Below are 118415 nucleotides of genomic sequence, written 5' to 3' on the forward strand. Positions count from 1 at the left end.
AGAGGATTTACCCCACGTCCGAAATCAGGGGCAGCAGCAGGGAGGAGCTACCCAATGCCCCAGGCCAGGGGCGGCAGCTGGGAGGACCAACCCCACGTCCAAGGAGATGTGGCTGCCCGGGCACAGGAGGGCCTAGAGGAGCTATCCCACATTGAAGGTCAGGAAGGGCGGCAGTGAGGAAATATCCCTCGTCCAAGGTAAGGAAGAGCAGCTGCGCTTTGCTGGAGCAGCCATGAAGAGATACCCCACACCCAAGGTAAGAGAAACTCAAGTAAGATGGTACGTGTTGCAAGAGGGCATCAGAGGGCAGACACACTGAAACCATATATATGTTAGAATATGATATTTATCTTTCTCTTTCTGACTCATATCACTGTGTATAATAGGTTCTAGGTTCATCCACCTCATTAGAACTGACTCAAATGTGTTCCTTTTTGTGCCTGAGTAATATTCCATTGTGTATATGTACCACAACTTTATCCATTCATCTGTTAATAGACATCCAGGTTGCTTCCATGTTCTAGCTATTGTAAATAGTGCTGCAATGAACAATGGGATATATGTGTCTTTTTCAATTTTGGTTTCCTCAGGTTATATGCCTAGGAGTGGGATTGATGGATCATGTGGTTCTATTCCCCGTTTTTTAAAGTAATCCCCATACCATCTTGCATAGTGGCTGTATCGATTTACATTGCCACCAACAGTGCAAGAGCGTTCCCTCTTCTCCACCCTCTCCAGCATTTATTGTTTGTAGGCTTTTTGATGATGATCATTCTGACCAGTGTCAAGTGATATCTCATTGCAGTTTTGATTTGCATTTTTCTAATAATGAGCGATGTTGAGCATCTTTTCATGTGTTTGTTATCTATCTATATGTCTTCTTTGGAGAAACATCTCTTTAGGTATTTTTCCCACTTTTTGATTGGGTTGTTTGCATTGAGTTGTATAAGGTGCTTGTATATTTTGGAAATTAATCCTTTGTCAGTTGTTTCATTTGCTATTATTTTCTCCCATTCTGAGGGTTGTCTTTTCACCTTGCTTATACTTTCCTATAAGAAAATGATGCAAAGAGCTGACTCATTTGAAAAGACCCTGATGTTGGGAAAGATTGAAGGCAGGAGGAGAAGGAGACAACAGAGGATGAGCTAGTTAGATGGCATCACTGGCTCAATTGACATGAGTTTGGGTAAACTCGGGGAGTTGGTGATGGACAGGGAGGCCTGGCATGCTGCGGTTCATGGGGTCACAAAGAGTCAGACACAACTGAGTGACTGAACTGAACTGAACTGATAGTTTCCTTTGCTGTACAAAAGCTTTTAAGTTTAATCAGTAAACAAATTGTTTACATTTGTTTTTATTTCTGTTACTCTAGGAGGTGGGTCATAAAGGATACTGCTCTAATTTATTTCACTGAGTGTTCTGCCTATGTTTCCCTCTAAGAGTTTAATAGCTTCTGGTCTTACATTTAGATCTTTAATCCTTTTTTAATTTATCTTTGTATGTTGTGTTAGGAAGTGTTCTAATTTCATGCTTTTACATGTAGCTGTCCAGTCTTCCCAGCACCATTTATTGAAGAGGCTCTCCTTGCCCCATTGTATATTCTTGCCTCCTTTGTCAAAAATAAGGTACCCATAGGTGCATGGGTTTATTTCTGGGCTTTCTATCTGTTCCCTTGGTCTATATTTCTGTTTTTGTGCCAGTACCATACTGTCTTGATGGCTGCAGCTTTGTAGTGTAATCTGAAGTCAGGAATGTTGATTCTTTCAGCTCCATTCTTCATTCTCAAGATTGCTTTGGCTATTCTGGGTCTTTTGTGCTTCCCTATGAATTGTGAAATTTTTGCTCTAGTTATGTGAAAAATGCCATTGGTAATTTGTTAGGGATCATATTGAATCCGTAGATTACATTTGGTAGTATAGTCAATTTCACAATATTGATTCTTCCTACCCAGGAACATGGAATATCTCTCCATCTCTTTATGTCCTTTGATTTATTTCATTAGTGTCTTGTAATTTTCTGTGTACAGTTCTTTTGTCTCCTTAGGTAAGTTTATTCCTAGATATTTAATTCTTTTTGTTGCAATGGTGAATGGGATTGATTCCTTAATTTCTCTTTCTGAATTTGCATTCTCAGTATATAGAAATGCAAGTGATTTCTGTGTACTGATTTTGTATCCTGCAACTTTGCTGAATTCACTGATTAGCTCTAGTAATTTTTTGATACTATCTTTAGGGTTTTCTATGTACAGTATCATGTCATCTGCAAACAGTGAGAATTTTACTTCTTTTCTGATCTGGATTCCTTTTATTTCTTTTTCTTCTCTGATTGCTGTGTCTAGGACTTTCCGAACTATGTTGAATAATAATGGTGAAAGTAGACACCCTTGTCTTGTTCCTGATCCTTTATTAATGATGACAATGAAACCAAACCAGACAAAATGCAGCAACCGCAGAGGAATGTAGATTATCTTTGGCCTCTGAAATGCTGGGATGCAAAACTCTTCTTACTTATAAACAAGTCCAGCTCCAAAAGATCAATGGCTGGACTCACCAGACAAATGGGGAACAAGTGGACTGGGTTTGAGGAGTTTTCAAAGAGCAGGTGTAAAGCGTTACAAGGCCTGTTTCTCCCTGGCAGGGCAAAGATGAAGTCACAGGAAGGAACACATTGGAAACAGGAATATGACAGAGCTCTTGTTCTTCAATTCTCCTCCCAGAGGCACCAGAAAGGAGAAACAGCACCAAGGCCTGCTCCTGTGACTTCAGGAGGCCAATGGTTCAGACATACAGGACTAAGGATAATTCTAGCAAAGCTGGGAACCAGCAGAGGAAGTCTGTGAGGTTCAGGGAGACTCACTATGGGTTTAAGCTATTATCCAACCATCAGATAATAGGGTGTCTGTCTTTTCCAAGGCCATAAAAATGTTGATGGACAGAATCCCATCTGTTTCATGTTTTCTTTCCTTTTTAAAATTATTTTTATTGAGATAGAATTGACATATAACATTGAATTAGTTTCAGATTAGATATTTGTATAAATCACAAAATAATCACCAAAATAGGTCTAGTTAACACCCCACCACCACAAATAGTTACAATCATTTTTTGTGATGAGAACTTTTAAGATCTACTCTCTTAGCAACTTTCAAATACATTACACAGAATTATTATCTATAGTCACCATGCTTTACATGATGTTAGATTATTTTAACTAATTGCTGATTTATTTTACCATAAATATGGAAACTTATGTTTGGATGAATTCCCTGGGCATAGGGAAAAAGAAACACAATTTTATATCATGCTGAATTTACTGAAATGAGTGCACTTATCAAAAATTCTGGATTTTCCATGCCACCTGGGGTAGATGGGAGAAGTACCATGGATTCTCAGGTGGTTAATACATTTCAACTTCAAATTAACTTATTACAAAAGAAGTTGAAATAACATAAGTTCATTTATAAAAAGTAGAGTTTTAAACATATAGATTAAAGAGACAGATTGATTGGAATTTATTCAGCATATTCAAAGCTATTGATTGGGAAGGAGAGGGTGACATGATATGAGAGCATGACATGGGGAACTCAAAGACAGTGCTCTGTGACAATCTAGCAGGGTGGGATGGGGATGGACGTGGGTGGGAGGTTCAAGAAGGAGGGGATATATATATACCTAATGCTGATTCATGTTGATGTATGGCAAAAGACATCACAATATTATAAATTAACTATTCTCTAATTTAAAAAAAAAGAAAGTAAAGCTATTCATTAACAGAACAAACTTTTTCTCTAAGATGTCCAGAGTTGAAACAAGTATGTCTTTCCAGTGTCTTTTTAACAGAGGAAAAAGGGACATGGGGTTGACAATTAAAGTGGGAGATCTGCTATTGAAACATGTTAAACATTTCTCCTAAAGTTGCCCTTTAAGTCTTGGATTCAAGAAACCTTTACACACATTTCCAGCTGAGGTTAAACAAAGTAATACTCTCCTTTGTTTTTTCAGCTCTTATGTCTTAAACACATTCCTTTTTCATGGCCTATCTCATGCCATAATTTTTAAATTTTTGTATTTTTATTTGTGATTTTACTGCTTAAAATGGTCCTCAAAGCCCAGTCTTAAGGTATTGTTTCTTAAGAGCATGTACATTCATATAATCCATTATTGAAAACACTGGTAAAAAGCAGATTCTATGAAAAACTTTGAAAGCACATGAATCGCTATGCTCAGTGGAGATATGTTATTGTTTAACATTGTCCTAAGAAGTATTTGTTTTCAGTACTTGACTGGTTTGCATAGTGCTCTTCAAGAAATTCATGTCCATCTGGAGTCTGAAGCTTTGACCTTATTTGGAAATAGACTCTTTGCATATGTAAGCAAGCTAAGATGAGGACTTATACATTAATTTTCCATGTAGCTTTATTTAGTGACAGGTTGTCCATGATGTGTAATTTTAAATGACACTGTGGTTTACAGATAAACATCAGACAAAAGCTATTGTGACATTATAATTAAACATGAGTATGTTTATGTCATGTTAATGAAGTTCTTTTTAATCGTCTCTTTCTTCAGTATATTCTGTGTATTACTTAATCATATATCATGAATAACTTCATTTGTCTCCCAAAGAAACAGTAAAAATAATTTAAAATTCTTTGTTCAGGAATTTCTATTAAGGTCATTAAATAATCCCAGGTTTCATTTAATTTAAGCTATACATTATATGGAACTCCTGGATTAAAAAGCAACATAATACACATCTCAAAAACTTAATGTGAATGGAATATTATAGACAACTTTTCAGATCAAAGCAGTGAGCAAGAAAATGCTGGGAAAGAATATTGCTTTTATTGGACAAGAGAAAGGGAATCTGAGATTTCAAAAACAATGTAGAATTCTCACAATTTTTTGTAAGAAGTGAAAATTATGTAGAAAGCTATCTTTGTCACCTCTATCTTCTCAGAAAAGATGTCAAAAATAATTATTGAATGAATCAATGGTAATGGGTCTAATCATGATCAAATATTTTATGTCAACATTCAATGAAAATATATAAAAACTTAAAAATAAGCCTGACATCTCTTATAGTGTAGAATAATTGATATCTTATAATGTAGAATAATGGATGTCTTAAACATCATCATGTTTTCTTTATGATTCGAGAAAAAACAACTTTTTCATGGGGCTTCCCTGGTGGCTCAGTCGGTAAAGAAACCACCTGGAATACAGGAAATCTGGATTTTATCCCTGGGTCAGGAAGATCCACTAGAGAAGAGAATGGCAACCCACTTCAGTATTCTTGCCTGGAGAATTCCAGGGACAAGGAGCCTGTTGAAATACAGTCCATGGGGTTGCAGAGAGTCAGACACAATTGAGCAGCTAACACTCTCACTTGTTCACAGCCTAGTCTGTTGGCACTTAAGACCTGCTTATCGCTACTGCTTGGTTATTGTTTCTACTCCTTATGAAGTTTTGGATTATTGTGAAAATGTATATCTTTCTATATATTTTCCTGCTCCAATTTCAGGCCACTCTCACCTAAATATTTTATTTGAAATTATTTACTAGTTTGGACCACTGTTTAGTGGTTGGTGTCTTGAGACCAATCTCCATTGTGCGTTTTGTTTTTTCATCAATTAATCCCCCTGAGTCCACTGTAATAGCGCAGATAAAAGTATGGCTATCTTGAATAATATTACTTCTGCATAAAAAATTGTATCATCTTGCTCACCAAGCTTGAAAAGACATTACATCAGCTTTCATTTCAATTATATCAAGTACTAAGATAATACTTCAAGTGACAATAGGTAGGAAATAATCCTGGGAACTGAGATCTTTGGAGACTGGAGACATTTGCTTTACTATTTAGAAGTGTGTTGATACATACCCTTTGTGTAAACATTGTAGAGGGGGGTCTTACAGTTATTCTTCATTATTGATATTTTGGTTATTTAGTTACAAATATATGATGACAAAGGGGAAACAGATTGCAAAAGCTTTTGAAAAATCCCAAAGTACTTAGTTGAAGCAAATTAAAGAAGCTATTAGAAGTGATACTGTATGCTATGCTATGCTATGCTAAGTCTCTTCAGTCGTGTCCGACTCTGTGTGACCCCATAGACAGCAGCCCACCAGGCTCCCCCGTCCCTGGGATTCTCCAGGCAAGAACACTGGAGTGGGTTGTCATTTCCTTCTCCAATGCATGAAAGTGAAAAGTGAAAGTGAAGTCACTCAGTCATGTCCAACTCTTAGCGACCCCATAGACACTGATGTATAGAACAGTATTTTGGACTTTGTGGAAGAGGGAGAGGGTGGGATGATTTTGGAGAATGGCATTGAAACATGTATAATATCATATATGAAACGAGTCGCCAGTCCAGGTTCGATGCATGATACTGGATGCTTGGGGCTGGTGCACTGGGACGACCCAGAGGGATGGTACGGGCAGGGAGGAGGGAGGAGGGTTCAGGATGGGGAACACGTGTATACCTGTGGCAGATTCATGTTGATATATGGCAAAACCAATACAATATTATAAAGTTAAAAAATAAAATAAAAAAAAAGTGATACTAACCAGTCATATTTACCATAAATGTAAGTACTTCTTTGATAGCTTTTTACAAAAATATAAATTGGCCTTAATAGTATATAATTATGTTATACAAATAATCTCAATTATGTACTAGGTATAAATAAAATTAAATGACACACTTATATGCAATATATAAAGAAAATTTTGAAGCTACTATTTAATAATTTTATGCAACATTTTTATTCATTATAGCGTAAGTATTTTGTGATTAACAGGACTTTCATCATTTTTGTGTTCTTGTCTACATATCTTTCCATAATCATTTTTAATATCATAAATATCAAGACACCATGTAATCATTTTTGTACATTATTCAAAATAACACACTTGATGTGTTTTAACAATTATAGAAATTCTTTTAATACTAGCTTTGCACATTTTATATATAGAGAAAGTTAGCATTCATCATATAAAGGCAAAAGACAAAAAAATAGCTTATTTTATGACCAGAAAGAGAAGACTGAAAGTGGGAATATATCCCTCCCAGAAATTTTATAAGTAAAGAATCTAAGTAAGTTTATTAACATATTGAATTAATTGGCTGATACTGAGAAAATAGTATTTTTCGAAAGCTCTGAAACCTCTGAAGACTATAGAAAACACATGAGGCATTGCAGACTTAGGCAGTCTTTCTAGATATAAACTATTAAAAAGAATTATTTAGATGACAGCATATCTAAAGTTTTAGTGGAAAATAATACTAAATAAGGATTAAATAATTAAACAAACTCTGTATAATATCGAGTTACTATACAAGCAAAAAAAAAAAAAGAGGAAAGAAGTAGAAAAAGAAAGAGAATCTTTGCCTCTCCAAAACTTACCTTGAATGTTTACTATTCCTTTTCATTACCCCTTAGGAAAAAAATAGGCGAGATTGTGGAGAAGTGCCAAACGACTTTGGAAATAAGTAAGGATGCTAGTAGTTTACAAAAAATTAAAATTAAGACTTAAGTAAAAGTACTACTTTTATGTATTCTATATATATATATATATATTGGAGAAGGCAATGGCACCCCACTCCAGTACTCTTGCCTGGAAAATCCCAAGGACAGAGGAGCCTGGTAAGCTGCAGTCCATGGGGTCACTAAGAGTCAGACATGACTCAGAGACTTCACTTTCACTTTTAACTCTCAGTGCATTGATATATATGTGGCTCTAGTGCTATACTATTATCAGGGACATGTTACTCTACCAGTTGGACAACTAAGTTACTAAGGTATCTCCACAGATTGTAAAAGTTTCAAATGGATAAGGAAAAAGAAATGTTTATACAAAATAGAAAGATTTAAAATTTGTATGAAGCAGAAAGCAATAAAAGTATATCTTCAATAATATTGGGATACACTGGAGGTAAGCTCTCAGTTTTATTTGAAGTTTTAAAATCAGAGATTTGAGCCTCCTTTTCTCTTTTTTTTCAGGAATATATTGAAGCATTCAGAAGAAAGTTTTTTTTTTTTTGTTTTTACTGATATGTGTGAGAAAACAATGAAGGAAATATGGGATAGTGAATTAATGCATGACATAATAAATTGCAAATTTTAAAAGTCTTTTTTTACTATATACTACTAAAAAATTTTCCTCTAAAAGTACAAGGAAGCAATATTGTGTGTGTGTATGTGCACGCACGCGTGTGTGTGTATTCCTCTGCTGGTGCCATAATTTTTTTTTTTTTAATTTCTTCATCTGTTTTACAGCTAAAACAAAGAATATTATTATAATGAAGGAAAATAATGAGAAATTACACAGAAGTTACCGAGTTTATCCTTCTTGGATTGACAAGTGATCCAAAGTGGCAGGTTGTACTGTTCCTATTTCTTCTTGTTACCTACATGCTAAGCGTGACTGGGAACCTGGTCATCATCACCCTCACCCTTTCAGATCCCCATCTGCAGACTCCAATGTATTTCTTCCTTCGAAACTTCTCATTCCTAGAAATATCATTCACTTCTGTCTGCATTCCCAGATTCCTTGTCGCGATCATGACCGAGGACAGAACCATTTCTTATAACGGCTGTGTGGCTCAGCTGTTTTTCTTCATCTTCTTGGGGGTGACAGAATTTTACCTCCTGGCTGCCATGTCCTATGACCGCTATGTGGCCATCTGCAAACCTCTGCATTACACCACCATCATGAGCAGTAAAGTCTGTATACTTCTTGTCTTTAGCTCCTGGCTTGCAGGATTCCTGATCATCTTTCCACCAATAATCCTGCTGCTGCGATTGGATTTCTGTGGCTCCAATATAGTTGATCATTTCATCTGTGATGCTTCTCCCATTCTGCAGCTTTCCTGCACGAGCACTCACTTTCTAGAACTCATGGCATTATTTTTAGCTGTGGTAACACTCATGGTCACTTTAACATTAGTTATTCTATCCTACACATATATTATCCAGACAATTCTGAGAATTCCTTCCACGAATCAAAGAAAAAAAGCCTTTTCCACGTGTTCCTCCCACATGATAGTTGTCTCTCTGTCTTATGGCAGCTGCATCTTCATGTACATTAAGCCTTCAGCAAGGGAAAGAGTGACTCTAAGCAAAGGAGTGGCTGTGCTCAATACCTCAGTGGCTCCTCTTTTGAATCCATTTATATACACCCTAAGAAATCAGCAAGTGCAGCAAGCCTTCAAAAACATGGTCCAGAGAATAGCCTTTTCTTCAAATAAGTGAATGCGATCCTATAAAAACAGTACCTCTAAAAAGAAAGCCAAATGAAAAACTCTCTGCTCTCTCTACATAAATTCTTTCAGCACCTCATTTCATTCTTTCAGTTAAGACAGATGTATATGTCATCAATGCCCATTTTTCTTATTAGCCTAAAAACAAGGTCCTAACTCTTTTAAGTTACATGAAAAAGATCAGTTTTCCCCTCTGTAACAAAATTTTAGATGTCAGTAATCTCCATTGTTTCTCATATCAAAAAAAGGTAGATTTGGTAGCCTTACAAAAATGGAGATTGTTTTAAGAAGATTCCTAGAAACCACATATAGGAATAAAATCTATTTTATATGAAATAAAAAATATGTATTTCAATTAAAATGTCATGTCACCAAGAAAAAATGTTATAATATTTAGAAGCATTATTAAAATATCTCCTTGAATTTATTAATAAAAACACGTTATATTAATATAGTATTACCACAAAATAAATAGAAATTTAATATAAAGTATGCTGTCAGTTGGAGAAGGCAATGGCACCTCACTCCAGTACTCTTGCCTGGAAAATACCATGGGTGGAGGAGCCTGGTAGGCTGCAGTCCATGCGGTTGCTAGGAGTTGGACACGACTGAGTGACTTCACTTTTAATTTTCACTTTCATACATTGGAGAAGGAAATGGCAACCCACTCCAGTATCCTTGCCTTGAGAATCCCAGGGATGGGAGAGCCTGATGGGCTGCTGTCTATGGAGTCGCACAGAGTTGGACACAACTCAAGCAACTTAGCAGCAGCAGCAGCAGCATGCTGTCAGTATCATTAAATTTGCTATTTGAAATGAGGCTGTATTTATTTTTTATTACTTTCCCCAGAAAATAATGGCAATTTCTTTGCAGTAGAAGGAATAAACTTTATCTCATTTTTTCCTTTGATAATATCTCCTGAAAATTAGATCCTTTAACTGAAGATTAGCTTATTTTTGCCAACCATATTTGAAATGGAAAACTATGGTCTCTGAAGGCAAATTAAGCTATCCTGATAAAATTCATATTTATATTCAGACTCTTTCAATTCATACAAGAATATTTTCTCCTATAGACATGAAGAACGTGATAAACTCAGAATCTAGAATGGTGTGAGACACTGAAACTTTGGAGGGTATCTTGGAAATGCCAATATATTAATTTTTTTTTGCCTTAGTTTTGTTTTACTAGCAAATCTAGAATATAGGCTTTCTCTTCCCATTGTCTTTTTCACAGAAGTCTCTATCTCCCTCATTCATAGCCAAGAAAATGATCCTGGGAGTTAATATTTGATAACTGTAAAAAGGTGTCAAAGCCTGTTTCCTATGGTTAATGAGCCCCTCAACTCCAATGTATCACTAAGAAAATTGGTTGCCTTGGGATAGTAGTTATGTCTAACTAGATACAGGATAAGAGGATTTGACTTTGGTTTCTTGATTTCCAGCTTGGCCTGATAAAAGTACTACTCTTGGTTAAGGTAAAGAAGCTCCAATACTTTGGCCACTTGTTTTGAACAGGTGACTCATTGGAAAAGACCCGAATGCTGGGAAAGATTGAAGGCAGAAGGAGAAACGGGCAACAGAGGATGAGATCGTTGGATGGCATCACCAATTCAATAGACATGAACTTAGGCAAACTCTGGGAGATGGTGAGGGACAGAGAAGCCTGGCATGCTGCAGTGCATGGGGGTCACAGAGTCGGACATGAATTGGTAACTGAACAACACCAAAGAGCTCTACATATTTCCTAAGTCCATGATAAAAATATCTTTTCTACTTGGTCATAGAGAAACTGATTATCCTTAAGCTCTCTCCTATTCTTAAATTATACTCTTATGGAATGGATTACTTTTTTTCAAACAGAATTAATATAGTATTACCACAAAATGAAAACTAAATGATAATTTTATTTGATTATGAATTATTGGGGCAATGTGTAAAGAAATAATACAAGTTTGCCTTTAGAAAACTAAGACAAGTAAACAGAAATGCAAAAGTGAAAATTACGAGTGTGCAAAACAACATGGAAATATTAACTAGATGAATCTAAATTGTGTTAAGATATATATGATCGATAGCTAAAAATGTAGACAGATGAGAGAGAAGGCAAGATCAGAAAATAAGATGGTAAGGAGTGGTGATCATGTCAATTGACAAAAACTTGCCTAAATAATAAAATTTTGCCATTTGCAACAAGATGGACCTGGAAAGTATTGTATTAAGCAAAATAAGACAGAGACAGTTACTGTATGTTAACGGTGAAAATCTAAAAAAATATGTGAAATCAAAAAAATTTTAAAAATGAATGAAACAAACCAGAGAAAACAGATTCACAGGCATAAAAAGTAAATTAGTGGTTAATAAGTTAGTGAGGAAATGAATGTTCAGAGCGGCAAAATAGGGAAAGCAGTTAAAGAGGTTTAAATTACTTGTATAATCTGTATAAGTATAAAATAAATATGCTACAGGAATACATAACATGAGGAATGTAGCCAATCGTTTATAATTACTATAAATGGAATATAACACTAAAAAATTGTGAATCAGCATGTTGCACACATGAAATTTACATAATATTTCAAATCAATGTCTCCATTTTAAAAATGCATTTTTAAATGTTAAAAAGATAATTATCTCTGTATGAATAAACATTTTAAATAAAAAGAAGTTAAAAAAACTAAGTTAAATCTCTGCTAAAAATGAAATCATTAATATAGTTCAATTTATGAAAGAGGGATAAAAATGGATGAAAAGACAAAGGAGGAAATGCCTAACAGCACAGGAAGATTATTAATTTTTACTGTCAATAATGATGTAGGCGAATAATCAAATGTCAATTACCATTTGAAATAACATTCAGAGATATTTGACAAGCAGTCTGTTTTACCCCTTTAAGTGGCCTAAAATACTAATAGACAAATCTCCTAATGGGAAAAAAAAAGGAAAAGTTATGTGTATTACTGAACTCCTAGTAAAATTAAATAAGATATTAGGGGAGAAAACACAGATTAATACAATCAAAGGTGAAAAAGAAGTGATTGCTACTGACCTCATGCATATTAAATGTTAAAAAGCTTTATAATGATGCAAAGGAACTGACCAAAACCATCATCAAGGAATAGAAATGCAAAAAGGCAAAGCAGTTGTCTGAGGAGGCCTTATAAATAGCTGAGAAAAGAAGAGAAGTGAAAGGCAGAGGAGAAAGGGAAAGATATACCCAACTGAATGCAGAGTTCCGGAGAATGGTAAGGAGAAATAAGAAAACATTCATAAGTGAACAATGCAAAGAAATAAAGGGAAATAATAGAATGGGAATACTAGAGATTGCTTCAAGAAAATTAGAGATACCAAGAAATGCTTCATGCAAAACTGGGCACAGTACAGGACAGAAATGGCAAGGATATTTTAAAAAAGCAAAAGAGATCAAGCAAGAATACACAGAAGAAACATACAAAATAGTTCTTAATTACCTGGACAGCCATGATGGTGTGGCTAGACATCTAGAGGTAGACATTCTGGAGTGCAAAGTCAAATGGGCTTTAGGAAGCATTATCATAAACAAAGCTAATGAAAGTGATGGAATTCCAGGTGAACTATTTCAAATCCTAAAAGATGCTGCTGCTAAAGAGCTGCACTAAATATGGCAGCAAATTTGGAGCTCAGCAGTGACCATAGGACAGGAAATGACCGATTTTCATGCCAATCCTAAAGAAAGGCAATGTCAAAGAATATTCAAACTACCATACAACTGCACTCATTTCACATGCTAGCAAGATTATGCTCAACATTCTTCAAGCTGGACTTCAGCAGTATGAGAAATAAGAACTTCCAGATGTACAACTGGATTTTGAAAAGACAAAGGAACCAGAAATCAAATTACCAGCATCCACTGGATCGTAGAAAAGACAAGAGAATTCCAGAAAATTATCTACTTCTGCTTCACTGACAACAATAAAGCCTTTGACTGCATGGATCACAAGAAACTGTGTAAAATTCCTAAAGAAAAAAGAATACCAGGCAAACTTACCTGTCTCCTGAGAAGACTGTATGCAGGACAAGAAGCAATAGTTAGAACCATACATGGAACAACAGACTGGTTCCAAATTGGGAAAGGAGTCCATCAAGATTGTGTATTGTCAGCCTGCTTATTTAACTTCTATGCAGAGTACATCATGTGAAATACTGGGCTACATGACTCACAAGCTGGAATCAAGATTACTAGGAGAAATATCACCATCCTCAGATAGGCAGATGATACCACTTTAATGGGACAGAGAGAAGAGGAACTAAAGAGCCTCTTGATGAAAGTGAAAGAGGAGAGCGAAAAAGCTGGCTTAAAACTCAACATTCAAAAATTATGTTCACTGAGGTTCCATTTCACGCCAGTCAGAAAGGCTGCCATCCAAAAGTCACAAGCAATAAATGCTGGAGAGGATGTGGAGAAAAGGGAACCCTCTTACACTGTTGGTGGGAATGCAAACTAGTACAGCCACTATGGAGAACAGTGTGGAGATTCCTTGAAAAACTGGAAATAGAACTGCCATACGAACCAGCAATCCCACTGCTGGGCATACACACCGAGGAAGCAAGAATTGAAAGAGACACGTGTACCCCAATGTTCATTGCAGCACTGTTTATAATAGCCAGGACATGGAAGCAACCTAGATGTCCATCAGCAGGTGAATGGATAAGAAAGCGGTGGTACATATACACAATGGAGTATTACTCAGCCATTAAAAAATACATTTGAGTCAGTTCTAATGAGGTGGATGAAACTGGAGCCTATTTATACAGAGTGAAGTAAGCCAGAAAGAAAAACACCAATACAGTATACTAACACATATATATGGAATTTAGAAAGATGGTAACAATAACCCTGTATGTGAGATAGCAAAAGAGACACAGATGTATAGAACAGTCTTTTGGACTCTGTGGAAGAGGAAGGGGGGGATGATTTGGGAGAATGGCATTAAAACATGTATAATATAAGAAACAGATCTCCAGTCCAGGTTCAATGCAGGATACAGGAAGCTTGGGGCTGGTGCACAGGGATGATACAGAGGGATGGTATGGGGAGGGAGGTGGGGGGGTGGTTCAGGATGCGGAACACGTGTACACCATGGTGGATGCATGTTGATGTATGGTAAAACCAATACAATATTGTAAAGTAAAAAAAAAAAATAATCATAATAATAATAAAATTTTAAGTAAATTAAGTTCATGGCATTTCGTCCCATCCCTTCATGGCAAATAGATAGGGAAACAGTGACAGACTTTATTTTCTTGGGCTCCAAAATCACTGCAGATGCTGACTGCAGCCATGAAATTAAAAGGCACTTGCTCTTTGGAAGGAAAGCTATGACAACCTAGATAGCATATCAAAAAGCAGACATTACTTTGACAACAAAGGTCCATATAGTCAAAGCTATGGTTTTTCCAGTAGTCATGTATGGATGTGAGAAGCGAATAATAAAAAAAAGGCTGAGCACCAAAGAATTGATGGCTTTGAACTGTGGCATTGGAGAAGACTCTTGAGAGTACCTTGGACAGCAAGAAGATTGAATCAGTCAATCCTAAATACATCAACCCTGAATATTCATTGGAAGGGCTGATGCTGAAGTTGAAGCTTCAATATTTTGAAAACCTGTTGTGAAGAGCTGACTCACTGGAAAAGAGTCTGATGCTGGCAAAGATTGAGGGCAGGAGGAGAAGGGGTCAAGAGAATGAGATTGTTGGATGGCATCACTGACTTGATGGACATCAAGTTGAGCAAACTCTGGGTGATGATGAAGGACAGGGAAGCCTGGCATGCTGCAGCCCATGGGGGCCCCAAAGAGTCACAAACAAGTGAGTGACTAAACAACAACAGCCTTATTTCTGGTCCAACCCTCAAATCCATACATGACTGTAGGAAAAATCATAGTTTTAACAATAGAGACCTTTGCGTGCAAAGTATGTCTTTGATTTTTAATACGCTGTTTAGTGTGTCATAGCTTTTCTTCCAAGGAGTAAGTGTCTTTCAAATTCATGACAGCAGTAACCATCTGCAGTGACTTTGCTGCCCAAGAAAATAATATCTGACAATGCTTCCTTTTTTTAACCCTTCTATATTTATCATGAAGATTTTGGGACCAAATGCCATGATCTTATTTTATTCAATGTTGAGTGTGTGTGTGTGTGTGTGTTTTATTTCAATTAATTTATTTTTTATTGAAGGATAATTGCTTTACAGAATTTTGCTGTTCTCTGTCAAACCTCAACATGAATCACCCATAGGTATACATATGACCCCTCCCTTTTGAACCTCCCTCCCATCTTCCTTCCCATCCCACCCCTCTAGGCTGATACAGAGCCCCTGTTTGAGTTTCCTGAGCCACACAGCAAATTCAGTTGGCTATCTATTTTACATATGGTAATGTACGTTTCCATGTTACTCTTTCCATATATCTCACCCTCTCCTCCTCCTTCCCCATGTCCATAAATCTATTCTGTCTGTTTCTCCCTTGTTGCCCTGTAAGCAAATTCTGCAGTACTATTTTTCTAGATTCCATATATATGTGTTAGAATACAATATTTATCTTTCTCTTTCTGACTTACTTCACTCTGTATAATAGGTTCTAGGTTCATCCACCTCATTAGAACCGACTCAAATGTGTTTATGGCTGAGTAATATTCCACTGTGTAAATATACCACCACTTCTTTATCCATTCATATGTCGATGGACATCTAGGTTGCTTCCATGTTCTAGCTATTGTAAATAGTGCTGCAATGACCAATGGGATACAAATGTCTCTTTCAATTTTGGTTTTCTCAGGTTATATGCCTAGGAGTGGGATTGCTGGATCATATGGTGGTTTTATTCCTAGTTTTTTAAGGAATCGCCATACCCTCTTCCATAGTGGCTGTATCAAGTTTTAAGCTAGCTTTTTCACTCTCCTATTTCACCCTCAACAGGAGGCTCTTTAGTTCACTTCCTGCCACTAGAGTGATATCGTCTGAATATCTGAGGTTGTTGATATTTCTCCAAGAAATCTTGATTCCAGGTTGTGATTCATCCAGCCCAACATTTCACATGATGTACTCTTCATGCAAGTTGAAAAAACAGGATGACAATACAACCTTGTTATACTATTTTTCAATTTTGAACCAGTCACTTATTCCATGACCAATACTAATGGTTGTTTCTTGACCACATATAGATTTCTCAGGAGATAAGTAAGGTAGTCTGGTATTCCCATCTCTTTAAGAATTTTACCCAGTATGTTGCAATCCACAGAGTCAAAGGCTTTAGTATAGTCAATAAAGCAGAAGTACATATATTTCTGGAATTCCCTTGCTGTTTCTAACATCCAACAGATATTGGCAATTTGATCTGCTTTCTCTCTCTTTTCTAAAATCAGCTTGCACATATGAAAGTTTTCATTTCTCATACTGCTGAAGTCTAGCTTGAAGGATTTTGAGAATAACTTTGCTAGTATGTGTAATGAGTGAAATTATATGGCAGCTTGATGTTCTTTGGCATTGCTCTTCTTTGGAACGGGAATGAAAACTGACCTTTTCCAATCCTATGGCCACTACTGAGTTTTCCAAATTTTCTGATATATTGACTGTAGCCCTTTAACAGTGCCATCATTTTAAAATTTGTAATAGCTCAACTGGAATTCCATCACTTCCACTAGTTTACTTCATAGTAAGAATTCCTAAGGCCCACTTGACTTCACACTCCAGGATGTCTGGCTCTAGGTGACTACACCTTCATGGTTATTTTAAGACATCGTTAAGGCATTTTTTTGTATATTTCTTCTGTGTATTCTTGTCACCTCTTCTTAATATCTCCTGCTTTGGTTAGGTCCTTACCATTTCTATCCTTTATCATGTCCATCTTTGCTAGAAATATTCCCTTGATCTCTCCAATTTTCTTGAAGAGATCTCTAGTCGTCCCCATTCTTTTATTTTCCTCTACTTCTCTTCATTGTTCATTTAAGGAGGTCTTCTTTTCTTTCTTTGCTTTTCTCTGGAACTCTGCATTCAGTTGGGTATATCTTTTCTTTTCTCCCTTGCTTTTTATTTTTCTTCTTTTCTCAGCTATTTGTAAAGCCTCTTCATACAACCACTCTCCTTCTGCATTTCCTTTGAGATGGTTTTGGTCACTGACTGCTATACTACGTTAGGAACCTTTGTCCAAGTTCTTCAGGCACTCTGTCTATCAGATCTAAGTCCTTGAATCTAAGGGATTGAATGAAAAGATGTTAGGCATCACTGTCCTTAGATAATTGCAAATTATATCAATAATGAGCTATATTTATGCACATATTTTGACTCGTCGGTAAAACATTAACAACACCAATTGCTAGAGATAACGCAGGTAACAGAAAATCTGATATTTTCATTCCCTGTGAATGGTAACACAAAATGATATTGTCACTTTAGGAGACATTTCTCAGAGTCTTAAAAAACTATACCTATGTCTGACTCACATATGGCAAAAACCAACACAATATTGTAAAGCAATTATTTCCAATTAAAAATTAAAAAAAAAATTTAAAAAGATATGCAGAGTTTCTAAGTTACCTGGTGGCCCAGTAGTTAAGATTCTGGGCTTTCACTGCCATGGACCAGGTTCAGTCCCCAGGGGGAAACTAATATCCCAAAAGCCAAGTGTCAAAAAAAAATAGAAGAATCTAAGTATGGTCTTCCACATAATCCTGCAATTGCAGTTGCAGATACTTACCCAGTTGATTTGAAAACTCAAATCTACACAAAAACTGAATTCAAATAGTTCCTAGAAGCTTTATTTATAATCACCAAAAACTAGAAGTATTCAAGATGCTCCTACATAGGGAAATGGATGAAAAAAAAAAGTAGTTCTTCTATATATTCAATGAAAGAAAGTAATGGCTATCAAACTGTGAAAAGACATGAATGAACCATAAATCAGCATTTCTAATTGAATGAAACCAGTTTGAAAAGGCAACATATTGTATGATTTCAGTTATATGATATTCTAGAAAAAACAAAACAATATATGATGTAAAAAAGTCAATGGCTGTCAGGGATTGTTGAGAAACAGAGAGGATTACATAGGTGACACGAATGGGGGCTTTAAGGCAAAGAAACTATTTTGCTTAATTTGTAATGATGAATTCATGGTCCTATGCATTCTTCAAAATCCATAGAAAATTACATTCCAAAGAGTAAACCTTGGGCTTCCCTGGTGGTCTGGTGTTTAACAATCCAAGTGACAATGTAGAGAACACCTATTTGATGCTGGTCTAAAAGGATCCACATGCCATGAAGCAACTAAGCCCATGCATCACAACTACTGAGCCCACATCCTAGAGCCTGTCCTTCACAAAAGAGGCCACTGCAATGAGGAGCCTGTGCACACAACTAAGAGAGTAATTCTCTCTCATCACAACTAGAGAAAGCCCTCCTGCAGAAATGAAGACACAGTGTAAACAAAAAGGTTGTTTTTAGAAAGGGAGTGGGGAGGGTGGTAAACCTTAATTTACACAAATGTTTTTAAAAAATCACTTAAGAGGTTGGGGGATCACAGACTGGAATGCAGAATATGTCTCCCAAAACAACTGTATCTTATATGTCTGCAATAATCGCACTGAAGGGAGTAGGGTTGAAAATTGCTGACCTAAGTAGCTTTAAAATGATTCAAATTTGTAAGACTAAAAACAAAGAAAAGGTACATAAGTTCTACAATCTAGCTAATAAAGGGTTTCCCTTTGACCGTCATTGTATAGGTCAATAATTTTGATAATGTTATATAAGTAGACAGGTATTGAAGATTTAAGTAAATGGATAGTGGGTGCCAGGAATCTTATTTTTGCAGTGGGAGCTTACAGAGAAGAAGACCTGAAGTTATTATAATGTATCTGATAATGAAGATAACAGTATAGATTCGTTTTCAGTTTAGTATAAATCCAGAAGGTAGCATAAAGATTATACATACATATTGATACACAGGTACACAGTCTCATACGTTTTTCCTGGTTCTATCCTGTTAGAGGACCTGGAATCAATGGCACATGACAGCAGTGAACACACCCAGGGCTGAGATCCTGGTTTCTATGGCAACTCACTCCAGTATTCTTCCCTGGAAAATTCCATGGACAGAGGAACCTGGTGGGCTACATTCAGGGGGTCACAGAGAGTCAGACAGGACTGAGGGACTAAAACTTTAATCCTAAAGAATCCAGGCATCATTGAAGAAATAACTGAGGTCTGTGGCAAGGAATATACAAGATGATTCTGAAGCATCTTATAATTCCAAAAAATAAAGGGCCTTTTGTGGTTTTTTTTAAAGCACTATGATAGCAGTTGGTCAAAAGAAGCAGCAACCCATTAAAAGGGCTCCCAGTGGATGAAGCTGGGGGAAAACCTAGCAACAAGATAAATTAGCAATGGTTATAATTCAAAGTATAAAATAAATATCCATGAACTCACACTGATCTAAAAAAAATAATTGAAAAAATTAATACATGAGACCAATGCATTAATTACCTATGTAAAGGAATGTTGAATAACTTTATAACAAAACATTTGAATAGCACATTGAGTCTCCTGGTAGCCCTTTCCTCTTGCTATTTTCTACTTATTCACGTTTATATTAATTGAAATATACTACCTCAACAGACATTTATATCAAGCAAAAATAACACTGACAATACAAAGTCCAAAAGTTCAAAGATTTCTAATTCCTAGCTATTTCTTTTACAGGGGTCCTCTGACATTTAATGTTTTTTAAAAATTATTTCCCAAGGACACCTAATTAAAAGTATTCAACTAAATTTAGGTTGAACTAATAAGCATCATTGGAGAAGGCAGTGGCACCCCACTCCAGTACTGTTGCCTGGAAAATCCCATGGACAGAGGAGCCTGGTAGGCTGCAGTCCATGGGGTTGCTAAGAGTCAGACACGACTGAGCGACTTCACTTTCACTTTTCACTTTCATGCATTGAAGAAGGAAATGGCAACCCACTCCACTGTTCTTGCCTCGAGAATCCCAGGGATGGGGGAGCCTGGTGGGCTGCCGACTATGGGGTCGCACAGAGTTGGACACGACTGAAGCGACTTAGCAGCAGCAGCAGCAGCAGCAGCAGTACGCACCATCTCTCTCCAGAGGCATTTGAATTCTGTTTCACTGCAGCAATTCCCTGTGGCTATTTTGAGGGGAAAAAAATAGCAGGTAAAAACCAGTCTGTTTGTTTTGGAAACAGTAGTTAGACAATCTAGTCTTAGCCCCTGGAAGGTAAACAAGTGAAAACAAAAATTATAAACCATCCTTCTTTCACAAAGGTTACTGAGAGCCAAGTAAGATATTATATTGCTAGATTTTCCTTGCATCTAAGGTTAGGCTACTGCTAGTTTTATGAAAATTGGGGAAATGAGGTACTAAATGCCTGGCCTTGGATGGGGAAATGTGGAATAGTTCCAAGTGCATTTTTCTCACAAGTTTCTACTGATATGCCATGCATTGCATTTCTTTTCCAGAACTTCTATTTCTTGATTCTCACTCAGAAATTTGAGCTCTCTCCTTAGGAAATAGGAGCTTCACTTTATTAACCAGCAAAGTAAATAATTTTATCGCCTTTATTTCCCTGTTTCATGAGAGTAAGTACTGTTCTAATCACACTTTCTTCGTTTCCTTTCCCTTTTTCTATTATCTCTTCAGTTCTTCGAGTCTGACCCACATTTCAGGAAAGCTTGGTCTCTGGTTGGTTCTACTGTGCAACTATTTAAGCACTTAGGACAAAGTTTCATTTAGCTGCTACTCTCTCCCATTTCCAGCACTTCTAGCTTTCCTCTTAAACAACAAGCTAGTATCAGAGACACTGTTACTCAATTAAAATCTCGCAATACTACTGGAGGCTCAGCCTCTCACAGCAACATTAACTGATGATGTGGGACTGCCATGGAGCCTCTGCTACCATGTCACCAACCCTTTCCTGAGGGACCTCTTGAACTCTTTGCTTGTCTTCTGGATGTAACACCTTCTATTAGCACCTGGGACTATGTCACTTTTCTGTTAGGGTCTTGTCAATTTCAGGAATAAACTCTGTACTGGATTTATCCTTCAATATGTTTATCTCACTCTATGCAGCCAGGAGCATACTGCCAAATTCCACCTACACACTATGTAAGTATGTTATTGCATAGGAAAATCAGAAAAGTTAGAAACAAGCTTTGAAGTCTATGGAACACTCCAAAAATAAAGATTCCACACCAACACTTAAATGAAAGCAACAGATTACTTGGGTTTGAACAGTCAAATTGTTACCACATGGGATTATATAATTGTAAGTGTATTTTTCTTATCTCACCTCATTTAGTTTTCTCATTTTCTAATAAATTTATACTTAGATCAATTAACTTTGCTTATAAGAATCTCTTCTAAAAAGTAACAGATTAGTATTTAACTCATAAAAGAAAAACTTTAACTTCTAAATTTATCTAGGAATATATGCATATTAATCTTTATGGCTCTGATTCTTTTGGTAAGTTATTATTTATGCAGGCAGGAATGACATTACAAATTTAAACATATGGAAAATAACTCTCTAAAAAGATAAATTTCAAAATGTTTTATTTTCAGAAAGAGCACTAGACTATGTGGTGATTGAGGATTCAATAAAATAAGAAAACTTGGAGCACTAAAGACATTACTTGCAAGTTCAGTTCAGTTCAGTTGCTCAGTCGTGTCCGACTCTTTGCAACCCCATGAATCACAGCACACCAGGCCTCCCTGTCCACCACCAACACCCGGAGATCACTCAAACTCATGTCCATCGAGTCGGTGATGCCATCCAGCCATCTCATCCTCTGTCGTCCCCTTCTCCTCTTGCCCCCAATCCCTCCCAGCATCAGAGTCTTTTCTAATGAGTCAGCTCTTCACATCAGGTGGCCAAAGTATTGGAGTTTCAGCTTCAGCATCATTCCTTCCAAAGAACACCCAGGACCAATCTCCTTTAGAATGGACTGGATGGATCTCCTTGCAGTCCAAGGGACTCTCAAGAGTCTTCTCCAACACCACAGTTCAAAAGCATCATTCTTCGGTGCTCAGCTTTCTTCACAGTCCAACTCTCACATCCATATATGACTACTGGAGATACCATAGCTTTGACAATACAGACCTTTGTCGACAAAGTTATCTCTTTACTTTTTAGTATGCCATCTAGGTTTTGTCATGACTTTTCTTCCAAGGAGTAGCATCTATTAATTTCATGGCAGCAGTTACTGTTTGCAGTGATTTTTGAGCCCAAGATAATAAAATCTGATGGTACTTCCACTTTTCCTCTTCTATATTTGCCATGAACTTATGGAGAAGGAAATGGCAACCCACTCCAGTGTTCTTGCCTGGAGAATCCCAGGGACTGGGAATCCTGGTGGGCTGCCGTCTATGGGGTCACACAGAGTCGGACACGACTGAAGTGACTTAGCAATAGCAATGGGACAAGATGCCATGATCTTAGTTTCTTAAATGTTGAGTTTTAAGCTAGCTTTTTCACTCTCCTCTTTCAGTCTCAACAAGAGGCGTTTTAGTTCACTTCCTGCCATTATAGTGGTATCATCTGCATATCTGAGGTTGTTAGTATTTCTGTCAGCAATCTTGATTCCAGGTTGTGATTCATTCAGTCCAACATTTCCCATGATGTTCTCTGCATAGAGGTTAAAAAAACACAGTGACAATATACAACTATGTTGTACTCTTTTCTCAATTATGAACCAGTCACTTGTTCCAGATCTGATTCTAACTGTTGCTTCTTGACCTGCACACAGGTTTCTCAGGAGACAAGTAAGATAGTCTGTTATTCCCATCTCTTTAAGAATTTTCCACAGTTTGTTGTAATCCATACATTCAAAGGTTTTATTATAGTCAATGAAGCAGTAGTACATGAATTTCTGGCATTCTCTTACTTTTCCAATGATCCAACGAATGTTGGCAATTTAATTACTTGTTCCTCTGCCTTTTCTAAACTCAGCTTACATGTGTGAAAGTTCTCAGCTCACGTACTGCTGAAGGCTAGCTGAAGGATTTTGAGCATAACTTTGCTAGCATGTGAAATGATTGAAATAGTATGACAGCTTTAACATCTTTGGCATCGCTCTTCTTTGGGACTGGAATGAAAAATGATCTTTTCCAGTCCTGTGGTCACTGCTGAGTTTTCCAATTTTCTGCCATATTGAGTTCAGCCCATTAACAACATCATGTTTTAGGATTTGTAATAGCTCAACTGGAATTCCATTACCTCCATTAGTTTTGTTCATAGTAATACTTCCAAAGACTCACTTGACTTCACACTCCAGGATGTCTGGCTCTAGGTGAGTGACTACATCATCACGGTTATCCCAGTCATTAAAACATTTTTTTTGTGTATTTTTAATATGTATTCTTGCCACCTCTTCTTAATTTCTTCTGCTTTTCTTAGGCCATGCTATTTCTGTCCTTTATCGTGTCTATCCTTGCATGAAATATTTCCTTGACCTCTTCAATTTTCTTGAAGAGACCTCTAGTCTTTCCCATTCTTTTGTTTTTCTCTACCTTTCTGTATTGTCCATTTAAAAAGGCCTTCTCTCTCTCTCTCTCTCTCTCTCTCTCTCTCTCTCTCTCTCTGCTATTCTCTGCCACACTGCATTCAGTTGGGTATATCTTTCCGTTTTTCCCATGATTTTCATTTCTTTTCTTTTCTCAACAGTTTGTAAAACCTCCTCAGACAACCGCTTCTCTTTCTTGCACTTCTTTTTCTCTGAGATGGTTTTGGTCACCACCTTCTATTCAATGTTAGGAACTTCTGTCCATAATTCTTCAGGCACTATGTCTACCAGATCTAATTCCTTGAATCAGAGGGATTAGAATGAAAAGATGTTAGAGATCACTGTCCTTAGACAACTGCAAATTATATCAACAATGAGCTACCACTATGCACATATTATGACTAAACTATAAAACATTAACAACACTGATTGCTAAAGATAATGCAGAGTAACAGGAAGTCTGATAGTCTCATTCATTGCTAATGGTAATGCAAAATGTCACTTTGGAAGGAATTTCTCAGTTTCTTAAAAAACTATGCTTATGGCTTATTCATGTAGGCAGTAACCGACACAATATTGTAAAGCAATTATCTTCCAATTAAAATTAAATAAATTTTAGAATCCTATAGGGATTTCCTGAGTTCTCTGGTGATACAGTGATTAAGATTCTAGGCTTCACTACCATGGCCCGCATTCAGTCCCTGGTGGGGAACTAAGATCCCACAAGCCAAGTGGAAAAAGAAAAAAAAAAAAATTCTGAATATAAATTTCCACATGATCCAGCAATTTCCCTTGCAGATACTTACCCTGTTGATTTGAAAACTCATGTCCACACAAAAACTGCATGCAAATGTTTGCTAGAAATTTTATTTATAATTACAAAACACTAGAAGTATTCAAGATGCTCCTAAAAAGGTAAATGAATGCATACAGTGACAGAAAGATATGAGCTATCAAATTGTGAAGACATGGATAATCTAGAAATCAATATTTTTAATTTAATGAAATCTGTTTGAAAAGGCAGCATACTATATGATCTCAATTATATCATATCCTAGTAAAAGGAAAACAATACATAATGTAAAAAGATTAATGTCCACCAGAGATCATTGAGAAAAAGAGATTACATAGGTGACATGAATGGGGACTTTAAGGCAAAGAAATTATTTTTTATAATATTGCAATGATGAATTCATGGTCCTATGCATTTGTCAAAATTCATAGAAAATTACATTCCAAAGAGTAAACTTTGGGCTTCCTTGGTGGCCCAGTGGTTAACAATCCAACTGCCAATGTAGAGAACACCTATTTGATCCCTGGTAAAAAAACACCTCACATGCCATGAAGCAACTAAGCCCATGCATCACAACTACTGAGTCCATGCCCTAGAGCCTGTGCTTCACAGAAGAAGCCACTGCAATTAGACATCTGTGCACCACAAGTAAGAGAGTAGTTCTCACTCATCACAACTAGAGAAAGCCCTCCTGCAGAAATGAAGACATAGCACAGCCAAAAATTGTTTTTTAAAAAGAGGAGGTAAACCTTAATTTACACAAATGTTTAAAAAAAATCATTTAAGAGGTTAGGGGATCACAGAATGGAATGCAGAATATGACTCCCAAAATAACTGTATTTTAAATATCTGCAATAATCTCACTGAAGGGAAGAGGGTTCAAAGTTGCTGACTTAAGTAACTTCAAAAATGATTGAGATTTGTAGGACTAAAAACAAAGAAAAGGCACATACGTTCTGCACTCTAGCTTAGAAAGTATTTTCCTATCATTATATAGGTAAATAATTTTGATATGTTATATAAGTATATAGGAACTGAAGGATTAAGGAAATGGATGGTGGGTGCCAGGAATCTTACTTTTGCAGTGGGAGCTTATAGAGGAGCTAGAGGAATAAGTTATTATAATGTACCTGGTAACAAAGATACAGTATAGATTTATTTTTAGCTTAGTATAAATCCAGAAGGTAAGATAGAGTAATAGTATGCATACGTATTTATACACAGGTTCATAGGCTCATACATTTTCCCTGGTTCTGTCCTCTTGTGTGTGACTGTGTTAGTTGCTCAGTTATGTCTGACTCTGCGACCCTACAGACTGTAGCCCACCAGGCTTCTCTGTCCATGGAATTCTCCAGGCAAAAATATTGGAGTGGATTGCCGTTTCCTTCTCCAGAGGAACTTCCCAACCCAGGGATAGAACCCTGGGCTCCTGCCTTTCAGGCAGATTCTTTATCATTTGAGTTACAGGGGACCTAGAATCAATGGCACTGTGACAGCAATGAACACACCCATATTTGAGATCCTGATTTCTATGGCAACTCACTCCAGTATTCTTGCCTAGAGAATTCCATGGACAGAGGAGCCTGGTGGGCTACAGTCATGCGGTCGCAGAGAGTTGGACACAACTGAGTGACTAACACTTTCTAATACTATTCTCCAATAAAAGTATTCATGCATCATTGAAGAAATATCTGACTAAAGGGCTATGGTAAGGAATATACAAGATGATCCTGAAGCATTGTATAATGCCAGAAAATAAAGAAGTGACCTTTTAAAGCACTATGATAGCAGTAGGTCAAAGGACAGTAGCCAATTGAGAGGGCTCCCAGTGGCTGAAGCTGGAAAAAATCTAGCAACAAAATAAATTAGCATTGGATATAATTCAAACTATTAAATATTCACAAATCCATACTGATCTAAATAAATAATTGAACACATTAATATGTGAGAAGGAATACACAAATTAACCATGGGAAAGGAGTCTGAATAATTCTATAAAAAGTAAAACATTTGAATAGCACATAGAGTCTACTGGTAGCACTTTCCTCTTGCTATTTTCTGCTTCTGCACAAGTTTACATTCATTGAAATATATCACTTCAGCTAACATTTATTTCAGGAAAAATAAAATAACATGGACAATATGAAATCCAAAATTTCAAAGATTGCTAATTCCTTGCTGTTGTTCTTTGCAGTTGTTCTCTGACATCTTTTCTTTTTTAAAAAAATTATTCCCCATGAACACCTAATTTATATTATTCAGCTAAATTTAAGGTGGACTAATGACACCATCACTCTCCAGAGACATTTGAATTCTATTTCACTGCAACAATCCCCTGTGACTATTTTGAGGGAAAAAAAAAAAGCAATCTGTTTGTTTTGGAGGCACTATTTAGTCAATATAGTCTTTGCCCTGGAAGGTAAGCAAAGTAAAACAAAAATGTAAACTATCTTTCTTTCACAAAGGTTACTGAGAGCCAAGTAAGATATTATATTACTATACTAGTTTGAGCTTTCTCCTTAGGAACTAGCAGCTTCACTTTATTAACCAGTAAAACACATAACTTTATCCCCTTTATTTGCCTGTTTCACCAAAGTAAGTACTGCTCTGATCCCACTTCTTTTCCATTCCCTTTTTCTAGTATCCATTTAGTTTTTTGAGAGTCTGACCCACATTCCAGGAAAGCTTGGTCTCTAGTTCTGCTGTGCAACCAGTTAAACACTTAGGACAAAGTTTCGTTTCGCTATTACCCTCTCCCATTTCCAGCACTTCTAGCTTTCCTCCTAAACAAGCTAGTATCAGAGACACTGTTACTCAATAAAAAATCTTGCAATATTACCCGAGTCTCATCCTTTCAGACTCACATGAATTGACCGCGTGGGGCTGCCACAGAGCCTCTGCCACCACGTCAGCAACCCTTTCCTGAGGGACCTCTTGAACTCTTTGTTTGTCTTCTGGATGTAACACCTTCTATCAGTACCCGGGACTATGTCACTTATCTTTTAGGGCCTCATCAACTTCAGAAATAAATTTTCTGCTGGATTTATCCTTCAATATGTTCATCTCACTCTACACAGCCAGGATAATACTGCCAAATTCCACCAATGCACTATGTAAGTATGTTATTGCATAGAAAAATCAGAGGCAGAAACAAACAAGTTGGGAAGTCTGTGAAATATTCCATAAGTAAAGATTCCACACCGACACTCAAAGCAACAGATTACTTGGGTTTGAAGAGTCAAATTGCTACCACATGGGATTATATAATTATAAGTATATTTTTCTTTTCTCACCTCATTTATTTTTCCCATTTTCTAATAAATTTATATTTAGATTAATTAACTTTGCTTGGAAGAATCTATTCTTAAAAGTAATAGATTATTGTTTAACTCAGAAAAGAAAATCCTCAAGTTCTGAGTTTGTTTATTTAGGAGTATATACATATTAATTTTGATGGCTCTGATCTTTTGGTAATATATTATTTACATAGCCAGAATGATATTAAGATTTAAAAATATGGAAAATAACTCTTAAAGACAAATTTCAAATTATACATGTGGTGATTGAACAAATATTAAAACATTTTATAGTATTTACTGAACTTTTTTACCCATATGATCAAACTCTGAAAAGATAGATAACTATATGTGATAAACATATTTTTCTTATACAAACATGATTATTACTCTTTTCAAGGGACTCAGTTCAGTTCAGTCGCTCAGTCATGTCCAACTCTTTGTGACCCCATGGACTGCATCACGCCAGGCCTCCCTGTCTAACACCAACTCCCGGAGCCCACCCAAACTCATGTCCATTGAGTCGGTGATGCCATCCAACCATCTCATCCTCTGTCATCCCCTTCTCTTCCTGCCCTCAATCTTTCCCAGCATCAGGGTCTTTGCAAATGACTCAGCTCTTCACATCAGGTGGCTAAAGTATTGGACTTTCAGCTGCAACATCAGACCCTCCAATGAACACCCAGGTCTGATCTCCTTTAGGATGGACTGGAAATCCATAACCTCTACTAGCTTAGTTTGTAGTGATGCCTCCTAAGGCCCACTTGACTTCAAATTCCAGGATGACTGACTCTAGATAGTGATCACACCATCGTGATTAACTGGGTCATGAAGATCTTTTTGTACAGTGCTTCTGTGTATTCTTGCCATCTCTTGTTAATACTTTCTGCTTCTGTCAGGTCCATACCATTTCTTCCCTTTATAGAGCCCATCTTTGCATGAAATGTTCCCTTGGTATCTCTAATTTTCTTGAAGAGATCAAGGGACTCATTCAATATTAAAAGGAGAATGATCTAAATAAAAAAGTTTTCTTGTCCTGGCTTAAACTTGGTTTCAAAAGTGGTGGTAACACTAAGTGATTAATTTATTGATCCATTATATCATACATTTCTTAAACAAGCAAAGGTTAGAAAAAAGAAACCCTGTACTCACTAAATCATGTTTCTTGTTTGTATTTACAGACCAGGAAGAAGTAAGCAATAAGAAATGAGAAATCCCACCTCTGCCAAAGAGTTCATACTTCTGGGATTAACAGATGATCCAGAGCTAAATGTTTTCATTTTTCTGTTTCTATTTTGCACATATATACTGAGAGCAACTGAAAACATGACAGTTATCACACTTACTCTGCTAAACTCACACCCCAAAACACCCATGTATTTATTCCTTAGGAATTTCAATTTCTTAGAAATCTCATTCACTACAGTTTGTATTCCTAGATTTATGGTCAGCATTGTAACAGCGGATATGACCATTTCGTATAATTCTTGTGTGGACCAGGACATTTTCTCATATTCCTTGGTTCAACAGAATTTTTTCTTTTGACCATCATGCCCTATGATCATTATGTGGCTATCTATAAGCCATTGCATTACACAACAATAATGAATAGCAGGCTTTCTTCTCTCTCCTTGCTAACAGAATCAGAAGATACTATGAAGAGGTGGCAAGAATACACAGAAGAACTGTACAAAAAAGATTTTCACTACTTAAATAATCACAATGGTGTTATCTAGAGCCAGAAATCCTGGAATGTGAAGTCAAGTGGGCCTTAGGAAGCATCACCACGAACAAAGCTAGTGGAGGTGATGGAACTCCAGTTGAGCTATTTAAAATCCTAAAAGATAATTCTGTGAAAGTGCTGCACTCAATATGCCAGTACATTTGGAAAACTCAGCAGTGGCCATGGGACTGGAAAAGGTCAGTTTTCATTCCAATCCCTAAGAAAGGCAATGCAAAGAATGCTCAAACTACCACACAGTTGCACTCATCTCACATGCTAGTAAAGTATTGCTCAAAATTCTACAAGCCAAGCTTCAGGAATATGTGAACTGTGAACTTCCAGATGTTAAAGGTGGATTTAGAGAAGGCAGAGGAACCAGAGATCAAATTGCCAACATCTGCTGGATCTTCAAAAAAGCAAAAGAGTTCCAGAAAAACATCTATTTCTGCTTTATTGACTATGTCAAAGCCTTTGACTGTGTGGATCACAATAAACTGTGGAAAGTTCTTCAATAGATGGGAATACCAGACCACCTGACCTGCCTCTTAAGAAATCTATATGCAGGTCAGGAAGCAACAGCTGGAACTGTACATGGAACAACAGACTGGTTCCAAGTAGGAAAAGGAGTACGTCAAAGCTGTATATTGTCATCGTGATTATTTATCTTATATGCAGAGTACATCAAGAGAAATGCTGGGCTGGATGAAGCACAAGCTGGAATCAAGATTGCTGGGAGAAATATCAATAACCTCAGGTAGGCAGATGACATCACCCTTATGGCAGAAAGTGAAGAGGAACTCAAAAGCCTCTTGGTGAAAGTGAAAGTGAAGAGTGAAAAAGTTGGCTTAAAGCTCAACATTCAGAAAACTAATATCATGGCATCTGGTCACATCACTTCATGGGAAATAGATGGGGGAAACAGTGGAAACTGTGGCAGACTTTATCTTTTGGGCTCCGAAATCACTGCAGATGGTGACTGCATCCATGAAATTAAAAGACACTTGCTCCTTGGAAGAAAGAGTCCCTTAGACTGCAAGGAGATCCAACCAGTCCATCCTAAAGGAGATCAGTCCTGAGTGTTCATTGGAATGACTGATGTTGAAGCTGAAACTCCAGTACTTTGGCCACCTCATGTGAAGAGTTGACTCATTGGAAAAGACGGATGCTGGGAGGGGTTGGGGTCAGGAGGAGAAGGGGACAACAGAGGATGAGATGGCTGGATGGCTTCACTGACTCGATGGACATGAGTCTGAGTGAACTCCCGGAGTTGGTGATGGACAGGGAGGCCTGGCATGCTGCGATTCATGCGGTCACAAAGAGTCGGACACAACTGAGCGACTGAACTGAACTGAACTGAAGCTGAAACTCCAATACTTTGGCCACCTGATGTGAAGAGCTGACTCATTTGAAAAGACCCTGATCCTGGGGAAGACTGAAGGCGGGAGAAGAAGGGGTGACAGAGGATGAAATTATTGGATGGCATCCCCGGCTCAGTGGACATGAGTTTGAATAAACTCAAGAGTGGGTGATGTACAGGGAAGCCTGGCGTGCTGCAGTCCATGGGGTCGCAGAGTCAGACAGGACTGAGTGACTGAACTGAACTGAACTCCTCCAGATTGAATCATGCTATTAGGTGTTATCTTTCTTTGCCTCTGCCTGATAATAGAGCCCTATTTACCATAATCATTGCATTCAGTCCTACAAATACTCCCTATCGTGCAAAGTAAACAGCTATTATTTTAGCTTGGTAGAGCATAGACCATGTGGACTGCCATCCCTATGACACCATTAATTGAAGTCTAGAAACCATTATGTTAATTAATTTTAACTAAAATTAAAGTTTAAAACACCCAATCTTTGGTGACACATGTTCCTTTCTAAATCCAAGTATACAAAATATTTACTTGAAGAAATCTGTAATACTTTATTAAATCTCTCATTAAAAATGTATGACCTTTTCCAAAGAGAACATCAGCTGTATTTAAAAAAGAAAGGACAAACAAAAACAAAAAACACCTTTTCACCATCGTTTGTACTATATAACCACATAGGTAAGGTATTTCTTTTAGGCTCCAAATACATTTTTACCCTATATTCATTTTCCTCACAAAAATTTGCAAGAGAGTCAATGAGAGTCTCTCTTCTTTTAAAACAATGGTCAGAAAAAATATTTGAAAAATAACCAAGAAATAATTTTTTCATCAGTCTTTCCTTTTTTTCCATGCAAACTCCAGTATTACAGATAGAATTCTATAGTCATTCAATACCTAATGGCTCCTGAAGGAATCTTATTAAAAATTGTAGCTAAAATAAACTGCATTGTAGATGCACTGGTTTTTCTTCCTCAGAGAAGTTTTCTTTATATTTCCCTCAAAAAAAAAAAAAAAACTCATCTGTAACAGTACACTCAAAATATATTAAATGGGTCAGTTTATTTTGGAGAAAAGCATTTTGGAAAACCTATATCACTGAGCAATATCAGAAAAGTCATAAAACCCATGACACTTAAATTACAAAAAAAAAATTTTGGATGTTTGCGGACTGGATTTTTTCATCCTCACAGATTGGGTATTTGAGAAATGGTTGGTTTATGACTAGGAAAATCCAAACCAAAGATTTAAATTTTTAATCATGAGTGCACAAATGTGAATTCATTTTATAAAATATGTCAAAGTGAAGGAAATCTTTTCTACCTAAAACATCATGTTTCTCTTATTGTAGATAATCAGAAAAATATTCAGGTTTAAACCATGACTCGGTTCCATTGACTATCATAAAGGTGAGTGCATTTTTTCTTTATCTACATCATTAATTATCTTTTTGAAATCATATATCTCTAAAAATTACTCTCTTTAAAATGCAGCATGAAGGCACTCTGTCAATTCTTGCATTATTTTCTCTGCCTATAGCTTTGTAAACTTGTCAGAGCTGAACTCATAAATGTATCACACTTGCCTGAGGAGGGAGTCAGGTAGTATTTTTTCAGTCAATTCCCTCATCTGCATAATGAGTCCCTTAAAAGGACCAAGCAAAAGCATTTTGGGCACAGAGTAAAAGGCTGTTTATATCTTTGTTATAATATGAATAATATTGATAATAACACTAATAGTAAAATTCATTATATTTTGTTATATGATTAATTACTGTTATCATTGATGTTACTATCTTCCTTTTAATATAGTTTCTTTCCCTATTGCATCCTTCATAACTAGTTTAATAAACAATACAGCTATCAAATTACTATTTTTGAAAGCAGAACTTGATAAAGGTTGTCATGCAATAACTTTCTGAAATAAGTATATAATCTTACAGGAAACAATATGATCTCTTTCATTGTTTAGTGATTGACTTTATTTAAGGAGTCCAACAGGAAATTTTACCCTGTAACTTTGTTTATGGGCTAACATTGGGCTAACAAGAAGCTAAGATTGTGCTTGCATTACCTTTAGTTAAAAAGGAGTGAATAGAATTAATTTTGCATAAAGGCAGAATAGAATTGATTTCAATGAATTGCTCATAAATAATATTTTCTCTTTAACTTTTTACTATGACTAGACCACAACTTATTTAGAAAAAGAATGCATTCCAAAACAAAAATAAATTTTTGAATAGAAAAATTAGCATGTAGAATTTTATGCACATTATGTTTTCAGAAATACTATATACTCAGTAACTTGTTTAATCTTCCCAATGACCTACTTCCTAGTGAAGTACGCTAAGTATTTATCATTATGACTTGTTCTTATGACTGTGAAAAATGACTTTCTGTATGTTAATAAGTAATCAAAACTATACAGCAGGGAATTATCAAAAGCTGAGATAAAAATTTAAGGTTTTTAAACACAGATTAACTTTTTTCCCCACTAGACAAATTCTAATATGAATTTTTTAAAATTTTATTTTTAAACTTTACAATATTGTATTAGTTTTGCCAAATATCGAAATGAATCCATCACAGGTATATCTGTGTTCCCCATCCTGAACCCTCCTCCCTCCTCCCTCCCGATACCCTCCCTCTGGGTCATCCCAGTGCACCAGCCCCAAGCATCCAATATCGTGCATCGAACCTGGACTGGTGACTTGTTTCATACATAATATTATACATGTTTCATAATATGAATTTGCATTCAGTTCAGTTCAGTCGCTCAGTCGTGTCCGACTCTTTGTGACCCAATGAATTGCAGCATGCCAAGCCTCCCTGTCCATCCCCAACTCACGGAGTTCACTCAAACTCACGTCCATCAAGTCGGTGATGCCATCCAGCCATCTCTTGCTCTGTCGTCCCCTTCTCCTTCTGCCCCCAATCCCTCCTAGCATCAGAGTCTTTTCCAATGAGTCAACGCTTCGCATGAGGTGGCCAAAGTACTGGAGTTTCAGCTTTAGCGTCATTCCTTCCAAAGAACACCCAGCGATGATCTCCTTTAGAATGGACTGGTTGGATCTCCTTGCAGTCCAAGGGACTCTCAAGAGTCTTCAACACCACAGTTCAAAAGCATCAATTCTTCGGCGCTCAACTTTCTTCACAGTTCAACTCTCACATCCATACATGACTACTGAAAAAACTATAGCCTTGATTAGATGGACCTTTGTTGGCAAAGTAATGTCTCTGCTTTTGAATATGCTATCTAGGTTGGTCATAACTTTCCTTCCATGGAGTAAGCATCTTTTATTTATTTATTTATTTTTTTAATCTTCTTTTTTTTTCTTTTTTTAATTTTATTTTATTTAACTTTACAATATTGTATTGGTTTTGCCATATATCAAAATGAATCTGCCACAGGTATACTTGTGTTCCCCATCCTGAACCCTCCTCCCTCATCCCTCCCCATACCATCCCTTTGGGTCATCCCAGTTCACCAGCCCCAAGCTTTCAGTATCGTGCATCAAACCTGGACTGGCGACTCATTTCATATATGATATTATACATATTTCAATGCCATTCTTCCAAATCATCCCACCCTCTCCCCCTCCCACAGAGTCCAAAAGACTGTTCTATATATCAGTGTCTCTTTTGCTGTCTTGTATACAGGGTTATTGTTACCACCTTTCTAAATTCCACATATATGCGTTAGTATACTGTATTGGTGTTTTACTTTCTGGCTTACTTCACTTTGTATATAGGCTCCAATCTTTTAATTTCATGGCTGCAATCACCATCTCCAGTGATTTTGGAGCCCAAAAAAATAAAGTCAGTCATTGTTTCCACTGTTTCCCCATCTATTTGCCATGCAGTGATGGGACCAGATGCCATGATCTTCATTTACTGAATGTTGAGCTTTAAGCCAACTTTTTCACTCTCCACTTTCACTTTCATCAAAAGGCTTTTCAGTTCATCTTCACTTTCTGCCATAAGGGTGGTGTTTATCTGCGCATCTGAGGCTATTGATATTTCTCCCAGCAATCTTGATTCCAGCTTGTGCTTCATCCAGCCCAGCATTTCTCATAATGTACTCTGCATATAAGTTAAATAAGCAGGGTGACAATATACAGCCTTGACGTACTCCTTTTCCTATTTGGAACCAGTCTGTTGTTCCATGCCCAGTTCTAACTGTTGCTTCCTGACCTGCATATAGGTTTCTCAAGAGGCTGCTCAGGTGGTCTGGTATTCCCATCTCTTTCAGAATTTTCCACAGTTTATTGTGATCCACACAGTCAAAGGCTTTGACATAGTCAATAAAGCAGAAATAGATGTTTTTCTGGAACTCTCTTGCTTTTTCCATCATCCAGTGGATGCTGGTAATTTGATCTCTGGTTCCTCTGCCTTTTCTAAAACCAGCTTGAACATCTGTAAGTTCACAGTTCACATATTGTTGAAGCCTGTCTTGGAGAATTTTGAGCATTACTTTATTAGCGTGTGAGATGAGTGCAATTGTGTGGTAGTTTGAGCATTCTTTGGCATTTCCTTTTTTTGGGATTGGAATAAAAACTGACCTTTTCCAGTCCTGTGGCCACTGATGAGTTTTCCAAATTTGCTGACATATTGAGTGCTTTTGCTTTATTCTGATGGATAAAGTTTTGTCACTTCCTAATAATGTGTGTTTTATTGTTCTTTGTACAAGATAAAAGCACTATAAACGTATTTGAAATCATATAAGGAGTTGATATCCTCTCTTTTTTTACCTATAGACCTGCAGGATTCAGAGTTTAGTCATGCCAAATAAAGCATTAATCAGAGAATTCATTTTTCTGGGGCTTAAAGATGGCTCAGAGGTACAAGTTGTAATTTCTTCTTTATGTTGTTCACTTACTGAGTGTAATGGAAACATGAACATCATCATGTTAAAACTATTCAGTGTCTGTTTGAAGACACCTGTGTATTTCTTCCTTAGGAATTTCTCTTTCTTAGAAATTTCATTCACCACAGTCTGTATTCCTAGGTTTCTGAGCAGCCCTGCTACAGGAGACACAATCATTTCCTATAATGCTTGCATGACACAAGTGTTGTTTTTTGTTTGTTTGTTTGTTTTTCAATTCTGGCCTCCAGAGTTTTTCCTTCTGGAGGTGATGTCCTATGATTGTTATGTGGCTATCAGCAAACCTATACATTACACAACCATCATGAGTAACAGAGTCTGCAACTAGCTTGTAATCAATCAGCTTGTAATCAGCTCCTGGCTGGCTGGTTTCTTAATTATCTTCCCTCCTCTACCCGACCCTGATTATGGGCTTCCAGCTGGATTTCTGTGATTCCAACATCATTGATCACTTCACTTGTGACTCTTCTCCTATGCTACTGATTGCTTGCACAGACACAGAGTTTCTAGAACTTATGGCATTTTTCTTAGCAGCATTCACACTCATGGTAACTTTAGCCTTGGTGATTCTCTTTTACACATCCTTAAAACAATTCTGAAGATACCTTCTGCCCAGCAAAGGAAAAAGGCCTTCTCTACTTGCTCATATGATTGTGGTTTCTGTTTCTCACAGGAATTGTATTTTCATCGGAGAAGGCAATGGCGCCCCACTCCAGTACTCCTGCCTGGAGAATCCCATGGATGGAGGAGCCTGGTGGGCTGCAATCCATGGGGTCGCTGAGGGTCGGACAGGACTGAGCGATTTCACTTTCACTTTTCACTTTCATGCATTGGAGAAGGAAATGGCAACCCACTCCAGTGTTCTTACCTGGAGAATCCCAGGGACGGGGAAGCCTGGTGGGCTGCCATCTATGGGATCACACAGAGTCGGACATGACTGAAGTGACTTAGCAGTAGCAGCAGCAGCAGCAGTACTTAATACCTCTGTTGCTCCCATGCTGAATCCCTTTGCATACACCTTAAGAAACCAGTAGGTAAAACAAGTCCTGAAGGACTTGTCTTCAACAACAAAAAAAATGTTATTATCAATCAAGCACTGCTGCTGCTAAGTTGCTTCAGTCGTGTCCGACTCTGTGTGACCCCATGGACGGCAGCCCACCAGGCTCTGCCGTCCCTGGGATTCTCCAGGCAAGAACACTGGAGTGGGTTAATCATTATGAAATCTGTAACTGAAACCACAAATAAACAACACATAAACACAAACCACTGTTTCAGATGGTTGATATACAGAAGGGAACAAAGCACACAAAACCTCTTGATATTGCAGAGTTTATTTCTAGTGCAGGAACAGACTTCAAACAGTCAACATAATTGAAATTTAAATTATTTTGTATTGTAGTAAGTGAAAATAATATGAACAAAATTGATATACTGTAAGGAAAGGAGGACACAATTCAAATTAAATAGGGTGGACAAAGATTTCACAGTTATTTTATAGCTCCTTTTATATTTCACTTTTCTACTTCCAAAAGTATTTCTCTGTATTTGTTACTTTTTTCCCCCTATAATGTTCCCAGCTCTATGTATCATGTATTCCACAGTTGGCAAACATAGGAAAAGTCTGAGATGTGATTTTAATATTGGTCTTTAATTTCAAAAGACAATTAGAAAGCTCTAGATAGCTATTCAAGCCCTACATGAGGAATAAATGATTCAAAATAAAATTCACAATAACCCACAGTTAATGAATGGAACCTAAATTCAAGGTTTAGAAAACCATGCTTTATGATTATTTATACCAAAGGACTCTGTCTCCTCCCTACTTTTATTTCCTTTTCTATTGAGTCAGCTATTCAAATCTGTAAAGGGAAAAAAACGGATTGCAGAGAGTGTTTGGGATGGACATGTACACACTGCTATATTTAAAGGAGATAACCACCAAAGACCTACTGTGTACCACAGTGAACTCTGCTCACTATTCTGTAGTAACCTAAATAGGAAAATAATTTTGAAAAAGAATAGATTCATGTATATGTATAATTGATTCACTGTGATGTACACCTGAAACTAACAGAACAGTGTTAATCAATTATACTCCAATATAAAATAAAAATTAAAAATAAATAAGTTTAATAAATATAAATAAGTTTTGTTAAAAAGATTTAAAAAAAAATTATCCTCTACTGTGAAAATAGATTAAGTTGTCCATATCACTTTCTTGCAGCTCTGCTTCATCAGAACTATTTATCTATATTTTTCCAAGTTATACTCTTCTTGTTAGGCAATAAACTGGAGTTGTGAGAGACTGCAGGTGTTTGGTGGGTGATTTCTTTCAGTGAGTGATGTCAACAGAAATTATGACTAATTATTAAATATTAATTATTAATGAAATCATTATTGCTAAATATTAGGGATAACTGCTTTTACATCACATGCAGTGACCTTTGTTTTTCCATATCATAACATCAGAAAAATTTTAACATTAAATAGTCAGAAGTAGGTAATCATAAAAAGCTTAGTCCATGAAATTACTGAAAATCAGTGCAAGATGCTTACACACCTATTTAACATACATGTATAAGGATCAGAGAACACAATTATTGGTATACAAATTAGGGAAATTCAAAGATAAATCACACACCTTTACCGTTTTCAATCACTGTAGGTATCTCACACCATTTAATTAGAAGGAATGGAAATATTGAAATTAAATGTGAAGTTTAATTAAAAATTGAAATTAAAAAAAAAATCAAATGTGGAAAACCTGACTCAGGGTTCGAAGCTAACCCAGGGACTGAACCCATGCTTCCTACATTGGCAGGAATAGTCTTTACCCTGAGCCACCAGGGAAGCCCAAAGCCAATGGTTAACTATTGGCTAAAATGAAGATTTCCTATTAATTATCAAGTGCTTGAAGTAATGTATATATCACATGAAGACAAATTCTTTAAAATGGAAAAATATCATTTTGTGTTTTTATAATTATATTTATACTTACAGTGGTGATAAAATATCTAATAAATCAACTATTAGTTAAGCCTCTGCTTTGAAGTATCATTATTGGGTACACAAAAGTAATTTAAGTATCTTAGTTTTCATTTATATGATATATTCAACAACAAGATGCTATTTTGAAGAAGTTATCTTTTTCTGCCTTGTATTTACTCACTGTGGAATGAACTGTGCCTCATTTGCTCATTAGTAAGAGCAGTTTTGGTACACATTAAAGTGTATCTTGGATTCTATGCCAATACATTGGAAATAATACAGAAACATAAAGGTGAAATTTCGGTTGTTTCTAATTTTGGTGTATACTAGTTATTTAGCTCAATTCATGAAAGTAGAAGTACTTCTTAAGGAAATATAGCTGAAATGATGCAACTCAAAAGATTTAATAATTTTAAAGTTATTTTATACACGATGAGATCATGTCTTTCTTCATTAATTGTCTTCTGTCTGTTTTGCTTTCATATTTTAAACATATACCATACAGTGTGAAGGATATGGCCATCATAAAAATATGATCAGGAAATGTTGGTTTATTTTCACTACACTTCCCACCTCACCAAATACTTGACCATCACCCTGTTGGATAATTTTCTCAACCTTCTCCTGGGACACAGGTCCCATAATATCAATTAAATATACTCACCAAAGCTAATCTTGTGCATGATTCATCAGTGCCCTATTATTATTTTCCCAGAAGTCATTAAGGATTTATCTCAAAGAATATTTCTGAAGCAAAAAAAAAATATAGTTCTGTAACAAAACACTTTAAATTTTCTAGGTTTACTTTTTTCCTAAGAAAAATAAATGGAAATGGCCTTCTGTGAATTATCAGAAGAGCTTATTACAAAAGATTTTTCAAATGTTTTTCCTTTTTAGCTTTCACATGAAAATATTGCTGCTAAGATAGCTGGTAGGATATGTTCAGGATTCCATATTTGGGACAAACGGTGAAGGAAAATATGAGATAACTGTTCCATTAGCTATTTAGCTCCTGAAACATGAAGGGTTTTATGGAAGAATAGAGAGATTTATGGAAAGACAGGGAGAATAGTCATTTCTCCATGAAGCATTAGACTACTACTTTTCTTTTGATTTATCTTAATTGAGCACATTAGTTTGTATTCAATGTGTCACACAAATCATCAGTCTTTTGATCATATGTAAGTATACTGTTTATTTTAATTTGATGCTTCTATTTACTACAAAGCATTGATTATGACCCTGTGTTGTGATTTTCTTCTTCTCTGATACATATAATTACATACAGTGTATATAATATTATTACAGTACATTATCTTACATATATATTCAATAGTTAAACCAATAAACTGAAATGTAAAGATATTTCAAATGGTGATTCCTATCAATTAACAAAAATGTGTAGAACACACCACATTTTCCTTAATTTTGGTATAATCACACTTTACAAAAACTTGATACATATTCTTGGCCTGGATGTCCAAGATAGCTCTAAATGACATATATAAAGTGTTTGCATATTTCATATTTTAATTTTATGAGTATTTCTGGTCTTCATTAACACAGTTATAAATATATTGTTTAAGCTATTAACTCAATCTGTAGAACTTATTTTATTAGAAGTTTTTAAACAATCTATTAAAATCAGTACATTAATTGCATATCATGAAAAGTTATATTTTTAAGAAATCAAGAATAAAGGTAAGGGTTAAGGGATTCTAAATTCTGGAAATTGAATGGATTTCTGGGTTTTAAAATATGGATAATATTATATAAACCATAGTTCAATATAAATAAACGTCTAGAATACATTACAATGACTTGGTCTCTGTATTTTTTAAAAAGGGCAATAAATAAATTAACAGAGGTAGTACTCACTACTTCTCCAAAAGAACGTTTAGAATTTTCCCTATGAAATATTAAGTTTAGGCAGATCACTGGTTTCCATTATCAGTCAGAATTTTAATGCCTGGAAAAGACAACTTGAGAACATAATTTCCTCTGTATTTTAGCTTAACAATGAAGCATGAGAAGAGTTCATGTTTAATCACCAGATTTTCCAGGTAACAAGAGTAATAAATGAAGACACAATAGACATGCAGTAAGGATCAGAGGACATTACGTCCTACAGATGAGACTAATATTAAGCAAAAGAAACACTCCTAAGATGTATAATAAAATTGGGAAGGAAAATATATGTATAAAAGTCCAGAAACTTTTTGTGAAAATAAAATTATTACTTGAAAAACGGGTGCAGACATTTATGCTTATCTAATCAATTTATTACTGTTTTGTATCTGCCAGTAAGATTTGTCAACAATCAGCCACCAGAAATGAGAAACAGAACATCAGTGACAGAGTTCATCCTTCTAGGTCTGACTGATGATCCCAAAATGCAAGCTGCTATTTTTTTCTTTTTATTTCTCACATATGTGCTGAGTGTTAGTGGAAATCTGACTATCATCATTCTTACACTGCTGGCTTCCCATCTGAAGACGCCCATGTATTTTTTCCTCAGGAATTTCTCCTTCTTAGAAATCTTATTTACTTCTGTCTGTAATCCTAGATTTTTGATAAGCATTCTAACTGGAGACAAATCTATTTCCTATAATGCTTGTGCAGCTCAGCTCTTTTTCTTTATCCTTCTTGGTTCAACAGAGTTTTTTCTCCTGGCATCTATGTCCTATGATCGTTACGTGGCTATCTGCAAACCTCTGCATTATACAACCATCATGAGTAACAAGATCTGCTACCAGCTTGTAGGCGGCTCTTGGCTGGCTGGATTCTTGGTGATCTTTCCTCCACTGACCATAGGGCTGCAGCTGGATTTCTGTGACTCCAATATCATTGACCACTTCACCTGTGATTCTGCTCCTTTACTGCAAATCTCCTGCACAGACACCAGCACACTAGAACTCATGAGCTTTGTTTTAGCTCTGCTGACGCTCATGTCCACCTTGATGTTAGTAATCCTCTCCTACTCCTACATCCTCAGAACAATTCTGAGAATCCCTTGTGCCCAACAAAGAAAAAAGGCCTTTTCAACCTGCTCCTCCCATATGATTGTTGTCTCAATCTCTTATGGAAGTTGCATCTTCATGTATGTGAAAACCTCAGCAAAGGAAGGGGTTGCTTTGACAAAGGGAGTAGCTATGCTCAATACCTCTGTGGCTCCTATGCTCAATCCGTTTATTTATACCTTACGGAACCAGCAGGTAAAACAAGCGGTTAAGGATGTTGTGAGAAAGATGTTCTCAAAACATTGACCTGACTTAAATTTTAACTAAAACAAATACAATTTTAACTAGAGAACCAATGAATAATATCTTTTCTAAAATATATTCTACCTTATTCTATTTCTTTACAGAAACAGCATTGTTTAGGCTATTTTGAATTTAATATTCTTATTGTAAATCTTCCTTGTATGAACTTTAGCACAGTATCATTTTGGAGTGTTCTTATGTGATTTCGTATTATAAACTTAAATTTAGAACTAAAAGCCCTTCACATATTAACATGTGTGTGAGTGCAAAGCTGCTTCACTCACATCTGACTCTTTGCATCCCAGCAAACTGTAGCCCACCAGGCTTCTCTGTCCATGTGATTCTCCAGAAAGAATACTGGAGGGGGTTGTCATGCCCTCCTCCAGGGGATCTTCCTGACCCAGGGTTCGAACCCACGTCTCTTAAAACTCCTGCATTGGCAGGCAAGCTTTTTATCACTAGTGCTACATGGGAAGCTCCATTTATTAATTTCAAATAATATGCACGACATTAAACACCACCTAAAATACTTGAGTAGAATAAAATTACTATTAATTTATATATGTCTAAATCCAAAAGTACATACTCATGTCTCTAGAAGCATGCAAATATGTATATATGTGCTATATGAGTATACAATCATATATATGTCTATATATATGTATATATATATATATTTATGCATACTATACTTTTAATGGTTTTTATCAAGTGAAATAGAGGAAACTCAGTCATAAAGGTGTAGAAATAACTAAGTAATATAGGAGTTAGGCATTGTTGAAAAATAATATTTTGAGCATGAAATTTAACTTACAGTTTACTTACATTCTACATAAAAATGTTTAAATATTCTATGTATTTGTCATCAGAACAACAGATTAATAATGGAAAAATACTTTTCTACATTTATGTCTATTTTAGCAATTCACTGTATGATAATTTAGATAAGAAAAATAATGCAGAAACTATTTATTTAATAAACATTTCTTGAATACAGAACTTTTATAGAGCTAATATTTAAAGAAATTGCAATACCATATAAATAGATTTTTAGAAGGTAGTTATATACAGAGATGGCAGTATTTGGCTTGAAAATATTTTATTTTCCATTATGAGAATCTTACTTCATACATACAAATACTATTAGTATTTTTTCTCTATTGGTATCTTTAATAAACTTTGATAAGATTTGACCAATATATTATGTGGGATTATATTGCTTGCCAAATAAACATTAAAAGTAAAATCAAGTTAAGGGGGAAATAAGATATAGAACAAAAAACTCAGGAAGATTTGTAGGATCCCAGAAAATTCTGCTTAACTCAGGAACTGGAAAGATAGATTCGCTTAACCCATAACTATTTATTGCTCATATTTTCTCTCAAATGCTTCCCCTTTTCTCTGTTAAAGATTTTAATCTATCTTCATTTGGTTTAATTCTGTTTCATTCTTCCAGAATAAATTGTTCTTCATCACATAATAGATAGTACAGTTCCTTGTAGACTTCAGTTCATCCTTTTCAGTTTATGATAAAAAGCAAGACTCCCTGCCACTCAGTTCAATAAAAGTATCAGTTGGAAGAAGCTTATTGATACCCCTCTGAGTAAATGTTGATTAAAGAATCATCTCTTTGATCCCTGACCATGAACTATGTTTCATAGCCATAGGATGCTGCTTAAATATATATGTTAGAATTAAGTTGTCTAGATTTGCCTCTAGTTTTGCCATTTGTAGGCTGAGTTTCTCTTGGTTGCAAAATTTTCACATGCAAAGGAAAGTCAATAATTCTGTTTAATCCTAGATTTGTTATGTTACATATAGTTTAAGCATCTAAAACTGCTAGTAATTGAGTAATGGTGCAATAATGTTAGCATTTATTATTATTATTGTTATAGTGATTAATTTCAGTCACATAGTCTGAGTCACATTGTCAACGGAGATGTAGGTGGAGATGGCAGAAAATCCTGCTTGACAATGAAAAGGAAGTAGTTTTGGAGTAACTACTCGATTTTATTTCAGCCAACTTCATTTTGCCAGTTTGGTTGTATGGAAAACATGTCTACCTCCAGAGATAGAAGCACTTCCTAAGGTAATAGCCACCTACAGACACGCTTAAAAGGATAACATAGACCAGATAGATTTTTGAAAGCAAAGAATTGGCCCTTTGCCTTGTCCAAGTGTCATGTTTCATCAGGCTTGCAATCTTACCAATCAAAGTCAAAAAGATCATGTAGTAAAACCCAGTGTGAATAAATAGCCTTTAAAAAGGTTTCAGGGACTTCCCTGGTGTTCCATTGTTTAAAAATCCACCTGTCAATGCAGAGGACACAGGTTTGATCCCTGGTTCAGGAAGATCCCACTTGTCCTGGAGCCACTAAGTCCCTGTGCCACAACTACCAAGCCCAGGGGCAGTAACTACTGAAACTCGCACGCCTAAGGCCCATGCTCTGCAACAAGTGAAAACACTGCAGTAAGAAGCTGGGACACTGCAACGAAGAGTATTCCCCACTTGCCCCAACTAGAGAAAAGCCCATGCTCAACAACAAAGACCCAGCACAGTCAAAATTAAATAAAAATAAATTAAAGTTTTAAAAAAAGTTTTCAGTGATGAAATTTTCATGTATAGGTAGACACATTCTTAGCAAGCATATACTAATGAAACCGAGTACTTTCAAAAACAGATTGGTACAGAAAATGAGTATCATTGCTTTTTTCTTGGGTTTTTTTTTTTTTTTTGCTGCTATGGTTTGCTTTTAACCAGACAAGCAGATATATGATCAGGCTGCCCATCCCCTAAAACCAGCTCTGACTAATCAATGATGGGCACAAATGTATCTAACTTCTCAATGTCTTGATTTTTATTGAAGAACTACAGTTATTTCTTTTCCCTTATTTAGTGCTTTATTTCTCAGTTTACCCCTTAGAACTAAATGTTTGCGATATTTCTCTTTTTCTGTGTACCTCTTTTTACCGTTTTTTCAGATTTTCATATTACCATAAAATTCTATTTTACAATAATGAGCTCTATCAGTATGAATAAGCCACTTCTACCAAGTACATGTGGCCTTGTATCTCATATTTAAATTTCATCATGAAGACATGGCTTGGGTAAGCATCACACTGAAGGGTAAACAACCTTAATTAAAATTATGAAATCAATAATATATTACCAAAATAGAATATCTATTCAGAATCAAACACCCAGACATTTTTTTTTTCTTGACAACATTGATATGTTTAAACTATCCTGTAGCACTGAGCTTATGGTAAAATAGCCATTCTTATAAACATATGAGATAAACACAAACAGTTGTATGGGAATGTGTATGAAAATTTTAAGGAGGAAAAGTAATTTCATTTGTAGAATCTACATTCAAAATGAAATAGAACAATTATATAAAAATGTGTGTGTCACTTATTCTAATATATGATTTATTTTAGAAATTTTTGATCATTCATAATACCCCAAAGTAATAATTTGATTGATTATGGAGTCTGAGCAAGCTCCAGATGGTGAAGGACAGAGAAACCTGGCTTGCTGCAGTCCCTGGGGTCACAGAGACCAACACAACTGAGCAACTGAATATCAAAATGGTATTCAACTATGTAACTGAAATAAATGCATATGCTCACTTTGAATGCTTAAATATTACTTTGTGACAGGGGAACTAATATTACTAAGTGCCAAGGGCAAATTTCAAAAATTAGAATGTGTTTAAAGATGTATCATGTATACCTGTGGCAGATTCATTTTGATATATGGCAAAACCAATACAATTAAATAAAATTTAAAAAATCATTAAATATTCAAAAAGAAAAAAGATGTATCAACAATGTGTATTATAATTTGTTAAGAGCACTTACCAGTGAAGGTAAATATTTCAAAATAAATATACACTTCAAGTAGATTTTCTTAAAAGTAAGATCACATGAAGGCAAAACAAGTTCTTTGAAGTGGAAAGATACACGTGATGTTTTATTCATGTTATATTTGACATTGTGGTTGTGATGTATTTTAATAACTTTTATTGATTAGACTTCTAGTACTAAAATGTTATTATTATTGTAAAAAATGTTATTGAATAGATTTTAATTATATATGTTCATTAAGAAGATATTATACTAATGCATATTTCTAACACTGAATTTGGTCACAGTGGGATAAACTCCACTTAATGTGCTCACCTGGAAAGAATAGCTATGTGTGTGTGTGTGCTTAGTCACTCAATGCTGTCCAACTCTTTGTGACCCCATGAAGAATAGTTTTGATATATATTACATATATATTCTTTTTTGTTGTTTGTTTTGTTTTAATTTTATTTTATTTTTTAACTTTACAATATTGTATTGGTTTTGCCATATATCAAAATGAATCTACCACAGGTATACATGTGTTCCCCATCCTGAACCCTGCTCCCTTCTCCCTCCCCATACCATCCCTCTGGGTCGTCCCAGTGCACCAGCCCCAAGCATCCAGTATCGTGTTCTTTATATAAATGTGTCTTGGATTTCATACTCAGAAGTCGGAAGGAATAAGTAAATGTAAAAATGAAATCTGATGTGCTTCTAATTTTAGTGACTTTGCTCAAGTATTGAAAGGCAAATTCATTCTAAAGAAATATTTGCTAAAATGCTCTATCTCAAAAAGTCCTCATAATTTTAACAACATTTCACAGCCCATGGAACTTGGTGTTTTTCTTTAGTCGTTCTGTGCCATATTTTTTTTTCACATTAAACAGATTTCTGCACACCATTTAAGAATCATGCTTAGATCATATGAAAATAAAAATTAGAGCATGTTGGTTTGCTTAGCCTCAGTTCTCCTCAAATATTGGCTAACATCCAGCTGCATGATTTCCTCAAACTTCCTCTGCGCCATAGGTCCCATTATCAACCAATTAAAACATGATTGCCAAAGCAGATCTTGTATGTTATTCACTAGTGCCCCATTACTGTTTATCCCAAAAGTCATTAAAAATTTATCTCAAGGAATATTTATGAAGTTATATGTAGCAAAGCACATTAAAGGTGGTAAGTTGACTCCATTTCAAAGAAAAATAAATGGATATGCCCACTTACCTCAAAATAGCAGAGAAGCCTATTAAAGAAATATTCTCAAATTTGCAGCATTAATAGCAGCAAATTTCTTTCATCTAGAGGTTTATGTCAATATGACAGGTGAAATATTTCAAGATTCCAGGTTTTTGGACAATGTTGGGAAAAGATATGTGGAAAATATCTCATTAGGTTTTTGGAGATGGGATAAAAAGATATTTATGAGGGATTTATAGCTCTGTTGGAGGGAAGAAAATATATCTATGATTGATCACTTCTGATTTAAGAGAATCAAATATATCACATTAAATATCTAACTCTAACCATTAAACATTTGACAATAAGTATTCTCAACTTATTTTCATAAGATGCTCAGCTTTTTTTTTAATTTTATTTTATTTTTTAAATTTACAATATTGTATTGGCTTTTCCATATATCGAAATGAATCTGCCACAGGTATATATGTGTTCCCCATCCTGAACCCTCCTCCCTCCTCCCTCCCCATACCATCCATCTGGGTTGTCCCAGTGCACCAGCCCCAAGCATCCAGTATCGTGCATCGAACCTGGACTGGTGACTCGTTTCATATATGATATTATACATATTTCAATGCCATTCTCCCAAATCATCCCATCCTCTCCCTCTCCCACTGAGTCCAAAAGACTGTTCTATACATCAGTGTCTCTTTTGCTGTCTCGTATACAGGGTTATTGTTACCATCTTTCTAAATTCTGTATATATGCGTTAGTATACTGTATTGGTGTTTTTCCTTCTGGCTTACTTCACTCTGTATAATAGGCTCCAGTTTCATCCACCTCATTAGAACTGATTCAAATGTATTCTTTTCAATGGCTGAGTAATACTCCATTGTGTATATGTACCACCGCTTTCTTATCCATTCCTCTGCTAATGGACATCTAGGTTGCTTCCATGTCCTGGCTATTATAAACAGTGCTGTGATGAACATTGGGGTACACGTGTCTCTTTCAATTCTGGTTTCCTCAGTGTGTATGCCCAGGAGTGGGATTGCTGGATCATAAGGCAGTTCTATTTCCAGTTTTTCAAGGAATCTCCACACTGTTCTCCATAGTGGCTGTACTAGTTTGCATTCCCACCAACAGTGTAAGAGGGTTCCCTTTTCTCCACACCCTCTCCAGCATTTATTGCTGGTAGACTTTTGGATTGCAGTCATTCTGACTGGTGTGAGATGGTACCTCATAGTGGTTTTTATTTGCATTTCTCTGATAATGAGTGATGTTGAGCATCTTTTCATGTGTTTGTTGGCCATCTGTATGTCTTCTTTGGAGAAATGTCTATTTAGTTCTTTGGCCCATTTTTTGAGCTTTTATATCTTATATAACATTGATTCTCTGCTGCCTGTCTCTCATATACATGAATATATATGTATACACATAAGTATACATACATATTAATATAATAGCTATATTGATAATCTAAATAGTTGAGAACCTTAAATGGTGATTTATGATCAATTTTATGTAAGTATTCACAATTTATTTTCATATGTTTTCAGCTTTTATATTGTATATAGCATTGATTCTCTGATGCCTGTATCTCTCATATATATTAATACATAAGAATACATATAAATATATATGCATATTAATATTAAAGTTAAAATCAACTATCTAAATATTTGAGAAGTTTAAATGATGGTTTCTAGATTTTAGCACTTTCAATGGCAATTAGTAGAAATATGTGAGTAGAAATATGTGCAGCATAGGTCGCTTTCCTTAAATTACACTTATACTTTAGAAGGACATGTGGACACTCTTGGTATTGGTATCCACAATATGTTTAGATACCTGTAAAGTATTTGTGCATTTCTCATGTAAATTCACTTGTGAATCATTCTTAGAGATCATTAGCATACTTTGTGAACATGTTGCTTGATACCATTATTTGGTAGATTTTCAAAAGGAATTATTAGGCATTATGAAACCATGAGAGCTTCCCCGGTGGCTTAGCAGTAAAGAATCCACCTGCAATGCAGGAGTCACAGGAGACATGAGTTTGATCCCTGGGTTGTGAAGATCCACTGGAGGAGAGCATGTCAACTCACTCCAGTATTTTTATCTGGATAATCCCATGGATAGAGGAGCCAGGTGGCCTACAGTCCATAGGGTTGTGAAGAGTCAGACATGACTGAAGTTACTTAACATACACATGCCTGGAACCAACAAGTAAAAACATGAACTTAAATTTTCATGTTAAGTAATGCAAAAAGAAATTTAGGGGTTCAGAGGCCTCATTAATATATGTGAAAATGATATAAGTATTTGGTTACAGAATATTTTGTTATTTATATAAATCATTTTAATATACATAAATGTTCTGAATACATTAGAATGACTTATACTCTAAATTTTAGAAGAAATGGGAAATATATGAACAAGTAAGTGTATGATTGGCTATTTTCTCAGAGAACATTCAGAATGTCACTGACCTATATTAATTAGATTTGGGTTGACCAATTATTTCCATCATCAGTTAGTACGTTTAATCCTAAAAAGCTTAAATAGCAAAAGAATAATGTTCTCTCCATGTTAGCTCAACAGTGAAGCATGAGAAGAGCTCATGTTCAATGACTAGATTTCCCAAGTAGCAATTATAGTAAGTGAAAGCAGAGTGAAACATGTAGCAAGAAATCAAAGGACATTATGCAGAGTAATAAGACTGATATTAAACAAAAGACACAAATCTAAGATGAATAATGAAACGAAGAAATGAAGAATGTACATACTTTTGGTGAAGATACAATTATTACTTTAAAAACTGGAAGTTAATATTTATTCTTGTCTAACCCATTTATTGTTGTCTGTCTTGATTATGCCACAAGATTTGCCAAAAATCAATAGCCAGAAATGAGAAACAGATCATCAGTGACAGATTTAGTCCTACTGGGTCTGACTGATAATATAAAAATACAAGCTGTGATTTTCTTCTTTCATTTCTCACATATGTGCTGAGTGTTAGTGGAAATCTGACTATCATCATTCTTTTACTGCTGGATTCTCATCTGAAGACTCCCATGTATTTTTTCCTCAAGAATTTCTCCTTCTTAGAAATCTCATTTACTTCTGTCTGTATCCCTAGATTTTTGATGAGCATTCTAACTGGAGACGATTCTATATCCTATAACACTTGTGTAGCTCAGCTATTTTTCTTGATTCTATTCAGTTCAACAGTTTTTTTCTCCTGGCATCTATGTCCTATGATCGTTACATGGCTATCTGCAAACCTCTGCATTATATGACCATCATGATTAACATATCTGCTACCAGCTTGTAGGCGGCTCTTGGCTGGCTGGATTCTTGGTGATCTTTCCTCCACTGATCTTGGGGCTGCAGCTGGATTTCTGTGACTCCAATATCATTGACCACTTCACCTGTGATTCTGCTCCTTTGCTGCAAATCTCCTGCACAGACACCAGCACACTAGAACTCTTGAGTTTTGTTTTAGCTGTGCCGATGCTCATGTCCATCTTGATTCTGGTAATCCTCTCCTACTTCTATATCCTCAGATCAATTCTGAGAATCTCCTCTGCTCAACAAATGAAAAAGGCTTTTTCAACCTGCTTCTCACATATGATTGTTGTCTCAATCTCTATGGAAGCTGCATCTTCATGTATGTGAAAACCTCAGCAAAAGAAATGATTACTTTGACAAAGGGGGCTGCTGTACTTGATGCCTCCTTGGCTCCTATGCTGAATCCATTTATTCATACCTTATGGAACCAGCAGGTGAAACAAGCATTTAAGGATATTGTGAGAAAGATACTGTCCTCCAAAACATTGATTTCATGAAAATTTATAACAAACACACAGCAACTTTTACCAGAGAAATGATAAATAATTGTTTTATCTCTTCTGTCTTCTTTTATTGAGTCTTAGAAATATAATTGTTTATGGTGTCTTGGATCCAATATTCTTAAAATACAATTCTCCAGATATGTATATAAGCACAAAATCATTATGGAATGATCCATAGCATTTCCCTATGATATAACACAAGGAAATGGCTGAAGCTAGTCTTCTATTAATGTAGGTACTTCCAATAATATTCATTGTGATGATATTTATCACAACCTAATTTATTCAAACAGCATATGGCATTAGTATTTTTAGCTATAAATGTATAAAAGGATCATTTAAGTGTATTAAGTCATATAAATGTATAAAATGATGTACCTACACAATGTGGATGATGACTGAGGCCATAAAATGAAAAGATGCTTACTCCTTGGAAGGAAAGCTATGACAAACCTAGACAGTGTATTAAAAAGTAGAGATATCAGTTTGCCAACAAAGGTCTGTACAGTCAAAACTATGATTTTTCCAGAAGTCATATTTGGATGTGAGAGCTGGACCATAATGAAGGCTGAGTACCAAAGAATATGTGCTTTTGAACTGTGGTGCTGGAGAAGACTCTTGAGAGTCCTTTGGAAAGCAAGATTAAACCAGTTAATCTTAAAGGAAATCAACCCTGAATATTCATTGGAAAGACTGGTGCTAAAGCTGAAGCTCGAATAATTTATCCTCCTGATGCAAAGAGTCAACACTTTGGAGAAGACCCTGATGCCGGGAAGAATTGAGGGCAGGAGGCAAAGGGGGCAACAGAGGATGAGATGCTTGAATGGCATCTCTGTCTCAGTGACATGAGTTTGAGTAAACTCGATGAGACAGCACAGGACAGGGAAGCCTGGTGTGCTTCATGGTGTGTTCATGGAGTCACAAAAAGTTAAATATGACTTAACAACTAAACAACAACATACACATGTACTTACATTGTATATATATTTACTTGTATATGTTTTTATTTATTTATGTAAATATATATATATCCATTGCCTTAATTTTTTCTTTAAAAGAACTTGGAAAAAATTTATGGAATATAGTAATATCTGATATACAAGCAAATATCAAATTTTATGTGTCAAACGTTAACTAGAGAAATATGAAAACAGGAAAAGCACCATCTTTGCTATGAAAATTACCTGAGATAATTATCCTAGTGATGAAATCAGATATGGAGATTGCTCTTACAAACCATCCTTTCCACATGCATGTCTGAAACTGCCAGCATTAGCAAACTATGCACATCCCATGGGCTTTCCAGGTGGCTCAGTGGTAAAGAATCCACCTGCCAATACAGGAGACTCAAGAGACATACGTTTGATCCCTGGGTCTGGATAATCCCCTGGAGAAGGAAATGGAGCCCTACTCCAATATTCTTGCCTGGGAAATCCTATGGAGAGAGGAGCCTGACAGGCTATAGTCCATGGAGTCAAAAAGAGTTGGACATGACTTAGTGACTAAACAATAACAAACAATGGAAGAACTAGAGGCAAAGGAAGTGATTGCTGTCCAACTTTTTACTAACCCCATGGTCTGTAGCCTGCCAGACTCCTCTATCATATAAAGTTATGAAGTATCAAATTTGTAAGATACAGAAAAAGTGATGACTAGCAGCATATTTGGAGTCCAAATCCCATTAGAAAACAAATTAATACAATCTTGAAACCAATTATATAAGCATTAATGCAAAGGAGATAAACAAGACATTAAACTTAACTAAACTTCAAAGAAAAAAGTAGTAAAGAATAAAGCAGAAATTATAGAAAAAGAAAATAGAGAATAAACATAAAATGAAGGACAGCAAGGCAAAAGAAAATAAGTGGACTATTGGGATAATTAAATCTTTTTTGAGTGATTTAAAAAAAAAGAGAAATCCAAGCATTGTATTGAGAAATAGCACATCACTGCACATAAATATAGACATGAAAGTAGGATAATTATAATTTTTCCAATAAGTCTGTAAATAGTCTTGTTCTATAAAATATAACTGGTACAGAAAAATATAAAATTTGAATACTTGTATAGTTATTACAACTCATTAAAAAATCCAGAATCTAGTGGTTCCTACAAAGTATTTAGCAAATGCATACAAAAAAAAAATAATACCACTTCTACACAGAGCTCTCCAGGCATAACTAAAAGAGTATGTACAAATTTCAAAAAATGAAAGCAGTATAATCTTGATATAAGACTTGACAATGATATTACAAGGGGATCTCAATGGTTAAACAAAGTCAAGTCCACTGGAAAAAGGAGCTTGTGCCTAGTCCTCATGGGTCAGCCTCCTCCAGTACAGAGCAGGTTGAAGAAGAGTGCAAACAGTAACTAAGTGGTCCATTACTTCATCAGTCAGCAGTTGAGAAGGATGTGATTACAGAGGACAAACAGGAGGTTTCTAAGGTACAGGGGATGTTCTGTTTCTTAACCTGTAGTGTGGATACCTCTATGACTGTACACTGTTTTTCACGCATGATAGATTTCATAAAAAATAAAAGTTTCTCTTTAAAGCTGTACAATAATATAACTCTATGGTAAGGTAAATTCCATTGGCAAACCCTTATAAAGAAACTATAATTTATTCCTAATGTGGTTACATGTTTCTGAAGAATCTTAGAGCAAAAATATAACTTGTTATAAGATATATTTATTAAGATTATGGTCTTTACTAATTGCAAAAATACTGGTTAGATATATCACATATATACATTAGCAAAAAAAAAAAAGAATAGTAAAGGGGATAAAAATAGAATAATAAAATATCTAGGACTAAATCCGTGTGTAGTTACATAATAGTACTTTCTCAATATGATTCATGCTCACATTAAGTTCTACATATAAAATCGTAACTTTTATAAATTTTAATCAAATGCACTGTTTTTTTTTAACCTCTTCTATGGCCTAGACCAAAAATTCGAATAGTTCTTGACATGATAATAGCCAAATCCTATAATATAGTCTTCAATAACATAAATCCTAATAATAAATAAAACTAGATTACATTAGATTGATCAAAAATTTCATAAGATGTTATTGAAAATCCAAAATGAAAGCAAAATAGGTTAATTATTAAAACCTCATATTTTTAGGAAATGTAGTAGGGGATTAAATCTGTTTGTCTGTTTGCTTTTCTATTAGTAAAATGGGAACCTGCCCTCTGTATGATGCTGTTTTTCCATCTACCCTCTTGAAAAACAGCGTCCCTGCTGTCGCCTGTTTTTCTTGCTTTGCCAAAGTTCATTAAGCAAAAGGTTCGTTAGTGATGTCAGAACCTACGTTACTGAGGATTTTTTACTTTATTCATTCAGATGATCCCAAAGCACCTCCAGAAGATTGAACAGAAGACTGTGGATATCCTTAATGTTGGAGTAGGAAAGCCAACTCCCTGCTTAGAACTGTCAGAGTTCTTCTAAATCCCAAAGGAATTCCTTTTGTTCTCCTTCCTTACTTCTGGTCCTCCTTGCCTCATGACAAAGTCCAAAGGAAAGTGTTTCCAAGGTTTAAAATATGAGAGTCTCTAATGAAAGTCTCTATCTGATATGAAAATGGAAGATGCAGTATTGAAGACCCTCCAAAGATGACCGGAGAAAATGTACGGTGAAGATCCTGTGAGACCAGTGCCGAGGGGCATCTCCCTTATCACACACAGGCAAACACAGTAAGGAGCTGCCAGCGGAAGCCAGGAAAAACTGTCAAATGAATAAGGACCATAAGGAAGCTAGGAGAACTACTTTCTCTTTTGAGAGATAAGAGTAAGAAATATGTGTTGTTATTTTCTTGTATGATGTGCTTAAACTTATTTCAGTTTGTAATATGGAAACTTGCAGCAGACATAGTATGAATTATCCAATAGTCCTTTGTAAAATTCAGGTCATAACCAGGGCTATATTTTTACACTGAGAAGTTGGCAACCATGCAGTTTAATTCAAGAATACACAGAAATACACCTTTCAAATCCCTGGGATTTATAGCCCGAAAGAATATTTAATGCTTAAAATATCAACATTTTCTCATGCTCTGCTTGCTGTGGGGAGTTGGACTTCAGATAGATGTCCACCACCTCCCTCCCACTTACCAGCATCTGAAATAAAGTAAACTTTGCTTTCAAAAAATAAATAAATAAATTATAAATCTAAATTCTAGATTGTATTTTATAATGAAAAATTTAACCAGAAATATTTTAATTTTTCCTCAGCATGTATTTTCTGCATGCTAAGTCTCGCTTCAGTTGTGTCAGACTCTAGGCGACCCTATGGACTGTAGTCTGCCAGGCTCCTCTGTTCTTGGAGATTCTCCAGGCAAGAATACTGGAGTGGGTTGCCATGCCCTTCTACAGGGGATCTTTACGACCTAGGGACTGAACCCTAATTTCTTATGTCTCCTGAACTGGCAGGCAGGTTCTTTACCACTGGAGCCACCTGGGAAGCCCTTTATATCTAACTTATTCAACAGACAGTAATTTGATGACTCAGCAAAGAGATACACTTTTTGCTGTTTATGAGGCACTGCAGAGGATAAAGCAAGGTTGAGGAGAGTATTTCACTAACAATTTTGGCATGGTGTATATTCAGAAGGAGAAGTATGAAAAAAAGACCACAGCAAGGATAACAGATTTTAGTACTTCACAGCTTATTCTACTTATTATGGCCTTTTTGCTGTCTTGAAGTAGTTAACAGAAAATTAATTCTTAGCGAAACCACAATCAAGGACAAGTCAAAGAATAAGGCATCATGGATTAGTAGTATGCTGTTTTATTTGCTTAAAAGAGAAACTGTGAATAAATCGATCTTACTTAACAGAGGCAAAATAGGAATTACATAGCAAAAAAAGGATTGAAGAGATAGGAAAAACCTCACAGAGTTTGAAAACAAATAACATTTTTTTTTTTACTTTACAATATTGTATTGGTTTTGCCATACATCAACATGCATCCGCCACAGGTGTACACATGTTCCCCATCCTGAACCCCCCTCCCACCTCCCTCCCCATACCATCCCTCTGGGTCATCCCAGTGCACCAGCCCCAAGCTTCCTGTATCCTGCATCGAACCTGGACTGGCGATTTGTTTCTTATATGATATTATACATGTTTTAATGCCATTCTCCAAAATCATCCCCCCCCTTCCCTCTCCCACAGAGTCCAAAGAACATTCTTTTACTCTCCTTGTATAAGCTATTGATTGGTATGAGAGGCTCACAAAGAGACCACTCCTTTGGAGGGCAGAAGGGTCACCAAAGGAAACAGTTTCCATTACTTATTGATGTATTGAAAAATCTTGAGAATTTAAGAGCTAGGGTGTCACTAAATGATGTTGGCCATTAGCTTTGTTAGTGTCTTCATCTTAGTTGTGCCAGATCTGCACTTTTTACTTTTTAGAGTTTTTCATTAGTTTCTTTGCATGAATGTCCATTTTCCTGTGATGATTCATTTAAAGCAAGATTGGCTTTGCCATATGTACCTCAAGGGATTTTATAAGGCACATGTCCAAAGGAAGAGAGGACTTAGTCTTTTCAGATGCAGAGGTTCATATGATTTGCAGGAAATATTTTAAAACTAATGGAGTGAACAACTGTAGATATAACCAATTGATGTCTCCAGGGAGATACTATTTAATTCAATTATGGAGAAACAGCAGGAACCCAGAGACTGTTTTCAGATGGGACATATTTTCCTAACTGTCACTGTAAATAATTAATACCAGTTATTGTTCCCTGAACAGAAATATAATTTTTTCTTCTTGCTGAAGAATATACATAATTGTCACAGATAATATCAACAAAATAAAACTTATAATACAGGGGAAGAAGCTACCTTGTCCTCTTTCATGTGTATCTGAAATTATAATGTATATATATATACATATATATATATATATATGTGATTGCATGTGATATCCGGGCAGCCTGATTGGAAGGCAAGTGTAGATAGATGTAACTGATGATGTCCAAGTAAGGCAACAGACTTCCTTAATTGTCTGGGTATATCTCAAGCATTAATATGCATATAAAACCCTTGATCATCATACCAAAATAGTCTTATTTTTATTCTTTCATGGGCACCTAACCTCTCCACCCCACTACCTGGTTAAAAACATTTAGGTCTCTCTGAGAAGAGGAATCTATACTGTGAACCTCCTGATGAATCCTATTCAGAGTAACATATGTTAAATAATGTAGTTAAATGCAAATTTTTTATGGACGAAGCTGCTAAGTCACTTCAGTCATGTCCAACTCTGTGCGACCCCATAGACGGCAGCCCATCAGGCTCCTCTGTCCATGGGACTTTCCAGGCAAGAGTACTGAAGTGGGTTGCTATTGCCTTCTCCAATGGAAGAAGAGGATAGCACATTAATAAATAGCTACAGTGAGAATTCTAGTATAAGTTCAATGAGTTTTATAATACAGAATCTAGCTCTGTGCTTGACAGGTAGTAGACACTGGATGGAATATTTCCATTTAAAATAGGCTGCCTCAGATTTCCCAATAACCAGGTGGAAGCAACTCCTGACATAGAAGTAAATGGATGTGCTTTAATGGAAGGCAGGGTGACAAAAAAGTTTGGTGTTGCTTCATTATATAAGAAGAGTAAGTTCAGGAGAATTTCAGAGTGTAGGAGTACAGGCGTGGTTTGCACAGGTCTCAGCCTATGGATAAGACTGGACCTGTGGCTCTTATGATTACAAGACTCCCTTTAGCCATAACCATCAGAAAACTTAAAAAATACATATTTCTTACAGATCCTAGAAAGTATACGACACACTTGCAGCCATGCACTGAGGTGATGGGAAGAGAAATGGAAAAGGGTTAGAGGATACTAGGTATTCTTCTTCTATCGTGGTTCAAGGTCAGGACTAGAGTCTCAAGGGCTCGCTCTTTAATGGTGAACTTAAGACATAAGTGAGGAATTTTAAAGCCTGAGAAGAGAAAAAACAAGAGAACCAAATGATCAGTTATTCAGACAGTAAAGAATCTGCCTGCAACCTAGGAGACCCAGGTTCAATCCCTGGGAGGGGAAGATGTCCTGGAAAAGGGAATGGCTACCCACTCCAGTATTCTTTTATGGAGAATCCTATGGACAGAGGATTCTGGTAGGCTACAGTCCATGGGGTCACAAAGAGTTGCACAAGATTGAGTGACTAACACTTTCACTTCACTTTCAAGCTCTCTAAAACAAAAGAGCCTGACAGGAGGGGTGGAGGGTGATGTTAGCCTGGATTTTTACCTAGTCTGGTGGCTGGCAATGTGTTTATTGAAGCCTTCTTTGAAATAGATGCCCTGACTGTCAAAGCATAAATCAGGCACTTGCGTTATGAAAAGAAAAGTCAACAGTCAGGGCTTACTTTACAATACCATCAATGCACAGCCCAGTAAACCACGAGAAGTCAGGCAGAGAGAGGTAGGGCTTTCAGGAGGTGAGCTGGGAGGACAAAGGCCATTAAGACAAACATCACCTTTGCCCTTGCATTTGTGGGAAGGTTTCTGAAAGGATAAGACTAGTATAAATTAGGAGAATGACAAGACTCTCATCTTCTGAAAAATGAGAAGATATATTCATACTTATTTAATAAAATATGAAGATGGAAAACATGACTAAAAGTGATATTGTGTTTCTGAAGAAGAAAAATAGAACAAAAGCTGGTTAAATTTAAAGTTGGAATAAAGGATCACTTAGAAAACAGGAAAAATTAAAAAGCAAACTACAGGTCAAATAAGTAGGTAAATTTTGCCATTAAGACAGTCAGTGAAAAAGCTGGCTTAAAACTCAACATTCTAAAAACAAAGATCATGGCATCTGGTTCCATCACTTTATGGCAACAGATAGGGAAACAATGGAAACAGTGAGATACTTTATTTAGGGGGGCTGCAAAATCAATGCAGATGGTGACTGCAGCCATGAAATTTAAAAAAGAAAAAAAAAATGCTTACTCCTTTGAAGAAAAGTTATGACCAACCTAGAAAGTATATTAAAAAGCAGAGACATTACCTTGCTGCCAAAGGTCCTGATAGTTAAAGCCATGGTTCTTCCAGTAGTCATGTATGGATGTGAGAGTTAAGCTATAAAGAAAGCTGAACAGCAAAGAATTATGCTTTTGAACTGTGGTGTTGGAGAAGATTCTTGAGAGTCCCTTGGACTGCAAGGAGATCAAACCAGTCAATCCTCAAAGAAATCTGTCCTGAATATTCTTTGGAAGGACATGCTGAAGCTGAAACACCAATACTTTGGCTACCTGGTGCAAAGGACTGACTCATTGGAAAAGTCCCTGATTATGGGGAAGATTGAAGGCAGGAGGAGAAGGGAATGACAGAAGATGAGATGGTTGGATGGCATCACTGACTCAATGGACATGAGTTTGAGCAAGCTCTGGGAGTTGGTGATGGACAGGGAAGCCTGGAATGCTGCAGTCCATGGGGTCACAAAGAGTGCGACATGACTGAATGACTGAACTGAACTGTAAACAATCAGAATTAACATCCTGTTCTTCGTTCCAAATAATATTGCTTCTCTAATAAGAGAAGAAATATTAACTGTGTAGCTGTGATTTAGTCACAGTCGGTTCATAAGATAATGAGATCAGTAGCTGTGGAAATTGAGCAGAAAACTATTTTGCAGTATGAATAACAGCTTAATAATAACTATGACATTTATAATTTATTGAATGTTATTATGGATCTCTGTATAAGTCAGAGTTCTTTTTTGAGTGTGTCTGATTCCAAACTCTTGAGATTTCTACTATATTTAAAAAACTCAACCGTACTCCCACCACCTAGGGGTAATAGAAAGGCCATTCTATATTTGGCCTCTAATCGAGAATCAGTGCAAAAGAAACCAATCCAGTGCTAATATACTGCTAATGTTGTTTAGTTGATTCTTGAACAACAAAACTTTGAACTGTGTGGGACAATTATAGGCATATTTTTTTCAATAAATATAGTGGGAACACTTTGGGAGATTTGCTACAATCAAAAAATTAAAAATTCACAGAGGAGCCATGTACCCTAGAAATAAGGCATTTACAAAAAAGTTGTGTGTGTCATAAATGCAAAAATATATATGGATACTAGTGCATCTTTGTATATGCAGAAGGCATTGTTGTTGTTCAGTCACTAAGTCATGTCCAATTTTGGAAACATAACCCACTTACCAAATTGTTACTGTTCAGTTACCAAGTCGCCTCTTTGTGACCCCATGAACTACAGCACACCAGGCTTTCCTGTCCTTCACTATCTCCCAGAGTTTGCTCAAGCTCACATCCATTGAGTTGGTGATGCCCTCCAACCATCTTGTCCTCTGTCACCCTCTTCTCCTCCTGCCTTCAATTCTTCCCAGCATCAAGGTCTTTTCCAATGAGTCAGTTCTTCGCATTAGATGGCCAAAGTATTGGAGCTTCAGCTTCAGCACCCAATGAATATTCAGTGTTGATTTATTTTAGGATTGACTAGTTTGACTTCCTTGCTGTCCAAGGAACTCTCAAGAGTCTTCTCCAACATCACAGTTCAAAAGCATCAATTCTTCGGCTCTCAGCCTTCTTTATGGTCCAACTCTCATATCCATACATGACTACTGGAAAAACCATAGCTTTGACCATCCAGACCTTTGTCAGCATAGTGATGTCTTGCAACATCCCTGCCAGTAGGCCACTGACCCTGTCCCTCTGGATCCAGAGGGGAAAGCCTTTCATCCTCATAGTCTATGAGGTTTCTGTGAAACATCTAACTGGTGATATGAACTTAATAATGATTTTTATTTGGAAAACTCCTGACCTTTGTAACCCACCAAATAAAAGACAGATCAATTCTACTAACTGAAATGTGCTTGGAGAATATGCAGAAAGAAGAATACCAAACAGAAAACAAAAAGGAAGAGCTCTCAAGATCGAATACTAGGAAACAGTGATATTTCATAGATGAGTAGAGAATGAAAAGACTGTGTAAGACACTAAAAAAAAAGAGATTCAAAATTAGAAAAATGAGAATTATGGTGTGGGATCCCTTTGAAAAATGACTAATTGGGTCCCCAGTTTCTTGCTATGATCATATACTGGTTAGTACTCTTAGATGTGAAAAATGACTAAAATTAAATTTATTTATTTATTTATTTTTCCTAATTTTATTTTATTTTTAAACTTTACATAATTGTATTAGTTTTGCCAAATATCAAAATGAATCCGCCACAGGTATACATGTGTTCCCCATCCTGAACCCTCCTCCCTCCTCCCTCCCCATACCATCCCTCTGGGTCGTCCCAAGAACATATTGACTCCAGGTAAAATAGCTACAAAAACGTGCCATTGATTTCAAACGTAATAAAAGTTTTATAAGTGTTAGAAGATCAGGGGGTCAATGGAATTGAAAGTCAGGTTGAAGAAGCTTAAAGGATAAACTGAGCAGGGATGAGATAAGATAAGACACTAATATCTTTTCAAAGGCATTGAAACCATAATGAAAACAGGTGCAGCATAGAAGAATAATTTTGATGATATTAAAAAAGTTGTCACTTCAAAGCTTTAGGAACCACAGTCAATTACCCGAAAAATAACATGAATGCACATGAGCATATTTCTTTTGCTAATAGCACAATCTTACTTCACACTATAGGTAAAATGAGTGCTCAGTCATCTCCGACTTTTTGCAACCCCAAGGACAGTAGCCCACCAGGCTCCTCTGTCCATGGGATTCTCCAGGCAAGAATGCTAGAGTGGGTTGCCATTTCCTTCTCCAATAGATAAAATAGTAGTGCTTGAAACCAACTATGAATTAAGAATAGGAAAACAAGTAGAAAAGAATAAATGGACAGCGGAAAGTGTCAGGACCCAGGCTTGTGTTTTGTTATCATTCTTTTTTGTTTTCCAGGAGAGATACATCTTACCCTTTAAAGAACCCTTATAAAGTAACAGTTGAAGATAATTCATCTTCATCATCTGGATATATCCCATATCCAAAGTTTGTCTTGGATAAAAAAAAAGTAGTATTATCTTTAGTAGTAGATAATGAAGTAGTATTATCTTTTTTCACTACTTTTTTGTAAATTTAGTCCATGTCATGAATTAACAAACATTTGTAAATTTTGAGGGGCCAACAATGATCTTAGAAAGAGTTGGTTTGATAATAAAATAAATCCTAAAGGAATAATCCTCTCTCACGCTTGTAAATTCAGAAAGACTGTCAGAACAGTGATGATATTGATTATAATGTGAAGGGCTAACTAAATGTAGACCAATGTGAAGGGATAAATAAATGTAGACTGACGAGAAGGGATAAGTAAATGTAGACTGGTTTGTTTGGCTGTAACTGCAGTGTTTTGGTAAAGAATTCATTTATGAACCTCCTTATAAAATCTCTTTGATTTTCTTTTGTCAATTGGATAGATTTCAAAACTCAGTGATGAAAAACCACACAGCAATAACAACTTTCATCCTTCTGGGACAGACAGATGACCCACAACTGCAAATTCTGCTTTTCATCTATTTCTCACTTACCTGTTGAGTGTAACAGGGAACTTGACGATCATCACCCTCACACTGGTAGACTCCCATCTTAAAACTCCTATGTACTTCTTCCTCAGAAATGTTTCCTTCTTGGAAGTCTCATTGACCACTGTCTGTATTCCTCGGTTTCTGTACAGTATATCAACTGGGGACAATACCATCACCTATAATGCTTGCGCAGGTCAAATTTTTTTTGTTATTCTGTTTGGAGCAACAGAATTTTTTCTGCTGGCAGCCATGTACTACAACCACTATGTGGCCATCTGTAAATCCCCGCATTGCACGACCATCGTGAACAAGAGAGTCTGCACCTTCTTAGTCCTCAGCTGTTGGGTTTCGGGTTTGATAATCATCATCCTACTCCTTAAGCTCCAGCTGGAATCCTGTATTTCCAATGTCATTGATCATTTTAGTTGTGATGCTGGTCCCCTCCTAAAGATCTTGCGCTCAGATCATAGGTAATAGAACAAATAGTTATCCTTGTGGCTGTATTTGCCCTCATTATCACCCTAGTGTGTGTATTTCTGTCCTACACATACATCATTAGGACAATTCTGAGGTTTCCCATGGTCCAACAAAGGAAAAAGGCCTTTCTACCTGCTCATCCCCCATGACTGTAGTTTCCATCACCTATGGAAGCTGTATCTTCATCTATGTCAAACCCTTGGCAAAGGAAGAGGTGGCCATAAATAGAGGTGTCTCAGTGTCCACCACTGCTGTGGCCCCTTTGTTGAACCCCTTCATTTACACCCTGAGGAGTAAGCAAGTGAAGCAGCTTTCAATAACTCCATAAAAAGGATTGCATTCCTCTCAAAAGAATCCAAGTTTTCATCAGAGTAGAATGAAACTCTTCTAAATATTTAACTACAGCTTCTAATCGACTTCACTTTCGTTTTTCACTTTCCTGCATTGGAGAAGGAAATGGCAACCCACTCCAGTGTTCTTGCCTTGTGAATCCCAGGGACGGAAGAGCCTGGTGTGCTGCCATCTATGGGGTCGATAAGAGTTGGACAGGACTCAGCGACTTCTCCTTCTAATTATTTCATTGCTTTGTATCTATAATTTCATCATTTTATCCTTCTCAAAGTCATTTAATACTGCTTCCTAATCTCACTGTAATCAAACTTCTCTCAAACCAAACTCATATATGTTTTCTTTTATTGTGAAACTATAAAATATACTTCCAAGTAATTAAACTTGTCTCCAGTTCTGACCTAGTCTTTTCTTCAATGATCTAAGAGAATTAGGTGAGTAATAATATTTAATGTACATAAATTATACAGAAGATACATTATGTAATAACACTAATTTTACCAATAGTACCTTAAAATACTAATAATCAAATAAAATAAGTCAACAATAATAAACATGTATTAAAAATAAATTTGTCCAAACAGGTATTCCAGGCTAATTAAAATAATGAAACAGCAAACAGGAAATAACTATATCAATGGGAGTTTCAGAATGATCTGAATTCTAAAAAATGGAAGCATTTTCACAATCACTAATAAGAGGCATTAGTTATATAGTTTCTATTCACTTAAAAGGGATGCATCTAATTTAAAATAAATTTAAACATGACATCACTTATTATGAGTTACAAAATTAGATGTATGAATGATTTAGAATATAAAATGTTAAATGCTCATAATACAACTACACATTAATACAAGGGCAACAGAATGATTTTAAAAGATATCAGAGATATCCTAAACAACAGAAATAGAAAGTTATAAAAGCAAGTAAATATTAGAATTATGATCAAGGGACAATTGAAGATAATATTGCTAAATTTGATAACTTAGAATTTAAAGCAAGTAACAGGTGGGCTTGTCAATTAAAAAGAAAAAGGAAAGAAGGAAGGAATGAAGAAAGAAAGAAAACCTTTCTTGATAATACATTCACTTTTTCATTATTTTCATTGAATGTGAACAATTACTTCTACTGGCTAAGAAACAAACAAACAAAAAAAAACTGTTCTAAAAATTTGAGAAATTGTGCCTGATATTAAATGAAAACCTCAGAAACTATTTATTTTTAAATGTAAAGTGGGCTTTGAAATTGCCAATATTCTTTTAAATTATTTCTATTGGCATAATTCTGCCTTTACCAATCCCATAAATATTTCAGTTATACTAAAATGTAGACGGAAGAAGACTGAGTAAATTAACCAATATATTACAAGTAGCAAAGAGTGGAGTCTGGATTTTAATTTCAAGTCATGTTTAATCTGCTGCAGTACATAACCTATCAAGAAGCAATGTGGTTTTGGTGGGGCAGGGTTGGCAAAAGACATTGTAATTGAAAACTAAATGAAAGTAATTGAAAGACACTGTAATTGAAAGTATACACACCAGCTAGTAGGAGAGATCTTTACCTGCAATAATACACTCTTAAGTTATGTATGGTTGTGAGAGTTGGACTACAAAGCAAGCTGAGGGCAGAATTGATGCTTTTTAACTGTGGTGTTGGAGAAGACTCTTGAGAGTCCCTTGGACTGCAGGGAGATTCAACCAGTCCATCCTAAAGGAAATTAGTCCTGGGTGTTCATTGGAAGGACTGATGTTGAAGCTGAAACGCCAATACTTTGGCCACCTGATGTGAAGAGTTGACTCATTTGAAAAGACCCTGATGTTGGGAAAGATTGAAGGCAGAAGGAGAAGGGGATGACAAAGGATGAGATCATTAGATGGCATCACCGACTCAATGGACATGAGTTTGGGTAAACTCTGGGGAGTTGGTAATGAACAGGGAGGCCTGGGATGCTGTGGTTCGTGGGGTTGCAAAGAGTCGGACACGACTGAGCGACTGACATGAACTGAACTGAAGTTATCAATATGCCTAATTATCTCTGTTAAATTTCTTTATTGATATCAAAGAAAAATATTGTTGTCTAAACATTTCAGAATTTATATAATAGACTTTACATAGCATGATCTGTCCTATTGCAGCATATTTGGAATTTATGTTTTGATAAGAAGGAACATGAGATAAAAATGGAGTTATCACCTCCCTGCAACTTTGAAACATAAATCATTAACATGACCTCATGATACATACAACAGAGAGCTCTTATGTACTAAAGTCACTGTAAGAAATATTGGAATAAACAAATCTGCACAAGAGACACTAAAGTAGTCATAATTGAAACCTGAGTAATTATGTGACACTTAGAAATGTGTGGCTAATAAGTCAATAAATGATGAATATAATTATGATATTATATATAATTCCAAAAGAGACAAATAATTTTAATTACTTAATTTAGATTAGGCTTTCCTGGTGGCTCAGACGGTAAAGCATCTGCCTATAATGCGTGTAGACCTGGCTTCGATCCCTGGATTGGGAAGATCCTCTGGAGTAGGTGGCAACCCACTCCAGTACTATTGCCTGGAAAATCCCATGGACGGATGGAGCCTGGTAGGCTACAGTCTGTGGGGTCACAAAGAGTTGGACACGACTGAGTGACTTTACTTTCTTTCACTTTCACTATAAAAGCTATATGTTAAAACAAGAACAAGTTCAGGACATCAATATCTAAAATTCAGAAAGTATAGGAGTCAGAGACAAAAGTTGCTCTTTTTCTTTATATGTGGAATTTTAAGTGTCATATGGGCAGTGTGTGCTCAGTCATGTCTAACTCTTTGCAACCCCATGGACTGTAGACCGCCAAGCTTCTCTGTCCATGGGATTCTCCAGTCAAGAATAAAAGAGTAGGTTGCCATTTCTTCCTCCAGGAGATTTTCCCCAACCAGGGATCAAACCTGTGTCTCCTAAATTGCAGGCATATTCTTTACTGCGGAGCCATCAGATAACCCATCAAAACAATGATAATAAGCAATTAATATTTGAGCTACTGAGATTTTATTGTCTTGAAAAGTAGCATCCTTTTAAAATGGAGGTGAAAGAAGTGAAATGGTGGCAGCATTGTAGTTTGAAAGGAAGAAGGCTAAAAAAGCTTAATATAGAGAAGGTCCATTTGGTTAGGATTGCTTACTAGCACTGTTTTTTTTTTTTTTTTTTTTCTGGTGTTATGTTTCCCTAATTGTTTGTAATGTCTGTGGCCTTTGTTGATGTCTGTACATTTGAAGAAGTGAGCACCACTTCCAAGCTTTACAGATTGGCTTTGAGATGGAAAGCCCGTGACCACTCAGTCCTCCCAGAGATCCTGGACTCACCATCTGGTAGAGTTCATGGATGAGATTGATGCTGAAGTCCAGTACCACTTATTGAAGAGTATTGTCGATCAAAAAAATAACACACACGTGAGAGTTGTGGGTTATGTTTCATTTGGGGTATAATGAGGGCTGTAGCCTGGGAGACAGCATTACAGATAGCACTGAGAAACTGACCTCACTGTGGACCCCAGCATTAGGGTCACCCAGCTACCTCCTATGCCAGGCTGGGCCCATGGCCCAAAGCTCTAGGGCAGTGCCTGCTCCAACACCACCAGCCCATGTGGATCCAAGATCCAGACTTGACCTTGTGTTCCCATTCTCCAGGAATGTCCCCCACAGACTTAGGCTGAAAGTCCACCTCCATGTACACAGGCTCTAAAACCAATACCACAGTCTAAGACCAGGCATACTTCCAGAGACACAGGTGCCAGAGCATCCTAGTGGACCCCAACACCAGGCTGGTCCCCACAGGCTCCAGAGCAGGTCCATCCCCAGGCACCAGGCTCAACACAGCATCCCATCACCTCTTGCAGATTCAGGCTCTTGCCCCATCCTGCACCAGATCATCCTTGGGCACCTGTGTACCAGGATTGCCATAACAGATTCAGATGTCAGACCTGCCTCAGTAGACCCAGGCTCCAGGCATACACCTGCAGGCACAGACACCGGATCAGCCCTGGTGACCTAGGCAGTAGGCCCACTTGATGGGAATGGAAATTAAATGGTAATGGAATGGACATGGTAATGATAATGGAAATTAAAACAGAAATAAACAAATGGGACCCAGATAAATTTAGAAGATTTGCATAGCAAAGGAAACAATAAACACAAGGAAAAGAAAATCAATAGAATGGGGGAAAATATTTGCAAATGATGTGACCAAAAAGGGATTAATTTCTAAAAATATATAAATAGCTCACATAGCTCAATATCTTAGAAACAAACAACCCAATCAAAAAAAAAAAAAAATGGGCAGAAGATCTAAATAGACATTATTCCAAAGAAGACACACAGGTGGCTAAAAGGCACATGAAAAATGTTGAAAATCGCTGATTACTAGAGAAATGCAAATAAAAACTACAATAAAGTACCACCTCATACTAGTCAGAATGGCCATCATCAAAAACTCTACAAACAATAAATGCTAGAGAGGGTGTCGAGAGAAGAGAACACTCCTATATTGTTGATGGGAATGTAAGTTGATGCAGTCACTGAAAAACAGTATGGAGGTTTCTAAAAAAAACTAAAAATAAAACTAATGTATGAATCAGCAATCCTACTTTTGGGGACACGCCCAGAGTAAACTAAAATTTGAAAAGACACATGTACCCCAAAATTCATTTCAACACTATTTACAACAGCCCTTACATGGAAGCAAACTAAACGCTCATCAGCAAATGACTGGATAAAAAAAAGCGTGGTGCATATACACACAATGAAATATTATTCAACCATTAAAAAAGAATGAAATAATGCCATTTGCAGCAGCATGGATAGACCTAGGGATTATCACAATGAGTGAAGTAAGCCAGACAGAGAACAACAAGTATCATATGACATGGCTCAAGTGGTAAAAATCCACCTGCAATGCAGGAGACAGAGGCGATGCAAGTTTGGTTTCCCAGTTCAGAAGATGCCCTAGAGTAGGAAATGGCAGCCCACTGCAGTATTCTTACTTGAAAATCGGGTGCACAGAGGAGCCTGGTGGGTACAGTCCACAGAGGCACAAAGAGTCGGACACAACTGAGCAAGCAGTCATGACACACAATTGCTTATATGTGGATTTTTTTGCTGTTGTTGTTGGCAAAGAAATGTCTCTGCTTTTTATTTTTTTAATGTAAATTTATTTTAATTGGAGGTTAATTACTTTACAATATTGTATTGGTTTTGCCATACATTAACATGAATCTGCCACATATAAATTAACCTACTTACAAAACAGAAATAAACTCACAGACACAAAAAACAAACTTATATTAACCAAAGAGCAAAGGAGGGGTAAATTAGGAGTTTGTGATAACATATGCACACTACCATAATAAAAATATATAACCAACAAGGACCTACTGTACAGCCAAGGAAACTGTGTGCAATACTTTGTAATAACCTACAAGGAAAAGAGGCTGAAAAAAAGAACATATATAACTTAATTATTTTGCTGTACACCTGAAACTAATACAACATTATAAATCAACCATGCTTCAATTTAAAAATAGGAAATTATACATGTTTACTAAGCAAAGGATAAAAGGAAAGATATAAACATCTGAATGCAGAGTTCCAAAGAATAGCAAGAAGAGATAAGAAAGCCTTCTTCAGCGATCAATGCAAAGAAATACAGGAAAACAACAGAATGGGAAAGACTAGGGATCTCTTCAAGGAAATCAGAGATATCAAAGGAACATTTCATGCAAAGATGAGCTCGATAAAGGACAGAAATGGTATGGACCTAACAGAAGCAGAAGATATTAAGAAGAGATGGCAAGAATACACAGAAGAACTGTACAAAAAAGATCTTCACGACCCAGATAATCACGATGGTGTGATCACTGACCTAGAGCCAGACATTCTGGAATATGAAGTCAAGTGGGCCTTAGAAAGCATCACTATGAACAAAGCTAGTGGAAGTGATGGAACTCCAGTTGAGCTATTCCAAATCCTGAAAGATGATGCTGTGAAAGTGCTGCACTCAATATGCCAGCACATTTGGAAAACTCAGCAGTGGCCACAGGACTGGAAAAGGTCAGTTTTCATTCCAATCCCAAAGAAAGGCAATGCCAAAGAATGCTCAAACTACAGCACAATTGCACTCATCTCACATGCTAGTAAAGTAATGCTCCAAATTCTCCAAGCCAGGCTTCAGCAATATGTGAACCGTGAACTTCCTGACGTTCAAACTGGTTTTAGAAAAGGCAGAGGAACCAGAGATCAAATTGCCAACATCTGCTGGATCATAGAAAAAGCAAGAGAATTCCAGAAAAACATCTATTTCTGCTTTATTGACTATGCCAAAGCCTTTGACTGTGTGGATCACAATAAACTGTGGAAAATTCTGAAAGAGATGAGAATAACAGACCACCTGATCTGCCTCTTGAGAAACTTGTATGCAGGTCAGGAAGCAACAGTTAGAACTCGACATGGAACAACAGACTGGTTCCGAATAGGAAAAGGAGTTCGTCAAGGCTGTATATTGTCACCCTGTTTATTTAACTTATATGCAGAGTACATCATGAGAAACGCTGGACTGGAAGAAACACAAGCTGGAATCAAGATTGCCTGGAGAAATATCAATAACCTCAGATATGTAGATGACACCATCCTTATGGCAGAAAATGAAGAGGAACTAAAAAGCCTCTTGATGAAAGTGAAAGAGGAGAGTGAAAAATTTGGCTTAAAGCTCAACATTCAGAAAACGAAGATAATGGCATCCAGTCCCATACTTCGTGGGAAATAGATGGGGAAACAGTGGAAACAGTGTTTGACTTTATTTTTCTGGGCTCCAAAATCACTGCAGATGGTGACTGCAGCCATGAAGTTAAAAGACGCTTACTCTTTGAAAGGAAAGTTATGACCAACCTAGATAGCATATTCAAAAGCAGAGACATTACTTTGCAAACAAAGGTCCATCTAGTCAAGGCTATGGTTTTTCCTGTGGTCATGTATGGATGTGAGAGTTGGACTGTGAAGAAGGCTGAGTGCCGAAGAATGGATGCTTTTGAACAGTGGTGTTGGAGAAGACTCTTGAGAGTCCCTTGGACTGCAAGGAGATCCAACCAGTCCATTCTGAAGGAGATCAGCCCTGGGATTTCTTTGAAAGAAATGATGCTAAAGCTGAAACTCCAGTACTTTGGCCACCTCGTGCAAAGAATTGACTCATTGGAAAAGACTCTGATGCTTGGAGGGATTGGGGGCAGGAGGAGAAAGGGACGACAGAGGATGAGATGGCTGGATGTCATCACTGACTCGATGGATGTAAGTCTGGGTGAACCCCGGGAGTTGGTGATGGACAGGGAGGCCTGGCGTGCTGCGATTCATGGGGTCGCAAAAAGTCGGACATGACTGAGCGACTGATCTGATCTGACTAAGCTGACAAAAATTTTAAAGTTGATTCAAAAAACACCTTACAAAATAAGACTCTACATTACACTTTTAAAGAATAAGTTCTCTTGGAGAATCTTAAGCATATTTAATAATTCAGTTTAAGAATTTTTAAAATTATGGCTTTTAAATGAATCATGGAACATTCATTTAAATTACTTAGGAAATAAAATACTCCAAAAATTTATATTCCATAATACAACCAAATCCCTCCTTTCATTTTATTCTACATTCTATTAGAGAAAATAAATTTTGCAATTTTGTATTTCTAACACAGAAATACTTCATTTTGAAGAACAGAAAGTTAAATTCAGATGTATAGAATGGAAAGGGTTTCTAAGCTCAAGTAAGCACAAGTTATATAATAAATTAAATATTAGAGTCAATTCTTGTACTAGAAACATCAAAAGAGTTTTTGTTCAATGTTTCTTTTATGCTTTCATGTTGATTATTTCAATAAACAGTATTACTTGTCTGAAGCAGAAAATATCTTTCTAAATACATCTCTGAAGGTTTGTTGAACTTGCTGGTTCCTCTAAGTATAAATGAATGGGTTCAACAAAGGAGCAATTGAAGTATTTAATACAGCCACTCCTTTGCTTAAAGTGATCCTTTCATTTGCTGAGGGCTTTATGTAGATGAATATAAAACTACCATAAGTGATGGATACAACAATCATGTGAGAAGAGCAGGTAGAAAAGGCTTTTTTTCTTTTGTTGAGCTGAAGGGAATTTTAGAATTGTCTTTATGATGTAAGAGTAAGAAAGAATTATCAATAACAGTGTGACCACGAGGATTATCGCAGCTAATAAAAATGCAATCATTTCTAGTAAATATGTGTCTGAGCAAGAAAGTTGTAGAATAGGAGAAATATCACAAATGAAATGATCAATAACATTTGAATCACAGAAATCCAGGTAAAGACCCAAAATCAGTGGAGGGAAAATGACCAGGAAGCCAGATGCCCAAGAACTGAGTACCAGCTGATGACAAATTGTGCTGCTCATGATGGATGTATAACGCAAAGGCTTGCAAATGGCAACATAGCAGTCATAGGACATAACCGGCAGAAGGAAAAATTCTGTAAGTCCCAAGAATATGTAAAAAAATAACTGAGACAGGCAACCAATATAAGAAATAGTCTTTTCTCTGTTTACAGTGGTGATTAGGAATCTGGGGATGCAAGCACTTGTGAATGACATTTCCAGGAAAGAGAAATTATGGAGGAAGAAATACATTGGGGTCTTGAGATGGGACTCCAACAGAGTGAGGGCAATGATGGTTAAGTTTCCGATCATGCTCAATGTGTAATTTAGAAGCAGAAACAAAAAAAATTAGGATCTGTAACTGAGAATCATCTGTCAGTCCCAGAAGGACAAACTCTGTGTGCCTTGTATGATTCTTCATGTCTCCTCTGTGATTTCAAACAATGTCTTGTAATAAAAAGGTATAAAAGTAAGAAACTACAGGAATAGATTTATCTTTAAGATTTGATATATTAAAGTATACATAGGCACATACCCAATTGCCTGAGTTTGAAGATATGCTCTAGAACTGTGCTACAAATACTATTATTACCGGAGTCAACTCAGTTTTGAAAATTAACCTATAAAATCCATAAGAGTTGATTTTTTTCAGGCTTATTTACAAACTTCCAGTCAATTACAACTGCTTCCAATTTGTCCATTGTTAAATAAATTAAATAAATCCTTGGTTCAGATTTCAAAATAATTCATTAATTTTTAATTAACTTCATCAAAATAAAATTATACCAGTGAAGTGAATTAAAACCTACAGTTAAATTCTGATACTTCAGATTTCATATTAAAGGGACATTTGATTCAAGCCCAGTTAGTCACCTAGAGAAGTAACTTCTCTAGAAACTACTGATGAAGGCATAGAAAGGACAACAAGAGAAAAAGAGAACATAATTTGTAGTACTCCAGCAAAATAAATAAAAGTTGAATCTAGGAAAACCTGAAAATGAATATAAAGCAGATATAATCACATTTACAAAAAATTAACAATGCATTGAGAACTTCAACATTTTGCCACATGTAATGGAGACCAAATAATAAAAGAGAAAATACAGAAAAGATCATCACAATCTCCATCCAGTTACACATATTCAGAGTCTAACATCACTTGTCATTAAATTATCTTTTAATCAGATACTAAATTACAGTGGAAATCTTTCAATAAAACATATTTTTATTCTCTAGTTTTTTATAAAAGCAAAAGAATTTTGGTGAAGTCAGAGTACTAATTGGTTATATATTTTAGAGCCATGTTTTCAACTAAAATATACCCAATGATGAAGTTCATTTTCCTCTTACTCTGAAGAAATGTTTGTCAACCATTTGTGAAATAGGTAGACTATTTCCAAATAAACTTAGAATATAAGCACTGAAAAAAAGGAAAACAGACTACATCGTAGAGTATACAATGTTTTCTTCATTTTAAAATAATATGATGTATGAAACGAGTTGCCAGTCCGGGTTCGATGCACAATACTGGATGCTTGGGGCTAGTGCACTGGGACGACCCAGAGGGATGGTATGGGGAGGGAGGAGGGAGGAGGGTTCAGGATGGGGAACACATGTATACCTGTGGTGGATTCATTTTGATATTTGGCAAAACTAATACAATTATGTAAAGTTTAAAAATAAAATAAAATAAAATAAAAATAAAATAATGTAAATTACCTTCCTTCTCAGCAATTATTATGCCAATCAATATTTTTGCCTGTTCTGAAGCTTTTCTTTTCTTATTGAATATATAATACTTTTCCTTCTACATGATTTAGCCTGTTACTTCACATAGGAATTCACAAACTCCACATTAATTAGATATATAATTTTACTTATTATTTAAAGCAAATCTTTGTTTTTCATTTCATGTATAATGAGTCAGAATTAGTACTCCTCAGGGAGTTAACTTTTCTGTTTTTTCAAAAATGTATTAAAACATGTGATATAAATTCTCCAAGAAAAAGATTCCCCAACCTTGTAATGTTTGATTGACATCTAGAGTTGCCAAGGTTCTCTTTGTCTAGAGCAGTACAATAATCATCATTCCCTTCACATTCCCACACAGCACAGTGTCTGGTGTAATCCATGAAGTACTAGAAATGTAAGTGCAAATACATATCTCAAGCTTCATGTTCTTGCATTTACAAATTCATAAATAGATGAGAAATAATCAGTGCTTTATTCAAAGAGAATTAATATCACCTTTAAATCGCTGTTATTTATTTGTATGTTATTTACAGGGTAGCAATAATTATTCTTAAATATTTAAGAGAAAAGTAAGACACTACTTACCACCATTAGTAAAATATGTTGGTATCTTTTTTTTTCTCTAGACTATGTAAATAAACATCAACCATAATATAGTCAAACATATTTATTGGAAAATAATATTAAATAAACTCTCATATTAATTCCAATCAGAGAGTAAAGTGTGACTATATTAGTAATGGAATTTTCTTTACTATCACATGAAACTGAATATATGTCTTGAATAATAAAGATTTCTAGTAAACTTCTCTCTGTTACTAGAAAATTTATATCTGTTCAACCAATCCCACTGTACCAACATCCATAATAATTACCACAGCTGAGGTGACTAGCTAGTTTGATACTTGAGAAATATCTGCCAGGTTCAAATTATTTAAATGGAGTGAGTGCTTCTTTACAAGAAACCTCAGGGGATAGTGTCTCTATGGGAAGTAGAAAAGATGAAATAACACTGAAAAAGCCACACAAAACACCATTTATCCCTTGTTTTTATCATTTAATTAAAAATAAGCTTATTGCTTCAAGCATGCTGATATGAAGTATTGAGAGACTCATCACATTTAAAAATACTCATTTCATTTTTTATTTATTTATTTTTATTTTTTAACTTTACACAATCATGTATACCCTGTAAACCAGCAGTTACCAAGATACCAGGATAAATCCTCTTGAGGTTATGTTTTTTCCAATATGTGAATTATCACTAGATCAGCATGTTGCTACCTACCACAAATACTATTACTGTTTTCTAAAAAAAAAAAAAAAACTCTATTCAATATTAAAAAATTAGAACTTCTGTATATTACTATGATTTGAGAATGGATATTTTATTTGGTGATTTAAGGATGTGCACCTAAATTCAAGCTTTTTGAAATATTACTAATTATTATAATGTCCACATTTGGTTTAAAATTTAGTATGCATGAAACACTGCTAATTGCTACATTTATATTATTTAAATTAGTCATCAATAGGCGATGGAGGAGCCTGGTAGGCTGTAGTCCATGGGGTCGCTAAGAGTCAGATATGACTAAGCGACTTCACTTTCACTTTCATGCATTGAAGAGAAGGAAATGGCAACCCACTCCAGTGTTCTTGCCTGGAGAATCCCAGGGATGGGGGAGCCTGGTGGGCTGCCAACTATGGTGTCGCACAGAGCTGGACACGACTGAAGTGACTTAGCAGCCGCAAGCAAAGTACACATATTTACGACCTTTGCTTTTGTAAAAACTAATACTTAGGGAAATCATTTCACTAATTTACACTCATGACAAAGTTTGAAACCCTATGCAGGATACAGGAAGCTTGGGGCTGGTGCACTGGGATGACCCAGAGGGGTGGTATGGGGAGGGAGGTGGGAGGGAGGTTCAGGATTTGGAACACGTGTACACCCGTGGCGGATGCATGTTGATGTATGGCACAACCAATACAATATTGTAAAGTAAAAAAAATAATAATAATAATAAAATAAAAAGAAATGTAGTAGAAATAAAACAAACAAACAAAAAAAACCATGGAGTCATGATTGCAATCAGATTCATGATTCCAAAGTGTAGCTTGTTACCCATTATGCAATACTTCCAATTAAGTAAATGAGTGGTTAGTTGACAGGCAGACTATAGCTAGATATTATGATAGATAGATAGGTAGGTAGATAGATAAACAATCTAATGGCTTAAATCAGACCCAGAATTTGAATGCTTAACTTTTGAGTGAATAAATATATGATAAAAAGAGTGGCATTTTCATATCACTGTCAACGGAAAAAAAAATGCACATGAGAGTTCTGAATTAAGTTTTACTTGAGGCAAAATGAGGACAATAGCTCTGGAGACAGTATTTCAGATAGCTCTGAGAAACAGCTCCAGAGAGGTAGGGATGAAGGTCATCATTATACATGATTTTAGTGAAGAGTGATACCTGCAGTCAAGCACACATTTTGGGCAAGGCTTGCTGCTAGTCCCAAGGAACAGATGTCACCAATAATGATTTTAGTGCTGTCTAGATACAAGGAGATGCAAAAAGATGGGCTCATAAAATCTTTTGAAAATATTTATCTGAAGGCCTGTTCTATCGGTTTTTTTCCAGAGCTCAGGGTGCCTCAATCCTGATCTCCACCCTGAAGTCCTTTCAGGGGTGTTGAAGGTCAGCAGCTGCAGTGGCTCATGATTTAATCCTTGTAGAGGTAAATTGCAAATGCCAGTTTGTCGTTGTCATCATACATGCAAATATTTTGTCAGGAAAACGTTTTTTTTCCTTTTAATCAAAACTGGGATTTTTCAACCATATCATTATTTTATGTAAAGTTTAAAGTATCATATTGCAAGAAAAAAAAACACTGAAATTGAATAAAAATCAAATGAAATAACAGTATTATGCTGTGAATAAAACTGGGAGGACCCAGAGGGAAGGTATGGGGAGGGAGGAGGGAGGAGGGTTCAGGATGGGGAACACAGGTATACCTGTGGCAGATTCATTTCGATATTTGGCAAAACTAATACAATATTGTAAAGTTTAAAAATAAAATAAAATTTAAAAAAAAGAACCATAGGAGTTGAAAGCAAAGAAAGAAAAAAAAATAATTTAGTATGTGACTTTTTAAAATATCATGCTCTGATCATGGACCCACTGTGGGGCAGTCTAAAGGGTAAAAGGATTACAAACATAGCTTTAACTTCATACATTTTGTATTTTATCATTGATAGTACTGACTAATTCTGATTTCACCTTGTCTGAATTTTAGCATTGGGTAAACTACTAAATATACTGGTGTTGAGAACTAGGAATTTGACTGAAGGGATAAAAGGAGGAGGGGGGGAGAATCAAATACGATGAGAAAATAGTTCAGTGGTGCTGAATTAAAATTAAAATTAAAAAGCAACAGTGTAAACTAATGATTTCTTAACATGTTTTTTTTCTTAGCTTTGTCTTTTGAAAGATTGACAACACTACTATGCTCCAATACTAAGTGGGAAATTCCATGATGACATAGAAGACTTATTGAAGATCAAATTCGAAAAATAGTGAATGCTGGAAAAAAATCACCTTAGAAACAAAGAGTCATAACAGCTAAGAAAATAATTTATAGTGACACCAGTACTAATATACATGGATAGTAATGTGTATGTGTAATGTTTATGGATAGTAATGTGTATGTGAATTTATAATGAAGAAGGGAAACTCTATAGGGGAATTATAATGCCAAATTATTCACATATAAAGAATGAAAAAATTTAAAAATCAACATTTCCAAACCTCATGGCTCATGAAACCCTTTACATTTGTTTTCCATGATACCATGCTCACCTAGGGTTTGTCTCTCCTACCTCACAATGGACTTTTTCTATATATTTTCTTTTGATACTGCCTTATTTTATTGACTTCTGCATGTTGGATGCTGATGTTAATGTAAAGAAAATAAATAATAAAATAATAGGAAGAAAATGTAAGCAAATATATGACAACATCAGAAACAGTAAACCATAATGACAAAAGATTCAGAAACAATAAAACAAAAGGAAGCATATTTTACTACAATTCAACCAAATTTTCAGGATACCACCAGCACCGTAAGTACTGGTTTGGCCAAAACATTCAATTGTTGTTTGTTTTTTTTTTCCTGTGAGCTGACTCTACTAATGCTTAGTTATCTTTAGCATCATTCAAAACAATTAGATTGTAATGTGACAGCTATTATATCAATATGCATTTTTAAAAAAACATCAAAATTGGTGAATTTTTGTGAGGTATTTTAATACTGATGATTGAAGAAAAAACATTTTCAGCATATTATGCTTTATTATATCAAGAAAGATAAAAATGCAACTGAAGCACACACACAAAAAGATTTGTGCAGACTATGAAGAAGGTGCTGTGACTCACTGAAGATGTCAAAAGTGGTTTTCAGAGTTTTGTGCTGGAGATTTCTCACTGGATGACATTCCACAGTCAAATAGACTAGTGAAGTTGACAGCAGTCAAATAAAGACAATAATGGAGAGCAATGAATGTTACACCAACAGGAGACAGCCGACATACTCAAAATATCCAAATCAAGCACTGAAAATAATTTTCAACAGCTTGGTTATGTTGAAGTGAAGTGAAAGTCACTCAGTCATGTCTGACTTTTTGTGACCCCCGGTACTATAGCCTGCCAGGCTCCTCAGTCCATGGGGATTCTCCAGGCAAGAATACTGGAGTGGGTTGCCATTCCCTTCTCCAGGGGATCTTCAGAACCCAGGGATCAAACTCAGGTCTCCCGCAGTGTAAGTGGATTCTTTACCATCTGAGCTCTGCTGCTGCTGCTGCTAAGTCGCTTCAGTCATGTCCGACTCTGTGTGACGCTATAGACGGCAGCCCACCAGGCTCCCCAATCCCTGGGATTCTCTAGGCAAGAATACTGGAGTGGGTTGCCATTTCCTTCTCCAATGCATGAAAGTGAAAAGTCAAAGTGAAGTTGCTCAGTCGTGTCTGACTCTTAGCAACCCCATGGACTGCAACCTACCAGGCTCCTCTATCCATGGGATTTTCCAGGCAAGAGTACTGGAGTGGGGTGCCATTGCCTTCTCCAATCTGAGCACTAGGGAAGTCCATATTGGTTATGTTAATCATTTTAATGTTTGAGTTGCACATAATTTAAGCGAGAAAAAACTTCTTGACTATATTTCCATATGAAATTCTCTAATTAAAAATAATGAAAATTAAAACAAATTGTGGCAAATTTGTCACAATTGTGGATATTGTACACTGGAATCATACAGTGGATATTGTACAGTATCCACAGTACAGTGGATACTGTACAATAATGTGGAATGAAACAGATCATGGGACAAGCAAAATGAACTACCACCAACCACAGCAAAGACCCATTTCAAAGAAGGTGATGTGTATATGGTGAGATTGGAAGGGAGTCCTTCTATTATAAGCTCCTTCTGAAAAACCAAACTATTAATTCCAATAAGTACTGCTCCCAATTCGACCATCTAAAAGAAGCACTCAATGAAAAGCATCTGGAGTTAGTGAACAGAAAACCCATAATATTCCATCAGGATAAAGGAAGACTATATGTTTCCTTGAATACCAGGCAAAAACTGTTATAACATGGCTGGGAAGTTCTGATTCATCTGACATAGTCCGTGGATATTGCACCTTCAGATCTCAAATTATTTCAGTCTTTATGCAACCCTTTTAATGGAAAAAATTCCAATTCCCTGGAAGACTGTAAAAGGCACCTTGAACAGCTCTTTGCTCAAAAGTATCAAAAGTTTTGGCAAGATAGAATTATGAAGTTACTTGAAAAATGGTGGGAAGTAGTGAAACAAAACAGTGAATATGTTGTTCAAGAAAGTCCTTAGTGAAAATGGAAAATGTGTCCTTTATTTTTGCTTAAAAACTAAAAAAAACTTCTTGGCCAACACAATAGTATTAAATGTTAAATAACAAAGAGTGAAATAGGATTTACAGCATTAGACTTTCAAAGATTGATAGCCTTGAATGTATACAAATATCTTAGAAAAGCATAAGTCAGTTCAGTTCAGTTGCTCAGTTCTGTCCGACTCTTTGTGACCCCATGAACCGTGGCACACAAGGCCTCCCTGTCCATCACAAACTCCCGGAGTCCACCAAAACCCATGTCCATCGAGTCGGTGATGCCATCCAACCATCTCATCCTCCATTGTTCCCTTCTCCTGTCCTCAATCTTTCCCAGCATCAGGGTCTTTTCAAATGAGTCAGTTCTTCACATCAAGTGGCCAAAGTATTGGAGTTTCAGCTTCAATATCAGTCCTCCCAATGAACACCCAGGACTGATCTCCTTTAGAATGGACTGGTTGGATCTCCTTGCAGTCCAAGGGACTCTCAAGAGTCTTCTCCAACACCACAGTTCAAAAGCATCACTTCTTCAGCACTCAGCTTTCTTTATAGTCCACCTCTCACATCCATACATGACCACTGGAAAAACCATAGCCTTAACTAGATGGACTTTTGTTGACAAATAATGTCTCTGCTTTTTAATATGTTGTCTAGGTTAGTCATAACTTTCCTTCCAAGGAGTAAGTGTCTTTTAATTTCCTGGCTTCAATCACCATCTGCAGTGATTTTGGAGCCCAGAAAAATAAAGTCAGTCACCGTTTCCCCATCTATTTGCCATGCTGCCACACTTGTGTGCCCAGAAAAGCATAAGGAGTCACTTTAATTCAAAAACAGTGAAGGGACCATAACAGTCTGTTAATAAACAAAGCATAAATTATCAATAAATATTTGAAAACTATGATTATTAGCAATTAAAAATGTGAATTAACATGAAAAAGTATGATCTGGGCCATCATTTTGCAAAGATGTAGTACCATGAAGATACCTCCTTACCTTGGTGTTGTTAATGCCCCTCCAGTCTCATAGGACTATCCCAGTTCCTGGGTGTACTTGTTTGCTTTGCTTTTGCTTTTCTATATTATCATATTTTACATTCATTAGTGATTTTTAAGCATGGTCACCAAGGACACTTTTCTAACTTAGTTTATCTTACCTGTTACAGGTTGACCACATAAAGAAAGCATCCTCAATCATATCTTTAGTGATACTTTTCAGGGAACCACTCTCTGTTAAAAAATTGTTGGACCACAACATCAACTACTCAAGAATCAGAGAATTTCTGATTTTCTTTTGCCTTTTTACTAGTCTTTCCTTTTATCTAACTCTTCAGATTATATAGAAATACTTCATTTTTAAATTTAGACTCATATTGTCATTCACAGTAAATGCTAAACATTTCAATATAAAAATTTATACTGCCTGTTTATGCATTTCCATTGCTGTCTTTGAGTGCAAGTGAGAAAGAATCACTAGACTATATCTATGTCACTACTAACAATTCTTGTTTAATTGTGAGACTATGTGGGGAGAAAACAAAAATTGAAGCCTGAATGACAGACTAAAATATAAGTATGTGTATATTTCTCAAATCAATATTTTTCTATTCTGAAACTTGGAAAACTAATTAAAATAGTTCCTATCAATTTCCTAAAGATACATACAAACATTTATACATAAACATATATGTAATATATATATATATAGTGTGTGCTTTTTTTTAAATTTGGATAGTTCACAGGATGTGAGAAATTCATTTCTTGAATGTTATCATGGATGTCTTTGGGCCTATGGCGAATGAAATCTCTAGTCCTATGTTATAAATTGGTTAAGATGGGGACAATAGATGTTATATTATATGTAAACACACACACACACACACAAACACAACCTCAAATATATAAGTACATCTTATATACAAGTGGTGTGCTTGTATCTAACATCCAGGTAGGCAATTTTTTTAAAAATGCATCGTTATAATCTCTTTTAATTAGTATGGTATGCTTTGAACATTTATAGGCAGTGTATCATCATTTATGTTTGGACTTCAGCCTATCATTTTTTTACTTGATATTTGTTTGTTCCCATTGCTGTTCATTTTTTTGTTTCTCCTTTCTTGCATTCAATTGAATAATTTTACTGTTCAGTCTTAATTTATGTAATTTATACAATGTGCTTTTTACTGTATCACCTCTTACAAGTTTGTGCATGGTCTGTGCATGATAATCTACACAGTGAACATTTCACAAATGACTTGGAAACAATATTTACCACTGGGGGTAGAATGTAAAAAAAAAAACTTCTTTGCCTTTACACTTCTGCTTCTCATGACAGTTACCATTTATATCTTGACTACTTACATTGACAATCACATCAGATAATACTATGATTTTTGCTCTCAAAAACTGTATGAAAGGATTTGTATCATACATGATTTTTCCTGCTTTTCAGTGTTTGATAGAAACATACAATTAAACCATCTGAGGCTACAGTTCTCTTTGTTGGATGATTTATGTACCTGTTTAATGTTAGAGATAGGGATATATAGGTTAAATATTTCATCTTGAACTAGCTTTGGTAGACTGTATCTTTAATAGCATTGATTCATTCATTTAAGTTGTCAAATCTACTTTGTAGAGACATGATATTTTTCTGTTTTTATATCTGCATAATTTGCAATGATTTCTCTTTTTTTCCAGACCAGCCACAATAACAGTTTATCAATATTAGACATCCTCTCCAAGAATCAGCTTTTGATTATATTCATCTTCTTTCTTGTCTCTCTTTTCCATTTCATTGTGTTTTTTTTTTCTTTTGCTTATTGTTTCTTTTCATCTGTTTGGATAACTTTTCTTTGACTTTTTTACATGTAGATCATCTAAAACATCAAAGCTGGTAATGAGAAATCACAGTCATAACAACATTCATCTTGGGATTTACAGAAGACCCACAGCAGTTAGTTCTGATTTTTGTCTTTTTATTTCTTACGTATGTGATGAGTGTTACTGGAAATCTGACCATTATTATTCTTACATTCATGGATTCTCATCTTAAAACACCTATGTATTTTTTCTTTAAAAACTTTGCCTTCTTAGAAGTCTCATTCACAATGCTGTGTATTCCGAGATTCCTGTACAGCATAATAAGTGGGAACAATACCATTACTTATAACACCTGAAGAAGTGAAGTGAAATTTGCTCAGTCATGTCCAACTCTTTGAGACTCCAAGTACTGTAGCCCACCAGGGTCCTCTGTCCATGGAGTTCTCCAGGCAAGAATACCGGAGTGGGTTGCCATTCCCTTCTCCAGGGGATCTTCCCAATCCAGGGATCGAACCTGGGTCTCTTGCATTGCAGGTAGTTGCTTTATCATCTGAACCATCAGGGGCTTAATTACTGTGCTGGTCAAATATTTTTTGTTGAACTCTTTGGAGTCACAGCATTTTTTATTCTGGCAGTCATGTCCTATGACCCCTATGTGACCATCTGTAAACCCCTTCGTGAACAGTAGAGTCTGCATCATCTTTGTGCTCTGCTGCTGGATCTCTGGGTTGATGATTGTCATCACACCACTCATATGGGCCTCTGGATAGAATTCTGTGACTCCAGTGCCATTCATCATTTTGGGTGCGATGCAGGTCCCCTCCTAAAGATCTCAAGCTCAGATACATGGCACATAGAATAGATCATTATAATCTGTGGGGTGGTGACATTCATCATCACACTGATAGGTGCATTCATCATTACATTGATAGGTGTTCTTTTTTCATATATATATATATATATATATATATTCAGTTCAGTTCAGTTTCTCAGGCATGCCTGACTCTTTGCAACCCCATGAACCACAGCACTGCAGGCCTCCCTGTCCATCACCAACTCCCAGAGTTTATCCAAACTCATGTCCATTGAGTCGGTGATATCATCCTACCATCTTATCCTGTGTTGTCCCCTTCTCCTCATGCCCTCAATCTTTTCCAGCATCAGGGTCTTTTCCAATGAGTCAGCTCTTCGCATCAGGTGGCCAAAGTATTAGAGTTTCAGCTTCATTATCAGTCCTTTTAATGAACACTCAGGACTGATCTCCTTTAGGATGGACTGGTTAGACCTCCTTGCAGTCCAAGGGACTCTCAAGAGTCTTCTCCAACATCAAAGATCAAGAGCACCAATTCCTTGGTGCTCAGCTTTCTTTACAGTCCAACTTTCACATCCATACATGACTACTGGAAAAACCATAGCCTTGACTAGATGGACCTTTGTTGACAAAGTAATGTCTCTGCTTTTTCATATGCTGTCTAGGTTGGTCATAACTTTCCAAGGAGTAAGAGTCTTTTAATTTCATGGCTGCAATCACCATCTGCAGTGATTTTGGAGCCCAGAAAAATAAAGTCAGCCACTGTTTCCAGTTTCCCCATCTATTTGCTATGAAGTGAAGGGACTGGATCCCATGACCTTAGTTTTCTGAATGTTGAGCTTTAAGCCAACTTTTTCACTCTCCTCTTTCACTTTCATCAAGAAGCTCTTTAGTTCTTCTTCACTTTCTGCCATAAGGGTGGTGTCATCTGCATATCTGAGATTATTGATATTTCTCCCGGCAATCTTCATTCCAGCTTGTGCCTTGCATGTATCTCCCTACAAACTCCCCTGAAAATGTACATTTAGTTACAACTCTCAAAATTGTATACCTATAATTCAGAGTCAGCTCACAGGAGTATACTCCCTATGCCTACTGATTTCTAGGTTTGGCCAACTGTATGAAATGCCCATCATTTGGTTAAACTCTTTTATGTGCCACAAATTTAAGACTTTATCCCTGAAGTTAACAGTGTCTCTCAGGTGCTATTTTGCTGAGTCATCACAAGTGCAGTTTGCCTTGGATTCACCTAAAGGTAGCCTTTCATTTTTGAAAACAAAATTTTCATATAAAAACATATAAAAATTATATGTTTATAATTAAATAGAATTGCCATAGGTTGTATGTAAATGGTAGATTACAAGTGTTTACAGATTTAGTTATGTACTTTTGGTCGAGGGGAAAAATCTCTGATGCTACTTTTATAACATAATTTATGCTGGTAATTACTATGTCATTTTTTTCCTTTTTATGTTTATATTTTTATAGTATCCATGAGTTGTTTAAAGAAAGTGGATAAAGGCTTGTTATGCCTATTTAATTGCCTTAGAGTTGTGAAAAAAAATCAAATATTTTATCATTTGACATTTATTATACTGCACCATCACAGTGTGTCTAATGCTATTGTTGCATTTTTTTGTCCTCAAAGACAATGTTCCCACTGCTACCTTGTGGAAAGTTGATTGCCAAAACTTATATTTATACCATTCCTTAATGACTTTTAAACGTGGGTCTCCACGGACTCTTTTGTTATTGACTCATTATAGGTGGGATACATGAATTAATTAGCCATAACATTTGGTGCCAAATATATTTTCCTGACCAAAAAGTTCATCATATCAAGTACTCCTAATCAATTTTTCTCCCATGTTTTACCTTTAGCCCTTTAGACAAGACATTCCTTATTTGAGCTAGCAAGAGAAGAACATATATTCTCAGTGTAAAATGGCACAGGGCCTCTCACAGAGGGAGCTCTGTATCATATAGGAGGGCTCTGGGCATTTTCAGGGATTTCCTAGCTGAATGCGATTCCCTGAGAAAACAGAATTCACATGTCTCCTCTAGCATATTCCTTTTCAGCATGTGTATCATTATGAGTATCTTCAAATAAACTGTCAACAGGTGCCATGAAATAACTTCATGGTGAGGGTAAGTATGAAAATGTTTGCTCCTTCAGTTATTTACACACTATGCATGCATATTTTCTGGCAGAAGGTGGGAGGTGGATGGGGAATGTCATGATAGATTTCTCTCTTTAAGCAAAGTGTCAGACATTTTTAGTTGATATTTAAAAATTTTACTGGAGTATAAATTTACATTGTCATGTTAGTTTCGAGTGTACAGCAAAGTGAATGAGTTACTGTGCTCATTGTGTTCAGTGGCTCAGTCATGCCCAACACTTATGAAACCCCATGGACTATAGCCTGCCAGGCTCCTCTACATGGGGTTTTTCAGGCAAGAATACTGGTATGGGTTGTCATTTCCTCCTGCAGGGGATCTTCCTGACCTAGGGATCCAATCCATGTCTCCTCTGTCCCCTACATTGATAGACAGATTCTTAATCACTGAGCAGTCTGGGAAAGCCCTGAATCAGTTGTATATATGATGTATATATATGAATATATATACACATACATATATCCTCTTTTTTTTTAGATTCCTTTCCCATATATGCCATTACAGAGTATTGAATAGAGTTCCCTGTGCTATATAGTAAGTCCTTATTGGTTATTTATTTTATATACACTACTGTGTATATGTCAATCCCAATCTCCCAATTATCTCTCACCCTCCCTGTGTGAGACTTAACCAACCAATAAGGTGAATATTAATGTTAGTATTTGATGGAAATATCTGACAGTCATCTTTCTAGAATGATGGCCCCTAGAAATCATTAGCAGATTTGGTTTGGGAATAACACACACACACACACACACACACACACACACACACACATATCAATAGCAGAGATTTTATTCATTTTTTTAACCTTTTTCAAAATTAAAATTTTTGTTTTAAAAAATTTAATTAAAAATTAAATTTTTGTTTTGTTAAAGTTAAATACTTAAATCAGGATTTTTCAATTTGAATATGTCAGCAGTATTAAATATTTTTCTATGAACAGCTGGGCTCAGAGAAAAACAATATATTGATTACTAAAGATACGATCATTTCAAGACCCAAGCATATCTGAATCAGATATGAAGGGAACTATTGGATAGTGAACTCCATTCATGAAAAGAAGGAAACAAGACAGGGACTCTCAGTGTGAGCTACAGGCACCATCAAATGACAATAAACTGTTCAAGAGGGTATCAGCCTTTCATCCAACTTTATCTACCCTTGGCCTCAATTAATATCCCTCCCTTTGATGAGGTCTGTCAGCCACTGCACCTATAGTAGCAGAAGACAGGGTTTAGCTGCTTAAACTAAGGAGAAAGATCCGGCTCAAAACATTGGAAACTAAGTTAAGACAAACACTACATGATGTCACATACATGTGGAATCTAAAAAACAGAAACAAAAACACACCAAAAACCCCCAAGCTCAGAGATATAGAGGACAGATTGGTGGTTGTCAGAGGTAGGGTAGGGGCAGGGGAACAATGAATGAAGGGGCTCAAAAGATACAACCTTCAATTATAAAGTAATAAGTTGTGGAAATGTAATTTATAGCTGGGAGACTATAGATAATTATATTGCATTACATATTTGAAACTTACTAAGACAGTAGATATTAAAAGGTCTCATCACAAGGAAAGTATTTTAGGTAACTAAGTAAAGTGGTGAATGTTGGTTAGACTTGTGATGATTATTTTACAATATATACAAACAATGAATTGTTTTACTATACATCTGTAACTGAAATGCGGTCTTCCTGCTTGCCACTCAAAAGACATTAAATAGGCCATGTTGGTAGAAAGAAAAGTTTGTTTTATTTTGGATGCCAGTAACAGGGTGGGGGAATGATGATGCCTGTCCAAAGACTGAGTCCCTCTCACTGACCATCAACTATTTAGAGCTTTTATACATTGAGGGAGAGGGGCTACTGGCAGAAACAGCAGTCAGCTCTAATAGTCATATTGATATTGGTCACCAGTGATTTGATCAAGATTATCCTGTTTTAAGTAAAACTAGTCTTCAATTCCAAGGTTGGTTTGTTTCCATCTCCTTGAGGCTAATTCTTAGAATGTAGTGGCTTATGTCATGGCTACATGGCTGGTCATGATATAGTTACTTCTCCACCTGGTGGGGATTCAGTATTTGTAAGACAGCTCATGGGACGTGGCTCAGAATATTATCCGCAGCCCCAGAGAAGGAACTAAATGGCCTTCACAATGCTTAATGACTGAACTATTATTATTTGGTCTCCTTTGCCTGTTTTCCTTTGTTTCTTCATTTTCTCACTTCTCTGATTAAACTTATTCATTGGCTAAAGTTTTTCCACAGACAAAAAGCAGGTCGAGGACATGAGGGTGAAGGACCATACGGTCCTGCTCTGTTTCACAGTTGAAACTAATATAAAGATAAATATTGACTATATATATATATATATATTATTATTATTTCTTTGGTTCTGTAGGGGATTCTAGGGAAACAACAAACTGTTTTGAAAATTATCAAATAAAAAAAAAGAATCAAAAATGCTCTGGTAGTACATGTCTCAAGGCTTTTTGAAAGGAATATTCTAAAAACACAAGAAAGTGCATTACTCACAGAAGATTCATCTTGCATTTAGTAAAATAAGAAAACTTGGAGCACTAAAGACATTACTTGCAAGTTCAGTTCAGTTCAGTTCAGTCGATCGGTCATGTCTGACTCTTTGCGACCCCATGAATCACAGCACGCCAGGCCTCTCTGTCCATCACCAACTCCCGGAGTTCACTCAAACTCATGTCCATCGGGTCAATGATGATGCCATCCAGCCATCTCATCCTCTGTCATCCCCTTCTCCTTCTGCCCCCAATCCCGCCCAGCATCAGGGACTTTTCCAATCAGCCAACTCTTCTCATCAGGTGGCCAAAGTATTGGAGTTTCAGCTTTAGCATCAGTCCTTCCCATGAATATCCAGGACTGATCTCCTTTAGCATGGACTCGTTGGATCTCCTTGCAGTCCAAGGGACTCTCAAGAGTCTTCTCCAACACCACAGTTCAAAAGCATCAATTCTTCGGCCCTCAGCTTTCTTCACAGTCCAACTTTCATGTCCATACATGACTACTGGAAAAACCATAACCTCGACTAGAAGGACCTTTGTTGGCAAAGTAATGTCTCTGCTTTTGAATATGCTATCTAGGTTGGTCATAACTTTCCTTCCAAGGAGTAAGCATCTTTTAATTTCAGGGTGAAAATCACCATCTTTAGTGACTTTGGAGCCCAATAAAATAAAGTCTGGCACTGTTTCCCCATCTATTTGCCATGAAGTGATGGGACCAGATGCCATGATCTTCGTTTTCTGAATGTTGAGCTTTAAGCCAACTTTTTCACTCTCCTTTTTCACTTTCATCAAGAGGCTTTTTGCTTCCTCTTCACTTTCTGCCATAAGGGTGGTGTCATCTGCATATCTGAGGTTACTGATATTTCTCCCGGCAATCTTGATTCCTGCTTGTGCTTCCTTCAGCCCAGCATTTCTCATGATGTACTCTGCATATAAGTTAAATAAGCAGGTGATAATATACAGCCTTGACATACAACTTTTCCTATTTGGAACCAGTCTGTTGTTCCATGTCCAGTTCTAACTGTTGCTTCCTGACCTGCATATAGGTTTCTCAAGAGGCAGGTCAGGTGGTCTGGTATTCCCATCTCTTTCAGAATTTTCCACAGTTTATTGTGATCCACACAGTCAAAGGCTTTGGCATAGTCAAGAAAGCAGAAATAGATGTTTTTTTCTGGAACTGTTTTGCTTTTTCCATGATCCCACGGATGTTGGCAATTTGATCTCTAGTTCCTCTGCCTTTTCTAAAACCAGCTTGAATATCTGGAAGTTCACGGTTCACATACTGCTGAAGCCTGGCTTGGAGAATTTGGAGCATTACTTTACTAGCGTGTGAGATGAGTGCAATTGTGTGGTAGTTTGAGTATTCTTTGGCATTGCCTTTCTTTGGGATTGGAATGAAAACTGACCTTTTCCCGTCCCTTGGCCACTGCTGAGTTTTCCAAATTTGCTGGCATATTGAGTGCAGCACTTTCACAGCATCATCTTTCAGGATTTGAAATAGCTTCACTGGAATTCCATCACCTCCACTAGCTTTGTTCGTAGTGATGCTTTCTAAGGCCCACTTGACTTCACATTCCAGGATGTCTGGCTCTAGGTCAGTGATCACACCATCGTGATTATCTGGGTTGTGAAGGTCTTTTTTGTATAGTTCTTTTGTGTCTTCTTGCCATCTCTTCTTAATATCTTCTGCTTCTGTTAGGTCCATACCATTTCTGTCCTTAGAAACTTATATAATCTATCAAATGGAAGACATAAGAAAAATAACTCTCACCTAGATTGATCTTAACCAAGAATAATACAATCCTTAGTCTCCAGCCTTAGTATTTCTGGAGACAAATATTGAGCAAACATGGAAGTATCAACATACTAACAGGAAAAAGAATAAAATGGAAAATTAGCCAGTTGAACTTTGTAATATCCGTCAGTTCTGATATTATAGATGAACTCACTGGTTGCATATAAACTGAGTGGCATACATTTAGTTTTTGTTCTAAATAGCCCATTTATACCAGTTGTAGCAACACAATTATTATAACCGCCCCTCTTTTTTTCTCAAGTTACCTTTGTTTGACAATAAATATTATAGTAACACTATCTTTTTTTTTAAAATAGCAATACAAATACTGTTCATGAAACAAAGATATTCAGGTAAACGTGCATCAATAATCAGAATGCAATGATTCAAGCCTGGGACTCTGGAGTTGCTCTGTGTGGCTACTTAATATTAGAAAATCTTGAAAATAAACTTTATCTCTCTCTGTCTCAGTTCTCCCACTTTTAACGTGGAGCTAATATACCCATGGATAAGGAAATGGCAACCCATTCCAGTATTCTTGCTTGGAGAATCCCATGGACAGTGGTGCCTGGTGGGTTATAGTCGATGGGGTTTCAAACAGTCGGACATGACTGAATGACTAACACCTTAATATATCTCCTACCACATAAGATGTTCTAACTATTATATAGCTAACATATGTAATAGACAATTGCATGGAGCATAGAAAGAAACATAAGTATATAGTATTATCAATTCAGTTCAATTCAGTTGCTCAGTCATGTCCAACTTTTTATGACCCCTTGGACTGCCACACACTTACTCCTTGGAAGAAAAGTTGTGACCAATCTAGGCAGCATATTAAAAATCAGAGCCATTATTTGCCAACAAATATCCATCTAGTCAAGGTTATGGTTTTTCCAGTAGTCATGTATGGATGTGAGAGTTGGCCTGTAAAGAAAGCTGAGTGCCATAGATTAATGCTTTTAAACTGTGGTGTTGGAGAAGACACTTGAGAGTCCCTTGGACTGCATGGAGATCCAACCAGTCTATCCTAAAGGAAATCAATCCTGAATATTCATTGGAAGGACTGATGTTGAAGCTGAAACTCCAATCTTTGGCCACCTGATGCAAAGAACAGACTCATCATAAAAACACCCTGATGCTAGGAAAGATTGGAGGCAGGAGGAGAAGGGAACAACAGAGGATGAGATGGTTGGATGGCATCATGACTCAATGAACATGAGTTTGAGTAAACTTCAGGAGTTGGTGACGGACAGGGAAACCTGGTGTGCTGCAGTCCATGGGGTCGCAAAGAGTCAGACATGACTGAGCAACTAAACAGAACTGGACTTCTCCACGCCAGGCATCAGTGTCCATTACCAACTACTGGACCTTACTCAAACTCATGTCCATCAAGATGGTGATAATATCCAACCATTTCATCCTCTGGGGTCCCCTTCTCCTTCTGCCTTCAATCTTTTCTAGCAACAGGGTCATTTCCAGTGAGTCAGTTCTTTGTATCAGGTGGCCAAAGTATTGGAGTTTCAGCTTCAGCATCAGTCCTTCCAATAAATATTCAAGACTGATTTCCTTTAGGATTAACCGGTTGGATCTCCTTGCAGTCCAAGGAACTCTCAAGAGTCTTCTCCAACACCACAGTTCAAAAGCATCAGTTCTTCCGCACTCAGCTTTCTTTTTGGTCCAACACTCACATTCATACATAATACTGGAAAAACCTTAAATTTGATTATATGGACCTTTGTCGGCAATGTAATATCTCTGATTTTTAATATGCTGTCTAGATTGGTCAAAACCTTTCTTACAAGGAGCAAGTGTCTTTTAATTTCATGACTGCGGTCACCATCTGCATTAATTTTGAAGCCCAAGAAAATAAAGTCTATCACTGTTTCCATTGTTTCTCCATCTATTTGCCATGTAATGAGGGGACCAGAAACCATGATCTTTGTTTTTTGAATGTTGAGGTTTAAGCCAGCCTTATCACTCTCCTCTTTCACTTTCATCAAGAGGCTCTCTAGTTCCTCTTCTCTTTCTGCCATAAATGTGATGTCATCTGCATATCTGAGGTTATTGATACTTCTCTGGCAATCTTGTTTGTGGCTTGTGCTTCATCCAGCCTGGCATTTCGCATGATGTACACTGCATATAAGTTAAATAAGCAGTGCAACAATATACAGCCTTGATACACTCTTTCCCAATATGGAACCAGTCTGTCATTCCATGTCTGGTTCTAACTGTTGCTTCTTGACCTGCATACAGACTTCTCAGGAGGCAGGTAAGGTAGTCTAGTATTCCCATCTCTTGAAGAATTTTCTCCAGTTTGTCATGATCTAAACAGTCAAAGGCTTTGGCATAATCAATAAAGCAGAAATAGATGTTTTTTTTTCTGGAACTCTCTTGCTTTTTATATGACCTAACGGATGTTGGCAATTTGATATCTGGTTCCTCTGCCTTTTCTAAATACAGCTTGAACATCTGGAATCTCATGGTTCACATACTGCTGAAGCCTGGCTTGGAAAATTTGGAGCTTTACTTTGTTAGCATGTGAGATGAGAGCAATTGTGCAGTAGTTTAAGCATTCTTTGACATTGCTTTTCTTTGGGATTGGAATGAAAACTGAACTTTTTCCAGTGCTGTGGCCACTGCTGAGTTTTCCAAATTTGCTGTCATATTGAGTGCAGCACTTTCACAGCATCATCATTTAGGATTTTAAATAGCTCAACTGGAATTCCATCACCTCCACTAGCTTTGTTCATAGTGATGTTTCATAAGGCATTTAGTATTATGATTATATTTAATTATATGAATATTTGACTTAGATTGAAGTAAGTCCCAGGAAGATACATGATGGAGTGCTTTATAATATCTATTGAGGTTCAAATCTAGACAATAAGTGTCTGAGAAAAAATGCAACAGGAAAAAGTAAAGGCAAAAATGTGGACTTGAAAGAAATGAAAATGGAGTAAAGAGAGTTTCTTGGTGAGGATATTCATTAACTTTTGTATTGACTTTTTAACCATAATAGAGCATGTAAATGTGCTTCAATCTGAGTGTTAAATGAAAGCATCAAAGTACACCTTTTACATCCTTCAGCAGTTCATTCATTGCACTCAGCATTACCTCACAATGTGATGAACCATGTAACAAAATAGGCAGATTGTACTACACAGTGTTATCCAATGAGAAGATTCAAGATACAGGTAGTTTATCTTACATTTTAAACTTAAGATTACAAATGCAAATGCTTTAGAATAAAGATATGTTTTGCCATTATAATGAATTCTCAATCTTTAGAAAGCAAAATTTATGTTTTAGATAAAACTGAAAGTTTAAAATCCCAGGTGGCACAGTGGTAAAGAACCTGCCTGCCAAGGCAGGAGACACAGAGATGGAGGTTCAATCCCTGGGCCAGGAATATATACTTGAGGAGGAAATGGAAAGGCATTCCAGTATTCTTGCCTGGAAAATTCCATGGACAGAGAATCCTGGTGGGCTACAGTCCATAGGGTCACAAAGAATCAGACACAACTGAGTGAGCACACAAAATTTTATTTTAGGATTTTAACATTTCCCAAATTATAAAGCAAAGGAATGAAATTGAAGTTAATATTTTTTTAATTTATCTTATGAGTTAAAGGAAACATTTCACCATATAAAAATATCTATAATATACAAAATGAAAAATTAATGTAATTAATATACCACCCAGGCTAAAAGTTAAATGCTTAATTAATTATAAATTAATTTGAGAGTTTACTAAAAGAAAAGTTAGGCTGTAAATCAGCAATTAAAACATATTTAAAAGCTTCATTTGATCATTAGGTACAAGTAGATGGGGAAATTCAGCTCACGTAAAACAAGAAATGTATTCCTTAGATCAATAAGTAAAGCCCATGGATGTTGGATGAGTCAAATAAGCAAGAGAGTTCTCATCATTGGTTGTTTTCATCATTGAATTCTGCAGTTCAAATCTCTCTGACATTTACAGGTAGGTTTGGCAAAATCCAGGAGTCAATAATGAGAAATCACACCACAGTGACAGTATTCATCCTTCTGGGACTGACAGATGATCCTCAGTTGCAGATTTTACTCTTTATTTTTCTATTTATCACCTACATTTTGAGTATAACTGGAAATCTGACCATCATTACCCTAACCCTGATGGATCCCCACCTTAAAACACCCATGTATTTTTTTCTCCAAAATTTCTCTTTCTTAGAAATCTTGTTTACAACCACCTGTATTCCAAGATTCCTCTACAATCTATCAACTGGGGATAGAGTTATTACCTATAAGGCATGTTTCATACAACTATTTTTAACCGATCTCTTTGGGGTAACTGAATTTTTCCTCTTGGCAACCATGTCATATGATCGTTACGTGGCCATCTGCAAACCCTTGCATTATATGACAATCATGAGCAACAAACTGTGCAAAACAATGGTCATCTGCTGCTGGATGGCAGCACTTATGACTATCCTCCCACCACTCAGCTTAGATTTTCATCTGGAATTCTGTGATTCAAACATCATTGACCATTTTGCCTGTGATGTGTCACCTCTCCTGAAGATCTCATGCTCAGACACATGGTTAATTGAGCAGATGGTTATAGCCTGTTCCGTACTCATCTTCATCATCACTCTTCTTTGTGTAGTTCTCTCCTACATTTACATCATAAGGACAATTCTAAAATTCCCTTCTCTTCAACAAAGAAAAAAAGCTTTTTCTACATGTTCTTCCCACATGATTGTACTTTCCATCTCTTATGGCAGTTGCATCTTCATCTATATCAAACCCTCTGCAAAAGAAGAGGTAAATATTAACAAAGGTGTATCACTGCTTATTTCTTCCATATCACCAATGTTGAATCCTTTTATATATACTCTGAGGAATAAGCAAGTTAAACAAGCCTTTGATGGCTCACTCAAAAAAATTGCATTTCTCTTAAGATAGTAAAAAGTATCTGTCAATAGGCCAGCTCAAAAAGTGCATATCTATCTCATTTTCACAAATTTAAGATAGAACTTCATATTTTTTTTAGCTTGTAGACCAATCAGGTTGACTTCAGAGCCACTTAATCATTAATTTTCCCTTCCATTCATATACTGAAGAACTAATTATTGAACACTGCTCTATGAAGAACAAAATATATCACTTTTAATTCTTTAACCGACCTACCATGTTTAAGTCATTCCTTTTGCTTCTTTAAAATTATATTCCCAGGTATTTTATGTTATTGGCATAGAGAAGTCTTTCCTGTTTTAGAATTATAATTGATATACTCTATTTATTTCCTTCAAATGCACAGTGACTCCATATTTTTATACATGATAAAATCATCACCACAATATGTCTAGTTATTGTCAGTCTGTTGAGCTTCCACATGTTAACATATCAATAAGAGATGATTATTGGCAATGTTAAACCAATATTTTTAACATCTTAGATGAAATATAAAAGTTACTTGAAAGATAAATATTACAAACCTAACTCAAAAATAAATAGAGAATCTTTCTTTTATTACCTTTCTTTCTGTTTCAGAAATTAAATTAATATTTAAAAATCTTTTCACAAAGAAAACTCCAAAATCATGTTGAGTCAAAATCATGTGGATGAATACTATCAAAAGACAAATAACACATTCTATGCAAATTGTTACAGAACACACAAAAGATAACACTTTTCAATCTTTATGAAATCCATATAAACTTGATACAAATACCAGGCCAAGAAATTACAAGAATAAAATTGTAGATCAACACTCCTTATGATGACACATGCAAATATCTTTAACAATTTGTTATCAAACCTCAGTGATAATTGTTGTTGTTTTTGTTCAGTCACTCAGTTGTGTCCAGCTCTGTGACCCCACGGACTGTACCATGCTAGGCTTCCCTGTCCTTCACCATCTCCTGGAGTTGACTCAAGCCCATGTCCATTGAGTCATTGATGCCATTCAACCACCTCATCCTCCATAGCCCCCTTCTCTTCCTGCCTTCAATCCTTCCCAGCATCAGGGCCTTTTCAAATGAGTCAACTCTTTGCATCAGGTGGCCAAAGTGTTTGAGCTTCAGCTTCAGCATCAATACTTCCAGTGAATTTTCAGGGTTTATTTCCTTTAGGACTGACTGGTTTGACTTCCATGCAGTCCAAGGGACTCTCAAGAGTCTTCTCCAGAACCACAGTTCAAGAGCATCAATTCTTCAACTTTCTTTATGATGCAACTCTCATGTCACATAACTACTAGAAAAACCATAGCTTTGACTATCCAGATATTTGTTGACAAAGTGATGTCTCTGCTTTTTAGCACACTGTCTAGATTTGTCATACCTTTTCTTCCAAGAGCAAGCATCTTTGCATTTCGTGGCTATAGATTTTAATTTCATGGCACAGTGATTTTGGAGCCCAAGAAAATGAATCTGTCACCGTTTCCACTGTTTCCCCATCTATATGCACGAAGTGATGGGACCAGATGCCATGCTTTTAGTTTTTTGAATGGTGAGTTTAAGCCAGCACTATAGTTACCAGATAAATTATAATTACCAGGTAAATGACAATTACCAAATAAAAATGACAAGAAAACTTAGTAGACACTTCATAAAGGAATCACATGAATAGTCAATCAGATCAGATCAGATCAGTCGCTCGGTCGTGTCCAACTCTTTGCAACCCCATGAATCGCAGCATGCCGGGCCTCCCTGTCCATCACCAACTCCCAGAGTTCACTGAGACTCACATCCATCGAGTCAGTGATGCCATCCAGCCATCTCATCCTCTGCCGTCCCCTTCTCCTCCTGCCTCCAATCCCTCCCAGCATCAGAGTCTTCCAGTGAGTCAACTCTTCACATGAGGTGGCCAAAGTACTGGAGTTTTAGCTTTAGCATCATTCCTTCCAAAGAAATCCCAGGGCTGATCTCCTTCAGAATGGACTGGTTGGATCTCCTTGCAGTCCAAGGGACTCTCAAGAGTCTTCTCCAACATCACAGTTCAAAAGCATCCATTCTTCGGCGCTCAGCCTTCTTCACAGTCCAACTCTCACATCCATACATGACCGCAGGAAAAACCATAGCCTTGACTAGACAAACCTTTGTTGGCAAAGTAATGTCTCTGCTTTTCAACATGCTATCTAGGTTGGTCATAACTTTCCTTCCAAGGAGTAGGCGTCTTTTATTTTTTTATTTTTTTTTAACTTTTATTTTATTTTATTTTTCTAATTTTATTTTATTTTTAAACTTTACATAATTGTATTAGTTTTGCCAAATATCAAAATGAATCCGCCACAGGTATACATGTGTTCCCCATCCCGAACCCTCCTCCCTCCTCCCTCCCCATACCATCCCTCTGGGCCGTCCCAGTGCACCAGCCCCAAGCATCCAGCATCGTGCATCGAACCTGGACTGGCAACTCGTTTCCTACATGATATTTTACATGTTTCAATGCCATTCTCCCAAATCTTCCCACCCTCTCCCTCTCCCACAGAGTCCATAAGACTGTTCTATACATCAGTGTCTCTTTTGCTGTCTCGTATACAGAGTTATTGTTACCATCTTTCTAAATTCCATATATATGCGTTAGTATACTGTATTTATGTTTTTCCTTCTGGCTTACTTCACTCTGTATAATAGGCTCCAGTTTCAACTGGAACTATCATTCAGTGCTGGTGGGCATATGTGAAGTGAAACAACTGCTTGGGAAAACGTTCTGGCAAGTTCTTAAAAAGTTAAACATAGTCACCGTATGTCTCAGCTATTACTCTCCTATTTACCTAAGAAAAATGGCAATCAACATCCCCCAAAATGATATACATGATTTTTTGTAGCCATTTAACTCATAGAGCTCAGAGTTGCAAATATGTCAAACACTTGTTTAAAAATAAACACAGAAACATATTTTAGTTTATTCATACAATTAAAAAAGGGGGGTTCAGGATGGGGAATGTGTGCACACTCGTGGTGGACTCATGTTGATGTATGGCAAAACCAGTACAGTATTGTAAAGTAATTAGCCTTCAATTAAAATAAATAAATTTATATTAAAAAAAATAAATAAATAAAAATAGTTAAAAAAAAAAACACTCAACTGTGCAAAGGTATAAACTGCTAAGACAAATAAAATAGAAAATTTCAGAAAGATTATGCTGAGTGAAAGTTATCAGACACAAAACAGTACATGCTGTGTTCCCTAAATTTAACACTCCAGAAAGGGAAAAACAAACCAGTAGTGAAAAAAGCAGGTCAATTATTAAATGAGATCAAAGTGAGCTATATACTGATGAGGGAATGCTTTGGGGATTTGGGAGATATTATATATCTTGTGGTGTGGTAATTACTTGGATGGCTATATTTTTCAAAATTTCTCAAAATTCACAGTTAAAATGGATGCATTTCATTGTATATAATTTATATCTAAATAAAACTGATTTGAAAAGCAAAGAAAATGAGCAAAATATCTAAAACATGTACCTCACATAAATAGATATTTTGGGACTTCCCTGGTGGTCCAGTGATTAAGACTCTGTGATTTAATTGCTGAGGGCCCAGAGTTCAATCCCTAGTCAGGGAACTAAGATCCTGCATGCCTCATGCATGGTCTGGCCAAATAAATATATATTTTGGAAGTAAGTATATGAAAATAACATGACTACAAACACACATGTAGGTACCCACAAAGAGTCCAAATGAGATGGCGAAAAACTGGAATTCTTATACACTCTCCACAGGAATGTAATTGGTACATGCACTTTGTAAAATACACTGCATCATCAGCAATTAAAATCTTAGGTATATTATCACAAATAACATATTTATACATTAAAAAAAAAAAACTGTATACAAGAGACTCTTATCAGTGCTATGGGAAACAGGAAGACCTGGTGATGTGCCCTCATTGTAATGTGTTATATACCAAACTTTTAAAAAGTAAAACAGAATTTTCCAGAAAAAAATCAAAGTGAATTTATCACCAGTATATCAAACCTAAAATAAAAAATAATAAAATGTTCTTTATAGCTAAGAAACATAATGAGGCATATTCTTGAAGATGCCTTAAGTAACAAAGAATATATATTAATATAAGGAGGAAATTAGAAGGTTGAATATGCAGTGTCTGAAACAGTGAAAACAGCTTACAGGATTTAAATATATAGAGAATTTTTTTTAGAAAAACAAATATTTCTGAAAATTAATATTTTCTGGCATAACTGTTAAAAAGATTGAGGGTTTTTAGTAAATTTGTTTTAGCTTAGAATGAAGAATAAATAGAGTGGTATAACAAATTCCCTGCTTTATTATTACTTCAGAATCTTTAAAAGTAGTCAAGTTAGACTCATATTTTTAAAATTCTGAAGGAATCCAATATAGAGGATACTGCATCAGGTTTTCAGTTCAGTTAAGTCACTCAGTCATGTCCGACTCTTTGCAACCCCATGGACTGCAGCATGCCAGGGCTCCCTATCCATTACCAACTCCTGGAGTTTACCCAAACTCATCATGCCCATTGAGTTGGTGACGCCATCCAACCATTTTATCCTCTATCATACCCTTCTCCTCCTGCCCTCAATCTTTCCCAGCATCAGGATCTTTTCAAATGAGTCAGCTCTTTGCATCAGGTGGCCAAAGTACTGGAGTGTCAGCTTTAGCATCATTCCTTCCAAAGAAATCCCAGGGCTGATCTCCTTCAGAATGGACTGGTTGGATCCCCTTGCAGTCCAAGGGACTCTCCAGAGTCTTCTCCAACACCACAGTTCAAAAGCATCAATTCTTAGGCACTCAGCTTTCTTTATAGTCCAATTCTCACATCAATACATGACTACTGGAGAAACCATAGCCTTGAGTAGACGGACCTTTGTTGGCAAAGTAATGTCTCTGCTTTTCAATATGCTGTCTAGGTTGGTCATAACATTCCTTCCAAGGAGTGAGTATCTTTTAATTTCATGGCTGCAGTCTCCATCTGCAGTGATTTTGGAGCCCCCCCCCCAAAATAAATTCAGCCACTGTTTCCACTGTTTTCCCATTTATTTGCCATGAAGTGTTTGGACCGGATGGCATGATCTTAGTTTTTTGAATGTTAAGCTTTAGATTTTGGGGAAAAAAAAAAAAATCCAAATTCTACACAAACATTAACTATCCTTACTTGAAAATAAAGTTCTGATGGATTGTCCTCTACCTTGACTGTGGTGATGGTTTCACTGATGCAGCATAAGTACAAACTCATCAAATTGTATACATTAAACACGTACATTATTGTATATCAACCACATCTTCCAATAACAGATGCTGACAAAATTATAAACTGGGGAGGAAGAATTTGTAATCATCTTTATACTTTTAACACATTTAGGATTAGAGAAATTAGAACTTCCCTAGAAATGCAGATGGAAAACAATTTGCCTGCAATGCAGCAGACCAGGATTCAATCCCTGGACCTAGAAGATCCCCTGGAAGAGGGCATGGCAACCCATCCAGTATTCTTGCCTGGAGAGTCCTATGGGCAGAGGAGCCTGGTGGGCTACAGTCAACGGGGTTCAAAGACTCATACATGACTTAGTAACTAACACTTTAACACTAGAGAAGTTTGTTTCACAAAATAGCATGTTCGGACTACAATCTAAGAACTCTGTACCTATACAGTGTAAGAACCTATACGCTGTTAGAGTTTTTAAACATCGAAATTTGACTTATCTTTAAGTTATGGTCTTTTATTACTAGTGTATCTATACTGTAATTTGATCTTTGCTGTTGTTCAGTCAGTCAGTCATGTCCAACTGTTTGCAACACCATGGACTGCAGCATGTCAGGCTTTCCTGTCCTTCACTATTTCTCGGAGTTTGCTCAAACTCATGTCCATTGTGTTGGTGACGCTGTTGAACCATCTCATACTCTGTTGTCCCCTTCTCCTCCTACCTTCAATCTTTCCCATCATCAAGGTCATTTCCAATGAATCAGCTCTTTGCATCAGGTGGCCAAAGTACTGGAACCTAAGCTTCAGTATCACTTCTTCCAATAAATATTCAGGTTTGATTTCCTTTAGGATTGACTGGCAGAGAAGGCAATGGCACCCCACTCCAGTACTCTTGCCTGGAAAATCCTATGGATGGAGGAGCCTGGTAGGCTGCAGTGCATGGGGTTGCTAAGAGTCGGACACAACTGAGCGACTTCACTTTGACTTTTCACTTTCCTGCATTGGAGAAGGAAATGGCAACGCACTCCAGTGTTCTTGCCTGGAGAATCCCAGGGACAGGGGAGCCTGGTGGGCTGCCGTCTATGGGGTCGCACAGAGTCGGACACGACTGAAGCGACTTAGCAGCAGCAGCAACAGGATTGACTGGCTTGATCTTGCAGTCCAAGGGACTCTTCAGAGTTTTCTCTAGCACCACAGTTCAAAGGCATCAATTCTTTGGCACTCAGCCTTTTTTATTTTCCAGTTCTCACATCCGTACACAACTACTGGAAAAACAATAGCTTTGACTATACAGACCTTTGTCGGCAAAGTGATGATCTTACTTGATCTTAGATGACTTGCATTAGATAACATATCTAAACATGGTATTGGAAAATATTAGGAAGTACTAATAAAGTTTTAACTACAGGTTTAGAGTAACCTTGGTAATTTATTTAGTAACCTGATTTTGACTAAATTCTAAGATGTTTACCATAAGCCCAGAAAAATATTCAAAAGAACTGACAATGAGAAAATAAAACTGGAAAGATAGAATTTGTTCTATTTTAAAAAGAACTGATTTTCTCACTTGCGGGATATAATGATAGGTGTTGTTAACCAAAGGCTTAAGAGTAAGTGGATCTGATTAAGAGAAGATACTAGGATAGGAATGTGGCAAATATTAGGAAGAAATACATAGTCCCTACTCATTATATTTTTTCCAAATGAATGTTTATTCTATTATGAAATAATTTTCCTAGAGTTAAAAAAATATGAGGCATACAATTATTTAATAAACACATGCAAAATATTTTCTTCTATTTTAAATAGTAGGACAAGTAAGATGGTAAGTCTGCTGTTCCAGAGGAGAAATCAAGGAATAAATATATAATCAAAAGACTACTGCTCAATATATATTAGAAACTGAAAATACCTAATATATATTGGACTGGTTAACATCATATGATAAAATTGTAACCTTTAGGGTATCATTAGTTAATATGCCACTTCACAGAGTCTGGAATATATAGTACAGTCAAATACCTACATATTTTACTGTATATTAAATAATTTTTGGATGAACCTATTTACAATCAGATTGCAAAGACAGGCAATCACTTTCATTCTTTATTTCTAAGATTTGGACATTTTTCTCAGTCTTTTAGTTCTGCCAACCCCTGACTTGCCTCCTACCTATTGGCATAATGGGTGGATTTTGAACAAGGATATGCTGTATTAGATCCATCCTATTCCATTTCCTGTCATGTACTGTCTGTCTACAGACAGATTTCATACTCTTTGAAGTCATTTAGCAAAAGGATCTATCCCAGGTGATGGGGCAGATGTGGATTTCTAGCACTGCCTACCTAGAGATATAACTCAAGATTTTTTTACGGGATATTCAAAGCTAAGTTTTCAATACCTCTATATAAAACTGGTATTTTCATCTCCATTTACTTACCTTCATTCTAGTTGATTCAGAACTCAAGCAAAAAAATAAGGATGGAATTCCTTCAGAACCCATAATCCCAACAATGTGAAAGACAGACCCAGACACTTTTGTATTATGTAAGTAATATTACAAATTGGAAGCCAAATTTGACAATACACTTCAAAATTCTAAAATGTAAGGCCTTTGCCTCAGAAATTCCTTTTCTGATAAAATAAACTAAGGAAATAAAAGACATTTATATAGAACATAATATGTACTTTTATAATAGCTAAATATGAGAAGCTTTATTAAATAACGATTTATCCATAAGAGGTACAATACAGAAAAATTATAATAAAAATATATATTTTGCATGTAAATATTTACAGTTTTTGGCTTAGAAATTGACCATAAGTATACAACTTTCATATATATATATACATATATATATAATGTACTTGTGTAAATATTTTTCCATTGAAAACATAGACATAAAGCCACTTTGTTGTGTTTTCTTAATACTTTGTTGTCTATGGGTTGAAGAGTATCCAGAAATATGTTTACATCAGGACATTATTATTTTACTCTTGGAATGTGTCTAATAAAATGGCAGCATCCTATTTTCTCCAAGGACCTGATTCCCACTGCTGCCTCTGTCAGGTATTTCGCCAAAATTCAGTGCACATTAGATTCATTAGTCATATTTCAGTTTAAGTCAGGAATGACTCTCTATTTATCCAAACAGCGAGTTCCTGAACATACATCAGAGTCTGAGACAATAAAACATTCATTTTATTCACTGTGTAAAAATCTATCCTTGCTGAGAGACATCAGCAATTACCATTTTCAAAATCTTCTACGAATAAAGTTATATTTCTCACATATTTTAAATAAATGATTTTGTTACTTCAACTTTAAGACACAAGACTTTTATTCGAAGGTCTAAATGGAATAGAACCTTAATGAGAGTCAGTTGGCAACTCAGAGAGCACTATCCACTTCAAAAACTGCCTGTGAATATGTATGTCCTCAAGAGAGGGGCATTTGTGCATGTGTTTGAGACCATTTATACTTTCAATTTCATCTTGGAGATGATTATGATTACACAGCTAATTAAAGTCATGACTACCTTCCACTGGAGTAAGTTCTTTGGTAATTTAAGTTTTTTTCTTCATTCACCATTCTAGTCCCTTGGTGTCTGCAAACTATCAGACTTATCTATTTAAAACTCAGAGACGGCAATACATTAATCTGGATATTTAAAAAAAAAAAAAAAAAACAGTATTTCTAACAGATTTTCACTTTCAGTTCAGTTCAGTACAGTCGCTCAGTCATGGCCGACTCTTTGCGACCCCATGAATCGCAGCATGCCAGGCCTCCCTGTCCATCACCAACTCCCGGAGTTCACTCAGATTCACGTTCATCGAGTCAGTGATGCCATCCAGCCATCTCATCCTCTGTCGTCCCCTTCTCCTCCTACCCCCAATCCCTCCCAGCATCAGAGTCTTCTCCAATGAGTCAACTCTTCGCATGAGGTGGCCAAAGTACTAGAGTTTCAGCTTTAGCATCATTCCTTCCAAAGAAATCCCAGGGCTGATCTCCTTCAGAATGGACTGGTTGGATCTCCTTGCAGTCCAAGGAACTCTCAAGAGTCTTCTCCAACACCACAGTTCAAAAGCATCAATTCTTCAGCCCTCAGCCTTCTTCACAGTCCAACACTCACATACATACATGACCACAGGAAAAACCATAGTCTTGACTAGATGGACCTTTGTTGGCAAAGTATTGTCTCTGCTTTACAATATGCTATCTAGGTTGGTCATAACTTTTCTTCCAAGGAGTAAGCATCTTTTAATTTCATGGCTACAGTCACCATCTGCAGTGATTTTGGAGCCCAAATAATTAAAGTCTGACACTGTTTCCACTGTTTCCCCATCTATTTCCCATGAAGTGGTGGGACCGGATGCCATGATATTCATTTTCTGAATGTTGAGTTTTTAACCAACTTTTTCACTCTCCTCTTTCACCTTCATCAAGAGGCTTTTTAGTTCCTTTTCACTTTCTGCCATAAGGGTGGTATCATCTGCATATCTGACGTTATTGATATTTCTCCTGGCAACCTTGATTCCAGCTTGTGCTTCTTCCGGCCCAGCATTTCTCATGATGTACTCTACATAGAAGTTAAATAAACAGGGTGACAATATACAGCCTTGACGTACAACTTTTCCTATTTGGAACCAGTCTGTTGTTCATGTCCAGTTCTAATCGTTGCTTCCTGACCTGCATACAGATTTTAGCTTTAGGAATATTAAATTTGAAAGGATTTCACTCATTGGAAATATTCATTGCATATATCATTATAGATGGGTCAGTTATCTGCTCACTCTTTTGCTTCTCAGTAGCTACAGTAGAACCAGACATATCATAGGTTCTCAATATGTTTTGAAAGAATTCATGGGTACTCACTAGAACAGTAGAAACAAAGAAAAGTGACCTTCTTATGATATCACTCTTATGAATCAATACAGATTTATACCAACATGTACCTATAATACACTTAGAGTGCCAAATTTCCAACAATATTGCCATCAGTGATCAACTTATAGTGAGCTAATGATAAATACAAATATTTTTGAAATATACCAAACAGAAAATACACCTGAACAAAAGTGGTTTACCAGAACATTCACTTAACATCTGGGATCACAGAAGGTAAGAATCAGTGACTAGGAAGGGAGGACAGTTTGGGGATCTGGAACTACGGTCTGAGTGAGGATGCCACAGTGAAACACTGAGAGCTTCAGAATTTTCTCAGCTTAGTTCAGAGGGCCAATTCCTTTATCACACTATCCAACAGGGTACCTAATTATGAGCTAGTTATTTCTCTGTTTGATTCTAGATTCGTGCCCCTGTTCTATAGAGATGACTATTAATCATAAGTAATTTATTATCTATCTATCATAGTGTGATGCTGATGTTTCTTACTGTCTTCATAGAAATGACACGCCTTGCTTCACCAGAACTTAGGAGAACACATCTGTAGGTTTCTTGTGGGGTAGATTGTAAACCAATACAATATTGTAAAGTAATTAGCCTACAATTAAAATTTAAAAAATAATAAAAAAATAAGCGTTTCTAACCAAAAAAAAAAAAAAAGTGAAACGATTCATATAACAGACAAGTTAATTTTCAATTGAAAATTCTTTACTCCTTGGAATGGATGAAAAATAAATGACATATGAATCAGTTCTAATGAGGTGGATGAAACTGGAGCCTATTATACAGAGTGAAGTAAGCCAGAAAGAAAAACATCAATACAGTATACTAATACATATATATATGGAATTTAGAAAGATGGTAACAATAACCCTGTATACAAGACAGCAAAAGAGACACTGATGTACAGAACAGTCTTTTGGACTCCGTGGGAGAGGGAGAGGATGGGATGATTTGGGAGAATGGCATTGAAACATGTATAATATCATATATGAAATGAGTCACCAGTCCAGGTTCGATGCATGATACTAGATGCTTGGGGCTGGTGCACTGGGATGACCCAGAGGGATGGTATGGGGAGGGAGGAGGGTTCAGGATGGGGAACACATGTATACCTGTGGTGGATTCATTTTGATATATGGCAAAACCAATACAATATTGTAAATTTAAAAGATAAAATAAAATTTAAAAAAAAAGAAAAAGAAATGACATAAATTCTTTACTTACAAAAGAAACTACTACCCAAGTAATAACAGCTGAGTAAGAAATGTAGAATACCTATTGCCTCATGTCCACAATTGCAGGTCTGAACTCTGCCCTCAATATTTCTCCACACAACACTGAACAGATTATCTACCAGTTTTATACAGAACACAAGAAAGGAACACAATGACTGTAAGGATTCCCAGGTGGCGCTACTGGTAAAGAACACATCTGCCAATACAGGAGAAGTAAGAGATGTAAGTTTCATCCCTGGGTTGGGAAGAACCCCTGGAGGAGGGCAAGGCAACCTACTTTAGTATTCTTGCCTGGAAAATCCGTTAGACAGATGAGCCTGGTGGGCTATACTCCATTGGGTCACAAAGAGTCAGACACGACTGAAGTGACGCAGCAGGCATATAGACATGAAGGAAAAAGAAAAAGAGGAAGAGGAGAAAGAAAATGAAGGAGAAAAATAAGGAGGGGTAGTGGCTTTCACTCACCATCTACTGGGCACTCTGCATGGATTATCTCAATCAATATGCACAATTATTACATGAACTAAATATCATTGGGGACACTGAGGATAAAAAGGAAAGGGCATATAAGAACATTGCGTCTTACTTGAGATTGTGCAGAAATCCCAGGAAATAAACTTTTCATTATACATCACTCCACAGGAAAGTACGAGAGTCCACCATACCTGTTTAACAACCAGGGCAGTCTCAAAAGGCCAGTACAATTTTACGATTCAGTTCAGTTCAGTCGCTCAGTCGTGTCTGACTCTTTGTGACCCCATGGACTGCAGCATGCCAGGCCTCCATGACCATCACCAACTCCCAGAGTTTACCCAAACTCATGTCCAAAGAGTTGGTGATGTCATCCAACCATCTCATCCTCTGTCATACCCTTCTCCTTCTGCCCTCAATCTTTCCCATCATCAGGGTCTTTTCTAATGAGTCAGCTCTTCCATCAGGTGGCCAAAATGGAGTTTCAGCTTCAACATCTGTCCTTCCAATGAACATTCAGGACTGATATCCTTTAGGAAGGACTGGTTGGACCTCCTTGCAGTCCAAGGGACTCTCAAGAGTTTTCTCCAACACCACAGTTCAAAAGCATCAATTCTTCGGCACTCAGCCTCCTTCACAGTCCAACTCTCACATCCATACATGACTACTAGAAAAACCATAGCTTTGACTAGACAGAGCTTTGTTGGCAAAGTAATGTCTCTGCTTTTTAATATGCTGTCTATTTTGGTCATAACTTTTCTTCAAAGGAGTATGCGTCTTTTAATTTCATGGCTGCAGTCACCATCTGCAGTGATTTTGGAGTCCCCCAAAATAAATTTAGCCACTGTTTCCACTGTTTCCCCATCTATTTCCCATGAAGTGATGGCACAGGATGTTGTCTGAATGTTGAGCTTTAAGCCAACTTTTTTATTCTCCTCTTTCACTTTCATCAAGAGGCTCTTTAGTTTTTCACTTTCTGCCATAAGTGTGGTGTCATCTGCATATTTGATGTTATTGATATTTCTCCCGGTAATCTTGATTTCAGCTTGCACTTCATCCAACCCATCATTTCTCATGATGTACTCTGCATATAAGTTAAATAAGCAGGGTGATAATATACAGCCTTGATGTACTCCATTCCCTATTTGGAACCAGTCTGTTGTTCCATGTCCAGTTATAACTGGTGCTTCCTGACCTGCATACAGATTTCTCAAAAGTCAGGTCAGGTGGTCTGGTATTCCCATCTCTTTCAGAATTTTCCAGTTTATTGTGACCCACACAGTCAAAGGCTTTGGCATAGTCAATAAAGCAGAAATAGATGTTTTTCTGGAACTCTCTTGCTTTTTTGATGATCCAGTGGATGTTGGCAATTTAATCTCTGGTTCCTCTGCCTTTTCTAAAACCAGCTTGAACATCAGGAAGTTCACAGTTCACATATTGCTGAAGCCTGTCTTGGAGAATTTTGAGCATTACTTTACTAGTGTGTGAGATGAGTGCAATTGTGCTGTAGTTTGAGCATTCTTTGGCATTTCCTTTCTTTGGGATTGGAATGAAAACTGACCTTTTCCAGTTGTGTGGCCACTGCTGAGTTTTCCAAATGTGCTGGTATATTGAGTGCAACACTTTCATAGCATCATCTTTCAGGATTTGAAATCACTCAACTGGAATTTGAAAATTTGAAATCGCTCAACTGGAATTCCATCACCTCCACTAGTTCCAGTTGAGGATACATATAAGAAACACTAAAAGAGCTGACAATTCAAGTTTTGGTCTGACTATTCATTGCATTAATTGGATTGTTTTTCTCAATAGCCATGGCCTCATAATTTCATACAGGTTTTCTTAGTTCAGTGTCACTTGACTTTGTGAGGAGCTTGAGAAGAAGTACAAGTCAGTGATGAGAAACCATAAATCATTACCTACATTCATTCTCCTGGGACTAACAGATGATCCTCCAATGCAAGTTCTGATTTTTACACTTCTATTTGCTTCCTACACATTGAATGTCACTGGGAACCTGATCATCATTATAATCACTTTAGTAGATTCTCGCCTTAAAACTGCCATGTGCTTTTTCCTCAAAAACTTCTCCTTTTTAGAAGCCTTATTCACCACTGTCTGCATTCCCAGATTCTTATACAGCTTATCAACTGAGGACAAGACTATTTCTTATAATGCTTGTTTTAGTCAGATATTTTTTATCTTCACTTTTACAGCAACAGAATTTTTTCTCCTGGCCATCATGTCCTATGATTGCTATGTGGCCATCTGCAAACCTTTACATTATGCAACCATCATGAACAGTAGAGTCTGTGGAAGACTTGTTATTTGCTGTTGGATAGCAGATTGCCTGGTCATATTTCCACTAGCTTCCCTGGGCTTAGAGCTGGAATTCTGTGACTCTAATATCATTGATCATTATGTCTGTGATGCCTTTCCTGTGCTAAAAATCTCTTGTTCAGACACATGGTTCCTAGAACAGATAGTTTTTACCATTGCTGTGTTGACTGTCATTGGAACATTTCTGTGTGTGTTTCTGTCTTATACATACATCATCGAGACTATTATAAAGTTGCCTTCGGCTCAGCAAAAAATGAAGGCCTTTTCTGCCTGCTCTTCTCACCTGATTGTGGTTTCTATCACCTATGGAAGCTGTATTTTCATCTATGTCAAACCTTCAGCAAAGGATGAAGTGACTGCCCCCATGTTAAACCCATTTATTTATAGTCCGAGGAACAAACAAGTGAAACGAGCTTTTACAGAGTTAATTGAAAGAATTTCATTGATCTCAAAGAAGTAATTTGAAACTAAGCATAAAATATCAATATAAAAAGAGCAGTGGGCCTCAAGGTCACAATCTTCCTTTATTAACTATTAAATCCTGGTGTATTGTCTGTTCATATTAACATGCTCATACCACTGTTATTATTGATTCTCGGACCTAAAGTCATCTTTTCAATGCTTGTTGAAATAAAAAACTTGTGTCATTTCAACTCTTGTTGAAAATAAACTTTATCCAAGATGACATCTCATATGAAGAAAATGTAAAGGGCCTTACTGAAACTCTAACCTTGTTCTGATCAGTAAAAGAACTATTAAATATTACATGGAAAAAATTGAATTATTGAACTGAAAAGGAAAATAGTGGAGTAATGGTATCCATTGCTTTTTTTAATGCAAACATCCAAAATGCATCTATATGATTATAATTACTCTTCTCATGCAGGAATTAATTATTTAAGATAAGAATGAGTTAGTTTGAGCAAAAAAGGAATGCATTTTAACTCTGGAAAGAAAAATATATGACTTTAGACACCTGGAAATCCACATCAGCCTTGCAAAAGAAACTTTAAAGCCCAAAGACTTGGAATTTAGATTTATTGGATTCTCTCTAAAGTGAAAAGCACAGCTTCTATGTTAATTTGTCATCCAGGTGGCCAAGACCTGGTAAAATCTGCTGACATAATAATTCAACTTAGTTCTGAAATATATAATACAATGCCAGTCCTAAATATAGTAAATTAGACCAACAGAAGCCAAAATCTCAGGAAATTAAAGTTCTAGAGATCAAGAAAATTAAGCTAGCAAAATAAAAGGAGCCTTGGTTTATAGACAAGGAATCCAATATGAAGGCATAATTGTTTCCTCAATGATTTTTTTTAACATTGCAAAAACATCAGGGTCTTTTCAAATGAGTCAGTTCTTGGCATTACATGACCAAAGTATTGAAGTTTAAGCTTCAACATCAGTCCATCCAATGAACACTCAGGACTGATCTCCTTTAGGATGGACTGGTTGGGTCTCCTTGCAGGCTAAGGGACTCTAAAGAGTCTCCTCCAATGCCACAGTTCAAAAGCATTGATTCTTCAGCACTCAGCTTTCTTTACAGTCCAAGTCTCACATCCGTACATGACTACTGGAAAAACCATAGCCTTGATGAGATGGACCTTTGTTGGCAAAGTAATGTCTCTCCTTTTTAATATGCTGTTTAGGTTGGTCATAACTTTCCTTCCAAGGAGTAAGCATCTTTTAATTTCATGGCTGCAGTCACCATCTATTAGGATATGATATACATTTTATGGATTAATTTCTGAAATATTTATTTATGAAATAAATAAACACAAGAGAAAAGCAGGGCTCTTTGATTTTCAAAATGATTTAGATAATATAAATATAAACATAAAATATTTAGAGCAGTGCATCATCTCATTTTTGTTCCCTGTGCACCAATCTCTAAACTGTTTCATCTTCTCTCCTCTGAGGATACTACTCCTGACAGCTGCATGTTGTAGGCTTTTTGCCAACATTATGACACTAAAGAGTCTATAGTGATTTTATTGAACCTGGGCCTCTAAGGACCCTTTTGTTTATTCATTATGTTATAAATATGCTAAATAAAGCAAATGCCAACTTTGTTAATGTGCAAAACTCTCTTTGCCCTAAGCAGTCAGAATATAAAGATCTCCAAAGGCTAAGAAAATTCTTAGTAATTTTCAACTCTTGGAACTGCTTTTTATTTCAGGTACAGGCAGAAAAAGAAATTATCTCCTAGGATTATAATAGCCAGAGTGATTTGTGAGGAAATTGTTTTAATTTTTGGTGATGAATAATAGAAAGACTTATGCAATACCAAACAGCAGATAAAGTGAAGTTATGAGCAAGAGAGAACAGAAAGGCACAAATTAATTTTAGCCTTAAGTACCAATGTTGCTAAACAATCACCTGAAGTTATGACTGACTAGCAAAAAGTAAGTATGATAAAGTTTTTATTTTCAGTATTCTTAGTAAGAAATGGTCATAGATTACTATGTAAGAAATACATTATATTTGTGTTTATCAAGTCAGAACTCTTAGTGTATATTTTGATATTTCTTAATGAAACAAATTATTTATTGTATGTCAGTTTTAAAATTTATTATCCTTCCAAATTTAAATTAAGGACAAATTATTTTTAAGCATTAATTGTGAAGTACAATTTGAGCTATATCAAGACAATAAGCACCTACCTTATCCTTGATCATAACATAAACAAAAATATATACACATTAACACATACAAATAAGATCATCTCTCCCATAAAAAGGTCATACAGTCTGATAATTTATCATCTATTTTGACATCCCTCTCTTTCTTTAAAAATACTGATTTATTAGAATGTTTTAAAAAATGAGAAATTAATCAGTTACATCCTAGGTCAATTGCTTTCTCAAACTCTGATTTATAACATCTAGGAAAAACTGAGTTTCATGTAATGAACTTTATTAATGATCGAAAAAGACACCATATTATTTTTTAGAACACTGATAAACTGACTGGAATGTGAAAGGCTGAGTTCAGTATCACAGTTACGTCTTAAGTGCTCATAGCTAGGAGAAGGGAAGGTAGTTAAGCTGTCAAACTGTTCACAGCATCTCAAATTTATCTGCCATTGTTGTACCTGGGTAGCCCCTCACTTGGAAAAGCTTTCAGCCTTCGAGCAAAGAATAAACCAAAACTATTTCCTTGTGTATGATAGTAGCTGTAAACTCTGGAGTTTAGTTGGAAACACTATAAATCTGGGCAAAGAGTTGAGCCTTACTCCTTGCATCATTAGCAAGGAGTATATTTACTCTATTTTTTAAGAGCACATTTAAAATGTTTGCTCTAAGACAGGAAAAAAAGTTAAATCACAGAAAATAATTCCATTCTGCAGGGGAAATTTCTTAATGGTTGATTGACAAAGGGAAATCCCAAGCCCTGGAGGCATGAATGAACCCTGAAAACAATTGAAGTTGGTATTTTTATAATTAATTAGTAAAAGTTAAAGAATAACCTTAGAAAAAAAGTCCTAGTATTACAAAGTATTTTACCACTAGCTTTCATAACTTATGGATAGACAGACTAAGCCAAAAATATTAGGAACAAAGATAAAATTATCTGATTGAAAGATGAGGCAAGAATGAAAATACAATAGCTATTAACATATATAAAATAAAATACTACTCATAGACAAGATATTCATTTCAAGACAGTCAAGTCAGTTTGCCTGTCATCTATAGCCAGTATTGAGCACTCATTTTGGCTTCATTACACTCTTTTCAAGTGTCTCTGAATTTTTCCTGATGACTGGGCAAAAGCAGAAATCCTTGATGAGAAACCACACAGTAGCAACATTCATCCTGCTGGGACTGACTGATGACCCACGAATGAAAGTTCTAGCTTTCATCTTTCTTTTTTTCACCTACATGTTGAGTGTAGCTGGGAACCTGACCATTATCTTCCTCACCCTCACAGATGGCCATCTCAGGACAGCCATGTACTTGTTTCTCCAAAATTTCTCTTTCTTGGAAATCTCATTCACAACTGCCTGTATTCCCAGATTTCTGTACAATATATCAACTGGTAACAAGGCCATTACCTACACTGCTTGCACTATTCAAGTATTTTTTACTTACCTTTTTGGGATAACGGAATTTTTTCTTCTGGCCACTATGTCCTTTGACCGCTATGTGGCCATCTGCAAACCCCTGCATTATGTAACCATCATGAATAACAGAGTCTGCCACAGGCTTATTATCAGCTGTTGGATGGCTGGTTTGTTAATCATCATTCCCCCACTTAGCCTGGGCCTCAATCTGGAATTCTGTGACTCTAATGTCATTGATCATTTTTTCTGTGATGCCGCTCCCCTTCTAAAGATATCATGCTCAGACACATGGTTCATAGAGAGAATTATTCTAGTGTGTGCTGTCTTGACTTTCATCATGACCCTTGTGTGTGTTATTCTGTCCTACATGTATATCATCATGACAATTCTAAGATTATCTTCTTCTCAGCAAAGGAAAAAAGCCTTTTCAACCTGTTCTTCCCACATAGTTGTAGTTTCCATCAGTTATGGCAGCTGCATCTTCATCTATATCAAACCTTCAGCCAAGAAAGACATGGCTCTTAATAAAGGAGTCTCTCTTCTCATTTCTTCTATTTCACCAATGTTGAACCCATTTATTTATACTCTAAGAAATAAGCAAGTAAAGGAAGCTTTGCAGAACTTCATCAAAAAGATTGAATTCTTCTTAAAGAAGTAAGAAAAAAAAGTAGTTGACGGGTCATAATGAAAGAATAAATATTTTCTCAACTTTACTAGTAACATTTTAATCATAATCAAGCCTTCCCTTAATCCAAGTCTATGCCCCAACCACCAATGCTTAAGAAGCTAAGTTGACTGATTTTATGAAGACCTACAAGATCTTCTAGAACTAACAGCAACAACAACAAAAACATGTCTTTTTCATCATAGGGGATTAGAATGCAAAAGTACAAAGTCAAGAGATACCTGCCTTGGAGGACAAAATTTCCTATGACAAAGGCTAACAGAGTTTCATAGAGAGAACACATTGGTTAGCACACACCCTCTTCCAACAACACAAGAGATGATTCTACACATGGATGTCACAAAATCATCAAAACTTAAATCAGATTGATTATATTCTTTGCAACTGAAGATTGAAAAGCTCTATACAGTCAGAAAAACAGACATGGAGCTGACTATGGCTCAGATCATCAGCTCCTTATTGCAAAATACAGGCTTACATTGAAGAAAATAGGGGAAACCACTAGATCATTCAAGTTTGACCTAAATCAAATCCCTTATGACTGTACAGTGGAGGTGATGAATAGATTCAGGGGATTAGATCTGGTACACAAAATGCTTGAAGAACTACGGATAGAGGTTCATAACATTGTACAGGAGGTGGTGATCAAAACTATTCCAAGGAAAAGAAATGCAAAATGGCAAAGTGGTTGTCTGAAGAGGTATTACAAATAGGTGAGAAAAGAAGAGAAGTGAAAGGCAAAGGAGAAATGGAAAAATATACCCAACTGAATGCAACGTTCCAGAGAAGAGAGAGGAGAGATAAGAGAGCCCCCTTAATTGAAAAAGGCAAAGAAGTAGAGGAAAACAACAGAATGGGAAACACTAGAGATTTCTTCAAGAAAATTGGAGATGTCAAGGGCATATTTCATGAAAAGTTGAGCACAATAAAGGACAGAAATGGTAAGGACCTAACAAAAGTGTAAAAGATTAAGGAGTGGCAAAAATCCACAGAAGAACTCTGTGGATTTATGAGAAGAAAAGGCCTTAATGACTCAGATAATCACGATGGTGTGGTCACTCACCTAGAGCCAAACATCCTGGACTGTGAAGTCAAGTGTTCCTTAGGAAACGTTACTACAAATAAAGCTAGTGGAGTTGATGGAATTTCAGCCGAGCTTATTAAAATCCTAAAAGATGAGGGTGTTAAAGTGCTGCATTCAATATACCAGTAAATTTGGAAAACTCAGCAGTGACCACAGGACCGGAAAAGGTCAGCTTTCATTCCAATCCCAAAGAAAGGCAATGTCAAAGAATGTTCAAACTACCATACAGTCACACTCATTTCACAGGCTAGCTAGGTAATGCTCAAAATCCTTCAAGCTAGGTTTCAGCAGTTTGTGAACTGAGAACTTGCAGATGTACAATCTGGATTTAGAAAAGGCGAGGAACCAGAGATCAAACTGCCAAAGTCCATTAGATCATAGAAAAAGCAAGGGATTCCAGAAAAGCATCTACTTCTGCTTCATTGACTACACTAAAGACTTTGACTCTGTGGATCACTACAAACTGGAAAATTCTGAAAGAGATAGGAATACCAGACAAGCTTACCTACCTCCTGAGAAACCTGTATGCACATCAAGAAGTAACAGTTAGAACCAGACATACAATAGACTGATTCAAAACTGGGAAAGGAGTATGTCCAAGCTATATATTATCACCCTGCTTATTTAACTTTTATACAGAACACAATATGTGTAATGCTGGCCTGGACGAATCACAAGCTGGAATTAAGATTGCCAGGAGAAATATAAACAACTACCAATATGCAAATGATACCACTCTAATGACAGAAAGCAAAGAGGAACTAAAGAACTTTGATGAGAGGAGAGTGAAAAAGATGGCTTAAAACTTAAAGGTATCCAGTTCCATCACATTATGGCAAATAGATAGTGAAAATAGAAATAGTGACAGTGAATTTTATTTTCCTGGGCTCCCAAATCACTGAAAGACAGTAACTGCAGCAATGAAATGAAAATACACTTTCTCTTTTGAAGAAAAGCTATGACAGACATAGTGTATTAAAAAACAGAGATATCACTTTGCTGACAAAGGTTCATATAGTAATACCTACAGTTTTTTCTGGTAGTCATGTGGATGTGAGACTTGGATCCTGAAGAAGGGTCCAAGAATTGGACCAAGGGCCCAAAGAATTGATGCTTTCTACTTGTGGTGCTAGAGAAGACTCTTGAGAGTACCTTGGACACCAAGGAGGTCACACCAGTCAATCCTAAAGGAAATCAACCCTTAATATTCATTGGAAGGACTGATGCTGATGCCAAAGCTCTAATACTTTGGCCAGCTGATGCAAAAATCTGATTCATTGGAAAAAACCCTGCTGCTGGGAAAGATTGAGGGCAAGAGAAAAAAGGGATGACAGAGGATGAGATGGATGTATGATATCACTGACTCAATGGACATGACTTTGAGAAAGCTCCAGGAGTTCATGAAGGACAGGATAGCCTGGATTGCTGCAGTCTATAGGACTGCAAAGAGTCAGACATGGCTTAGCAACTGAACAACAATAATCTCATTTCAAGTTTTTTGTTTGTTTTTTAACATTTTGCAACTTCTTTAACTTTACTGATTGGGTACTATTTCAAATTGATTCCTCTGTTTCAAATTTGTTTAATAATTCCATCCATATGGATATGTTTATAACAATATTTGGGTTAAAAGTTGTGAGTAAGGTCTAATTCAGTAATTAAAAGCAAAAGTTTCAGTTGTTCAGTTGCTGAGTCATGTCCAACTCTTGGTGACCCAGTGGACTGCATCATGCTAGGCTTCCCTGTACTTCACTATCTCCCAGAGTTTGCTCAAACTCCTGTCCATTGAGTCAGTGATGCCATCCAACCATGTAATCCTTTGTCACCCCCTTCTCCTCCAGCCCTCAGTCTTTCCCATCATCAGGGTCTTTTGCAGAGAGTCAGGTCTTTGCAACAGATAGCCAAAGTATTGGAGTTTCAGCATCAGCATCAGCCCTTCCAATGAATATTCAGGGTTGATTTCCTTTAGGATTGACTGGCTTGCTCTCCTTGCTGTGCAAAGGACTCTCAAGAGTCTTCTAGCACCACAGTCTGAAAGCATCAATTTTGTGGTGCTCAGTCTCCTTTATGGTCCAACTCTCACATCTGTACATGACTACTGGAAAAAACCATAGCTTTGACTCTATGGATTTTTGTCCATGTGAATAAAGACACTTCAAAATATATCCAAACAAAATAAATTTAAATACAACTCAGAGATGGAATATAAGATCTCAATAGTTGCATGGTCAAAACATTTAGAAATGATGCAATAACGTGAAACTGAGATTACCAAACTGATATACAGTCAATGGAATGCAGAATTATAATTCAATCTGCTGCTGCTGCTGCTAAGTCGCTTTAGTCTACCCAACCACAAATTCAGATCAGTTTAAAAAAAAAAAATGAAGAGAAACAGATTCTCTAGTGTATTGAAAATTTGAACCTTGATTGTAAAGCATTGAAGTGGCATTTTAAAGTCTATAAATCAGACATAAAATTTTAAATGTAAATATTTAAAATAAACAGTTTAAACTTAAGTACCCAACTTCAATAAAATTAAAAATTTGAGACAAGTTAGAGCATACCTAGCGAACAATAGGGATTCCCAGATGGCTCAGTGGTAAAGAATCTGCCTGCCACTGAAGGAGACCCAGGACGTGTGGTTTAGATCTCTGGGTCGGGAAGATCCCCTAGAGTAGGAAATGGCAACCAGCTCCAGTATTTTTTGCCTGGAAAGTTCCACAGACAGAGGAACCTGGTGGGCTCATCTATGGGATGGCAAAGAGTCAGCTAGAACTGAGCGACCGAACACAGCAAGCAATACCATGGGAAATATCTATAGAAAGCACACAGTTATAAAGTTTGTATGTCTAAGACATTTGTATGTATAAATTTGTACTTGACAGTAATTTATGTACTTACTAATCTTTGATAATAACATTTTTCAAAGTAGATTAAAAATAAAGTGGCATACTCATTTTAAGCAATTAGAAAAACTACACAATGAAACAAAGTGAACAATGAAAGATTAAGATAAAAAGCAAAAGCAATTAAGTGTTAAATTTAAGGCAAATAATTCAGAGATTGATTCTCTCTAAAACTTAAGGAAAAATAATCTTACATACCTAAATACGGAGAAAAAAGAAATTAATATATTTGAGGTTAAGAATTAGAAACAAGATATAAATATCAATACACAGGAGATTCAAATATATATAAACACATACTTCATTCAATTTTACAATACATTTTACAGAAACACTGAAAGATAAAAACTTCTTGGTAAAATATGAAAAAAGGAATTATGTATTTAAATACAGCAAAACCCATATAATTTATTGGATAAGTGAAAATTTCAGACTGTAGAGTGGAAAGAGAATAATTTAAAAAAAATTCTCACTAACTTGATAAATGTTCTAAAAAATTTCAGCCTAAATGAATCCATTCCAATCCATAAAAAATTATAACTTCATTTAAGTGTATAAATAAAGATTTCCCTATAAATATCTGTAAGTATATGTTAGGAACATATTAAAAGAAAAAAGAACAAGACCAACTAGAGTTTAATCTAAAAAAAAAAAGCTATGCCTCAGTAAAATCTATCCACATACTTTATCATATCAATTTTTAATGATACACATCAGAAGAGTAGATAAATAGATGGTGAAAATCTTTCATAAAATTTAATAATTAAAAATTCACAATTAAATGAGAACATGGTAAAATAATTAATAAAACTATTTATAAAAAATAAAATTTGTTTTAAAGAATAAATTGCTGATAGACTATGATTAGACTTGGGTTTCCCTAGTGGCTCAGTTGTTAAAGAAACTGCCT

General features: G+C 36.2%; 5 protein-coding genes and 4 pseudogenes across 5 annotated transcripts; 8 read left to right on the plus strand and 1 right to left on the minus strand.

The window, feature by feature from the left end:
• The first annotated feature begins 8318 nt into the window (after positions 1-8318).
• Positions 8319-9257, plus strand: LOC113893706 (olfactory receptor 6C75). Its single transcript, XM_027543581.1, has one exon. It carries the CDS (start codon positions 8319-8321, stop codon positions 9255-9257), a length of 939 nt encoding a protein of 312 aa, XP_027399382.1.
• Positions 9258-29107: 19850 nt separating this feature from the next.
• On the plus strand, positions 29108-39794 carry LOC113893498 (annotated as a pseudogene).
• A 1405-nt stretch (positions 39795-41199) lies between these two features.
• On the plus strand, positions 41200-42132 carry LOC113893707 (olfactory receptor 6C76). Its single transcript, XM_027543582.1, has one exon. The coding sequence runs from the start codon at positions 41200-41202 to the stop codon at positions 42130-42132; it is 933 nt and encodes a 310-aa protein (XP_027399383.1).
• A 7938-nt stretch (positions 42133-50070) lies between these two features.
• Positions 50071-51011, plus strand: LOC113893499 (annotated as a pseudogene).
• Positions 51012-62440: 11429 nt separating this feature from the next.
• Positions 62441-63337, plus strand: LOC113893500 (annotated as a pseudogene).
• Positions 63338-70858: 7521 nt separating this feature from the next.
• Positions 70859-72227, minus strand: LOC113893502 (annotated as a pseudogene).
• Positions 72228-93644: 21417 nt separating this feature from the next.
• LOC113893708 (olfactory receptor 6C68-like) lies at positions 93645-94580 on the plus strand. Its single transcript, XM_027543583.1, has one exon. The coding sequence runs from the start codon at positions 93645-93647 to the stop codon at positions 94578-94580; it is 936 nt and encodes a 311-aa protein (XP_027399384.1).
• A 13738-nt stretch (positions 94581-108318) lies between these two features.
• Positions 108319-109221, plus strand: LOC113893710 (olfactory receptor 6C2-like). The gene has a single exon (XM_027543584.1). The coding sequence runs from the start codon at positions 108319-108321 to the stop codon at positions 109219-109221; it is 903 nt and encodes a 300-aa protein (XP_027399385.1).
• A 3328-nt stretch (positions 109222-112549) lies between these two features.
• LOC113893711 (olfactory receptor 6C2-like) lies at positions 112550-113485 on the plus strand. Its single transcript, XM_027543585.1, has one exon. The coding sequence runs from the start codon at positions 112550-112552 to the stop codon at positions 113483-113485; it is 936 nt and encodes a 311-aa protein (XP_027399386.1).
• The last annotated feature ends 4930 nt before the right edge of the window (positions 113486-118415 follow it).

Source organism: Bos indicus x Bos taurus, chromosome 5 (genome assembly GCF_003369695.1).
Source record: "Bos indicus x Bos taurus breed Angus x Brahman F1 hybrid chromosome 5, Bos_hybrid_MaternalHap_v2.0, whole genome shotgun sequence".
Classification (NCBI taxonomy): Eukaryota; Metazoa; Chordata; class Mammalia; order Artiodactyla; family Bovidae; genus Bos; species Bos indicus x Bos taurus.

Excerpts from the sequence above, each read along its gene's own strand:
- LOC113893706 (XM_027543581.1), top strand. The coding sequence starts at position 8,319 with ATGAGAAATTACACAGAAGTTACCGAGTTTATCCTTCTTGGATTGACA.
- LOC113893708 (XM_027543583.1), top strand. The coding sequence starts at position 93,645 with ATGAGAAATCACACCACAGTGACAGTATTCATCCTTCTGGGACTGACA.
- LOC113893711 (XM_027543585.1), top strand. The coding sequence starts at position 112,550 with ATGAGAAACCACACAGTAGCAACATTCATCCTGCTGGGACTGACTGAT.
- LOC113893707 (XM_027543582.1), top strand. The coding sequence starts at position 41,200 with ATGAGAAACAGAACATCAGTGACAGAGTTCATCCTTCTAGGTCTGACT.
- LOC113893710 (XM_027543584.1), top strand. The coding sequence starts at position 108,319 with ATGAGAAACCATAAATCATTACCTACATTCATTCTCCTGGGACTAACA.